The 144,179-nt window shown below is 38.2% G+C and overlaps 3 protein-coding genes across 7 annotated transcripts in view; 2 read left to right on the top strand and 1 right to left on the bottom strand.

The window, feature by feature from the left end:
• LOC126075155 (killer cell lectin-like receptor subfamily B member 1B allele B) overlaps positions 1–816 on the top strand; it is a 24,901-nt gene extending 24,085 nt beyond the window's left edge. Inside the window, exon 6 of one of the 2 annotated variants that reach the window (XM_049882419.1) lies at positions 506–816. In XM_049882419.1, the coding sequence (XP_049738376.1) occupies positions 506–623 (118 nt within the window). In that variant the 3' untranslated portion in view covers positions 624–816. The remainder of the gene's footprint in view (positions 1–505) is intronic. The other variant, XM_049882421.1, reaches the window with a different exon arrangement.
• Positions 817–37,166: 36,350 nt separating this feature from the next.
• On the top strand, positions 37,167–40,693 carry LOC126075159 (C-type lectin domain family 2 member D-like). 2 transcript variants are annotated; one of them, XM_049882424.1, is made up of 5 exons: positions 37,167–37,223; positions 37,794–37,934; positions 38,651–38,820; positions 39,724–39,827; positions 40,364–40,693. In XM_049882424.1, the coding sequence occupies exons 1-4, from the start codon at positions 37,193–37,195 to the stop codon at positions 39,781–39,783; spliced, it is 402 nt and encodes a 133-aa protein (XP_049738381.1). In that variant the 5' UTR covers positions 37,167–37,192; the 3' UTR covers positions 39,784–39,827; positions 40,364–40,693. The 2 variants fall into 2 exon arrangements, with proteins under 2 accessions (XP_049738381.1, XP_049738382.1); XM_049882425.1 differs by lacking the exon at positions 40,364–40,693 and having other exon boundaries at positions 38,651–38,825; positions 39,701–39,774.
• Positions 40,694–44,962: 4,269 nt separating this feature from the next.
• LOC126075151 (secretory phospholipase A2 receptor-like) lies at positions 44,963–141,312 on the bottom strand. 3 transcript variants are annotated; one of them, XM_049882405.1, is made up of 10 exons: positions 141,123–141,312; positions 132,820–133,039; positions 121,797–121,910; positions 118,895–119,073; positions 118,127–118,233; positions 58,955–59,103; positions 56,718–56,849; positions 51,162–51,316; positions 50,085–50,197; positions 44,963–47,690 (listed from the first exon to the last, which is right to left on the bottom strand). In XM_049882405.1, the coding sequence occupies exons 2-10, from the start codon at positions 132,893–132,895 to the stop codon at positions 47,507–47,509; spliced, it is 1,209 nt and encodes a 402-aa protein (XP_049738362.1). In that variant the 5' UTR covers positions 132,896–133,039; positions 141,123–141,312; the 3' UTR covers positions 44,963–47,506. The 3 variants fall into 3 exon arrangements, with proteins under 3 accessions (XP_049738362.1, XP_049738361.1, XP_049738360.1); XM_049882404.1 differs by lacking the exon at positions 141,123–141,312 and adding an exon at positions 133,625–133,722; XM_049882403.1 differs by lacking the exon at positions 141,123–141,312 and having other exon boundaries at positions 132,820–133,608.
• Positions 141,313–144,179: the final 2,867 nt, after the last annotated feature.

Genomic DNA, 144,179 nt, shown 5'->3' with positions numbered 1-144,179 from the left:
AGAAGTGTGGGTACCCCTCTAAGGCTAGACCTCCAGGAGTTTTACTCTCTCAAGCCAGTCCACACTCAGTCTCCAATAATTAGTCAATTACCCTTTGAATATTCCTACCTGATGCTGGGACCAGACAGGGTTTCTGTTTCTGCCCCTTGTCTCTAGGCATTGTTCAGGGTGGTAGCTTACCCTGTGACCTAAATTCTCTAATGAATCTAAGAGTTGTTGACTTTAACTTTTCAGCTTTTTTCTTGTATGAATGGAAGTGACAACTTCCAATAGCTTTACGTGTCAGACTGGAAACCAGAAGTTCAATTCTCATTATCTCCTCTGTTCTAAAACTTCAGAATGGGAAGAATTTTTTACACGTTATATTTTTGTGTATTATTTAAATTGTTTCAATAATCATATTTTCATTGCAATTAGAAAATTTTATCTGAAGGGCTCTATAGTCCCTGTACATGAGTATATTTTCATGACTGGTTTAAAGCTATCATTTGCTTTCTCTCCATAGATTTTCAGTAAAACAAGACCAAACGCGGACTCGGAGCATGAGCTGTGCCAAGATGTCTCAATCTGAGATTAAAGCAGCAAAATGTGATGACAAAAATCAATGGATTTGTAAATTGTAATACACTCTGCAGAAAATCAGTCTTCGTTCTTGTCACTGAAAGAACCCACATATAGTTTCAGTTCAGGTCACAGAAAAATCCAGAGGATTTTGTGTGTTCTAGAAGGCTATGTACGTGTTCATTTATGATACATATATGTAATGTGCTTCTCAGAGGTGTGCAAAAACTGATTGAAAAAATAAAATGTAGAAAATGAGAAGGTTTGATGAAAATTTTGTTTTGTTTTCATCTGAATTTTCAATACAAATATACAATTGTCATAGTCTCCCTTTTTTCTGTTTTTGGAAATTCAGATTTTCCTATTGTCTTAGTTATCTAGTGCTGTTATAACAGAAATACCACAAGTGGATGGCTTTAAAAAACAGAAGTATATTCTCTCACAGTCTAGGAGTCTAGAAGTCCAAATTCAGGGTGCCAGCTCCAGGATAAGGCTCTCTCTCATTGTCAGCTCTCGGGGAAGATCCTTGTCATCAGTCTTTCCCAGTCAAGGAGCTTCTCAGAGCAGGGACCCCAGGTCCAAAGGGTGAGCTATTCTCCTGACTCTTGTCTCTTGGTGATATGAGGTACTTATGTCTCTCTGCTTGCTCTCTCTTTTACATCTTAAAAGAGACTGACTTAAGGCACAATCTAACCTTGTAGATTGAGTCCTGCCTCATTAACATCACTGTTGTTGTTAAGTGCCTTCAAGTCGATTCAGATTCATAGCGATCCCATGTGCAACAGAACAAAACACTGTCTGGTCCTGCAACATCCTCACAATCATTGTTATGCTTGAGCCCATCGTTGCAGACACTGTTTCAATCCATCGCATTGAGAGTCTTCTTTTTCGCTGACTCTCTAGTTTACCAAACATGACACCCTTCTCCAGGGACTGATCCCTTCTGATAACATCTCCAAAGTATGTATGACGTAGTCTCGCCATTCTTGATTCTAAGGAACACTCTGGTTGCACTTCTTCTAAGACAGATTTGTTTGTTTTTTGGCAGTTCATGGTATATTCAGTATTCTTCGCCAACACCACAATTCAAAAGTGTCGGTTCTTCTTTGGTCTTCCTTATTTATTGTCCAGGTTTCACATGCATATGAGGCATTTGAAAACACCATGGCTTGGATCAGGCACCCCTTAGTCTTCAAGGTGACATCCTTGCTTTTTCAACACTTTAAACAGGATATCTTGCAGCAGATTTGCCCAATGCAATGCATCTTTTGATTTCTTGACTGCTGCTTTCATGGCTGTTGATTGTGTATCCAAATAATATGAAATCTTTGACAACTTCGATCTTTTCTCCATTTATCATGATGTTGATTATTGGTCCAGTTGTAAGGATTTTTGTTTTCTTTGTGTCCAGGTATAATCCACACTGAAGTCTCTGGTCTTTGATCATCATCAGTAAGTGCTTCAAATCTTCTTCACTTTCAGCAAGGAAGGTTGTGTCATCTGCATAACGCAGGTTGTTGACGCATCTTCCTCCAATCCAGATGCCCCGTTCTTCTTCATATAGTCCAGATTCTCAGATTATTTGTTCAGCATGCAGATTTATTTGGTATAGTGAAAGGATTCAACCATAACGCACACGTTTCCTTACTTTAAAACATGCAGCTTCCCGTTGTTCTGTTCAAAAGACTACCTCTTGATCCAGGTACAGATTCCTCATGAGCACAATTAAGTGTTCCAGAATTCCCATTCTCTGCAATGTTATCCACAATTTGTTGTGATTCGCATGGTCAAATGCCTTAGCATAGTCAATAGAACACAGGTAAATATCTTTCCGGTATTCTCTGCTTTCAGCCAGGATCCATCTAACATCAGCATTGATATCCCTGGTTCCACATCCTCTTCTAAATCTGGCTTGAATTTCTGGCAGTTCCCTGTCAATGTACTGCTGCAACTGCTTTCGAATGACCTTCAGGAAAATTTTACTTGCACGTAATGTTAATGATATTGTTTGATAACTCCCTCATTCTGTTGGATCACTTTTCTTTAGAATGGGCACTAATAAGGATTTCTTCTTGTTGGTTGGCCAGTAAGCTGGCTTCCAAATTTCTTGACATAGACGAGTGACACTTCCAGTGCTCCATCTGTTTGTTGAAACTTCTCAATTGGCATTCTGTCAATTCCTGGAGCCTTGTTTTTCACCATTCCCTTCAGCACAGCTTGGACTTCTTTCAGTACAATCAGTTCTTGATCATATACTATCTTCTGAAATAGTTGAATGTTGGCCAATTATTTTTGGTATAGTGATTCTGTGTATTCCTTCCATCTTCTTTTGATGCTTCCTGCATCGTTGAAGACTTTCCTCATAGAATCCTTCAGTATTGCAACACGATGCTTGAATTTTTTCTTCAGTTCTTTCAGCTTGAGAAATGCAGAGGGTATTACTCCCTTTGGGTGTTCTATCTCCAGGTCTTTGCATATGTCATCATAATACTTTGTCTTCTCAAGTTACCATCTGATGATTAACATCATAGAGGCAGGATTTACAATACATACGAAAATCACATTGGATGACAAAATGGTGGACTATCACACAAAACTGTGATGGACAATCACACAATACTGGGAACCATGGCCTAGCCAAGGTGACACATGTTTTTGTAGGACAAAATTCAGTCCATAACATCTAACTTGTCTATATATTCCCTCTATAATATCATTTGCTAATATCCTTTCTCACATTTTTATTACCAAGTACAAGGCAATGCTTATCAAATGAATATCTTTAGCCTAGATATTTTCCTGTTCACCAGACCTATGCCTATTAATTTATTTACTTTTCTCTTCATTTTTTTGTGCTATAAGTAAAAGTTTACAGTTCAAATTAGTTTCTCATACAAAAATTTATACACACATTGCTATGTGACCCTAGTTGCTCTCCCTATAATGTAACAGCACACTCCTCCTTGCCACTCCAGATTTCCTGTGTTTATTCAACCAGCTCCTATCCCTTTCTGCTTTCCCATTTCAATTCCAGACAGAAGCTGCCCATTCAGTCTCATTTATCTACTTGAGCTAAAAAGCACACTCCTCACAAGTATCATTTTATGTCTTATACCCAGACCCAGTGCCAGTGAGTCGATTCCGACTCAAAGCGACCCTATAGGACACAGTAGAACTGCCCTATAGAGTTTCCAAGGAGTGCCTGGTGGATTCAAACTGTCAACTCTTTGGTTAGCAGCTGTAGCACTTAACCAAATCTTTCTCTGAAGAGTTGGATTTGGGAATGGTTTTAGTTTTAGGCTAAGAGATTCCAGGGGCCATGTCTTCCAGGGTCTTTCCAGTCTCAGTCAGACCATTAAGTCTGGTCTTTTCACTAGAATTTGAGCTCTTTTCCCCACTTTTCTCCTGCTCCACCAGGGACACTTCATTGTTCCCTGTCAAGGTGATCATTGATGGTAGCTGGGCACCATCTAGTTCTTCTGGTCTCAGGCTGATGTAGTCTCTTGTTTATGTGGCCCTTTCTGTTTCTTGGGCTAATATTTTCCTTGTGTCTTTGGTATTCATTTTCCTTTGCTCCAGGTGAGTCGGGACCAATTGATGTATCTTCTATGGCTGCTGGCTAGCTTTTAAGATCCCAGGCACCACTCACCAAAGTGTGATGCAGAATATATTCTTAATAAATTTTGTTATGCCAGTTGACCCAGATGTCCCCTGAAACCACGGTCCCTAGACCCCTGCCCCTGCTATTCTGTCCCTCAAAATGTTTGATTGTATTCAGGGAATTTCTTATCTTTTGGTTTAGTTCAGTTCTGCTGACTTCCCCTGTACTGTGTGTTGTCCTTCCCTTCACCTAAGATAATTGATGTCTACTCCTCTCCCTCCCTCCCCACTGTCAAAGAATATTTTCTTCTGTGTTTAAACCTTTTCTTGAGTTCTTATAATAGAGGCCTTATACAATATTTTTTCTTTTGCAGCTCACTCAATGCACTTAGCATAATGTCTTCCAGATTCATCCATGTTATGAGATGTTTCTCAGATTCATCATTATTCTTTATCATTGCATAGTATTCTACTGTGTGAATATACCATAATTTATTTATCCATTTGTCTCTTAATGGTCACCTACATTGTTTCAATCTTTTTTGCTATTGTGAACAGTGCTGCAATGAACATAGTGTGCATATACCTATTCATATGACAGCTCTTATTTCTCTAGGATGTATTCCAAGGAGCGACATTGCTGGATCATATGGTACTTTGTTTCTAGCTTTTTAAGGAAGTGCAAAATCAATTTACAAAGAGGTTGTACCATTTTACTTTCCCACCAGCAGTGTATAAATGTTCCATTCTCTTCACAAACTCTCCATTTATTATGTTGTTTTTTTTGGATTAATGCTACCTTCATTGGGGTGAGATAGTATCTCATTGTAGTTTTGATTTGCACTTATCTAATGGCTAATGATCATGAGCATTTCCTTATGTAATTGTTAGCCACCTGAATATCTTCTCTGGTGAAGTGCCTGTTCATATCCTTTGTCCATTTTTTAATTGGGTTATTAGTCTTTTGTTGTTGAGGTTTTGCAGTATCTTATATATTTTAGAGATTAGACCTTGATCGGATTTGTCATAGCCAAATTTTTTTTCCCAGTCTGTGGGTTTTCTTTTTACTCTTTTGGTGAAGTCTCTTGATGAACACAAGTGTTGGGTTTTTAGGATCTACTGGTTACCTAGTTTCTCTTTTGGTGTTTGTGCATTGTTAATTATGGTTCGTATTCTGTTTTTGCCATGTATTAGGGCTCCTAGTGTTGTCCCTATTTTTTCATCCATGATCTTTATTGTTTTAGATTCTATACTTAGGTCTTTGATCCAATTTGAGTTAGTTTTCACGTATGGTATGAGTTATCAGTCTTGTTTCACTTTTTGCAGATGGATATCCAGTTATGCCAGCACCACTTGTTAAAGAGGCTCTCTTTTCCCCAATTAAATGATTTGGGGCCTTTGTCAAATATCAGCTACTCATAGGTGGATGAATTTACATCTGGATTCTCAATTCTGTTCCAGTGGTCTATGTATCTGTTGTTGTACCAGTACCAGGCTGTTTTGACTACCTGGCAGTATAATAGGTTCTAAAATCAGGTAATGTGAGGCCCCCCACTTTGATCTTCTTCTTCATTAATGCTTTACTCATCCAGGGCCTCTGTCCTTTCCATATGAAGTTGGTGATTTGTCTCTCCATCTCATTAAAAAAATGCCCTTGGAATTTGGATCAGGATTGCATTGTATCTGTAGATAAGTTTGGGTAGAATTGACATTTTCATGATAATGAGTATTCCTATCCATGAGCAAGGGATGTGTTTCCACTTATGTAGGTCTCTTTTGGTTTCTTGAAGTAGTGTCTTGTTTTCTTTGATTAGGTCTTTTACGTCTCAGGTTAGATTTATTCCTAAGTATTTTATCTTCTTGGGGGCTATTATAAATCGTATTGATTTGGTGATTTCCTCTTCAATGTTCTCTTTGCTGGTGTAGAAGAACCCAACTTATTTTTGTATGTTTATCTTGTATCTTGACAATTTACTAAAATCTTCTATTAGTTCCAGATGTTTTCTTGTGGATCCTTTGAGGTTTTCTGTATATAAGATTATATCATCAGCAAATAGGGATAGTTTTACTGCTTCCTTACCAATTTCGATGCCCTTTGTTTCTTCTTCTAGCCTAATTGCTCTGGTTAGGACCTCCAGCACAGTGTTGAGTAAGAATGGTAATAAAGGGCATCCTTGTCTGGTTCCCATTCTCAAGGGGAATGCTTTCAGTCTCTCTCCATTTAGGATGATGTTGGCTTTGTATAAATGCCCTTTTTTATGTTGTGGATTTTCCCTTCTATTCCTATTTTGCTGAGAGTTTTTATCATGAATGGGTATTGGACTTTGTCAAATGCCCTTTCTCCATCAGTTGATAAGATCATGTGGTTCTTGTCTTTTGTTTTATTTATGTGATGGATTACATTGACTGCTTTTCTAATTTTGAAGGATCCCTGCATACCTGGTATGAATCCCACTTGGTCATGGTGAATTATTTTTTTGATATGTTGTTGAATTCTACTGGCTAAAATTTTGTTGAGGGTTTTTGCATCTGTGTTCATGAAGGATATTGATCTGTAATTTTCTTTTTTTGTGGTGTCTTTACCTGGTTTTGGTATCAGGGTTATGCTGGCTTCAGAGAATGAGTTTGGGAGTATTCCATTGTTTTTTATGTTCTGGAATGCCTTTAGTAGTAGTGGTGTTAACTGTTCTCTGAAAGTTTGGTAGAATTCTCCAGTGAAATCATCAGGGCCAGGGCTTTTTTTTTTTTTTTTTTTTTAATTATCTTTTCAATCTCTTCTTTTGTTATAGATTTACTTAGTTCTTCTACCTCTGTTTATATTAGTTTAGGTAGGTAGAGTGCTTCTAGAAATTTGTCTATTTCCTCTAGGTTTCCAAATTTGTCAGAGTACAATTTTCCATAGTATTCTGTTATAATTCTTTTAATTTCAGTTGAGCTTGTTGTAATATCATTTCCCTGGTCTCTACAGCCACACCCTGGGGGCATTTTTTTTCTCTTTTGTTTTTCATTTCTCATTTTCTTGTCTGTCCACTCCAATGGCAGTTTCCCTCAACACTTCTCTTTTCTTGCTTGTTTCTTTCTCTTCTTTTCCATACCCAACCTAGCTCTAGCTCCACACAACACCACCTCTCCCTCCACCTCCCTCCTGCCTATATGCATCATTTACTGAACATTGCATCCCCAAGCAGTACAGGCATGGCCTGTTGGAACCTGCCCTTCCCTGACCCCCAACTCACCTTGTCAGCCCCATTACATGCCTCAAAAAACCCATTCCAGCCTCTCCCCTTCAGCTGGACCTGCCCTGCTGCACCATAGCTGAGTGACTGGCCCTGACCATTGGACAAAGAGGTGAAAAATATCATATCCACAGACAAGCAAACAACAGAAAATGCACAGTCCACCTGCCCAGACACATCCAAATAAAACAAAAAATCAGGAAAAAACAAACAAATCTATAATCAATAAATGAAGGAAATAACTACTGAATGTCCCCAAAACAGCAGACAATATCAAAACATATTTTAAGAAAATAGGACAGGATAGCTCTAATAAGCATCAAAACTAAAACACCAGATGGCTTCCCAGTAGAAGAAAAGGCACTGGAACTACCTGATACGGAATTCAGATCTCTAAAATTCAGAGCTATCCAATAAAAAAAAAAAAAAAATCCAATAGTTGAAGCAAAAAAGCAGACAAAAATGAAGAAAAAATAGACAAAGTCATGGAAAAGGCAGACGGATTTATGGAAAATACAGACCAAAAAATGGAATAATTCAGGAAAACAATACAGGAACAAAATGCCAAAATAAATTCACAGCTAGAAATCATACAAAAACAACAACTGGAAATTCAAAAGGTAAACAACAAGATTTCAGAACTGGACAGTGTCATAGAAGGGCTGAGGAACAGGTTTGAAACAATGGAAGACTGGATCAGCAAAATTGAACTCAAACACTTAGATACAATTTTGTTTGAGGAAAAATCAGAAAAAAGAACAAAGAAAAATGTGGATACCCTGAGAATTATGTGAGATACAATCATAAGCAAAAATTTGCAAGTCATTGAAGTTCCAGCACAGGAGGAGAAAACAGAAAACACAGACAAGATCATTGAAGAATTGCTGACAGAATACTTACCTAATACCATGAAAGATGAAAAGATGACCATCCAAGAAACTCAACAAACCACATATAGGATAGATGCCCCCCAAAAAATCACCAATGCACATCATAATCACACACACTAAAACCAAAGATAAAGAATCCAGAGAGCAGCTCGAGAAAAGCAAAAAGTCACATTGAGAGAGGAAACAATAAGACTAAGCTCTGATTACTAGGCAGAAACCATGCAGGCAAGAAGGCAATGGGATGACATATATAAAACATTGAAAGAAAAAAAATTGCCGACCAAGAATAATATATCCTGCAAAGCTCTTGTTCAAATATGATTGTGAAATTAGGATATTTCCAGATAAACAGAATTTAAGAGAATATGCAATAATTAAACCAAACTTACGAGAATTATTAAAAAAGAGTCCTTTGATTTGAAAACAAACAGTATCAGATGACAGCCTGAATCTAGGACCCAAGATAGCACCAGCCAGATACCAACATAGGAAATGAACTCTCAAGGACTATCCAAAACCAAAAGATTTACATCAGGGCACCAGAAAGATCAATCTGCAAATGACAACAACATCAGAACAATAAAAGAGGAATAAACACTGTAGGTATAGAACTGTCTAATGGAGAGAAAGGCAAGGTGATATCAAGTAATTATAGACTAATTCGAACCAGAAGATAAGGGTAAATATCAAGGTAACCACAAAGAAAGTTAACAAACCAGCCTCATCAAAATAAAGGAGAAAAACATAAAGTCTCAGCTAAAACAAAATCTACAAAAACAAAAGAAATGAAAAAAAAAATCCACAAACAAAAGGAATTCAGTTCAGGAGAGCAAGAGGACCAAAGATATTGTCAGCACCACAAAAAAAGCACTACAAAATGACAAAAATAAACTCACACCTATCAATAATTACACTGAACATAAATGACATAAATGCACCTATAAAGAGACACAGAGTGACAGAACGGATTTAAAAAAAAAAAAACAGGATCCATCAATGTGCTGTCACAAGAGACACACCTTAGAAACAAAGGTATAAATTTATGAAAAATTAAAGGATGGAAAAAAATATACCCAGCAAATAGCCACCAAAAAAAGAGCAAAAGTGGCAATACTAATCTTAGATAAAACAGACTTTAAAACAAGATCCACCATAAAAAGACAAAGAAGGGCACTATATCATGATTAAAGGGATGATTCAGCATGAGGATATAACCATAATAAATATCTATGCATCCAGTGACAGGATTCCAAAATACATAAAACAAACTTTAACAGCACTGAAAAGAGAAACTGACAGTTGCACTATAATAGCAGGAGACTTCAACACACCACTCTCGGTGAAAGGCAGAACACCTAAAAAGAAACTCAACAAAGATACAGAAGATCTAATGGCCATGATCAGCCAACTTGAACTCACAGACATATAGAACACTCCACCCATGGGCTGTAAAGTACACATTCTTTTCCAATGCACATAGAACATTCTCCAGAATAGATTACAACTTAGGTCACAAAGCAACACTCAACAAAAAGCAAAGCATTGAGATTACACAAAGTATCTTCTCTGACCTCACTGCCATCAAATTAACAACTCAAAGAGAAAGGGAAAAAAATCAATCACATGGAAACTAAATAACACCCTGCTTAAAAACCATTGGGTAAGAGATGAAATCAAACATAGAATCAAAAAATTCCTAGAATCAAATAAGAATTAAAACACATCATACCAAAACCTTTGGGACACAGCAAAGGCAGTGCTCAGAGGTCAATTTATAGCAATCGATGCACATATCAAAAGAGAAGACAGGGACAAAATCAAAACATTAGCTACAGAATTTGAACATATAGAAAGAGAACAGCAAAAGTAGCCTGCAGCCACCAGAAGAAAGGAAATAATAAAGATCAGAGCAGAAATAAATGAAACAGAGAATATAAAAACAATAGAAAGAATCAACAAAACTAACAGTTGGTGCTTTGAAAGGATCAACAAAGTAGGCAAACCACTAACCAAATTGACAAAAGAAAAACAGGAGAGATGCAAATAACCCAAATAAGAAACGAAAAATGGGGGACATTACAACAGTCCCAAGTGAAATAAAAAGGACCATAACAGAGTATTATGAAAAACTATACTCCAAAAAATTTGAAAATCTAGAGGAAATGGACAAATTTCTAGAAACACACTACCTACCCAAACTATCACAAATTGATGTTGAAAATCTGAACAGACCCATAACAAGAGAAAAGATTGAAAAGGTAATAATAATAAAAAAAACTCCCAACAACAACAACAAAAAAGCTCTGGTCCAGATGGTTTCACTGGAGAATTCTACCAAACATTCAGAGAAAAGCTTATACCAGTACTACTCAAATTATTTCAGAACATATAAAAGGCAGGGATACTTCCAAATTCACTCTATAAGGCCAGCAGAACCCTGATACCAAAACCAGGCAAAGACACTACCAAAAAAAAAGAAAATTACAAACCAATATCTCTCATGAATATAGATGCAAAAATTCTCACAAAATTCTAACCAATAGAATTCAGCATCAAATCAAAAAAGTAATACATCATGACCAAGTAGGATTCATACTAAGTATGCAAGGATTGTTCAACATTAGAAAATCAATCAATGTAATCCACCACATAGATAAAAGAATCAAATGATCATCTCAACTGAGGCAAAAAAGTATTCGACAAAGTCCAACACTCATTCGTGATAAAGACTCTTAATAAAACAGGTATAGAAGGGAAATTCCTCAACGTTATAAAGAGAATCTATACAAACCAACAGCCAACATCATTCTTAAGGGAGAGACGCTGAAAATTTTCACATTCCCCTTGAAAACCAGAACAATACAAGGATGTCCTTTATCACCACTCCTATTTAACATTGTGCTGGAAGTCCCAGCTAGAGCAATAAGGCAAGAAAAAGAAATAAAGGGCATCCAAATTGGTAAGGAAGAAGTAAAACTGTCCTTATTTGCAGATGATATGATACTATATATAGAAAACTCAAAAGATTCCATAAGAAAACTACTAGAACTAATAGAAAGGTTCATCAGAGTAGAAGGATACAAGATAAATATACAAAAATCAGTTGGATTCCTATACACCAATAAAGAGAACGATGAAAAGGAAATCAGGGAAACAATATCATTTATAAGAGAAAAAAAAAAAATGATTGCCATCAAGTTAATCCTGAAGCATAGAGACCCTATAGCACAGTGTAGAACTGCCCCACAGGATTTCCAAGGAGCACCTGGTGAATTCGAACTGTCAACCTTTTGGTTAATAGCTGTAGCTTTTAACCACTATGTCACCAGGGTTTATAATAGCCCCTAAAAAATAAAATACTTAGGAATAAATCTAACCAGGATGTAAAACCTATACAAAGAAAAGTACAAAACACTACTGCAAGAAACCAAAAGAGATCTACGTAAATGAGGAAACATACCATGTTCATGGATGGGTAGGCTCAACTTTGTGAAAATGACAATTCTACCCAAAGCAATCTACAAATATAATGCAATCCTGATCCAAATACCAACAACATTCTTTAAAGAGATGGGAAAAAAAATGATTAATTTTATATGGAAAGGGAAGAGACCAGGGGTAAGTAAAGCATTATCGAAGAAGAAGAATAAAGTAGGAGGACTTGCATTACCTGACCTCAGAACCTACTATACAGCTACAGTAGTCAAAACAGCCTGGTACTTGCACAACGACAGATACATTTACCAACGGAACAAAATCGAGAGCCCAGATGTAAATCCATCCACCTACCTATACCTGATCTTCAATGAGGGCCCAAAGTCCATCAAATGGGGAAAAGGCAGTCTTTTTAACAAATGATGCTGGCAAAATTGTACGTTCATCTGCAAAAAAATGAAACAGGACCCAGACCTCACACCATACAAAAAACTAATTCGAAATAGATCAAAGACCTAAATACAAAACCAAAAACTATAAAGATCATAGAAGAAAAAATAGAATCAATGCTAGAGACCCTAATACCTAGCATTAACAGGATACAAACCATAACTAACAACACACAAACTCCAGACGATAAGCTAGATAACTGAGATCTTCTAAAAATTAAACACTTATGCTCATCAAAAGACTTCACCAAAAGAGTAAAAAGAGAACCTACAAGCTGGGAAAAAAAGTTTTGGCTATTACAAATCCAACAAAGATCTAACCTTTAAAACCTACAGGAAAATCCAATGCCTCTACAACAAAAAGACAAATAATCCTGTTAAAAAATGGGCAAAGGAAATGAACAGACACTTCACCAAAGAAGAAATTTAAGCAGCTAAGAGACACATGAGGAAATGCTTGCAATCATTAACAACTAGAAAAATGCAAAGCAAAGCCACCATGTGATAACTGTCTTACCCCAGCATTACTGCCAGGAGTCAAAAAAAAAAAAAAAACAGAAAATAACAAATGTTAGGTTGCAGGGAGATTGGAACTCTTATGCGCTGCTGGTGGGAATGTAAAATGGTATATTTCTAGAAAAACTAGAAACATAAATACCATGTGATCCAGCAACCCCACTCCTAGGAACATATCTACAGAAATAAGAGCTGTCCCATGAATAGACATATGCACACCCATGTTCATTGCAGCATTGCTCACAATAGCAAAAAGATGGAAACAACCTAGGTGCCCATCAACAGAAGAAGGAATAAACAAACTATGGTACATTCGCACAATGGAATACTATGCAAAGATGAAGGACAGTGATGAGTCTGAAAAGCATTTCATAATATGGATGAATCTGGAGGGCATTACTCTGAGTGAGATAAGTCAATCACAAAAGGACAAATATTGTATGAGACCACTACTATAAAAAGTCATGAAAAGGTTTACACATGCAAAAATAATCTTTGATAGTTTCGAGGAAGGGGAGGGGTGGAGGTGGAATAACACTAAATAGACAATAGATAAGTGGTAATTTTGGTGAAAGGTAAGACTGTACACAAGACTGAGGAAGCCAGCACAACTTGTTCAGGGTAAGGTCGTGGAAGCACCATGGACACATTGAAATTCCCTTAGGAACCGAATTATTGGGCTGAGGGCTGTGGGGACCATGGTCTCATGGAACATCTAGCTCAAATGGCTTAACATAGTTTATAAAGATTATTTTCTACATTCTGCTTTGGTGAGTAGCGCCTGAGGTCATAAAAGCCCGTGAGCGGCCATCGAAGATACTCCATTGGTTTCACCTCTTCAGGAGCAAGGGAAAATGAAGAAAACTAAAGAGACAAGGAAAAGATCAGCCAACTGGACTAACAGACCACAACTGCCATTGCCTCCACCAGACTGAGTCCAGTACCACTAGATGGTGCCCAGATACCACTACTGACTGCTCTAACAGGGAACGCAATAGAGGGTTCTAGACAGAGGTGGAGAAAAATGCAGAACAAAATTCTAACTCAAAAAAAGACCAGACTTACTGGTCTGACAGAGACTGGAGAAACCCTGAGAGTAGAGCCCCTGGACACCCTTTTAGCTTATTAAAGAAGTCACTCTGGAGGCTCACCTTTTAACCAAAGAGTAGACAGACCCATAGGACAAAAAGAGACTAAAGGGGCACACCTGCCCAGGGGCAAGGACTAAAAGGTAAGAGGGGACGGGAAAGCTGGCAGTAGGGAATCAAAGGCCAAGAGGCGATAGTGTTCACATGTTGTGGGGTTGTTAACTAATGTCATAAAACAATATGTGTACTAACTGTTAATGAGAAGCTAGTTTGTTCTGTAAACCTTCATCTAAAGTACAATAAAAGAAAAAAAAAATAGCCTCCTAGCAATTCATGCAATTTTCCATATTTCTGGTCCTTCCCCCTTCAGGTTTCCAAACTTTACCTAATATTTGATACTCTCCTTTATTTTACAGGGACATTCACCTCTTCCAAGTCTGTATCCTAATCATACCTGACCAATCCATCATGTTTATAGTGGGATGTCTGCCTAGCAGAGTCTAACCTCTCAGGAGAGCAGATGAAGTTATATATAGCAATCTATGTCTACTGTCACTTCCACTATGAAGGGCTCCTTGATTTTCCCCATATACTATCTTTTCACCAAAAGAGGTTTTAGCCTCTCAATATTTCTTCACTTATTTTTTTGGAAAGCAATTAGTGATATGTTAGATGTAAACTCAAATATATCAGTAATTAAATTTAATGTAAATGGACAAATGCCCCATGTAAAACACAATTGCCAGATTGTCTTCATAAAACAAGAAGAAAAAAAAAAAAACCCTCAACAATGAATAGAATAATCAGAAAAAATAATTAGTTAGCATGTAAAGATTTGAAAAACACAATTAATAAGCATAACCTAATTAACATATTGAATAATGAACTGACCGTGGTTTCACAATGCAGCTAAGAGTGGTTTCCTCTCTGGGATAAATTTTCTGGAAACTTTACAGATATGTCTAGCCAGTCTTGCACATGTTCTGTCTGGTAACAAAAGCAAACAGTGCAGACTGTCTCCTGCAGATGGAGTCATTAAACAGAGAGGCTTTTAGAAAGATATTATTGGAGACCTTCACCTATGCTGTCTCTATGGTCTCCTGCTACATTGGAGCAAGTATTAACATCAGCAACTGACTTACCCACTATGGCTAACAGATAAGAAAGGAAACATTTTAAAAAGCAATGAGCAGACACACTATATAAGAAGCTTAGAGAAATGAAAGGGCTTTAGCTTTTATCTGTTTTTTTTAAAATTCTGGCATCGCCCAAGGCTCACTCTAGTGGAGATTAGAGTATACAAACATGAACTGACCTGTCCCTGGGCCCAAGGAGACCCTGGGGTCCCTGGGGCTTACAGAAATAAAGGGGAAGGTTCTATATTTAATTTGGGGACTGAGGGGTGGGAGGGAGCAGGGAAGAGGTGCCAAGGCCCTGCAGCAGGCAAGTTGTGTATGGATATTTCTGGAATCAACCTTGTCTCAGAAACTGTGAGAACTGGGATACAGGAGGATTCACAGTGAAGCCCAGACAGTGCAGTGGAGGTGCAGCAGTCAACCAACACAACTTTGTGTTCCACTTCACGGTGTTTCATAGACCTAACCAGGTTGTTATTCAGTATCAACATTTGTCATTTTATTGGTATATTATATTCGTTTGAGTGATGCTCAACACTTTATATTAGCATTCTTCTATTTTTTGGACACGTTGTCGTTGCTGTTGTTGTTGGGTGCCATAGAGTCGATTTCAACTCATAGTGGCCCTATAGGACAGAGTAGAACTGCCCCATAGGGTTTCCAAGGAGTGACAGGTGGATTCAAACTGCTGACCTTAGTTGCTACTAATTTTTTGCAGCTTTTATAAAGAGACCTGAAACGAAAACAAAACTGTATTATAACAATAAAATTTACTAATTTTTCAACTCTGTGTTTCCTTTTAAATGTCTCTAAAAAGAAAATTGATTTGGTCTTATGGATTGATCTGATTCATGAATCTGTAGAATTGAAAAGAAAAGGTCTTAAGATTAGAACTAGGATATGACACTCCGCTTAATTAATTTTTGAGAATTCACAATCACAGGTGTGCATGTACTGAATAAAATTTTGTTGAAAGGGTATATGAAATAATGAAAATCTAGAATGAATCTGACTTTTACAGAATCCTTTAAAAAAAAAAAAAACCACTTAGTAACAATGCTAGTTTTATGTTAGAAGACTATCAGGTGGGTATGGTATATCGTATACTTTGTGTAGAAGCCCTGGTCGCATAATGGTTAAGCACTCAGCTGCTAACCAAAAGGTCAGCAGTTCGAACCCCCCAGCAGCTCTGTGGGAGCAAAGACTGGCCATCTGCTCCTGTAAAGATTATAGCCTAGGAAACCCTATGGGGCAGTTCTACTCTGTCAATATAGGGTCACTATGAGTTGGAATCAATTTGACAGCACACAACCACAACCTACCTAGTGTAGCAAAATAATAAGAAATCAAATTTTAAATTCTAATGGCATATTTATTCAATTAGATTACAGTATTTTTCAACTTTGGTAAGAACGAGAAGCATTCATGTGATTATTTTTTGTCTGTAATGTGGATATGTGGTCACCTCAAAGGGCACCCAAACATATGAAACCCTTGGTAAATTTATGACCAATTACAATAGTTCCAATTTTGAATTGACAATTTACTGAGGTTTGGAGAGCGGTGTTTCTAGGTTCCCTAATTTTATAAATACGGATAAAAAAAACTCCCCTGGCACTAGTTAGATCACCATTTGTTCATCATAATTTATCTAATTGCTTGTATCAGCTCAATCAAATAATTCTATTTGCCTTATATTTGGAAAAAAGACAGATACATGAACGAGTCCTAACACATCTCATGTCTCACAGCCCTAACTCATTCTAAGTTCTCTAACCAGAAGTTAGCCATAGTGCACTGCTATAAACATAGGCGTGGACCATAAAACTGACATACAGACTGTGAGAATTAGGCTGTTTTAACAAGAATAGTTGCAACAGAAGTAAGACTGAGACTCTGAGGTATGCTAGCTTGGGGAAAAAAAATTAAGGCATTGCACGATCAACATGACTCCAAAGGATACTTCTGTGAAAAATAATTGGCTGCAAAACTATGAATTAATATTCCAGTATAATAAGATATTTAGAGGAATTAAAGTGAACAATATTTCACATGCAAATTAGACAGAAAGTATAAGTGTAAAATAATCACATATTTGCTTTAAACAACTAGCAAGGATCACAAACCCAAATAATAAAAAATGCTCCTTAGGAGCAAGGATGATGAGACTTCATCTCGTTTACTTTGGACGTGTTATAAGGAGGGACCAATTCCTGGAGAAGGACATCATGCTTAGTGTCTTAGTTATCTAGTGCTGCTATAACAGAAATATCAAAAGTGGATGGCTTTAACAAAGAGAAATTTTTTTTTTTTTCACAGTAAAATAGGCTATAAGGCCAAATTCAGGGTGCCAGCTCCAAGGGAAGGCTTTCTGTCTCTGTAGGCCTTCTCATCAATCTTCCCCTGGACTAGAAGCTTCTCCATGCAGGGACCCTGGGTCCAAAGGACACGCTCTGCTCCCAGCACTGCCATCTTAGTGATATGAGGTCCCCAACTCTCTGCTTGCTTCCCTTTCCTTTTATCTCTTGTAAGATAAAAGGTGGTGCAGGCCACATCCCAGGGAAACTCCCTTTACATTAGATCAGAGATGTGACCTTAGTAAGGGTGTTACAATCCCACCGTAATCCTCTTTAACATAAAATTACTATCACAAAATGGAGGACAACCACACAATACTAGGAATCATGGCCTAAACAAGTTGACATATGTTTTGGGGAAACACAATTCAATCCATGACACTTGGTAAAGTGGAGGGTCAGCAAAGAAAGAGGAAGACACTCAATGAGATGGATTGACACAGTGGCTGCAACAACCCGTTCAAGCATAACAACGATCATGAGGATGGCCCAGGAATAGGCAGTGTTTGGTTCTGTTGTACATAGGATCACTATGAGTCAGAGCCACCTCGAGGGCACCTAACAACAACAATCACTTAGATAGTAATTACCCATTCAGTATGGTTCTAACTACTTTAAAAATATTAAATGTATTTGAGCTAAGTAGACAGATACTGTTATTATTTCCATTTTAAAGGAGAAACTGAGTCTCCTGAAGAATTCGAGTACATTTTATAAAGTCACACACCTAGTAAGTGACAGAGGAGGAGTTTAAATTTGGTGGTTTGGTTTCAAAGTCTATGATTAACCACTCAGTCATATTATTTCCAAGGGCCCGATAGTCAATTTGTTGGAACGAAGATGGCCTGGTGTAAGATAATAAGAGTTTTAGGCACTGTAGTTACCTTGGGAAGGCATTCAAAATAGGCTTTGCTGCTTTCTATTTAAAGCCCCTTTATGCCTGAAAATCCATAACCGTAAGCCAAACTTACACCAGGCTGCCTTTGTGTACTGGCTGCCCTAGACTAGCACTCCATACACTCCATGCATAGGAACGTGTACACACTTGTACACACACGGACACCTATACAGACACACATGCACACATTTTTATAACTTTTTTGTATCTTAATCCACAAACTTAACAATACCAAAAAAAGAAAAAACCCATTGCTGACTCATAGTGACCCTGTTGGGCAGAGTAGAATTGCCTCATAGCGTTTCCAAGGAAGGCATGGTGAATTTCAAACTGCTGACCTTTTGATTAGCAGGCATAGCTCTTAACCACTACACCACAAGGGTTTCCACAAACTTAACAATACCAACAACAAACTTAAAGATAGTAATCATTAAACGCTATTCTAGTTCTGGATGAGTAACCTGGGTATTAGTAGAGGATAGTCTGTTGGTCAAACAAAAGCACTTTCTTTGGTCTAATATATCTTATCTGCAGAAAATTTCATGTAAGAAATATACTATTGAATATTAGAAGAACAAATTTCACATCTACTAAAGAATTGATATGCTCCATGATTTTAATATTGAAATCTATATAAATAATTATGTTTTCCTATTGTTTTTGGCTACCAGCAAACTCAAAGTTAAATTCAATATTTAATTATTACAAGTTTGCTTGACTTTTTTGGCAATATATGTATATATAATTGTCTCCTTTTCTTTGATCCTAGTAATTAATGAATAATTGTCTCCATTGCTTTTTTTTTTTTTTTTGGCAAATCATTTCAAACATTTTTGAAATAAATGTTGATAGAAATAAAATTTGTTTTGTCTTGTTTATTTGTTTTTAAGTCATCTTCCAGGATATTTCTTCTATGGTCAGCTATCTGGATTTGGATCCATATCCATATCAAAATATCTTCCAGGATATTTGGTGAATAAATTACTGAATGTCAACAGCCTTGTCTTATACTTATTACCATCCTCTGAGGAGCTGTCTATTTTGTACTCCCTGTAGTACTAAGTGGCGAAGTGATTAAGCGCTACGGCTGCTAACCAAAAGGTGGGCAGTTGGAATCCACCAGGCACTGCTTGGAAACTCTATGGGGCAGTTCTACTCTGTCCTATAGGGTCGCTATGAGTTGGAATCGACTCAAGGGCAGTGGGTTTGGTTTGATTTGGTAGTATTAAGCAAGGCCCCTGATTGGCAGAAACCTTTTGTGCTGGACTACTAACCTCACAGTTGGCAGTTCAAACCCATCCAGTGGAACCAAGGAAGAAAGGCTGAGTGATCTGCTTCCATAAAGATTAGAGTCAAGAAAACCCTACCATGCAGTTCTACTCCGTAACACATGGGGTCATCATAAGTCAGAATCGACTTGACTGCAATAGGAAATACTAAGCACAATGCTATGAGCAATGTAGGCATGCAGATGAATTAATTAATGAAAAAGAATGAAATAATATCCTCATTCTCTAGGTGTTATGGGGATTCCAGTTAAATCTCTAACTCTCTTTAGGTTTTAACCCTTTCGTGACTCAATTATTTTCTGCTTTGAATTTTTTATTGATACTATGTGTGTTCATTGACAGAAGTGTGCTGAATCATTGAGTGTGTCTGAATTTCTGGTAGGTAGTATGGATTTTTTTTTTTTTCTTGGCCCTTCCAATAAGCCTAGCCTAAGTGCTTGGTGGTGTGTATGAAGTACCACTAATTATACCCCAGAGTCCCCACCTGGGTCTATAGGTACATAAAACCAAAAAAAACAAACCCATTGCCGTCAAGTCGATTTCGACTCATAGCAAACCTATAGGACAGAATAGAACTGCCCCATACAGTTTCCAAGGAGCTCCTGGTGGATTCGAACTGCCAACCTTTTGGTTAGCAGCTGTAGCTCTTAACCATTATGCTACCAGGGTTTCCATAGGTACATACAGGCAACAAATAAAAATTCTAAAAATTTCCATTTTTTCTGCCAAAAATTCAGACCCTCAGACAACGCCCTGTAAAAACAGTAATTTGTGGCACACACCCCGTTTCTTCAGGTCCAAACAGTCATAAAGTCCCCTGCCTTTTGACAGCACCACTGTCAGTAGTGCAGCAGTTTGCCAATAAACCCCAGAGGCTGGAAAAGTAAATGGCCGCTATATCACCGCCAGGCACGAATTAAGCAGCAATTCAGTGAATTCAGATGATTCAGTTTCATTTCAAGTTTCTATTAGAAAAGTCCTGTAAGTGCAAATGAACTAACTGGGTTTAGGAATTGGGCCAGATCCGGTTGAGTTGTGAGTTGAAAATGTGATTAAACAGAGTTCACAAATGCCTCTTAGCTCCAAATCAACCCTTAATTTTCTGCTCTGCTATAATGGAGAGAGACTCTGTAAATATTTCTCCTTTGTCAACTGGCACAATGTTAAATTGTGTCAGTTGAGGGCATTCAAGTGAAACTGGAAGAGGAAGGGGTTTTTCTTCCTGGCTTAAGTGAGCTTTACTAAGGCATCTCTTCAGATGCCTTCACAGCAAGGCCTCTCACCAACTGGGCACCTCACCAAGATGGGCATCCCCCACAAACCATGTGGCTATTTTGGACTGAGTTCCCAGCTTTAACACCTTCCTGTGGACTTGTCCTCCAACATTCCAGAGGGAAAATTTGCAGTATTCCTGCTTACATAGCCCCTCAGTGAACTACTCTATCATCTACTGAGCTTTGGCCATGCCCCCTCTATAGACATCTGGAGCTCAGTTCCTGGAGGAGGAGAGGGGAGAGGGGACACTCTTCCCTGAGTACTCTAAGTCCTGGACATGATGGTTGCTCCTTATACCTGCTATTCCTGTATTCTTCAAAATCTCTTTATCTCTTTTTAACCAATCCTCCATTACTACAATCCTCTATTAATATTATTTTTTATTATTACTAATTCTCCATATTCAAATTTCCTAGATCAAATTGCTTGTTGATTTCAGTCTCTTGATTAGACCCTGACTGATACAGGATTGTGGTTAATCTAACTAGAATTTTACTTGATCCATTTTTCTCACCTGTAACACCACTAGAATTTCCCTCTAATTCATTGGTATTTGAATGTTTTTGTTAAGGAGTGGAATCTTGGTTTCAGACAAAATCGTATATGGAACTTCAGTAAGTAAAACAATTGAAAAACAGAGATACTTAGATTTAAGTAGGGTTGAATGACAAGATGCCCTACGTATGACTCCTCCTCCTCCCCCCGCCCTCTGCTCATGGTGGTCTTGAAACATCTCTAGAACGCTTTGACAAATTATCACTCGTGTATTCATTCTACCTAGTATACACTGGATGGATATTCACTTCCCCGTTTCATTCAGGAAACAAAATAATGTCCTTCTGAACTGATCCAGTTATCCAATCATGGAGCAATACTATATATTGGCAGGAATTTAGAAAACTCAGAAGAAAACGCCGTTATTTCCACTAATCTAGCAGATTTTTAAACTCAGCTCTCAAGATTGAAGAACAGAAACCTGCCACTTTTTGAGTGGCCAAACTACAAAACTGCCACTGTTTATCTCAGAAAGTCCCTGTCCCTACGTGGGCCAAGAGGGAAATATTGAGATATTCTCTCTTTCCAGGACTGTTCCTTCAATAGTAGACCTGCTTTCTCAACTGAGTCTTCAGTCTGAAACAACTCCACCCCAAACCTGCCTATCCCTGTGTATTAATGTAATCTTATCCATCTTTCATTTCAGTTCAGAGGATGATCAAATATGAACTACACTGCAGAGGTCTTCATTTTGCAGAGTCAGCATAAGGGGATTGTATCCTGCTAAGCACCATGAAGCAATGGGTTTTGTTTTTAAGCACCATCAATATTCTGAAAGTGAAATAAAACTATTTAATTTCATAATTGCTTCTTTTCCTGACATCAATGTGAAATGTAACCTGCTTTTCAAAATGGATATGGAGAGGGTGTTCTGAAAGTATTTCATGGGAAAAGTATAAAATGAATGAAGAATGACAGCACAAAAATAAGATAGCATTCTCCAGACCCTTCCACATAAATGCTATACTCTGGAAACAAGAAATGAAACTAGGTTTCATTTCCTTTTATTAGCATGCTTATTGCTTATGCAAGGTTGCAGTCATCCACAAAAATAAAAGTTTTTCCCAACTTCCAATTACAAAGAAAACTAGAATAATAGGGTTTATAGAAAGCAATTTTTATACTGTGCACTGATTATATTAAATATTAAATTCCACAATTGAAAGGACAAGGACACAATTTTCTGAGTACAAGTACAGATCCCTTTGAGTTGTGAGTTGAGAATGTGATTAAACAGAGTTCACAAATGTGAACATCTATAAAGGTCAAGGAGGTTATGTAAATGGGGGCAGAGGGCTTAGTGAGGACTGTGGCAAACAGAAGCACACATATCAGTGGTTCCTAACCCCAGCAGCCCATAGAATCATATATTCCTGAGCCTCCATTCAGATATTACGAGGTAATGAGTCACAAGCGGACCCAGGGATCTGTATGTTTTAAAAGCAAGCTGTTTCTAATGCAACCAAATTTGAGGACCACTGCTCTCTTCCACTCCAAACTTCAGCTCGCATTCGTTGTTGCTGGAATGGATCATGGGCCTGACGCTGACAAATATTCCAGCATTTCAGGGAATCCAGCTTTTTGTGAGATAGTTTTAGATTTTCAAGTGTCATCAAATATTGCAAAAATGCTTCTTAAAACATCATTGAGGGCAAACAAAGGAAGTATAAAGGCTGAATCTCATGACCAATTTGTAAATTTTGCAACCATGAAGAAATCATTGCCTCTGTGAAACAGAACTAAAGATTATGAAAATAAAAAAGCAGAAATTAAAAAGAAACCAACTTGAAAAAATTAACATGAAGATGAGTAACGTCTGAGTTTGGTTTTTGGTTGCCTTGGCCTCACGGCTAAAAGGAGCTATGAACGTCTTTTAACAAGACTTTTCTTTGAATGATGGAAGTATCATTCCACGCATACAGGATGGAAGTTATGAATTCCAGATTGTCTTATTCTATCTTAAATTCATATAATACTTTATAGGAAGCTACTCTATCCCCCAAAACTCAGAATTTCCCCATCACACTTCACAGACATGGTACCAGATACATATTTCCTTTTTAATAATAAATAGCACTCTATTATCACTGTAACATTGTCTGATTTTTGGCGTATTTTAGCTAACTCAATATTAATTTTCACCTAATAGAAGATAGAACCCTTCTTTTTATCTACCAACGTGTCTCTCAAAGAGCTTACTCACTCAAAACCTATTTACGATCTGGTTTATTTAGTTAAAAAAAAAAATTCAAACCTTACAAAATATGCTTTACCAGCCCCATTAGTTTGTTCTGTCCTGAGACTTAACTTTATGTGTTATTTAGCCTAAATGGCTAACTATGACGATATAACTATCTAATTCGTGAATGTTCAAGGGCTTAAATTATATTAATAAGAAGTCTGTTCCAGAAAACATGTTCAGAAAATAAAAATATTAATAATTAAATCACACAATAATAGAATTTGGAGAGGAGTAAAACCTAAACCTGAGGAATACATGTTAAATGTATTTCTACAGAAACTTTGATGAATTTTTTCTAGGTTTCAGTCTGCACACCGCACTCTTGACCTCAACTTTGCTTTTCCTTTTGAAAAAGAGGAAGATAAAAGCCCAGAAACACCATTTCCTCATTCTGTTTTGCAAGGCCATTATCTGGACCACCTTAACTCTCTAATATTATTTACCATTTCTCCTCAGTATTAATCTATACCCCCAACTAGGCCAGTCACTTTTCTGTTCCGTAAAAAAAAAAAAAAAATAGCCATTATCATTCCAAAAGGGAGGGGCTGTGGACTTTGTCTAAGGTTAGATTAAACCACAATTGCTCCAGAGAAGATAATAAGTTGTGATTCATTTAAAGTGTCAGAAGTGTCTGTTCCGTATTGGAAAAGTAGAAGCCAGGTAGCAAGAGAAAGCTGTAGCCCTACTTGAAAGTCCCATTTCAGGGCTCTACACTAAACTAAAAGGAAAGTTAACTCTATCCCACCCCTTCAAGATGTATGTTAGTACTTGATTTGGGGGACACTGAGATATTGTGGAAACAGTTCCTTGGGGAGGAGCCCTTCATCTCCAGTAGCAGAAGCCTAGACTCAAGGTATGAAGGAACTCAGGGTGATGACAATAACAATAAGGACAAAAATTGGAATTGCTTCCCCAAGGAAACTCTGGTGGGGCAGTGGTTAAGTGCTATGGCTGCTAAGCCAAAGGTCAACAGTTTGAATCCACCAGGCACTCCTTGGAAACTCTGTGGGGCAGTTCTACGCTGCCCTAAAGGGTCGCTATGAGTCTGAATCCACTCGACGGTAAAGGGTTTGCTTCCCCCCCCCCCACCAAGAAGGCTCCACATGTCTGTATCTTCCTTCATACCACTGTAAATTATCTGGTAGAATGATACCTGCTGATTCAAACCTCCTTGTATAGACAACACCCATCCTCCACCCTCACTTCAGTGATTCAGGATCTGTATGTCTCAGTCCTCCCTTCCAGTCACTACAACAGAAAGTTGAATCCTTGGTTACCCAAAATGCAATAGTGTGTGGTAAGGAATGCCCACCACCTGTACTAAACAGGTAAAATCTATTCCCATTATACTTTTATAATGGGAGGATAGAGACCTTAAAAATAAAATCAGACTAGCATTTATGTACTTTCAAATATATAAATCCAGCAGTCTAGTATCATTTAGTGAATTGGTAAGTAGCCTTCCACACATCGAATGTCTATTAATGAATACTGACTTAAAGAAATGTATAATAATTAGTATTTATAACTGTAACTTTAGGGCTATAAGAAAAAATTATTTTATATTCTACACTCATGGGGTTCCCGTGAGTCAGAATCAACCTGATGACCACAGGATTTTTTTTTTTTTTTTAGTATGGAGTTTAAAATGAACTGCTAAAAATATTGCCTTTACAAAATTGCATGAGAGATATCTATTAATTTACACATTGTTGATTCTTAAATATATAAGTTAAAGTCGCTTGGAAAAATTTCATATGTACCCAATAGTTTATTCTATATTAATAATAAATAAATATTTTTTATTACAGACCCCAAAATTACAAATCATTCTGTCAAACCAGAAAGATTGTATTTGTAATATTGGATAGTAGTTATTGAGTTACGTGCAGATACTTTGAAAGAATCCACAGTACCCACCAAGACAAATGTAATGATAAAATATTTTGTCTTCTTGGCAGCTGGTTTGATTCATTTATAGGTAGAAACTGGATTTATAGAAAATAGCTTTGGTTGAATTGTTGTGGAGAAGTTAACCTTGGTCTGGAGCCAGGTTTCACATAATAAAGCTGTGAGAAAGAGGAAGAAGGGACCAAAGAACAAGATATTGCAATCTATTAGGGGAAGAGTGGAGTGAGTTTTCTTTAAAAAAGTGAAATAGATTTTCTCAATAAAAAACTTGACTAAAAAGAAATGAATAGTATGATATTATCATAAATTTTTGTCCTTCCTCCGCATGTATTCTTACTCCACATACCATTTGTATGTAATTTCATCCATACCCAAAACTACTATTGACTCAGACGTGCTGAAAATACCCAAGCCTCTATCTTTAACTGGTATCACTTTCCTGAAACCCAGAATCTTATATCCAAATGCTTATTAGACAGCTCCACCTAGATGTTCAGAGGAATTTTAAACTCAGCTTGCCCAAAACTCAATTAATTATACTATTCAGCCAAATTTATTCCCTCTGTAGGCGCCTCTTGGAAACTCTATGGGGCAGTTCTACTCTGTCCTATAGGGTCGCTATGAGTCGGAATCGACTCAGCGGCAGTGGGTGGGTATTTCTGATCTTAACTGAAAGCAGTAAAGACTGCCAACATCACTGGAAACATTTTCTGTGTCATCAGTGTACCGGAATCTAGATATTAGCGATGCAACCATTCTTCCCTCTGAGACTGACCTCCACGTCTGAGTCTCAGTAGCTCCCTACTCTGGGTTTGAGGTAGGTGCATCCAACTGGGCCTAGCCCACATACCCCTCAGCCTCAGCAGCTCCAAGGGAGGCCGAGAAGATGAAAAACTTTTTTAGCTTCTAAAGAGGGAGAAGGGCTTGCCTGACTCTTATGGTGGAAAACTGCCTAAGGAAAGGCAAGTGTTTCAGCTGCTGGACATCAGACATAATAAAGATTTCATATCCACTACATTGTATCCATCCAGTAATCCAAGACGAATGCCTGGAAGTTATCCTAGAATTACCTGTCTCCTATGGGATGATTTTCAGTGGAAACAAAGAAAAGTGGAATAAACGATTAATTGGCACAGTGGTTAAGAGCTATGGCTACTAACCAAGAGGTCAGCAGTTCAAATTCGCCAGCCACTCCTTGGAAACCCTATGAGGTGGCTCTACTCTGTCCTAAAAGGTCACTATGCATCCGAATCGACTCAACGGGAACGGGTTTGTTTTTTTGTTTTTGTTTTTGTTTTTTGGTTTTAAGAGAGTAAATGGAGAGAGAAATTTTAAAAGAGAGGCATATGTAGGAATCCAGTACCTGAGGCTATTAACAACTGATAAAAATCTGTTACATGAATCAGGCCCTCTAAGAATCAGGTGAACAGAATGAACCCTCAGCTCAGAAAAGTAATCAGGCTCACAAACACACATACACACACGCACACACATGAACACACTACACAGCTTTTTGTATCTGGTTTATGAATCTCTTGGAGCTTAAGAACTTACTTTGTAATGTATAGTTCAGTTTGGTTCTTTTTTTTTATTTTTTAAGAATCACAGTGCCTGGGATAGTACTAAGTTGTGTATTCTCAACAAAATTTATGACCTTGACAAGAGCTTCCAATTCCAAAGTGATTAGTTTACTTCTCATGCACAATTGAGAAATTATTTTCATAAATTAGAAGCATTAAAATAATGGCATTGTTGCTTTCCATTCATAAAAATAAAAATATCTTAAAAAGCAATGATTAGGTGTAGTGCACAAAAGATGATTTATTCTGAAAATATGAAAAGCCATGCAATTAAAGTGGAAGTGTACCTACTCCAATATTGTATAATGTATTTCTCATCTTCAGAAGCTAGAACACTCAACACAATGTTAATAGGAAGATGGTGGTGGTCAAGGACTTGAGGGACAACAGCCTTTCCTTTCCTTTGACAGATATGAAAAAGGATTTAGAACACTCACTCATTTCTTATGCATCAGACACTGGTTTTAGCACTTTATTATGGGTCAATCACTGTGTGGGGATAGAAAGATGAATGAGATAATGAGATGTATTTGCTTTCACCTTGGAGCTTACAGTCAGTCTCTTAGGGGAGGTAAGGAAAAAAAAAAAAAAAAACAGTGCCGTCGAGTTGATTCTGGCTCAAAGCGACCCTATAGATATGAAAAAATAAGTATGATTCAATAGGGTAAGTTTTTTATAAAAGAGCTATGTAGGGCCTAAATGATAGTATGAGATTTGTAGGCAAGGTGATTACCTGATTCTAAGTTTCTTTTCAATGGAGATAATACTTGAGGTGGCTAGACAAATGGAGATGGGTATACTAGGTGAGGTAACAGCATGGATAAGTCAGAGTGTGAGTGTTTGAAAAATAATGCAAAGTTCAGTATGAGAGAGAGGCGAGAAAGATGAACTAGATAATATATTTGACATCTGAATTACTAAGGGCCATTTTAGGGAGCTTTATTTTTATCTTGGAGATAACAAAGAAAAATTGAAAGTTTTTAAACAGTGATGATAGATGTGTGCTCTAGGAAAAAATAACTATGACAGTAATGTGAACGTTGGATTGAAGGAGAAGGAAGAGATTGGGTTGAAGAAAAAGCAATCAATTAAGAAGTTATCATGAATGTCTGGTTGACAGATAATGTTTGTAGGTGCCATTGAGTCAGTTAAGATTCATATTGACCCTACGTAAAACAGAACGAAATGTGGCCTACTTCTGTGCCATCTTTACACTCATTGCTATATTTGAGACCATTGTTGCAGCCTTTCTGTCAACCCACCTCCTTGAGGGTCTTCCTTTATTTTGCTCACCCTCTACTCTACCAAGCAAGATGTCCTTCTCCAGGGACTGGTGCTTCTTGATAACATGTCCAAAGTACTTGAGGCGAAGTCTCAACATCCTTCCTTCTTAGGAGCATTCTGGCTGTACTTCTTCCAGGACAGATTTGTTGATTCTTTGGGCAGTCCGTGATATATTCAATATTCTTCACCAACATCATAAGCACCTAAAATATGCAGTAAAATTGGAGTAGGAGAGAAGTAGTAAAGTCACTACAGTTAGTGTCATCCAGTGCAGCACCCAGATGGTGTCACCTCCCCATTGGCCTCCTCCCCTACCAAACCATACAGAATCCTTAGTAATGTTTATTATCAATTTAAATCATAGAATAATATGTGGTAGATATAGCTGTAAATTACTTAAGTGCAATATTTCTTAGATCATGTGAATACTAACAACAAAATTGTTTTGCAAAATCTTTCTATGTTGAATTACAGCATTATTAGTAATTGAGCTGAAGCCTTTTTGATTATTCTCCTTCTTTTCCTTTAATTACTACTTCATTCTCAAAAAAAGTTATTGATATAGGCTCACAAATACTAATTACCACAGTATTGTAGCTAAACACCAGAAAACTTGACAAAATCTGCAACTGTAAAAATACTGGAGGCAACGAAAACAACAGCACATGCAGGTAGTGTGTGAGGAAAAGTCCACATGATTTAAAGCATCATTGTAATTGGGTAATAATGACAGCTGTTACCGGAGCACGTTAGAAGGTTCAAAAAGTAAATTAGTATAGGGATTTAGCTTTATAGATATATTGATGCATGTAGGCTGGGCTTACAAAAAAAATGTTCTCCCTGTTATTAACTACAAGAATGGTTTTATAAAAACAATAAATTTCCGCTGAAACACTGCACAAAAGTTTTATAGACAGTCATTTTGGTGTCACCCCTCTGCAGTGTCTCCCACTGCAGTTCACATCCCTGCACACCCCTACTGATGTCACTGGAGAGAAGAAAAAAATTAGAGAAATATTTGTACATAATTGCTGATCAAACATGTTGTGGGCAAAAGAACTGAAGCTGAATATGAATCCCAAGTGTTTGGCTTGAATGTTTATATGAGTTAAAAAGAGGCTAAAGAATCTCAGACAAATTTATCTACCGAATTGGACACAGATGTTGGGCAGAAACTTCCAGCAACCAGCTAAATGAATTTGAATGATTATCTTATTCATGACTGATTCATTTCCTTACCTATAAAATGCAGCATTTGTGTTAGATTATTTTCAGAGCCTTTTCATCTCTAAAACTATGATTGTTATGTAATTATTTGTGGAGTTTGTATTGTTACATAACTTTATCCCCAAAAGTTAGGTTGTACGTTGGAATATTTTCTTTTGAAAAACATGATAAGACTAGCATGAGGTGGGAATATAAAGGTACTGAGAATGAAGGAAAAAGTAAAGTGATAATAGGATAAACATGAAAAGCTTAATGGAACTCATTTTGAAAAAAAAAAATTAACCTTATTTAATACAAGATGCTATTGACCATGAGGGAATATGGACTGAGGCTGGACTGTAGCACTCTTAGGTAAGCAACCAAATAAATGAATAAATCAACATTGTTGTCAGCTGCCCTTAAGTTTTTTCCAACTCATGGCAACCCTATGTACCATAGAACGAAATATTACCAGGTCCTGTGCCATCTTCACAATCGTTGCTACGTTTGGGTCCATTTTTGCAGCCACTGTGTCAATCCATATCTTTGAGGGTCTTCCTCTTTTTTGCAAAACCTCTACTTTACCAAGCATGATGTCCTTCTCAAGGCACTGGTCCCTCCTGATAACATGTCCAAAGTACGTGAGATGAAGTCTCGCCATCAGGTGTGTAAGAATTCTGGCGGTACCTCTTCCAAAACAGATTTGTTCATTCTTCTGGCAGCCCATGGTATATTCAACATTCTTTACAAACACCATAATTCAAAGGTATCAATTCTTCTTCAGTCTTCTTTAGTCATTGTCCAGCTTTCACGTGTATGTGGAAAAAAAAAAATGTGAGGTGTTTCTAAATACCATGGCTTGGGTCACTTTAGTCCTCAAAGTGACATCTTTGCTTTCTAACACTTTAAAAAGATCTCTTGCAGATTCGCCCAATGCAGTGCATCATTTGATTTCTTCACTGCTGCCTCCATAGGTGTTGATTGTGAATCCAAGTAAAATGAAATCCTTCACAACTTTAATCTTTTCTCCATTTATCATGATAGTGCTTATTGCTTCAGTTGTAAGAATTTTTGTTTTTTAATGTTGAGGTGTAATCTATATTGAAGGCTGTGGTCTTTGATCTTCATCAGTTAGTGCTTCAAGTCCTCTTTGCTTTCAGCAAGCAGGTTGTGTCATCTGCATATCACAAGCTGTTAATGAGTCTTCTTCCAATCCTGATGCAGTGTTCTTCTTCATATAGTTTAGCTTCTAGGATTATTTGCTCAGCGTACACATAGACTAAGTATGGTGAAATGATAGGTACAACACATACCTTTCCTGATTTTAAACTACACAGTAACTCCTCGTTCTGTTCGAACAATTGCCTCTTGATCTATGTACAGGTTCTGCACGAGCAAAATTAAGTATTCTGGAATTCCCATTCTTTGAAATATTATTCATAAATTGTTATGATCCACACAGTTGAATGCCTTTGCATAGTCAACAAAACACAGGTAAACATCTTTCTGGTATTCTCTGCTTTCAGCAAGGATCCGTCTGACATCAGCAATGATATCCCTCATTCCACCTCCTCTTCTGAATCCAGCTTGAATTTCTGTCAGTTCCCCATCAATGTACAGCTACAACCAGTTTTTTAATTGTCTTCAGCATAATTTTACTTGCATGTGCTGTAAGGCCACTATGAGTCAAGTTCAACTTGACACCAATGGGTGATATGAATGCTATTGTTTGATAATTTCCTCATTCCATTGGATCACCTTTCTTTGGAATGGGTGCTAATATAGATCTTTTCCGGTCAGTTGGCCATGTAGATAGATGATAGATGGATGGATGGATGGATGGATGGATGGATGGATGGGTGGGTGGGTGGGTGGGTGGGTGGATGGATGGATGGATGGATGGATGGATGGATGGATGGATCGATGGATGGATGGATGGATGGATGGATGGATGGATGGATGGATGGATGGATGGATGGATGGATGGATGGATGGATGGATGGATGGATGGATGGATGGATGGATGGATGGATGGATGGATGGATGGATGGATGGATGGATGGATGGATGGATGGATGGATGGATGGATGGATGGATGGATGGATGGATGGATGGATGGATGGATGGATGGATGGATGGATGGATGGATGGATGGATGGATGGATGGATGGATGGATGGATGGATGGATGGATGGATGGGTGGGTGGGTGGGTAGATGGATGGATGGATGGATGGATGGATAGACAGAGCGATAGAATGAGGAAACGATGGATCGATCGATCGATGGATCAATAGATCGATTGATAGATCGATGGATCGATAGATTGATAGATCATAGGTAGATCGATTGATCGATCTATAGGTAGGTAGGTAGATGGTAGGTAGGTAGGTAGGTAAGTAGGTAGGTAGGTAGGTAGATAGATTAGATAGATAGATAGATAGATAGATGATAGATAGATCAATGATAGATAGATGATAGATAGAACGATAGACAGAAAGAGGGAACGATGGATCAATAGATCGATTGATAGATCGATGGATCGATAGATCGATAGGTAGATCAATCGATAAATCGATCGATCGATAGGTAGATAGGTAGGTAGGTAGATAATAGATGATTACATAGATAGGTAGGTAGATAGATGATAGGTAGGTAGGTAGATAGGTAGATAGATGATAGATAGATGATGATAGATGATAGATAGATAGATAGATAGATAGATAGATAGATAGATAGATAGATAGATAGATAGATAGATAGATAGATAGATAGATAGATAGATAGATAGATAGATAGATAGATAGATAGATAGATAGATAGATAGATAGATAGATAGATAGATAGATAGATAGATAGATAGATAGATAGATAGATAGATAGATAGATAGATAGATAGATAGATAGATAGATAGATAGATAGATAGATAGATAGATAGATAGATAGATAGATAGATAGATAGGTAGATAGGTAGGTAGGTAGGTAGGTAGGTAGGTAGGTAGGTAGGTAGGTAGGTAGGTAGGTAGGTAGGTAGGTAGGTAGGTAGGTAGGTAGATAGGTAGGTAGATAGGTAGGTAGATAGATAGGTAGATAGATAGGTAGATAGATAGATAGATAGATAGATAGATAGATAGATAGATAGATAGATAGATAGATAGATAGATAGATAGATAGATAGATAGATAGATAGATAGATAGATAGATAGATAGATAGATAGATAGATAGATAGATAGATAGATAGATAGATAGATAGATAGATAGATAGATAGATAGATAGATAGATAGATAGATAGATAGATAGATAGATAGATAGATAGATAGATAGATAGATAGATAGATAGATAGATAGATAGATAGATAGATAGATAGATAGATAGATAGATAGATAGATAGATAGATAGATAGATAGATAGATAGATAGATAGATAGATAGATAGATAGATAGATAGATAGATAGATAGATAGATAGATAGATAGATAGATAGATAGATAGATAGATAGATAGATAGATAGATAGATAGATAGATAGATAGATAGATAGATAGATAGATAGATAGATAGATAGATAGATAGATAGATAGATAGATAGATAGATAGATAGGTAGATAGGTAGGTAGGTAGGTAGGTAGGTAGGTAGGTAGGTAGGTAGGTAGGTAGGTAGGTAGGTAGGTAGGTAGGTAGGTAGGTAGGTAGGTAGGTAGGTAGGTAGGTAGGTAGGTAGATAGGTAGGTAGATAGGTAGGTAGATAGGTAGGTAGATAGATAGGTAGATAGATAGATGATAGATAGATAGATAGATAGATAGATAGATAGATAGATAGATAGATAGATAGATAGATAGATAGATAGATAGATAGATAGATAGATAGATAGATGATAGGTAGGTAGGTAGGTGATAGGTAAATAGGTAGCTAGATAGATAGATGATAGAGAGAGAGAGATTGATAGGTAGGTAGGTAGGTAGGTAGGTAGGTAGATGATAGGTAGATAGGTAGATAGATAATAGATAGAGAGATAGACGATAGATAGATAAACATATCTAAGAGACTGATTAAAAAAATGAGCAAAGCAGAGTTTTGGCTAGGAGCTCTTAAGAATTACTATAGCAACCTGAGGTTTGATAATTAATGGCCCCAATTTCCGCTCTTGTATTCAAGTCTTTTGCTAAGCAATTTTGCAATTCCCCGCACCAGAAGTAAAGTGTACTTTCCTGTTCCTTGACTTGGTGATCAGCCACAAGGTACGCTTAAGCCAATGGGATATTAATAGTGACTTGAAAAGAACCTGAGTGATCCCGCCTACTCTGTTACATCTCTGATGTCTCCGTCAGAAGTGATTCCAGGTTAGCCTACATATTCTGCTCCTCAGTAAAACATGCTTGCAAGGAGACAAGCACAGCCAGACTCACAGCTAGAGGTGGAGCCACATAGCCGCCAGCTTGATTTTTTTCCAAGCCAGCACAAAGACTGGTGAGTGAAATGCTGTTGTTAGCCAGAGTCTTGGGTATAGTTTGTAATATAGCAGTAATGTGGTAATAGTTAACTGGTATAAAAGCAAAAATTGTGTTTTTTAGAATAGCATATAAAGTTTTATTAGGCATTGGAACAATTTGTACTATTGGTAAAGGTCTGAAAAATATAGTCATAGCTTTCTCTCTCTCCCTCTCTCTCTCTTTTTTCACACAGACACACAGACACACACACACACACACACAACCTGTTCGACTCCTAAAAACAGTGTTGTGGAGATAGGAACTAATATTTATAAAAATTTCAAAATACTTAAGTAGAGAAAACCGAATACCTTATAACACAGCTTAAAAAAGTCAACCCATTACTTTTTTTTTTTCTGTTTATTTCTTATGCAGGTGACTTTGAAATGTAGGCTTCCTTGTGTTTATTATTACCTATATCAAATGATATTACTAATTGTAATCATCGTGGCACAATGTCAATAACACAACACATTTTTGTGGAACATGAGGCTTGTTTTCATGTTTCTGGAAGTGGAAGTTCTGCTCTTGAGAACACTGATGTCGTGAGCCTGACCAGAGAGAAGCAGTAGAGTATAGCAGAGTGGTTAAGTGAACAGAGCCAGCTAATAGCCATGCTCCGCCATTTATTGGCTGTGTTACTTTAAGAACGTTATTTAATCCCTCTGTGTCTTGTTGCCACATCTGTAAATTAGACATAATAACAGCTCCTACTTGACAATATTATTGTATGTTTAAATGAAATCATGTAAGTTAAAAACTCTGACCTAGACCTAATATATTGCAAGCACACAATAGACACTAGATATTATTCTTCCTGAAATATCATTATTACAATAAATTTATGAGCTTTTCACTGAGGTCTAAGTTGTTACTTTATGATGAAATCATCTAGATTTCGATCTTTGGATGGAACTCATAAAGGTCAAAATTAACTAAAAATTTTGGTAAGTCAGGATGATGGTGTGGGGACCCAATCTATTGACTTCATAAACCACTGAACCTCACCTCCCAATTACTTCAGAGTCTATAATCACCTCCAGTGGCCACTCGAACTCTAGTGGAATATAATGAATTTTGGGTGGTGGTTCATTTCCACCCAGAAGCTCCTCAAATAAGAGGCCTGGCAATCTCCTGAAAAAATCAACCACTGAAAACCCTACGGAGCAAAGTTCTACTCAGTAACTCACTGGGTCACCATGAGTTGGAATCAACTCAACAAGTCTTTTTTTTTTTTTTTTTTACTGGTATGTGTCAAAAGGAAAGGAGTTACGTGATTAGTCAGACTTCTGAGAAATATTTGTCATATTTTTTTTACGTTAACGTTGTATTTTCATTTTAGATTGTCTTCCTATACACTGCTGAAGCAAAATTCGAGTAGTGGGCAGGGATCCTGAATCCAGTGTGTTCACTACTCCCAGTCTGTATTTTTCACTTGACAAGAGACAGGAAACGAGATAATGCTCAAATATGCAGAAGAGTCCTTGTCTCCAGGCAAGAAGGACGAGTATGACAGGCTATATATGCTATTTGTGAAGGAAAGCAAGTTACTTTTGGTGCCTCTCCGCTCTCCGTTCTGAATACTAACCCATCTAAAAGAGGAGGCATCTCAATGATTTCCATCTCTTCTATCAACGTCAAATTATGTTTAGCATTCCATACACAGCATCTTATAAACAGATCCAAACTATGTGAGTAAAGGACAACTGATTTTTGTACAAATTTTTACAGCTCTATTTAGGTAAAATTGGCATACAACAAAGTACACATATTTAAAGTGTACAGTTTAATAAGTTTTGACATATGTATACACCCACGAAAGGTGGCACAATGGTTAAAGTGCTTGGCTGCTAACCAAAATTTTAGCAGTTCAAACCCACCAGCCTCCCTTCAGGAGAAAGATATGGCAGTCTGCTCCAATAAAGATTACAGCCTTGCCTTAGAAACACCCTAGGGGCAGTTCTACTCCGTCCTATAGAGTCGCTATGAGTCAGAATTGACTACACGGCAGTGAGTTTGGTTTTTGGGTTTTTTTTTTTTCCAATACACTCATGAAACCATCACCACAATCAAGGTAACGAAATACCCTTCTGTGCCAAAAGTATCCTTGTGCCCCATTGCAATCACTTCCTCCTGCCCCTTTCAGCACACCCTCCCTGAGATAACCTCAGATCAGCTTTCTGTCACTATAGGTCAGTTGACATTTTCTGGAATTTTATATAAATGGAATCATACAGTATATATTCATTTTTGTATGACTCCTTTTATTCAGCGTAATGATTTTAAGATGCATCCATGTTGTTGTGAGATCAATAGTTCATTCCTGTTTTAATAGCTGAGTATCCATTGTAGAGAAGAACCACAGTTTATTTATTCCTTCATCCATCGATGGACATTTGATTGTTTTTAGCTCGGGACTATTACAAATAAAGCTGCCATACAAATTTATGTACAAGTCTCTGTATGTACATATGTTCCATTTCTCTTAGGAAAATACTTGTGGTTAGACTGGATGAATCATATTACAGGTGTACAGGTGGCTTTTTAAGAAACCTTCAAACTATTTCCAAAGTAGTTGCACCATTTTACATTTCCATCCACAGTATCTGAGAGTTCTAGTTCTCCCACATCCTTACTGGCACTTGAAAGGATCAGACATTTTCATTTTATTAATTCTAATAGGTATGTAGTAGTTTCTAAATTTTCATGTTTTCCTAATGACTACCGATGAAGAGCATCTTTTGTGTTTATTTGACATCTGTATGTCTTCTTTCGAGAAGTGTCTGTTCAACTTTTGCAGCCATATTTTTACTGAGTTGTGTGTTTCCTTGTTTAAGATTGAGAGTTCTTTATATACTCTGGATATGACTTGTAAATATTTTTCTCCCAGTCCCTGGCTTGTCTTTTCATTTTGTTAACACTGTCTTTTGAAGAGCAGAAGTTATTAATTTTGAGGAAGTACAATTTATCATTTTTTAATGGGTTGTGCCTTTTGTGTTGAATTGAAAATATCATTGCCTCGCCCAAGATCACAACTCATTTCTATGTTCTCTTCTAGAAGTTTTATAGTTTTAGGTTTTATATTTATGTTTATCATCCATTTTGAATTAATTTTTGTGTGTAGGGTGAGGTATGGCCAGGAGGTCATTTTTTTGCATATGGCTATCCAATTTCTCCAGCACTGCTTACTGATATGATCCTTTCGCATCTTTGCCAAAAATCAGGTATTCATACATTTGTGGGTATCTTTCTGAACTCTATTTGTCTATCTTTACATCAGTACCATACTGTATTGATTGTTATAGGCATAATAAGTCTTGAAATCAGAAAGCACTGGTCCTCCAACTTTGTTTTTTATTTTTCCAATTTGTTTTGGCTGTATTAGGTCTTTGCATTTTCATATGAGTTTTCTATTTCCAATTTCCACCACAAATATACATATATATATTGATTTTTCTTGGGATTGTGATGAATTTGGCTAGAGCTAATGTCTTAATAATATTGTGTCTTCTGGCTCATGAGAACAATCTATTTACCTACATCTTTAATTTCTCTCAGAAATGATTTGTAGTTTTCAGTCTAAAAGCCTTGTATCTTGCATATCTTTTGTCAGGTTTATTCATAAGTATTTAATATTTTATGCTATTATGAATGGTATTGCTTTTAATTTCAATCGACATTGCCAGTGTACAGAAATAACATCAGGTTTTTTTAAAAAATATTGATCCTACATTCTGAACATTTTTTAAGTGACTTATTAGTAATGAAGAACTGTTTTGTTTTATTTTTAATAGGTGACACCATCTCTTCCAGCCTTACTACAGAGTCACAAGAACCTGCAAAAACAAATAAAAAGAAGTTTTGTGTCTCTAAAATGACCATCCTAATCTCCTTTCTGGTGATTCTTATAACTAGACTGGCTGCGATTTTAGCAGGTGAGTTTCCCAATTCTTAAATACGTTCATGCTAGCTCTCCTATAGAGATATTTCATCTTTGTGAACATAGGCTATTTCACCTTTGTATGCTTACCGTAGCAGAAGTATCAGGGGGTAATTTCTAACCGTATTTAATCCTGACATTTGTACATGGAACAAGCATATGTTACTTCTGTAAATGAGAATAATATCTGTACTAAATATCACATGGCACTGTTGTGAGGATAAAAATGAGTTAATATATACAAAGTTTCCCTTCAAACTAGTATTAACCATAGTTTTTACAAGGTAAGGATCTGTGGCAAAATGTAAGTCATCATACTGCTTCCTTCATCAAGAAAGTTCTGCTTTAAAAATTTATCAGATGAACAGCACATTTGATGATATAGTTCATTTACTTTCTGCCACAAGTCCCTTATCTCACCATGGATTGGTAAAACAGAAAGAGTAGGTAGCCTGTGAACTAACTTGCTGTAAACCATACACTTTTATATAAATGTTGGTATATTTTTCTACTCTACTTCTAGTAGATGGCTATGTTGATAGAATAAAAATTAAGCTCATGATGGAAAACATTTGATCTCTCTGGTTGTGTGCCTTGCAATGACAAGGTCGTCTAAAAAGTTAAATGTTTAAAATTAATTCTATGTCTCAGAAGAGAAGATAAAAGGCCCTCCACCCCCTCAGCTCTTAATATGCTATTAAATTATTTTAGTTGGAAAAAACAGATCTTCCACTGAACACATTTCATGCCTGGATGACTGGATTGGTTACCAAAGAAAGTGCTTCTATTTTTCTGAAAATACAACAACTTGGGCATCCAGTCAGAACTTCGGTGCCTCTCATGCAGCAACTCTTGCAGTATTCAACACCATGAAAGAACTGGTAAGGTAATACTTTTGACCTGTAGTTACCATTCCAGAAGTTATAGCTGATATGGAGAGTACACCCTGGGGTTAGGAATGGTACAGAAAAGACCCACTTAGATGTGTCTCGGAAGACATGCCTGGTGAAAACACTATGGAGCCCAGTTTTACTCTGTAACACTTGGGGTCACCATGAATCGGAATCAACTCAATGACAACTAACAACCACATTAACTTGAATGCATATAACTAGTTTTTCAAAAATGAAAGAATTTTATTCCACTAAATTGAAAACTTGTAAGAAATGGATAAGTGTCTTAACTATAACGTATCAGAATGAATTATGAAGAACCTGAAAGAACCAATAACTATTCAACACATTTTATTATTAACCAAAAATTCACCCATCCTAAAAGTCACCAAACCTAGAGAGATCTACTAGCAAATTTGACCAACCCTTCACAGAACAGAAAATTTCTGATTTATAAAAACTATTGCAGAATAGAAAAAGAGGGACAGCTACTCAATGCAATTTACTACCGAAATTGTCACAGAAATAACATAACCCATGAACCAGACAAGGACAGTGTGCCCTCTCAGATCATTTCCAAAAAGGAAAGTCTGTATTTCCATAAACAGTATACTGAATAGGATGAAAGGAAAATCCTAGAGGACGAGGTATTTTGTATTCAGCCTGTACTCATTTCCACAAGTTGATTTCGACTCTTAGAGACCCTATAGGACAGAGTAGAACTGCCCCATAAAGTTTCCGAGGTTTACAGAAGCAGACTGCCACATCTTTTTCCAGCAGAGAGGCTGGTGGGTTTAAACTCTCAATTTTTTGATTAGCATGTGAATACTTTAACCACTGTACCACCAGGACTCCTTTTTTTTTTCAGTCTGTAAATATACTTTATTAAAGGATTTCCTGAAACGATATTCTGACCATTCTGAATATTGGATTGGACTGAGCAGACAATGAGGAGAGGCTTGGAAGTGAATAGATGGAACCGTATACAGTGGTTGGTAAGTCCTGGGTATATCATTTACACACCTAGAGCTAGGCTCAGAGCCCCTTCCTACCATGGAGAGATCCATACATAACCATTCTCCTAGAAGCTTCCTTTGTAGTATAGTCTGGAATGAGCTCAGAGTAGAAACTGTATTACAAAGTACTCAATACCTATAATATGCCAAACACAATGCTTCATGGTCATTCTATTGTTTGATGTCCACAAAAAAAACTGAGAAGTGGATATATTTATCTCTATTTTATACATGATAACGTTGAGGTCTAGAGATACTGAAAAACTAAAATATTTTATAATATAGATTTGAAATATGTTTGGCAATAAATCTTACACTTCTTGGCCATATGGGTAATAAGTTTTTGAGTTTATAAAGTTACCTTATAGGCCAGGGGAAGTACGTGAATTCAGTTCGCTTTATATTCTAGCCTCATGATATTGGGTTAGAGTAAGAGACTATAGCAAAGGAAACTTTTTCTCCTATCCTTCCAGTGCCTGTTCATTCTTTGGCCTGCTTTCTGTGTTTTGTTTCAGGTTTGACATAATGAGATTTGGAGAATGTGCCTGTCTACACAAAGTCGGGATTAGCAGTGCTGGTAGCCATTTGGTTAGAAGATGGATTTGCAGAAAACTAGACACAGGCCCACCAAGAAGTTAAGGCACCATAGGTAGAAGATATTTCACATAAAATGTAGTTTTTATTCCCTTGAAAGAAATATGTTAATATAAAAGTACATGAAATTCATGCTTAGAAATTTTCACTACTATTTCACTCCAAGTCCCTAACTGCATTTTTTATAAATCTATTAGGCTTTTGGCATTTGAGAAGTATGTTGTTGTTGTTGTTAGTTGGTTCCAACTCATAGTGTATACACCCCAACATATTTTAAAGTTTCCAAATCTCCTTATAGAATAAAATTTCTGATATATAATGAATTAAGCTATGAATGAAAAATTTAAATGACACGTTTAAGATAGTTAATTCTCTGAATTTAGACTAATGTCATTTAAAATTACTTATTTTTCTAAGAACTCTAACTTTCTAACATTTTTTGCACTGTCTTTTTGCTCATTTTATCAATATTGTTAATTTTCTTTTAGTTTTGCAAACTCTACATTACTTTTTGAGATTCACTAATGTATGTCATAAAATTCAAACATAAGAATAGTGTTTAAATGTGTTGATTTACTAGTTAAGTGAGTCTCTTTCACTCATCAACCTCACAAAAATTAAAAATAAACATTCCCATCAAACCATCAAATGCGGGGCTTTCAAGATTGCAAGTAAACAGTCCAAACTGGCTATGTTCTAATTGTGAATGCCAGGGATCTATTGCATAATAGACAATATGAATTGGTTACATTGGGGGAGGGGGCAGGCGGATGAGAGCGTGGTTTAAACTTTGCTGTTTAAACATCTTTCTATTTGAGGAACCAACAAGTTAGGTTGTATGTTAGAATGTCTACTTTCTCAGAGAATATCTTCTTTATGTTTGCTCGGGGTTAACAATCTCTTTTTGTAAAAATATAATCATTTTCTTATAGTTATTGTGAAGTATGTAATATACTAAAAAAAAATACATCCTATGAATTCAGAATGTATACTCATTGATAGAAATTAAAATAGTTATAATAGGAGAACAGCTATTGGAGAATGAAACTAGTAAGAATTTAGGAACATACCTTAGTGAACTCTTATTCTTATGTCTTCTGTTATATACCGTACCAAATTTTCCATCTTTCCACTCCTCCTCACCGTCATTTTTAATTTCTTTTCCTCCCTGTATTTCCATGCATTCGCTCTAAAATGCTCATTTGGTTATTTTAATCTCATCATAAATAGGGGTAATTACTGTTCACAGTCAAATAAATGCCAAGGCGGGAAGAGAATAAAAGAGAAAATTTCTTTTCTGATTAAAACTGATCACTGTATGAGGTCTTAGAAAACTAAAGACTTTGTTCTTAAGGTCTTTAAAATCATATTGTATTGTATTAGTATGTTGCCAGTGTTCTCCTGTGTCAGGAGTTAATGAACCTTTTTATTGAAAACTAGAGTACAAAAAGTAGTGACAATGGTTTTAGCATTAAATCTACAATTAGTTTAGAAAAATCAGAGGACCTGGATAGATGAATCTTCAACATTGAATTACCAAACATTGTAAAAAGAGTAAAAACAAATACCTAAACTGTATGGAAAGTTTCAGTGATAGCACAAGAAAGAAAATGTCCAGAATTTGAGATAGAGGTATTCAGCAAAATTTTCATAGAGAAATGACTTTTAAATTGATAAGAAAAGATAAGTAGGAGCTTCCTAGGAAGAAAAACCTCAGAATATTGCCAGTTGTCATGTATTGAATTGTGTCCCCAAAAAATAAGGGTTAACTTGACTAGGCCATGATTCCCAGTATTGTGTGATTGTCTTCCATTTTAAGATTGTAATTTTATGTAGAAAGGATTAGGGTGGAATTGTCACACCACCCTTTCTCAGGTCACCTTCCTGAGCCAAGGTAGAGTTTCCCTGGGGTGCATCCTGCATCACCTTTTGTCTCTCAAGAGATAACAGGAAGGGGAAGCAAGAGAGAGTTGGGGACCTCATACTACCAAGAAAGCTGCACTAGGAGCAGTGCATCCTTTGGAAGTCTGAGAAGCTTCTTGGGCAGGGTAAGATTGATGACAAAGACCTTCCTTCAGAGCCTACAAAGAGAGAAAGCTTTCCCCTGCAGCCAACGCCCTGAATTTGGACTTGTAACCTACTAGACTGTGAGAGGATAAATTTCTCTTTGTGAAATCCATCCACTTGTGGTATTTCTGTTATGGCAGCACTAGATGACTAAAAGACACCCAGTGTGTACTTTATTAAAATAATATCAAGTTTGTCTTTTGGAAAATAGTCAAACTATTAGCTGGAATAATAATAATAATAAAAAATCAGTGGGAAAATCATGGTGGCGGCTTAAAGGGAGCCTATAGAACAGTAATGAAGACCAGTAGGGAGAGCTTGTGCCCCTTAGTCAAGGAGTTCAAGCATGCTCATCTTACTGATCAACAAATCAGCACATCAATATTTTGCAGGGCAGCATTCAATAACACATTAACATAATGTCAGAGAGAAGAGAGTTGGGAGCGGTATGTTTTCTTATTTCCAGTCTTCTGTACTACTATCTTAGTTATCTAGTGCTGCTATAACAGAAGTACCACAAGTGGATAACTTCAATAAAGAGAAATTTATTTTCTCACAGCCTAGGAGGCCAGAAGTCTGAATTCAGGGTGCCAGCTCCAGGGGAAACCTTTCTCTCTCTATTGGCACTGGGGTAAGATCCTTGTCATCAATCTTTCCCTGGTATAGGAGCTTCTCAGAGCAGGGACATTTGTTCTAAAGGATGAGATCTCCTCCTGGTTCTTCATTCTTGGTGGTATGAGGTCCCTCTCCTCTCTGCTCTCTTCTTTCTTTCCCACCTCAAAATGCAACTTAATCCTATAGATTGAGTCCTGCCTCATTAACATACCTGCCATTAATCCCATCTCGTTAACATCATAGAGGTAGAATTTACAACACATAGGAAAATCACATCAGATGACAAAATGGTAGACAACCACACAATACTGGGAATCATGGTCTAGCCAAGTTGACACACATTTCTGGGGGACACAATTCCATCCGTAACAAGTACCCAATATAGGTCTCTTTTGGAAATGTATCAGAGAGGTGGAAAATAGTTCATGTATATAAAAATTTTCCAAAAATGAAAACAGTGGCTAGGAAGCAATGGGAACAGGAAGTGAGATAATAAACATAATTTCAGGGGCAAGAACTCTAATGTAAGCCACGTTCCCTTTCTTGGTGGCAGCGGCCAGGGTGGGGCGGTTAGTATGAACCTGAAACAGGAGTGTAAGTGAGAAGTCATAACTGGTCCCATCAAAGCCCTTATCTAATGAAGCAGTAATTTTTCCCCAATTTCAAACATACACAAAAATACAAACACAAACAAATTTCAAAAGAAGTCTAAAGATTAAGGATAGGAACCCTTGAAATGAAATAAATTTTAACTGTCCCATTTATTCTTAAGTATTTTTCACCAGAAGTCTTTCAAGTTTACGTTATTTAATATACTTCCCTCCCACCAACTGGGATAACTATGTAATTTTTAAAAATTGATTTGGAATACTGGGTGGTCCAAAAATAACTTTAGTTGTTGTAAACAAGACAATCTAACATATATACACATGCATATATACATATATATAGCAAACATACGTATATATGCATATATATAAAGCAAACAAAAAAGACAAAGTTTGATTCTTATTAGAATTTTTAGACATAGCTAATTAAATTCACAGTACTTTTTAGAATTCCCATATCAGAGGGTCAGAGGTAAGATATGTCTTTATGTGTACACAAATTCTAGAATTTAATGAGACATATTATTTCAAAAGTAATCTGTGAATTAAAAAAAGAAAGAAATGCATCCAAACTGTTTGATTTTTTTTAATTCTTAATTATTTAAATGTTTAAATCAAATTCAATGTTTCAAAGAGCATTGATAACTTGGCTCTGAATATTAAAGAGATATTCATATCTCTTAATCTTCCATCATTTTTTCACTCCTTTCCCTTTAGTTGTAACTTCCTCCCATATTGTTTTTTCTACATCTTTCAAATGTCCACATTAATAGTACATATTTTTCTTATTCATTGTACTTTAAACATAGTTATATGTTCTTTGTACATAATTTTTTAAACATATGTTTAAGGTTTTGTATTTCATCCCCTGAAAGCTATAATTCTTTCTGTTCATACATGTGGATTTGAAACAAATGTTTTTTTTTCTTTCTTTCTTTAATTCATGTATGATCTTTTAATTTTATTCTCAGTGGATCAAAGGACTTACAAATAAATTTACCATTGGAAAATTTACATTTAATCAACAAACATTAATCCAGCCTCTCTCTGTTTCAAATCTTGCTGGGCTAAAAAGAAACTTGTGCCTTTACTAAAAAATAAAAAATACATATGTATATACACATACATACACACACTGGTTTATTTCTCTACACGCAGATTAAGATTATCCAGATTAGACAAATCTCTGCATAACTAACTTTGGGAAAATCACAAAACATCTTATAAATGTACTCAATAATGCAACAAATTTTATTTATCCTGAATTATGCATCAGACATTATGTCTCATATGCTGATGAACATTATTGACCTTAGAGAGGTTACAGTGCATTCAGAAATACAAGTTAAACAAACAATAAGCAAAAATAATGAGCAAAATGTTAGAAATAAGTAAGAATAGGAAGTTCTGAAAATACACCATAAATTCACCTAATTTAGTCTGGAGTGGTGTCTTAGTCATCTAGTGCTGCCATAACAGAAATACCACAAGTGGATGGCTTTAACAAAGAGAAATTTATTTCCTCACAGTAAAGTAGGCTAAAAGTCCAAATTCAAGGCATCAGCTTGAAGGCTTTCTCTGTCAGCTCTGGGAGAAAGTCTTTGCCCTCAATCTTCCCGTGGTCAAGGAGCTTCTCAGGCACAGGGACCCTGGGTCCAAAGGATGTGCTCAGTTCCTGGCGCTGCTTTCTTGATGGTATGAGGTCCCCAACACTCTGCTTGCTTTCCTTTCCTTTTATTTTTTGAGAGATAAAAGGTGGTGCAGGCCACACCCCAGGGAAACTCCCTTTACTTTGGATCAGGGATGTCACCTGGGTAAAGATGGTGTTACAATCCCACCCTAATCCTCTTTAACATAAAATTACAATCACAAAATGGAAGGCAACCACAGAATACTGGGAATCATGGCCTAACCAAGTTAATACACACATTTTGGGGTTGGGGACATAATTCAATCCATGACAAGTGGAGATTGGTCATGGGAGTATTTTCCCTAAAACGGCATTTAACTGGTGACCTGAAAAACAAGTAAGAGTTATAAAGATAAGTAGGAGTGGCAGGAATGTTTGTTAAACTAAGGCAAGCAATACATAATTGTATATTATAGATTAGAGGCAAGAGAAAGTATGACATGTCTAGAAAAATGAAAAACGTTTAATGAGGCTGCATCATAAGTACAAGCATGGAGGTGGGGGGAGAAATTAAGAGGCACCAAGACAGCAAGGGTCTGGTAAGGAAGGATAAAGGGTTGAAGCATTGGGAAACTGCTGTGGAAATGACATTGTGAGTAATGATATCCAATTTGAGATTTAGAGGGTCACAATGACCAAGATATAGAAAATGGATTTGGAGGAACAAAAGTAGAGGCAGACAAAAAGACTGTTATAGCAATCCAAGGTGATAGGGTCAGTATGAAGATATGTAGATACATTCCAGAAATACTTACGAGGCAAAATTGACAGGAAATAAATGAGTGTTTGAAAATTGAGAGTGAAGAAAAGGAGTAAGTCATGGTTGATACCAAGGACTCTGGCTTGGACTAGTGTGGGCATGTTGCAGCTGTTCTCTGAGTTAATGAGGTTAATATTTAACTTGTGAAGTTTGAGGGACCTTAAGGTGTCCAAATAGACATGCCCAATGTGCAATCAGCTATAATAAGGTCTGGGCTGGAAACATGGGTTCGGAAGTTATTGATAAATTCATGGTAATTGAAGGCATGGAACAGATGAGGTCACCCAAGAATTGTGTATGAGAGAAAACCCAGGCAAAACTCTGGGGAATATCAGTGTTTGAGGGATTCAAAAAGTAAGCAGAGACTGCACCAAAGACTGAGGAGAAGTGGCTGGAAAGGCACATAGATCAAGAGAACATATTGCAGAAATGCTAAGGTAAGAGAACATTTCCAAAAGAAAGGATAGGGCAATACTAAGGAACCATGCTGACAGGTCAAGTTAAAACTCAGAAAGTCTCCACTGTATTTGGCCAGAAGGAACTCATTGGTGACTTTGCTGAGAACATTTTAGAGTTCAAGTAGAAAAAGCAGAAGCCAGATTTCAAAGGAACTTGGATTGGGAGGTAGAAAGTAAAAAAAAATAATAATAAGTATAAGCAATTTTCAATTTTTAGGAAGTTTGACTTAAAAAAATGTGTATAAGAAATTGAGTAGAAACTAGAAGCTAAATGTGGTCAATGGAAAGCCTTTGTGGGTGTGGGGGTGTGTGTGTCTCAGCTGAGGTCAAGTCGAACATTGCTAACTGCTGATAGAAGATGAAGCACAGGAAGAAACAGATTAGAGAGGAGATAATCAAGAAAGTATTATCCTTGAGAAAATAAAAAAGGATGCAATCCTGATTACAGATTTGGAGAGTTTATTCAGAAAGGATAGGGGTACCCCCTTTATTTGTAATAGAAGGAAAGGAAAACAGTAAGTAAGATGCAGGAGAAAGTGTAGACTTGGTGGTAGAAAATTCAGGAATTTATCCTCTGATGGCTTCTACTTTTTCTTAAAGTAAAAGACAAGATCCTCTGCTAATGGTTAAGAAAAGGTGTAGGTACTGAAGTATGGAGAAGAAAGAAGTGTAGATTCTGTCTGAAATAGTCACTATCAACAAGGAGAGGTAATTATGGAAGTACACTGTGAGTGACTAGGTAGAGCTAACAGCTCAGTTGAGGCTGGTTTCCTAGATTCATAGTGGCACCGGTCTGCACCATTATCATGATTATCACCATCAGTATCCACTGCAGAAACATAAAGAGAACTTATAAATAAAAATATTTATGAACTTTTTGTAATGGGAAGAATACCAGTGATCAACTCAGAGGTTATCCTCTGTGGATGAAGAAATGACTTCTTGACAAATCCAGTAAGTTGGAGTTGAACACTTTTCAGAAAAAAAAAAATGCCCTTCTTTGTTATGCGAGTGCAAGCGTTCTCTTCACCCTGGCCTGTGACTTGAAATCTGTAAAGAAGACAACATGTTAATAAATTTCATAAAAGCATAGGACTCTTTCCCAGATTCTCTGCCAAAAATACAACAGTATATATTTTGTGGATCTTCTCTCTTCTTGGGAAGGGTATACCCTCCAAGCCAGAGACCTAAGACTTTGTAATACTGGAACAAAAAATCTACATTAAAAAATGGTGTCTTCCTTAAATTGAAGAAATTACTTTAAATGGCTCCTTAACCAAAAGTAGTCATTAATACCTTGAAATAGTGCCTTGACATTAATAAGAACATGAATATGTGACAGTGGTTTCCAAATTCCACATGATTGTATGAAAAATAAAAATCTCAAAAAACAATTCAGCCATTTTAGGGGAAAAATTTATATTGTAACTTTAAATATTCCTGATTCAAGCTTTTTGAGTATCTGCAGCAATTGCATGATACTAAGTTTTAAGCAGACAGTATCAGTATTCATCATTTTAAAATCTAGGAAAATTGATGCACTCAAAAATATATGGTTTTCAAAAAATAGTAAACAAAATTTCTCTAAGAAGTAAATCAAAGTATTAACATTTACTTCTCCCAGACCCAAATCTCAAATGTCACACAGTTTAAGAAACTTCCTTCGCAGTTTTTCTGTGTTAAACCCCCTTGATTCTACAAAGGTTTCAAAGAAAGGATACATCTGCTAAGATGGTAACAGTAACTCCCAGACAGGGCTGAAGTGGGGAAGTTAATGTCAGAGTGAGAATGAGGGGTAGAAGAGAAGACTTCTCTTTTTTCAACTTACAGGGACACCATAATAAGAGTTTCTGTGGGTGCGTGTATATGTGGGTGTACCCAAAACCCTCATTCTCAACACAGAAAGGAGGAAACTTCCTTCTAATTCTATTTTTCCATGCTGTTTAAAACAAATTTTCCTAACTTAGACAAATAAGCCACAAAGCAATTATACCATCTCAAATATAAATAGATAGATAGATGATAGAGAGAGAGATGATAGATGATAGATGATAGATGATAGATAGATAGATAGATAGATAGATAGATAGATAGATAGATAGATAGATAGATAGATAGATAGATAGATAGATAGATAGATAGATAGATAGATAGATAGATAGATAGATAGATAGATAGATAGATAGATAGATAGATAGATAGATAGATAGATAGATAGATAGATAGATAGATAGATAGATAGATAGATAGATAGATAGATAGATAGATAGATAGATAGATAGATAGATAGATAGATAGATAGATAGATAGATAGATAGATAGAGGGATAAACAGTTCAGTAAATTAATCATTCTAAGCAAGTTTGTGTGTGGGTTGTCAGAAGGCCACTTAACAATATGATAAAGGAGTTCTATTAGAAATAAAACTAAAATTTTAGAATTAATTTTAGTATATGTGATGTATAAAGACATCATGGGTGGGTGTAGAGTACAGATTTTAAAGAGAGATATATTCTACGTAGTCTCAGGATAGAATGTTCATCTTGGTCCCTGGGTAGCACAAACAGTTTGACTACTAACCCAAAAGTTGGCAGTTCAAACCCATGCAGCACTAATGAAAGGAAAGACCTGATGGCAATCTGTTTCCATAAAGAATACAGCCATAAAAACCCTATGGAGTAGTTCTACTCTCTAATACATGGTGTCACCATGAGTTGGAATCAACTTGACTGCAGCGGGTTTAGAATATTCACTTCTTGAGCGGCTTTCTGTTTCGGGGCATTTTTTACTATCCTTCAGCAAGCCTATGGGCCCACTGCTATCATTCAGGACACATAACCTTCCTAGTCATCTCAATTTCACATCTCTTTTCGAGACAACTCAACATTCTAATTTTTCAGGAAGTCCGATTAACTTTGGATGACAGCAGAAACCTTGATCTGAGAGGAGAAGGACTCCCTCTGAAGTCCCTGAACTTTCTGCCTATGTTTTGGGGAATTTATGCATGACTTCAGCCCTCTCTACCCATGGATTTTAACCAGAAAGGTAGATACAGATATCGTTTATTAGGGAGACAGAAATTAAAAACAGTAAAAATTGGCCATTGTATTATTTGTAACTTCTCCTTTAATATTTTCCAGTCATTGAAGCCCTTCTACTAATCAAAATAAGGATTATTCTACAAACCTTCGAGAACACTGCATAAGAATCCAGATTTAAAGAATTTTATATTGGCCACAATTTTCCATTTATATCCCTGGCATTATAGGGAAACTAAATGAAAACCCAAATATAAAAAGAAATTAGCTCAGGAGTCTCTGTTTCTCTAAGGCAAATTCCTGATCATTCTTGCATTACCAAAGATGAAAGATTTTCACCTAAGGAACCAATTGGCTACCTGGAGTTTCAGGTAGTCCCAAGTGTTATTCAAACCCCAAACACTCACAACTGTAGATTTAATGGATTGCCATCTAGCCAGGTCCATGTCTTTGGTGGGTATGCAATGTTCAATCCAATCCAAAAGTAAATTCCATCTTGTCTATTACTCTGTATGAAATCCTGTGAAAGGGGATCCAGAGGACATTAACTGGGTTAAACCTATTAAAATATCCTCTTCTGATTTTAGTACAGATTTTAAAAGATCTTGATTCTTATCTTCCTAGTCAGGAAGAGCTTAAGACTGAAGAGGTTTTCTGCGTATTCAGGGCAGGAAATCAAAGTAGGAAGGTTTTCTAAGTACGTGACTCTTACATACATTATGTGAAGACAGGAGCTGATTAATGGAAATCATGGGCTGGTGATATAAACAGCAACGGAGGAAGGAGTGCAAGGGGAATGTGAAGCAAAAACTGAAAGTGAGTAAGCCTGTCCAAGGGAGCAACAATTATCCATGAATTGTTTCTCTCTAGCAATATGCAGCCCTGAAGAAAACTGCTGCCTACAGTGAAGCTACACCGAAACCAAAGTGTCTCGTCTTCCCTACCCAAGTCACTAGGGGTGTTGCCAGAAATTAGTAATACTTTGGATGGGTACCTCAAAAAGCTCCTATCATTCTCTCCAAGAGATTACATGAAAGGATGGCAGGCAGTGATGTTAGTGACCCCAATTTTGCCATTTACTTGTAGAATGAAATAGGCAAGGTATGCAACCTGTCAAGGTCTGCAGATTCCTCGTCTGGAAACGGTGCAATGATTAAGGGCTCAGGCTACCAACCAAATGATCAGCAGTTCACATCCACCAGCGGCACCTTGGAAACACTACGGGGCAGTTCTGCTCTGTCCTATAGGGTCGTTATGAGTCGGAATAGACTTGACGGCAATGGGCTTGGTTTGGTTTACCTACCTCATAAGGTTATCGTGAGCACTAAAGTATACAATAACATTTGTAAAATGCCTAGCACAGTGTTTGGCATATGGTAGGAATTCAATAAATGGTTGTAATTATCAGCGCTATAATTCTTTTATAATAAAATATAACTTTTTTATATTGAAAGGGGTAATTTTCAAGACAAATGAGATCTCACCAGTTCAGCCTTGTCTTGGATCATCAAGAGATGTGATTTCTTTACTAAACAGGATTCTTGGCTATTGATCCATGATTCAAAGTTTTTGAAAAATTTATAGCATTTGCCATTTTTCTGTAGCCAGTCATTGGGACATATGTTTAGCTTAGGGTTTACTGAAATGGAAAAATAGGAATGAGAAAAATGTTTCAATATAAAAAATAAGTCTTACAGCTAATTTTGTAAACGATTTCCTTAAAAGTAAATTTGCCCCACTTTTAAGAAATGAGCTCCCCCTCCACTGAGGAATAATTTTTAGAAGTGATAAATGCCAAAACTACTCATGGTTATTATTTATTGAGTACTTTGTGTAATCATTTCCTGAATTCTTTATGCACATAAATACATTAAATGTTTTTCCACACAGGAAACTTACAAGATATATAAAATTATTAACTTCATTTCCCTGATTTTGTAAATAAAGATATTGATGTTAATGTTAAATAAAGCTAAGTATAAATAAGGAAACTAAAGTAAAGGTTAGTTAGCTTACTCAGGGTTGTATAACTAATAAGTGGTAAAAATAAATAAATAAATAAGTGGTGGGGCATAAAAAAGCCTAAAATAATAATAACATTAATTAATACATTTAGGTTGACTATATAAGAGAGAAAAAGTGGTGGGCTTTTAAAGAACTAAAACAGTAAATTCTCAGCAATCTCAGAAATCTGGCTCCTGTTGTGGTTGTCAGATGCTCTTTGTCAGGATGTAGGGCTTAAGGCACTAAGCTAGTAACCAAATGATTGAAGGTGCAAGTCTACCCAGAGGCACCTCAGAAGGAAAGCATGGCAATCTACTTCCAAAAACTCAGCCACTGAAAACCGTCTGGATTACAGTTCTACTCGTGGAGTCACCAGGTATCAGAATCGACACCACAGCAATTGTTTGTTTGTTAGGAGCAACCACAGGATGAACTGAAATAACTAGCTTATTGGTTGTCTTTGTTTTGTTTTTGATTTTGCAATGACCAGAGGGTGAAGTTTGAGTGTGACAATTTTAGCGCTCAAAATCCACCTAAACAGAGGAGTCTGTTTTTAATAAATACAATAAATGGAAGTTTCTTCTTTACAGCAGGGAACCGCCTCAAAAAATTCTAAGAGGAATCATCAGGTAGGTTTTGAACAGTTTAAAGATCTAAGGAAGTAAGGGCTATCTTTGAAAACAGAGACTAAAAGACACCAGGAGAAAAACCACTGAGGAAAAAACATGCTTTTCAAAGTCACTTTACCCTGGTGGTATAGTGGTTGAGAGCTACAGCTGTTAACCAAAAGGTCGGCAGTTTGAATCCACCAGGTGCTCCTTGGAAACTGTATGGTGCAGTTCTACTCTGTCCTATAGGGTCATCTATGAGTTGGAATCGACTCCGATGGCAAGAGGTTTACACTGTAGAAGGTATTTTTTTCCTGTACTTTATAAATAACTTTTTTAAACTAATTATTCACTGTGATCCCAATATCTATGGCCTCAATGACCATCAGACTTTTCTCTACAAAAAAGAAAAACTTAAAATATGTACTAAAAGAAACCTATGTTCAGAAACGGCTACAAAAACACTTTGGCTGAACTAATAATTTTTTATAACTAAGTAGTGGGTACTCAAGTATTATATTCTTTTTAAATTTTTGTACATACAAATATTGCATAATATTTTTTTAAATCATCAGAGAATTTGATAAAAGTTAGTTGATATCTTTATATTAAACAAAATGTACGTGAAAATGTAAACTATAAAACACTGTATTCAAAAGTTAGTTATTAACGTTAAAGCCTAGGAGAATCTTTGAGTGTATGAGGAAGCATAATATCTGAGGAAATACAACAGAAAACGTTTCACTTTTGAATTAGCAAAATACCTGATTCTCCGAAAACCTCTTCCTGGGGCATTTTATTTTTAAAGTAAAGACAATTAGTGTGGGCATCGAAGTAGTGTGTTAATGAACTGTGTTTTAATTGCCTTGGCGAGAAAAAATGCTCAATACACCTCAGGCCACAGATGCGGTCAAATTTTTGTAAGAGCAACCGTATTCTTTGGGTTTGCTGAAATTTGGTATCATAAGTTATCGACAGAATTAAACGACTTTAAGGCTCGCATGCTTATCCAGAAGTTTACCTTGATATGCCATTTGCTGTGGTACCATCTGACCTCTAAAATAGGGCAAGAATTATTTACTTCACAATTTCCTCATTTGCCTGAAAGTCACATACCACAGCAATAAAGAAACTCAGGCCTTTATCCAAACTCATTGCTGTAGAGTTGATTCTGACTCATAGCGACTCTGTTGGACAGAGTAGATATGCCACCATAAAGTTTCCAAGGCTGTAATCTTTACGGAAGCAGACTGCCACATGTTTCTCCCACAGAACAGCTGGTGGCTTCCAACCGCTGACTTTTGGTTAGCAGCCAAGCCACCAGGGCTCCTTAGGCCTTTATCAGTGCAGTAAAATGAAAAGAAATTATTGCATCGAAAAATGCACTTATTTAGAGTATTGGAGACCATTGTTGATATGCCAAGGATATAATAGAAATATTCAACAAATACTTCTTGAGTGCCACAGTGCTGTGACCAACATTGAAGGAAGGCCTCCAAGTGTTTAGATAAGCCCAGAAAAATACATACACAGAGAATAACATAGTAATGTTCTCAGTGGGGGAAATACTGACCTATTCAAGACTTGTTTAAGAGACGTGATATGAAGAATAAAGCCTTAAGCCGACAGTTCACTTTTTCCTATGATCAGGGCAAGTTATGCACTTTTTTCTATACCCCTGTTCCCTGTCTGGATCACCCTCTTTCTGCTTTACAGGAATGGTATAAAAATTAATGTGGATTTTTTAATTTAATTATTAAAAATTTAACGTGGAAATATATTTTATATAATTATATTGTTTGTAAATTATTAAACCCATCATACATCTATGTATATTAGTTGTGGTTTGCATATATTTTAGTATATAGACTACCTTATAAACATCAATCCTAAATAGAACACATTTATTAATTATCCAAACAACATACAGACCAGAAATACTATATTTTAATATAATTCATAGTATTTACATTGTACAAATTATCATTGTCGATAGATTTCATACGTAGATGATAGACGTAACTTAAGAAAGGATGAGTCTGCTTATTGTACAATGAGTACTTATGAGTAAATAAAAAATAAACACCATCATATAACAAAATGGAGCAAGTATGATGGTGAGACAGTGTTCAGAAGAAGAAATACAAATATTCAATAAATAAATGGTTTTATATTTAATCTCCCTAGTAATACAATATACCAATGATATATCTAATATGTAATTTTTACCATGTTATATTAGCAAATATTTAAAAAGTATAATTCCGCTGTGGGGAAAAAAGAACATCTACATACAGCTATGTGGTAGAACAGTTTGATAACATGAATCAAAATTTAAAACATTCAAAACTTTTGGCAGCAATCCAACGTTAAGGAATCATAGAACATTGTCAAAAATTCATGCCAAGTAAATTTATCAGAATTATTTTGATATCAGTCCAAACTCGATGTCATCGAGTCAATTCCAACTCATAGCGACCCCATAGGACAGAGTAGAACCACCCCACAGGGTTGCTAAGGAGAGGTTGATGGAGTCGAGCTGCTGACCTTTCACTTAGCTGCTGGACTTTTCACTACTGTACCACCAGGGCTCCATTTTGATACATAAAGGCAAAAAAAATTAAAATAATTAATTTTCATATAAATTGGGAATTAAATTATGGTATAGTCATTCAATGAAATCATGTGTTTCCATTTCAAAAGAGGATGCAGATCAATTTTAACTTAAAGAGGCCTTCGACACTTTGCTACGTGGAAAAAAAAGGGTGTGTAGTCTGAAATATACATATACATAAATATATATATGTGTATTTCAGACTACACATGAATATGTACATCTAATTGCACTTACCTATCCTTTGAACCCTTCCAATTCTCAAATATGCATGCATGCTGGAAGCGTTCAGAAGATAGGGAAATGCAATGAGATGTAAATATTCAAAAGAGCAGGATCAGCATGAATAAACACTCAAAGCTGAGCGAATGTGCTCCATTTTATTAACTATAAAGATGAGTTTAACTGAAGAATACAATACAAAGGAGAGAGCTGAGTTAGGAAAAATGAGGCTGCTATTGCAGGAAATTAAAGTTCAAAGGGTCTTGTAGATCATGTAAGAGAACATAGATTATTCTAAGGACCACGGAAGGTCATTGAAGAGTTATAAGCAAGGGGGTGCTCTGGCCACTGATTTGCGTTTTGGAGTCTACTGGCCTCAATGTGCAGAATGAATTGGACGAGCTTCATGCAGCCTGACTAAATTAGTAATTAGTGATTTCTTTCATCTTGACTCACGTTGATCTTCAAATGCCTTACAATTCAATCTTTCGGCAACATTGTTATTTTTTAGAAATGATTTAAACGTTTTAGTCGCATTTTATAATAATAACTACAAAAACAGCAATCACTGTAGCATACAAAGTGACATCTATGCAGATAAAAATGGGTACAGCATTGGGTGGTAGGGTAAAAGGCAATCATATGAACAAAACCAATCTAGGCCAACGCATCTCACAGTCCACCAAATCTTCTCCAACAGCAGAAGAGAATAAACTTATTTCCCAGGCACAATTTCCTGAAAAATCTGTTTCATTTTAAGTATTCATGTGAAAATTACATTCTAATCCTTTATACATTTGTGGGTTTGGTATAATATGTCCTATCTAAATTACTTTTCATTCAAAAAAATTGATATTTCGGGAATATGGAATCAAGTAACTATTAACGCATCATCCTATACCCACACTCCATCCCCTATACTTCTTTTACTTTTAGAAATACTGAAGTTCCAAAGCAAGAAGCTACCCTAGGCTCCTGCCAGAAAACAGTTTTATCAGATGACGCTGCACAGGGCAGAGCCATTTGAATCTGTTGACTGTCTCACACATTGACCATGAGATTCCTGCGGGCAGGGAATTTTTCTTAAATTCTGTGTCATCTCACCCATGACCTAAGCACTTAGGACATTCCTAATATATTAAGTTAATAAATTTGGAATTTCAAAAATGAGAAGAGCTTTTCAGGTATTTTTGTGGTTACCTAGCAAGGAAATTACAAATCTTGAAATAGTGGCAAGTTGGCTATTGGAGACAGCTGTATTTAAGAAGAGTTTTAGCAAGGAGTCCTTCAGTGGTGCAGATGAATAACACATTTCACTGCTAATGGAAATTTGGAGGTTCCAGTCCTGCCAGAAGTAACTTGGAAGAAAGACCTGGTGACTTACTTCTGAAAAATAAGCCATTAAAAATCCTACGGAGCACAGTTCTACCCTAGTACACTTAGGGACACCATGAGTCAACTAGATGACAACTAGCAACCACTAAGGGTGCCAAACACAGTCTAAGCAGATTTAAACAGATTAAAAGAACCCAGAATTATAGGTAAGAATTGAAATAAAATCTCCTGCAAAATGTAATAATATAAAACCATACCTGTGGAGTTTGTATTGTCCTGGTATTTCCTGGGAGGAATATGTGTACAATTGCGGTATTTGCTTCCATGTTCAATACCAAACACTTCCTCATTGCAGTTATCACTGAAAGAATATCTTCTCAGATGGCTTACTAAGAAAAAAATGAAGAAAAGTAGTAACGCTAATTATGTTGTTACTAATACCAGTTTGTACCTTTTAAAAGATTTAGCCATTCATTCAATTGACAACACAAGAGAATACATAAACTACTGGTCAAGTAGAAGGTTGTACACAGCATTTCACCTCTCTAATTTGACAAAGGACAAATAAACATAGAGACCCAGGAGATTTCCTCTTGAGAAAAAGTAAGTCAAAATGAACAATATAAACAAAGTAAATAAAATTAAAATGCATTTTAATTTTCATGTGTTTAGCCTGGCAGATTAGAATTCTGTGATCTTAACTATTAGCTTCTCTGCTTCTCAGTTCCCACATATACAAAAGGCAGAAATGCCTAACAAATGTACAAGATTGTTGTACGACTTAAATATATATAAACTGTTTATCACACTTCCTAACATAAAATAGAAAAATAGAAACAATAACAAATATAATTCTCCATAACTTATAAAGAAAGAGAATTCATTTTAGGAATAAATATTAAATTTAATTTGGACTTGTATTTTCCAGCAGCAGATACATTATGTAAAACTTTAAAATATCAACTACCAGGTACTTCTAATGATCAAAAGTTGTATTAAAATGATCGAATCAACTTTCTTGAAACTAAATGCTTTCACAAAAATATGAAACTTTTAGGTTATAAAGTTGTGACTGCCAAACCCACACTATTTACCAGTTAGTGAAAATTATGAATAGAATAGACCTTAAAAATTAACAAGCCTCTTGCCTCCTGTGTGCAAGGAAAAACTACTAATTCTTAATGTAATCATTGACTGAATCTTTTAATGTTAAACAATTGAAATAATAATGAAAAAAAATCAGAGTGAAAAAGAAATTTAAAGAAGTTAAAGAAATAAAAGTAAACACCAAAAGAAATATGTTAATCTCTATATACGAACATTTGCTTTGAATTTAATCACCCCAAATCATTAATCCTGTCACTGTGGCCACGAGTATAACTAGAGCAGCTCTGGTCAGTTTCAGAGTAGTCTGGTGCCACTTTGGACACTCAGGGTAATCTGCAAGGATTAATTTGTCTCTCTTGAAACCTTGAGATGTTTAAAATAAACTTGAAAATGCACTATAAACCAAAATGGAAAATTCTGAGGGTACACGCTGTCTTTTTTTCCACACTGACTCAAACTGGGAGGAAGGAATCCACAATCTCTATTTAAATTACCTTGTGATGTGCGCGTGTTATTTTTTAAAAATTGGATCTATTGATTCTGAATAACCAAAAAGCCAAACTTGGGGCCGTCGAGTCAATTGCAACTCCTAACGACCTTGTAGGACAAAGTAGAACCGCCCCATAGAGTTTCCAAGCAGCAGCTGGTGAATGTGAACTGCCAACCTTTTGGTTTGCAGCGGTAGCTCTTCCGATGTGCCACCAGGACTCCACTGATTCTAAGAGGTCAATATGCTTCATTTACTATTTATTAAATAATTCTTCTTTATGTTAACATCTTTGTTACAAATCTACAATTCATACAAGTGACTGCATGGATATTAGTTGATCATACTGGTTAGTTAAAACCTTACATTCGCTTACGTATTAACTGAATTATATGAGTAATACACAATGGAATTGAACCCTAGAAAGGAAAAATATAACTAGTACCAAAATAAGTGAATGAAAGTAAAAATGAGTGTCTAGAGTAGATAGATAAGCAAGACTGACTCTTGTAACCATCTTCTCAAATGTTATTTGAAATGAAAGTATATTTATATAGATTCCTGAAACAAAACACAGATGCTAATCTTTATGCATGTTCCTTTAATAAAACAAGTACTACAACACTTTTGTAATCTTCAACTGGAGTCAAGTCAAATTAGCTCCATTACATTTAATTTAACAATATTTATAAACATAGTACTATGTGCCAAGAATAGGCCTGGGTATAAAAGGCTTACAGAGATGAGTGCACAGTCTAGTATGTACCATCTACGTAAATATGTTCTTTCAAAAAATGTAACAACCTTTATGAATAAACTCTGGTTCAACCAACATTACTTATAAATTCTTACTGAAAAGCTAGGACTAAAAATCCTTACAGAAAATTTTAGGCAGCTAACCTGCAGCCTTAACTGGGGGATTTGTGGATCCCGACCTTTGCATGTCCACTTGTGCTGGCAGCGATAAGGGTGTTTCCTGGGCTTCTGCATCATCAGTTGCTCTGTGTTTTGCATCTGTCCAACCATCCCATAAACAAAATAAACCATCACTGAATGAGATGGAAAGAGAGACATCACAAGGCAAAAAGCAAAGTTAGTGTCTACAAACTGGGGTGTTGAATCAAAGCCTATAGCTGTAGAACCACAGAGGATATGGTTGAAGAAGTGAACTTAATTTTTTTTTAAGAAATCCTTTCTTTTAGAATACTTTTAAATTTGCAGAAATACTGTGAAAATAGTACAGAGTTCCCATATACCACACACCCGGTTTCCCTTATTAACATCTCACATTAGTATAGCATATTTTCCAAAATAAATGAAATAATATTCATACATTATTATTTTAAAAAGTCTGTATTTTATTCATATGTCCTTAGTTGTTACCTAATAACAGCTTTCTATTCAAGGATCCCATCTCAGAAAACCATAATATGTTTAGTCTTGCTGTCTCCAATACTCTTGGCTGTGACAGTTTCTCAAACTTTCCTTTGCTTTGTTTACCTTGGCAGTTTTCAGGAGTATTACTCAGGTATTTTGTAGACTGTTCCTGACCTGGGATATTCTACTGTTTTTCTCATGATTATATTTGAGTTATGGGTTTTTGGGAGAATACCAGAAAGATAAAGTTCCATTCTTATCACATCATTATCAAGGGTGCCTACTACTAACATGATTTATCATTATTGAAGTTAACCTTGATCCCTTGGCTGAGATAGTGTTTGTCAGGCTTATCTACTGTAAAATTTTTCCCCCTCTTCCATAATGTACTCTTTTAAAGGAAGTCAATATGTACAGCCAAAATTTAAGAAGTGAGGTATTATATTCCACCTCCTTGAGGGCAGAGTAACTCTGCACAGATTTGTCTACTGTCCCATTTATTTATTCAATTATTTATATCAGTACAAAAACCAGAAAAAAAAAACAAGCATATGGAAATTTATTTTATACTTCAGATTATAACACAATACTGTGGTTGTTATTGTTAGCTGCCATCAAGTTGCATGGCAACCCCATACACAAGAAGATCAGACCATTGTGATGCACAGGGTTTTCACTGGTTGATTTTTCAGAAGTAGGTTACCAGGCCTTTCTTGCTAGCCCATCTTTGTCTGGAAGCTCTGCTAAGACTTTTTCAGTTTCAGAGCAACATTTAAACATCCCCTGGCAAATGGATGTTGGTTGGGCTTGAGGTGCATTGACCAGAATTGAACCCAGGTCTCCCACATGGAAGGGGAAAATTCTACCACTGAACCATGTCCCATAATCCAGTGCTACTGTATATAATTGGTTGCTTAAATTGTTCCAATTTTGGCCATTGGGAGCTCTTTCAGTTGACTCCTGTACCTCTTTGACATCTACCCTGTACAGTGTATTTTCTTTTTGTTCATTTATTTGTTTGCTTGTCTTTGTTTTGTTTTGTTAGCATTTCCTTACTTTTTTGCATAAAAATATGCCCCAGGCTCTTATTATGTATTTGCTACCACAGTCCCTAAATCAGCCATTTCTCCAAAGAGCCCTGGTTCATTGTGGAGAAAGGTACTTGAAACCAAGATCTTGGAGCTAAGTGTGAGCATTGCTACATGGGTGTCTTTGCTTCTAGGCTTTCTCAAATGACAGAGTAAGGAAATATATGTGTGTATTTTTTTTATACTAACCCATGCATAATACACACATATTTATAAATATTTCTGTATTTAATCGCTTGTATAGATTTTATAGATATTAAGCTAAACATGGATTTATACTAATGTCTCCAACTCTAATGCATTACTACCTGGATCTTTCTAGTCTCTTCTCTTGCGTGTCTTTAACCTCTTACTGCAACAGTTAGAAAGGTGGCTGGTATCATTCACTATCCATTTACTTCATTGTTTAATTCCAGTACACATTTATAGTGGTTTCATAATTATATAACCCATTCTATGTGGGAAACTACTTTATCTACTAGAGTGCAGTGTTTATGTAAAGTCCATCTAGTGTTTAGTCTTACAGGTTCCATTTTCAAAGTTGCTTATGTCAGGAAGTGTTTCCTCAACCCCTTCAAATGAGGTCATGTCATACATTTGTAACACGGTTAGATCATTTTGCCACATTCTGCATTCCATCCTGGGATTCCCTAGCCTCCAAAATGATTGTTTTTAATTTGTATACATTAAAGCTCACTCTTTCTGTCTTAAAGTTTTATGGATTTTGACAACGACATAATGTCGCGTATCCATCATTACGGTGTCATGCAAGACATTTTCACAACTCTAAAAGATGCCCTGTGCTTCACCTATTCAACCCTATCCCACATCCAAACCCTGGAAACCACTGATGTGCTTGCCACGTCTATAGTCTTGCCTTATCCAGAAAGTCATGTTAATGGAATCATATAGAGCCTTCTCAGACTGGCTTCTTTCACTTAGCAGGATCCATGTGAGATTTCTCCGTACCCTTGGCTTGATCACTTTTTTTTTTTTTTAAATCACTGAATGCTATTACATTGTATGGCTGTACCAGAGTTATCCATTTGCCTATTAAAGGACTTTTTGATTGCTTCCAGTTTTGTAAAATTATGAATAAAACTACTATAAAGATTCAGGCGCAGGTTTCTTTGCATGTATATGTTTTCCATTCAGTTGGGTAAATCCCTAGGAGTGTGATTCCTGAATCACATGATAGACTATGTTTAGCTTTGTAAGAACTGCAAAACTGTCTTCCAAAGTGGTTATATCATTTTGCATTCCTGCCAGCAATGTTCCTATTGCTCCCTATCCTTACCAGAAATTGGTATTGTCAGTTTGGGGGGGTTTGGCATTATACTGTGTATCTACTGTTATCTCATTGTTGTTTTAATCCGTGTTTCTTTAATGGCATATCATGTTGAACATCTTTTAATATGGCAATTTTCTATCTGTATATCTTCTTTGGTGAGGTGTCTATTCAGATCTTTTGCCTACTATTTTATTGGGTTGTGTTTTCATTGTTGTGTTTTAAGAGTTCTTGTATATTTTGGCTAAAAACAAGCCTTTAATCAGATATGTGTTTCATAAATCTTTTTTCCAGTTTGTGGTTTGTCTTATCATTTTCTTAAAAGTGTCTTTCACAGAAAAAGAGTTTTTAATTTAAATAAGTCCAACCAATCTTTTTTTGTTTGCTTTTCTTTCATGGGTCATGCTTTTGGTGATTTATCTAAAAACTATCACTGAATCAAGGTTATGTACAGTTTATTCTATGTTTTCTTCTAGACGTTTGTTACCTTTGAGTTAACATTTAGGTCTATGATCCTTTTAAGTTTTGTGAAAGTTTTAAGATCTGGTGGGTCTACCATCTTTTTTTTTTTTTTTTTTTTTGCATATGAACATCTAATTCTTCCAGCACCATTTCTTTAACAATAATATCCTTTCTCTATTAAATTGCCTTTGTCAAAAATCAGTTGGCTGTAATAACATGGGTCTATTTCTGGGACTTCTGTTCTGCTCCACTGACCTATGTGTCTGTTGTTTTACCAATACTAAACCGTCTTGATTGTAAGTCCTGAAATTAGGAAGTGTGAGTCCTTCAACTTTGTTCTTCAACATTTTGTTGACCATTTTTTTGCCTTTCCATATAGACTTAGAATCACTTTGTCATACCTATGAAATAGCTTGGTGGGATTTGTTTGAATCTATAAATAAAGTTGTTTTCCAAAGTGGTTATACTATTTTCCATTCCCATCAACAGCATGTGAAAGTCCCGATAGCTACACATTCTTGTCAACACTTAGTGTGATCAGTCTTTTTAAGTTCAAGCATTCTAATACTTGTGTGCTAGCATCTCATTTTGGTTGTAATTTTCATCCCCCAAATAACCAATGATAACAAGCATCTTTTCATGTGCTTATTTGCCTTTCATACATCTGCTTGGTGAAGTGTCTATTCAAATATTCTGACTTTTTGAGTTGTTTTCTTGTTATTGATTGCAAATTTGTGTATGTTGCACTTTCATTCATTCCAAATACTTTGTATATTTTTTTGTTTTTGCTTTCTTCTTTGACCCATGAAGTATTTAGAAGTGTGTTATTTAGTTTCCAAATACTTGATAATTTCATAGGTAGATTTCAGTTATTGATTTCTAGTTTATTTCCATTGTGATCAAACAATACTTTTTATTACTTGAATAGTTTTACATCTATTAAGACTTCTCCTGCCTTATGGCCCAGAGTATAATCTATCTTGGTAAGTGTTCTGTGTGCATTTGAGAGGAATGTGAATTCTGCAGATGTTGGGTGAAGTATTTCATAAATGCCAGTTAGTACAAACCACAGATTGGGAAAAAATATTTGCAAATTTTATTCTTAGTGGGAGGCTTATATTCAGATTATATAAAAAACATTTACAACTCAACAAAAAGATAATAAGAAGACAAGGAACATAATTAAATAAATGATAAAGTGTGCAATTAGATATTTCACCAAAAAACATATATAAATGAGTAATAAGCACATGAAGAGATGCATCAGGGATATTATTAATAAATATGAATATTAAAAGCAGCTCTCTGCTTTCCAGTACTCTGCCCTGTCAACTCTACCACACTTGGCTTACCCATTCTCTAGATTAAGTCTTCTCAACCCCTGGAGACTGCTGAGATGGGTTCTGTATGGGCTTCCAAACCCCGTACTATAACCTGGAAACTTTTTCAAGTCAGTAAGTTGGTGATCACTAGTAAGGAACACTTTATTTTTATCTCAGAGTCTCAGAGATCATTATCATTCACTGCCTGAGGTCCAGTATTCTTGAAAGCTATTTTTGTATATATATGCATGTACGCCCTCCCCACTTTTTGACATAGTTAGGTTCCAAAGACCGGGTCGTTATGTGAAATTGGCAATACGTGAAAACGGAAGGTGACCACATCAGATCACTGCCAGATTACATTGTTACATAGCTGCCATTTTACATCATTAATAATAACTGGCAGATTGCATCATTACTTAACTGCCAAACCACAGAGGCTCATGGCCCAGTGCAAGCTGACATGTAACGTTAACCATCACAGCCAGCATTACTTTCACCTTGCACCTCAGTGTTTGTTACTGCCAGATGTACATTGTTAATGCACAAAATAGTAAGATAATAGATTTTTCACTATTGTCGTAAATGTGAAATGTTGGATAACGAAGTATTCAATAAGTGAGACGAAGGTGTATATGTTATATATGTTATATTATTACATAATACTTATTACCTATTGGAAACCCTGGTGGCGGAGTGGTTAAGTGCTATGGCTGTTAACCAAGAGGTCAGCAGCTCAAATCTGCCATGTGTTCCTTGGAACCTCTATGGGGAAGTTCTACTTTGTCATATAGGATTGCTGAGTTGGAATCGACTTGACGGCAGTACATTTGGTTCTTTTGTATTACCTACTATTTATAGTCTTTTTTTTTTTTTTTTAGTTGTTTCACATGTTGCTTCATCTTGGTCAGAAGCAGAATCTAAATTGCAGTTAAAATATCAGAAACTCTTGTCACTGTGCACAAATCTAAAAGGTCAAAAAAGAAATAGGTATCAATACAAAACTAATAACAAGTACTTTTTGAGGACATAGCAGTGTGTGAAAGAGACCTATCTCTACTTGTAATGAGGAAAAGGAACTGGTCAGGGGAGGAGAAAACAGACATAGGAGGGAATAATCTGTTGCCCTTGAGAATAAAGAAGTGACATAGAGAGCATAAGAAAAAATAACCTGAGTAAGATTTTACAGAACATTTCTAAAGCATAAATGAGCACTTGTTGCTGGTGGCTTCTGTAGAATGCCTATGCTGCCAACAGCACAGTCACCCAAGTTAATTAAAAATGTGGTGAGCAAATACAAATTTATCAAGAGGATCACTGCTATTGGATTAGATACTATAATTTCTAGAGAAGTAAAAACTCCATTTGTTCTTTTCCATAGTAGTTTATCTAGCCTTTGAGACCTGGGAAATTCAACAGTATTGAATTCTATTCTATTCATTTATCTATAGAGTTTTTGTTATTATTATTTTAACCAGAAGGTGGGATAGTTTTAAGCCTGTTTATATTTTAAACCAGTTTTTAACCCCTTATAAATAAGTCAGGTGAAACAATTAAATGCTCCATTTATCACAAAATTATTAAAAATATTTGTTATCTGCAAACTTCATCCTAAACAGAGAGAGACTGAAAGCATTCCCCCTGAGAACAGGAACCAGACAAGGGTGTCCTTTATCACCACTCTTATTGTGCTGGAGGTCCTAGCCAGAGCTATTAGGCTAGATAATGAAATAAAAGGCACCCAAACTGGCAAAGAGGAAGTAAAGGTATCTCTGTTTGCAGATGACATAATCTTACAGAGAAAAATCTAAAGAATCCTCATGAAAACTACTAAAACTGATAGAAGAGTTTAGCAGTCTATCAGGATACAAGATAAACATACATGAATCAGTGGTATTCCTCAACACCAACAAAGAGAATGCCGGAGAGGAAATCACCAAGTCAATACCATTTAAGGTAGTCCCTAAGAAGATAAAACACTTAGGAATAAATCTAACTAGAGATGTAAAAGACCTATACAAAGAAAACTATAAGACACTGCTGCAAGAAAACAAAAGAGACCTACATAAGTGGAAAAAATACCTTGCTTGTGGATAGGAAGACCCAACATTCTAAAATGCCTATTCTACTCAAAGCGATCTACAGATACAATGCAATCCTGATCCAAATGCCAGTGACAATTTTTAACGAGATGGAAAAACAAATCACCAACTTCATATAGAAGGGGAAGAGGCCCCGGGTAAGTAAAGCATTACTGAAAAAGAAGAACAAAGAGGGAGGCCGCACACCACCTAATTTTAGAACATATTATACTGCCACAGTAGTCAAAACAGCCTGGTAATGGTACAACAACAGATACATAGACCAATAGAACAGAATTGAGAATCCAGACAAAGCCATCCAGATCTGAGCAGGTGATATTTGACAAAGGCCCAAAGTCAGTTAAATGGGTGAAAAGACAGTCTCTTTAACAAATGGTGCTGGCGTAACTGGATATCTATCTGCAAAAAAAATGAAACAAGACCCATACCTCACACCATGTACAAAAACTAACTCAAAATAGATCAAAGACCTAAATATAAAATCTAAAATGATAAAGATCAAGGAAGAAAAAATAGGGACAACACTAGGAGCCCTAATACATGGCATAAACAGGATACGAAACATTACTAACAATGCACAAACACCAGAAGGGAACCTAGATAACCAGGAGCTCCTAAAAATCAAACACTTATGTTCATCAAAAGACTTCACCAAAGAGTAAAAAGATTACCTACAAACTGGGAAGAAGTTTTTGGCTATGACAAATCCCATCAGCATCTGATCTCTAAAATCTATTTAATACTGCAGAAACTCAACAACAAAAAGACAATCCAATTAAAAAATGTGCAAAGGATATGATCAGGCACTTGACCAAAGAAAATATTCAGCCTGCTAACAGATACATGAGGAAATGCTCACGATAATTCACTGTTAGAGAAATGCAAATCAAAACTACAATGAGATTCCATCTCACCCCAACAAGGCTGGCATTAATCCAAAAAACACAAAATAATAAATGTTGGAGAGGCTGTGGAGGGACTGGAATATTTACACACTGCTGGTGGGAATGTAAAAGGGTATAGCCACTGTGGAAATCAATTTGTGCATCCTTAAAAAGCTAGAAATAGAACTACCATACGGCCTAGCAATTCTACTCCTTGGAATATACCCTAAAGAAATAAGAGCCTTCACACGAACAGATATATGCACACCTATGTTCATTGCATGTTGTCTACAATAGCAAAAAGTTGGAAGCAACCAAGGTGCCCATCAACAGATGAATAGATAAATAAATTATGGTATATTCACACAATGGAATACTATGCAATGATTAAGAACAACAATGAATCTGTGAAACATCTCATAACATGGAGGAATCTGGAAGCCATTATGCTGAGTGAAATTAGTCAATTGCAAAAGGACAAATATTGTATGAGACCACTATTATAAGAACTCCAGATAAAGTTTAAACACAGAAGAAAATATCCTTTGATGGTTACGAGGGTGGGAAGGGAGGGAGAGGGATATGCGCTAACTAGACAGTAGACAAAAAAAATTTTAGGGGAAGGGAAGGGCAACACATACCACAGGGATAGTCAGTACAACTGGACTAAACCAAAAGCAAAAACATTTCCTCAGTACAGCCACAAGCTTCTAAGGCCAGAGTAGCAGGGACAGGGGTCTGAGGACAATGGTTTCAGGGGATATCTAGTTCAATTGGCATAACAAAATGTATTAAGGAAACGGTCTGCATTCCACTTTGGTGAGAGGCATCTGGGGTCTTAAATGCTAGCAAGCAGCCATCTAAGATACATAAATTGGTCTCAACCTACTTGGAGCAAAGGAGAATGAAGAACACCAAAGACACGAGGTAAATATGAGCCCAAAGAGACAGAAAGGGCCACATAAACCAGAGACTGCATCATCCTGAGACCCGAAGAACTAGATGGTGCCTGGCTACCACTGATCATTACCCTGACAGGGAACACAACAGAGAATCCCTGATGGAGCAAGAGAACAGTGGGATGCAGATCTTAAATTCTCATTTAAAAAAAAAAAAAAAAAAACAGGCTTAATGGTCTGACTGAGACTAGAGAGACCCTGATGGTCATAGTCCCCAGGCCCTTTGATAGCCTAAGATTGGAACCATTCCTAACCAACTCTACAGACAGGGATTGGCCTGGGCTATAAAATAGACAATGATGCTGGCAAGGAGTGAACTTTGTGGCTCAAGTAGACACGTAAGACTATGCTGGTGAATCCTAACTAGTGGAGAGATGAGAAGGAGGAGGGGAACAGGAGCTGGTTGAACGGACACAGGGAATACAGGATAGTGAGGAGGAATGTGCTGTCTCATTAAGGGGAGAGCAGCTGGGAGTGCATGGCGGGGTGGGTATGGCTTTTGTATGAGAGACTGACTTGATTTGTAAACTTTCACCTAACCAACCAAAAACCAAATCCAGTGCTGTCGAGTCGATTCCTACTCATAGCGACCCTATGGGACAGAGTAGAACCGTCCCATAGAGTTTCCAAGGAGCACCTGGAGGATTTGAACTGCCGACCCATTGGTTAGCAGCTGTAGCACTTTACCACTATGCCACCAGGGTTTCCATATTCATCTAAAGCACAACAAATACATTTAAATAAATAAAGTCCCACACATGGGGAACATCCAGCTTAATTGGCATAACAGTTTATAAAGAAAATGTTCTACATTCTACTTTGGTGAGTAGCATCTGGGGTCTTAAAAGCTTATGAGCGGCCATCTAAGATACTCCATTGGTCCCACACCATCTGGAGCAAGGGAGAATGAAGAAAAACAAAGACACAAAGATAAAGATTAGTCCGAAGGGACTAATGGACCACAACTATCATAGCCTCCACCAGCCTGAGTCAAGCGCAACTAAATGGTGCTCGGCTACCACTGCTGACTGCTCTGACAGAGATCACAATAGAGGGACCTGGACAGAGCTGGAGAAGAATGTAGAACAAAATTCTAACTCACAAAAAAGACCAGACTTACTATAAGACAGAAAATGATACAGTGAAGAGTGAGTTTCTTGGCTCAGGTAGACACATGAGACTATGTGGGCAGTTCCTATCTTGAGGCGAGATGAGAAGGCAGAGTGGGACAGGAGCTGGCTGAATGGACACGGGGAATACAGAGTGGAGAGGAGGAGGGTGCAGTCTCATTAGGGGGAGAGCAGCCAGTAGTACATAGCAAGGCGTATGTAAGTTTTTGTATGAGAGACTGACTTGATTTGTAATCTTTCACTTAAGGCACAATAAATTAAAATGAATATATGTATTTGTTATCTGTCTTTCCCTGATGAAAACCAATTCACGTCATCACTAGCATAGAAAGAATGACTGATTTTAATTATTAATCTGCTGTGAGTAAATGTAAAAGAAGGGACAGAAATATGTGCGTATATGCTTTTTTTTCCACTTAAAATGCACACTCAAACTCTCGATATATTTTTAGACATTCCGTTCATGTCTTAAAATGTGAGGAAAAGAATTACTAATCTCTAAATCCCAGGTCAGGAATTATTACTTGAACTATTAATTTACATTTTTCGGAGCAACTAAGTGCAAATAATTTCAGATATGTTCTCTGGTCATTATCAAATATTCTGAATGAATTTATGAAAGTGAATACATGATCATTATTGAAACAGTACTATTCTGAATGAAAGAGCAGATTTCTGGAGTGTTAAAGATAGGAAGTACAGGTCAGAAAATCAAGTACAATTTCTGTGAAAAGAAGAGATAGCATCTTTTGTTCACACGTAAGCTGGTGTTATTCCTACGTAACTGTGAGTCGAAATCGACTTGATGGCAGTGGGTTTGGTATTTTTGGTTTGTTAGAGAAGAATAAGGCTTAGCCACAAGCTGAACAGGATTTGGTCACTGTGACTCCTCATATGTTGTAAAAAGCCCTTTGCTTTGTTATTCTGAAGAAAGCACAATTAAAAATAAACCTTTAATAATTGAACTAAAAACATATTTGACAGGTCATGCTTCATAATTACTCTGGCAATAATCTGTTTATATAAAACCTTGAGTTATTAACCCTGAGATCCTTCAGAAAGTGAAATATGACGATATATTGAAACAATGTAGAGATAGGTATAGTGTTATGCTGATAAAACTGCTAACTTAATCGCAGAATTTGAGTGTCCAAGGAGATAATGAAATGAACCAAACTTGAAACTTTGGAGCTGAAATTAAAGATAAATCAGAGCTTTTTAAAAGAGCAAATTCTTGGTCCCCAAACCAAAAGATTTTAATTTGATAGATTTTTAGAATACAATCTGAGGCTATGTATTTTAAACAAAAAGCTCTCCAAGTTATTTTGAAGCACATGAAAATTTGATGACCACTGATCTAAACTAGCCACCCGATTTGAAAAAGAGAATTAAAAGATAAATAAATAAAAAGAGATTTCCAGATATTAACGGCTCACCCAGCTAGCTGGTTAAAAAGGAGGATAAATTAGATTAAAAAATTAAACCTGACAACAGTAGCACCTACTTTTTCCTAAATGAAAGCCCAGTTCAAATTTCTACTCACCCATTTTTCAAAACTTAAAACAAGGCATTTTCCAACCACAACAGTCCTGATTCTGCATCCAGTGCTCTTCCTAACCCACCCCTAGCATACAATATTACTATAGTAACTATTACTAGTTATTGATGGCTTCAGCCAGGGTGGCTCTAAATTAGATGGGTAGCCTGCATTTGAATAAGCCCTTTTTATTTTAACCTTTCATCAATTGACTTCTTCCAGTTGTTTCTACATTTTCATATACAGTTTATGCTCAGGCATTATAAAAGCACTACTGCTAAATTCCCTAAGACACAGCAGAAAACAGGCCGAAAATTTGATTAAATTTATTAAAGTTTCTGGGGTGATAGAAGAGAATCACACCACAAGACAACATTTTCAACCAATTATACAGGGCTCTGGTGGCTTAATGGGTAAGAGCTCAGCTGCTAACCAAAGGGTCTGCAGTTCAAATTCAACAGCCGCTCCTTGGAAACCCAATGGGGCAAGTTCTATTCTGTCCTATAGGGTTGCAATGAGTTGGAATCCACTGGACAATGACAGGTTTTTCTGTTTGTTTGTTTCTTCTGGTGACACAGAGGGAGCCCTGGAGGTGCAGTGGTTAAGCTCTGGGCTGCTAACTGAAAGATGGGCAGCTTCAACCCACCAGTCACTTCATGGGAGAAAGATGTGGCAGTTTGCTTCTGTAAAGATTACAGATTGGAAACCCCATGGGGCTGTTCTACTTTGTCCTACAGGGTCACTATGAGTCAGAATCAACTCAACAGCAATGGCTTTCTGGTGGCACAATGGTTAAACACTGAGCTGGTAACCAAAATGTTGATGGTTGGAACCCACCAGCGGCTCAGCCAGAGAAAGATGAGGCAGTCTGTTCCTGTAAAGATTACAGCCTTGGAAACCCTGTGAGGCAGTTCTACTCTGTCCTATAAGATCACTATAAGTCAGGATCTACTCGATGGCAATGGGTTTTTAGATCCATCCTAAAGGAGCCCTGATGGCCTAGTGATTAAGCATCAGTTGCTAACTGAAGGGTCAGCAGTTTGAACCCATCAGTCCATTCCAGGGAGAAAGATGTGGCAATCTGCTCCTGTAACAATTACAGCCTTGAAAACCCTATGGGGCCGCTCTACTCTGTCACATGTGGTTGTTGTGCTTTGAAATTGACTTGACAGCACCCAACAACACCCAGAGCCATCCTAGAATGATACCAATCTGCCCCTGCAGCTTCCCTACTCCTCCTGCACCCCCAACCACTGTAATAACTACAGGCATTTCCACGCCTTGTGGTATTCTCCAAAATACCCAGATTTCAAAGAGAAGAGGGTGTTTTCTTCCATCTAAATGGAAGCCCTTGGTTCCTGCCCCAAATGGACTACATCTTAATTTGGTTGACCACAGACATACCATGGTGTGAAATTAGCACATATCTCAAAATCTGAGCTCTTCAGCTTAAACCATCCAACAAGAAAACAACAGCAGTATAGCACATCATGTGCTCAGTTCAGCACTTCTCAGAATCCTGAATTTCATGTTTATTCAGGATTACTTATTTTAAAAATTCCTTCTGTCTCACATGACCTCCCAAACAGGAAATACCTCATGCTATCCGTCAAAAGAAGAACGCTAAAGTACTGTTGTAGAAATTAGAACTAGTCATCTGCACAGCTACATGTGACAAGAAGTTGAATCTCACAAACAAAATACTGAATAAAAGAGAAAGTTACTAAGGACTAGATATACAGTATACATAACGTTAAAAAATAAAGTTTTTAAAAAGCAATTTATATTTGTGGTCAAAAATAAAGAAAAATTTTTTAAAAACCAAGGACATTTTTATCAAAGTCAAAATAGTGGTAATTTTGGGAAGGAAGCCCAGTTGATGCAAAGGCAGAAAGAAGAAGGTATGTACCTAATCACGTCAAATTGTTTTAGCGATTTCCAAATTCAATTTCTTATTTTGTTTTTAAATCACCTTAAATGTTTACAGAAGATCCTCATTATATAATAGGCACCGGAGAAAGAAGTCATTTAAATAAAACTACCTAGAAAAACTAGCATTTCAAAATAAAAGTTGAAGGAGGGGAGTTCGTCTCTTTGTCATATTGTGGTGGCTTCTGCGTTGCTGTCATGCTGGAAAGCTATGCCACAGATATTTCAAATACCAGCAGGGTCACCCGTGGTGGACAGGTTTCAGAGCAGCTTCCAGACTAAGACAGAGCAAGAAGAATGGGCCTGGCAATCTACTCCTGAAAATTAGCCAATGAAAACCACATGGATGAGAACAGAATATTATTCAACTGGACTCAAACATGCCAATAGTAATGAAGATGGTGCAGGGCCAGGTAACATTTTGTTCTGTTAGACATAGGGTCTCCATGAGTCAGAGCTAACTCATGGTGGCTAACAACAACATCTTGAAAAATAAAGCAAACTAGTTTTGAAATTAAGTTTATCTTTTACTTAAATTTTAAGCTACAATTGTGTATATGCATTAATTCTTTAGATCAAAAAAGAATCAAGTGTTGAGGTTTTTGTGAGGGCACAATTTTTCAACACAAGTTTATGACAGTAGGGTAGTGCAGTATACCTCATGTTTGATTTTTTTAACATGATCATATAAAGTATAATTTTTGCAAAAAACACCACAGATTTTAGTTTTACCAAGACCAAAACCAAAAACCCATTGCCATCGAGTACATTCCAACTCATAGTGGCCTCATAAGACAGAGTAGGACTGCCCCATAGAGTTTCCAAGGAGTGCCTGGTGGATTTGAACTGCCACCACCAGGGTTTCCATTTTCCAAGAGAGTCTCTTAAAACTGCATTCCTCAATTCATTCTCCATTGAAGCACCTACGAATCTTCTTAGCATATCCGTTGATTTTCAACTTCTGAATCACTAGTCTAAATCTGATGTTCTTCCATCATCAGTCACTTTGAAACAGGCTGCTCAGCCATATCTTGAACAGTGCCTGCACCATTTTTCCCCCTTCCCTAGCGTGTTTCCGTCTCCAAGTATGATTTTGCTGTTACCTCCTCTAAAAGTTAAAAGTTAACCAATGTTTTCCCTAGAACCACGGAAAAACAAGTGATATTGATCTAAACCTGTCAAACAGGTCAATGCTCTTGAGGATGGCGCCAGTTCCTGGGCTGTGGGATAATGGCAGGAAAAGATCAATATGTTTGAGACGTGACCACTGAAACTACACTGAAAAAGAATGGACATTTCACAAGTTCCTAAAACCCATGTCCTCTTTTCCCTATAAAACCCCAGCTGGCCTCCAGTTTCTTGAGACAGACAGGTTTAGGAGGAGATCATTCCCCTCTGTCTCCATATATCAATATATAATAAAGCTCTCGCTACCCACCTCACCCCTGTCTCAAGAAAGTGTTGTTTGCGGCAGACAGGTCTAGCTAGCGAAATTGCAGTAACAACTTTATCTGTGATTTCAGCAAATCTCTATCACCTTCATGTTTCTCATGAAATCCTAAATATTTTGCAAGTAATTTCAATTTGTATAAAACATTATGTTTGCCCTCTATTATCAAGTGCAAGCACCTGACAGCCAGTGTGAAACAGCTCACAGACCTTCATGTCATGGCAGAGATAGAGTCTAGTGCAGTATGGGAAGGGAGGGTGAACCAATTTTTAACTGGTTATTGCTTTTATTATAAATTGCCTACATAATATTATAACTGAAGTGATTACAAAATGAAAGTTTAGAAAATGAAAACCTTCTGTATAACATATTAAAGTTAAAGCTGCTTTGACACAATACTTAATTGATTCTCTAAGCTCCTTTGAGACATAGTGCACGTGTTGTTGTTAGGTGACGTTGAGTCATTTCCGACTCATAGCAACCCTATGAACAACAGAACAAAACACTGTCCGGTCCTGCACCGTCCTTAAAATCACTATTATGTTTGAGCCCATTGTGGCAGCCACTGTGTCAATCCATTTCATTGAGGGTCTTCCTCTTTTTTGCTGACCCTCTATTTTACCAAGCATGACATCCTTCTCCAGGGACTGAGCCCTACTGATAATATGTACAATGTAGATGAAGTCTCACAATCCTCGCTTCTAAGGAACTTTCTGGCTGTACTTCTTCCAAGACAGGTTTGTTTGTTCGTCTGGAAGTCCATGGTATATTCAATATTCTCCACCAACACCAGAAATCAAAAACATCAATTCTTCTTCCGTTTTCCTTATTCATTGCCCACTTTCCACATGCACATGAGGTGACTGAAAATACCATGGCCTGAGTCAGGCACACCTTAGCCCTCAAAGTGACGTCTTTGCTTTTTAACATTTTAAAGAGATCTTTTGCAGTAGATTTGCCCAGTGCAATACGTCCTTTGATTTTTTGACTGCTGCTTCCATTTGCATTGATTATGGATCCAAGTAAATTGAAATCCTTAGCAGCTTCAGTATTTTCTCCATTAGAGATAACTATTCTGAAAGTTATTGTCTTAGGCTGGGTTCTCTAGAAGAGCAAAACCTGTGAGGTGTATATATGCATATCTAGAGAGAGTGAGAGAGAGAGATCTATCTCAAGGAAATGGCCCACATTATGGAGGCTGGTAAGTCCTAAAGTCTGTGGGTCAGGTATTGGCTGGAGGTTTCTCCTGACTTACTTGGCTTTAAGGCTTGATGAACCCAGAATTAGCAGGTCAGACAGCAGGCTACTGGCTCACAGGTCTGCCAACCTGGTGAATCCCAAACTCAGCAGGTCAAGAGATAGGCTGCTGGCTCAAGTCCCAAGAACAAGAGATCAGATGATGACGAGCTGGAAACAGAATCCAGAGCAAGCAAGCAAGATTTTCCGGAGTGTCCGTATATATATATGGACCATACCACCAGGGGAACTACCCTTACAACTGATTGGCTGATCACGCCAGATCACATTATGGAGGTGAAACATTATGTCACAAAATGGAGGATAATTACATAAGACAGAATCATGGCCTAGCCAGGTTGACATATAACATTAACTATCACAATTACCAACTCTCTAATGAAAATGTCCAGAAACTGAGTGTATATGTATGTGTGTGTGTTTGTGGCTTGTGTATAAAATACTTAAATTTCATTTTGTAAATGACCCACGACCAATACACTGGGCACTTAGAATTTGTTTATCTTTAACTTTGTCACTACTAGTTCTTTATTTGTTAAGACATTCTTCATAAGTGAAATTCAAGGAAATGTAACCAAGAACTTGGACAGTCTGAAACATGATCATGTGAAGCCTAAAACTACCGAAGCAAGTGGTAAAGTGTGTTCTTGTTCTGATTTGTATAATTTTCCTCTATATCTATACCTCTGGAAAAATCTATGCTTCAAAACAAAGGAGTGACAAACTGTCATAGCCAATGTAAGGGGATATGATAACTAAATGTAATGTGGTATCCTGAATAGAATCCTGGGACAGAAAAAGAACACTAGGTGAAAACTAAGAAAATCTGAGTAAAGTATAGACTTTATTTAGTCCAAATGTGTCAATATTGGTTCATTAATTATAACAATGCACCATGCTAATGTAAGATGTTAATAATAGGAGAGATTGGGTGCAAAATATATGGGAACTTTCCATTCTATCTTCATAATTTTTCAGTAAATGTAAAATTATTCAAAATATAAATCATATTAAAAAGAAAAAAAAAGAATGACATTAAAGAAAGGAAGGGAAATATCATAGTCAAAAGCCTATCAGAAACAGAGGGACTCCAACCCTAAATCTATTTCTTCTTTGTCATTTTATAGGTTTAAACCATAGGGACAGCTAACAAGAACATTTGTGCTGCCCTGTCAACTAAAGATGTTTATTCTGAAGAAAGTAAATATGAATTTAAATGAATATAAAAGAAATAAACTCAGGTTTAATTTATAGACATTGCTCTAAGAAAATCACTACAATTTAGGGTATGTAAGTAAGAATATAGCCTCCCAGTTCTGAAGTTCACCTTCCTAACATGCTTTTGTGTTCGAACTGTCGGGGTAACCACTATGACTTTTACACCTTTATCTTTCGTCACTATTATGATTATTGGCTCCACACATTATTTCATTCTCCTCAGCCTACTTTCTTAAACCTAGTTTCTTAAACAGGTCATATGGAACAAAATGAAAGTTGTGTTCATAACTCATTTGGAACATGGACTTTTAAACCATAATATGATATAATGGGAAACTCTGGTGATGTAGTGGTTAAGTACTACGGCTGCTAACCAAAAGTTCAGCAGTTCGAATCCACCAGGCTCTCTGTGGAGACTCAGTGGGGCAGTTCTACTCTGTCTAACTCGACGGCAACAAGGTGATATAATGAAGATTTCAAGAAAAATGGAGAAATAATAGGACTAGGCACTTCAAAATTAAGGAACTCAAAGTGGCAAGCTTTTTGTGTAAACACATCTGCTTTTTACTCCTTGTTTTTATCTCCTAGCTGTTATCCCTTGCTGCTCAGTCTCTTACTTCTCGTCTCAGCATATTTTCATCCCTAACTGTGGTGTTGGCAAAGAATATTGAATATACCATGGACTCCCAAAAGAATGAACAAATCAGTATTGAAGGAAATGTAGCCAGAAACCTCCTTAAAAGAGAGGATGATGAGGCTTCAACTTACTTATGTTGGACACATCATCAGGAAAGACCAATCACTAGAAAAGGAAAACATGTTTGGTAAAGTAGAGGATCATCAAAAAACAAGAGAAATCGCCGATGAAATGAATTGACACAATGGCCACAGTAATGGACTCAAGGACATCAAAGATCATGGAGATGAGATGGCTCAGGACTGACAATGTTTCTTTCTGTTATACATGGGGTTGCTGTCATGGATTGAACTGCATCCCCCAAATATATGTGCTGACTTGGCTAGGCCATGATTCCCAGTATTGTATGGTTGTACTCTATTTTGTGATCTTATGTAATTGTCATGTGTGTTGTGAATCCTAGTTTCTTCCTGTGGTGAATGAGGCAAGATTAGGTTATACTAAAGAGGCTTAGGGTGGGATACAACACACTTGCTCAAGTCACAACCCTGGTTCAATGTAACGGGAGTTCCTATGGGATGTGGCCTATGTCACCTTTTATCTTACAAGAGATAAAAGGAGACAGAAGCAAGCAGAGGGACATGGGAACCTCATACCATCAAGAAAGAAATAGTGGAAGAGGTTCCTGCTCTGAGAACCTCCTACACCCAGGGGAAGATTGATGCCAAGACACATGGAGATCTGCAAGGAATGCCAGGCCCACAGATGTTGAAAGGAGACAAGGACCTTCCTCCAAAGCCAACAGAGGGAGAAAACGTTTCGTAGAGCTGCAACCCTGAATTTGGATTTCTGACCCCCTAGGCTGTGAAAGAATAGATTTCTAGTTGTTAAAGTCATCCATTTGTGGTATTTCTGTTGTAGCAGCACTAGATAATTAAGACAGTCGCCATGAGGCAGAACCAACTTGATGACATAAAACAACAACAATGCTTCTAATCAACTATAATCTGTGAACTAATCAAATAATCAAGCCCATTACAATTGTGTATAACAATCACTTAACTGATTTTGAATTAGTGTCTGAATGGGAGACTCCTCAGCATAGTACGTATTAGCTTTATTCTGGAGCGGGGCGGCACAGTGATTAGGAGCTCAGCTGCTAACCAAAAGGTCAGCAGTTAGAATCCACTAGTCACTCCTTGGAAATCCTATGGGGCAGTTCTACTCTATTCTATAGGGTCACTATGAATCGGAATCAATTCCATGGCAACAGGTTTGCTTTTTTTTTAGCTTTATTCTGAGCACATTGTTTCAACAGAACCTGATAAAAATTAAGAATTTGTGCCATTACTTATTTATTACATACTTTGTTTTCAACAGAATTAACAAGGTCTTTTTCCTGAAATAAGGTGTAATTAATCCAATGTTTTAATAATTGTGTAGCATTTAAATGCATATTCACAATATATCAGCATATGTGAGAGGTACAGTTAATAGATTTCTATTTTTCACCTTTTACAAACAATGCTGCAAGATACATTCCTGCACAAATGCTTATTTTCCTGGCTAAGAGTTTCTTTCCAGTAAAAAACAAGAAGTGAGATTGCTGGCAAACAGTATCTTCAACTTTATTAGATATTGATCGATTATTCTTCTAATTGTAGCAAATTTACATTTTCATTAGCCATTCTTAAGAATTCTGGAAAATTATTGGCCACTGACACCTCAAACATTGCCTCTCTCTTGTTTTTATTGATTTCTTCTGGACTTCTTTCTAGACATTTTCTTGAATCTTCTCATTCTATCATCCAGGTCTTTTTATTATTTATGTAACTTTTTATTCCTTTATATACTCAGCTTTAAGTTCCAGTAAGTTGATTTTCCCTTCAGTTGTGTTTAATTAGTTGTTTTTCTAATTCATTAACAAATTAATGCTTTTTGTTTCTAACAGTCGTGCTTGCTTATTTTTTAAATCTGCCTTTTTTCTCCACAGTCTTGTTCTTTCTTTGTGATTTTCTTTGCTTCTTAAGCTACTATTTGGGTTGTTACATTATCTTGGGTTCTTTTGATTCTAACCCCACCCATTATTTGTTCCATCACTTAATTCCCCAGATGGTGCTCTTTAGTTTTCTAATATGAGCTCAAGCTTCAGTGTGAATTTTCCACTACATTGTGGAAGTGTCACTCAGAATAGTTTTGCTTTTGTTTCTGATTGTTACCACAGGTATATTGATGGTTTAGTGCCAATTTGCTTGTTAATTTCATTGTTTGCTAGTAGTGTAGCAGGAGCAAAAAGAGAAAACAAAACAAAAACATCAGAACCAGGAGGAGATCCTTCCTCCTGCAATGTCCCTCCAGTGCCCTCTTAAGTTTAACTTTGGCTCACTACAAAGAAAAAATGCTTAAATTGTCCAGCCCATTAACACACAGCAAGTAATGAAAGGGTGGAGTGGAGCTGAGACTCATTAAATGATACCTGGCATAGGGAGAGAGTGACTGGTCTAAATTAGGAAGAATGCCTTTCTGAGAAGAATATATTTTAATTACGACTTGAAGGACAAAGAACATCTAGCCTTCCATAAAGTCCCTGGGTTTGAACCTAGCCAGCAGCACCTCAGAAGAAAGACTGGTGATCTGCTTCCAAAATAATTTCAGCAAAGAAAACCTTATGGAACAGTTATACTCTATAATACATGCAGTCACCATGAGTTGTAATCAACTGGATAGCAACGGGTTTAGTCTTCCACGGCACCTAAACTCAGTGGTGACACAGATATTCCAGGCATACCAATTTACATAGTATTGAAAATCCATTCTCAATTTAAATGTGATTTGAACTGCTTTTTCTTTTGTTTGTTTTTTAATCTTTTGGGGATGTGTGTTGTTTACAAATGTTAATGAGGCAACATCTCAGAGTTCTCCAGGTATTGCTCAAGAACTTTGCTAGAGCTTCAATCTTTTTCTGCCATTGCAATAAAACACAAAAATAAAACTGCATGTGTTTTGAAACAGGTAAAGCTATAGGAGCTATATTTCTTTTGAGAACCCACATTTCATAAGATGAAGCTGGTGAATTAACATTCTATCATTTCTACTTTCTGCGCATAGAAGTCATGATTTCACCATGTTTCAGTTTGCACACAATAATAGTTTTACAGCAGCAACTCAGACCAACCATTAGGTGCACGTGTTTTTTTTTTCTTTGTTTGTTTGTTTTCCTTTTTCTTTCCTTTTTTCTTTTCCTAAATAGTCTCCTGAAGATCATAAAAAAAATATCCCCCATTCTCGTAATATGGTGTCATCCATACTGGTCAAAGAAACCCCTGGTTTAAGGCAAATGACAGCTTTAAACCCACCTTGTAAATTCTTGAATCAGTACCTCTTCGCTATTTTCTTTATTGTGCCCTTCTAGCACTCCCAGTGGATGAATATTTGAGTTTTTCAATCAATCATCCATGTCTTTTACTTTTTGGTCTATGTACAGGTTCCACATGAGCACGATTAAGTGTTCTGGAATTCTCATTCTTCATAATGTTATCCATAATTTATTATGATCCTCACAGTTGAATGCCTTAGCATAGTCAATAAAACACAGGTAAAAATCTCTCTGGTATCCTCTGCTTTCAGCCAGGATCCATTTGATATTATCAATGATATTCCTTGTTCCACGTCCTCTTCTGAATCCAGACTGAATTCCTGGCAGTTCCTGTTGATGTACTGCTGCAACTGCTTTTGAATTATCTTCAGCAAAATTTTACTTGTGTTTGATATTAATGATATTGTTCAATAATTTCTGCATTCTATTGAATCACCTTTCTTTGGAATAGGCACAAATATGGATCTCTTCCAGTCAGTTGACCGAGTAGCTGTCTTCCAAATTTCTTGGTATAGAAGAGTGAGCACTTCTAGTGTTGCATTGTTTTGTTGGAACATCTCAATTGGTATTCCATCAATTCCTGAAGCTTTGTTTTTTGCCAATGTCTTCAGTGCAGCTTGGAATTCTTCCTTCAGTATCATTGGTTCTTGATTATATGCTACCTCCTGAAATGGTTGAACATCAACCAATTCTTTTTGGTACAGTGACTCAGCGCATTCTTTCCATCTTCTTTTGATGCTTCCTGCATCTTTAATATTTTCCCTGTAGAATCCTTCAATATTGTAACTTGAAACTTGAATTTCCTCTTCAGTTCTTCCATCTTGAGAAATGCCGAACATGTTCTTCCCTTTTAGTTTTCAAACTCTAGGTATTTACACGTCTTTATAATACTTTGTCTTCTCCAGCCACCCTTGGAAGTCTTCTGTTAAGCTCTTTTACTTCATCATTTCTTCCTTTCACTTTAGCTGCTCTACATTCAAGAGCAAGTGTCAGAGTCTCTTCTGACATCAACTTTGGTCTTTTCTTTCTCTCCTGTCTTTTTAATGACCTATTGCTTTCTATTTTTTTTTATTATTATTATTATTGCTTTCTTCATGTATGATGTTCTTGATGTCTTTCCACAACTCATCTGGTCTTAGGTCATTAGTGTTCAATGTGTCAAATCTATTCTTGAGACAGTCTGTAAATTGTTGAATATACTCAAGGTCATACTTTGGCTCTTCTGGGCTTTTTCTAATTTTCTTCAGCTTCGTCTTGAACTTGTGTACGAGCAATTGCTAGTCTGTTCCACAGTCGGCCTTTGGTCTTGTTCTGACTGATGATATTGAGCTTTTCTCTTGTCTATTTCCACAGATGTATTCAATTTGATTCTTGTGTATTTTATCTAGTGAAGTTCACATGTTTAGTTGCTGTTTATTTTGGTGAAAAAAGGTATTTGCAATGAAAAAGTCATGGGTCTTGCAAAATTCTATCATGTGATCTCTGGCATCATTTCCATCACCAAGGCCATATTTTCATTTCCATCACCAAGGCCGTATTTTCCAACTAGCATTCTTTTTCTTTGTTTCCAACTTTTTCATTCCTATTATTTTATAAATTTACTATTCTATGTCCAGATTCTAACCTTTGACAGAAGTTAAAATTGATCTTGAACACACACAACCCATGAAGTAGCCTTGGCAAAAAAAAGAAAAAAATTAAATATGAATCTGATTAAACCTCCAGATATACCTACCAATTTTCAGATAATATAGAGAGAAGAGAATCATGTCATATTAAACTGGAGAAATGAAACCAACAAAATTCAGACTGATGGAACCCTACAGAAAAATGATCTCTATTCTCCAAAAAAATTAAAAGAAACTTTAAAAATTGAGATCAAGTGGTAATACACAGATTAAAAGAGACTTATGAAAATCTTTTTTTTAGCACAAAACTGAATTGAGAAAGCAATGATCATAAATGTCAAATTAGTGTTTTTCTTGGGAGGAGGAGATAGTGAATGGGAAAGAATATTTGGAGGGTTTCTGAGATAGATGGCAAGAATCTTTCTTCTGACTAAGATAATGGCTACAAGGGCATTTAGAATAATTCATTAAAATATAGATTTGTTTTGCATGATTTTCTGTATTTATGTTAAAACTCAAAATATTTTATGTTATTAAAACCAAAGTTGTAGACATCCTCTGAACCCTCTTCTTGCCAGCAGTTCACACATGTTCTAGACAAGTTCTTGGGTAAAGAGGCCTAATTTTCTCCAACATTCCCTCTTGATGTGAAATGGGTCTCTCTTATATATGGCCTTTCTGACCCTGGGCTTATAGTTCTTCCAAAAATGATTGGTTGGGCCCAGTCTGCCCTATGGTTGGTCTATTTTATGTACCTTGCAGGAATTGGCTGATTTTAATAGTGGCTGGAAAACCTACCCAATAGGATTGAGTGACTTGCATTCCATGGAGAGGATTGGTTGGTACATCCTCCTGAAGACAGGGCTATGCCTTGAAATTATAAGGTGTTTGCTTGTAACATATAGACATCCAAACCCACAGAGTTGGAAAGAGAGAGAAGGAGGGAAACTCCTAAAAGAGCTGTAATACGAGTCAAGAGCTGTAACACTGAAGACAGCAAAAGGCCAAAAGGCTGGAGAGGGGCCTGCAGCAGAGCAGTCCCTCTGCAGCAAAGCCTGCGGTGATGTCAGAAAGTAGTTGGTAGGGCAGTAGCAGCTGAGCAAACTGTTACACTAGTTACAACCTGCTTACGCAGTGGAAAGGCTGAAGGCAGGGAAGCTGAAGGGAGAGAGGCATACATAGCCAAAAGGGAATGTGCACGGGCATGAGGAGGTGAGCACGGCCAAGATTGGGTGTGCACAGCCGGTGGGGGGGGAGAGCACTGCACAGCCAAGAAGGGCTCTTGTACAGCCCAGAAGGGGCTGCTACCATGCCAGAGAGAAGCTGTCCTTATTGGAAGCCTTCCTGATTGACAAACTGCATCCAGTCTCCTGAGTTGTATCATAGCTCTGGTCTGATATGCACGAGAGAAAATCCTAACACAAGGAGAGATTATGGAAATACCCTGTTCTCTCTCACTCTCTTGCTCTCTGTCTCTTTTTTTCTCCATTCTCCTGTGCCCCAACTCCCCAGGCAATCACAAGATGGCAGTGTCAGTGACAGCTCTAGGAGCACATGATAGCCAAAATACTGGGCGAGGTGAACCTTCCTATACATGCAGTGCAGCTGAGGATTCAAGAGGGTGAAGCCAATCCCCTTGCTATTTTTATCTTTCTCTCTTTCCTCTTGCCATTTGGGCCCCCAGATGCAGCCACAATTGCAGAAGTGTATGACAAAGCAAGGTAACTAGAGCCCCAAGTTTCTGGCTGGAGGATGGAAAAGGGTAACCTCTGAGAACCTGAAAGTACTGGGGATGTGGTAACGAAAGAGAAACTTTGAAAACGGACTGTGTCTCCCCAAAAGGTATGTTGAAGTCCTAACTTCAGGTATTGACTGTGTCTCCCCAAAAGACATGTTGAAGTCCTAACCACGTACCTGTGAATGTGACCTTGTTTGGGGAAATAAGGTCTTTCTTTGAGGTATTATCAGTTAAGTCATACCAGAGTAGAGTGGATTCTGGCGTTAATCCCTTCTGAGTGGCGTTTTATAGAGGAAGAGAACAGACACAGAAAATCTCACACAAGAGGAAAACATCATGTGAAGATATATCTACAAGTAGCAAAGGAAAGCCGAGGATTGCTGGTAGCCACTAGAACCTAGGAAAGAGGCATGAAATAGTTCCTTTCTGAAAATCCTCAGAAGAAATCCACTTGGTAAATATCCCGATTTGGACTTCTAGCCTCCAGAACTGTGAGTAAATAAATTACTGTTCTTTAAAGCCACCCAATTTGTGGTATTTTATTACGGCAGTCCAGAGAGTAAGATAGAATACTTAAAATTTTCATAAACTCCTGGACTTCCCCAAACCTCATCCTGCATACACAAATCTGATCCTAATTAGCAAACCAAAGATTTTGAGAACCGATCTAACAAACAGATCACTGCTAAGATACTAGACTGACTACTAACTGGGGCATAAATAACTGGGGCATAGGCAAGAAAAAATCCAAACAGCACTATAAAGGCTTTGAAAACTGAACTGGCATTGAAACCATAGCCCACAGAAAGCCTGTGCATATGTGTGTGTGTGTGTGTGTGTGTGTGTGTGTGTGTATATATACGTATGGAAACCCTGGTGGCTTAGCGGTTAAGTGCCACGGCTGCTAACCAAAAGGTCGGCAGTTTGAATCCACCAGGTGCTCCTTGGAAACTCTGTGGGGCAGTTCTACTCTGTCCTATAGGGTTGCTATGAGTCGGAATCAACTCGACAGCAGCGGGTTTTTATATATATATATACACACACACATATGGAAACCCTGGTGGCATAGTGCTTAAGTGCTACGGCTGCTAACCAAAGGGTCGGCGGTTCGAATCCACCAGGCGCTTCTTGGAAATTCTATGGGGCAGTTCTACTCTGTCTTGTAGGGTCGCTATGAGTCGGAATTGACTTGACAGCACTGGGTTGGGGTTTTATATATACATATATACGCACATATATACATATATCAATATACTTCATAAATGTAAACAAGATCCAGAGTCTTGTAACAAAATATTAATCAAAATGTCGAGAATATAATACAAAACTACCGGTTATAGGAAGAACCATGAGAATTTCAACTTGCGTGGGAAAAGACAATCAATAGAAGACAAAGTTCAAATGACACAAATTTTGGAAAAATCTGACAAGTACTTAAAAACAGCTGTTTCAAAAATGCTCAAAATACCACATGAATAAAGAAATAGCCATTTAACCAAAGAGGTCAGCTTTTCTTTATTTTGAAACTATTTCTTTCTAAATTGATTACTACTTATCATTAAAAAAAAAAAAAAACTAATAAGTCTTGAACTATGGCATCTCCATTTTCCCCAACTAGGACAAAATGATTTTTTTCACTTACTAAATCATCATATAAAGCCTCAATACAAGTGTTTTTAAAATATACAGCTTCAAATATATACACATACATACGTATATATTTATACACATATATATGTATGTGTGCATATGTGTATATATATTTATGTATTTACATTATATATTTATATAATATATACTACATAAATATAACATATATATTTCTTTTTACAGTTCATCCAGTGTAACATAATCCCATTTGAATGCCCTACTAAGTTTTTACTTGGACCTCTGTTTAATTTTTTTGATTTGTAAATGTCTTTCAATTACTTTACTATTTTAATGTTTTCCCCCCTGGGAACATCTATGACAGGTTTTCTACTGTATTTAATAATATCTTTCATCTATATGACAAATTTTATGCTTCCTTTCACTTAAATAATCATTTTTATTCTCAATAAAAAATTAACCTGATCCCATTCTCTTATGCCTTTCTCTAATGATTTCAGTTTCCTTAGTTTTTAGGATGGGGTATTTAAGTATCTGTATATTTTACACAAATTATAAATGAATTCATGGTCTCTAGCACTCCTTATCTTTGAAAACTCTTTACATGTTAACCATTTCCCTTATACAGAGTCTGGAGCCCATGACTACCATCACCCACCCACTCCAATTCCCCTACTCACTCCATCAGTCCACCTTCTTACCTGCGTTTGCCAACATTTCAGTTGGTACAAAGTCTTTCTCCATATTTTTGATATCATGCATTTTGCCTCTAGTTTCAATTAATAATCTAAACCACAGTCTCTAATTTGTCAAATGATTTGGCAAAAAGATTAAAAATAAAGACAAGAACAAGAACTGACAACACAGCAGATTAACACATTCTCAATAACTGAAAGCCTCGACCTTTTAAATAGAATGTGACCAATAGTAAAAGAGAGGCACTTTGAAGCATAAATTCTTTCAAGAACACTACATCCTGCCAAAAAAACAAAAAAGACTGCTTTTTGCTCTTAACCACTAGTGTCTCCCAAGGACTCATGTAAGAATTTAGAGAAAATGAATTGAATCTACTTCAGCAATGGCACTGTGGTTGCCACATAAACTGATTCTGGCTAACTTAAGCTACACAAATAAGAATTTGAAGAAGTGTCAATAGTAATCTCTGATAAAATAGACTTTAAAGCAAAACATACCATAAGGGATAAGGAAGAACACTATATAATGATTAAAGGGTCAATACACAAGGAGGACATAACCATAGTAAATATATACCCACCCAATGACGGGGCTCCAAAGTACATAAAACAAATTCTAAAAGCATTAAAAAGAGAAATAGGCAGTTCCAAAATAATAGTAACAGACTTCAGCACACTACTTGTGGTGAAGGACAACATCTAAAAAGAAACTCAGTAAGTATACAGAAGATACAAACACCACAACCAACCAACTTTACCTCACAGGCAAATACAGAATACTTCACCCAAGATCAGCAAAGTATACATTCTTTTCCAATACACATGGAACATTCTCCAGAAAAGATTACATTTTAGACCACAAAATAAACCTCAACAAAATCCAAAACATGAAAATAATACAAAGCATTTTTTTCTAATCACAATGCCGTAAAAGTAGAGATCAATAACAGGAATAGGAAGGGAAACAGATCAAATACATGGAAACTGAACAACACCTTGCTTAAAAACCACTGAGTAATAGAAGAAATGAAGACTGGAATCAAAAATTTAATAGAATCAAATGAGAACGAAAACACATCTTACCAAAACCTTTGGGACACAACAAAAGCAGTACTTAGAAGACAACTTATAGCAATAAACACACACATCGAAAAAAGAGAAAGGGCTAAAATCAAACGTCAACACTATATCTCAAACAAATTGAAAGAGAACAGCAAAAGGAGTCCGCAGTCACCAGAAGAAAGGAAATAATAAAGATTAGAGCAGAAACAAATGAAATAGAGAACAGGAAAACAATAGCAAGAATCAGCCAGAAGTTGGTTCTTTGAAAGGATCAACAAAATAACAAACCATTGGATGAATTGACAGAAAAAAAAAAAAGCAAGAGAGGAAGCAAATAACTGAATAAGACATAAGATGGGTGATATCACAATAGGAACAACTGAAATAAAAAGGATCAAAACAGAATACTATAAACAATTGTATTCCAACAAATTTGAAAGCCTAGAGGAAATGGACAAATTTCCAGAAACACACTACCTACCTAAACTAACACAAACTGAGGTAGAGAAACTAAACAGACCCATAGCAAAAGAACAGATTGAAGGGGTAATTAGAAAAAAAAAAAAAAAAACCCTGACAACAACAACAGCACAGAAAGCCCTGGTCCAAACAACCTCACTGAAGAATTCTACCAAACATTCAAACAAGAGCTCATACTGGTACTACTCAAACTATTTCAGAGCATAGAAAAGAAAGGAATACTCCCAAATTCATTCTATGAAGCCAGCATAACCCTAATACCAAAGGCTGGCAAAGAAATCACACACACAAAAAAAAAACTACAGACCAGTATCCCTCATGAATATAGACACAAAAATTCTCAACAAAATTCTAGCCAATAAAATTCAACAGCATATCAAAAGAATCATACATTGTGACCAAACAGGATTCATACCAGGTATGCAAGGATGATTCAACATTAGAAAATCAATCAACATAATTTGCCACATTAAAAAAAAAAGAATCAAATGATCATCTCAATTGACACAGAAAAGACATTTGATGAAGTCCAACAACGATTCCTGATAAAACCTTTCAGCAAAATAGAAGTAGAAGGGAAATTCCTTGACATAATAAAGGGCATTTATACAAAATCAACAGCCAACATTATTCTTAATAGAGACAGAATGAAAGCATTTCCCTTGAGAACAGGAACCAGACAAGGATGCCCTTTACCACCACTGTTATTCAACTTCTTGCTGAAAGTCCTAGCTAGAGCAATAAGGTAAGAAAAAGAAACAAAGTGCATCCAAATTGGTGAAGAAGAGGTAAAACTACCCATATTCGCAGATGATGTAATCCTATACATAGAAAACCCCCAAAGAATTCACAGGAAAGCTACTGGAAATAACAGAATTGTACAGCAAAGTAGGATACAAGATCAACATAAAATAAAAAATCAGATCAATTCCTCAACACCATTTGCAATAGTCTCCCAAAAGATAAAATACTTAGGAATAAATCTCAATAGGGGCATAAAAGACCTACACAAAACACTACTGCAGGAAACCAAAAGAGATCTAAATAAATGGAAAAACACACCATGCTCCTGCATAGGGAGACTCAACATTGTGTAAAAGTCAACACTACTTGTGAAGGTTAAGTTGTGTGTCAACTTAGCTGGGCCATGATTTTCAGTGGTTTGGCAGTTATGATGCAATTTGACAGTCATATAATGATGTAATCACTTCCATGATGATATCTGATACAATGCAATCACCTCCATGTTGGGATCTGCTGTAGGTAGCCAATCAGTTGAAAGGAAGTTTCCTTACCAGTGTGGCCTGCATTCAATAAAGTAGGACTTTCTGATAAGACTCATAGGCTTTTGCTCACCCACGAGGATCCTGCAGCTGGCTTCTGTATGTCTTACCTCCAGTTCTTGGGACTTGAGCTAGCAGCTTACCTGCTGTCTTGCCTGCCAGTCTTGGGATTCATCGTTTTCCTCTGCCTGTGAGACAGAGGTCTGCTGTCTGACCTGCTGATCGTGGGTTCTCCAGTCCCTGCAGCTACCTAAGTCAGGAGAAGCCTCCAGCCTCACCCACAGACTTGGGATTTTCCAGCCTCTACAACCACATGAGCCATTTCCTTGATATACATCTCTCTATTTATATTAGTACGTTTTACTGGTTTTGTATCTCTAGAGAACCCAGCCTAAGATGCTACCCAAATCAATCTACAGATATAATGTAATTCCAATCCAAATTCCAACAGCATTCTTTAACCAGATGAAGAAGCTAATCACCAACTTTGTATGGAAAGGAAAGAGGTCGCAGAGAAGTAAAGCATTACTGAAGAAGAACAAAGTGGGAGGCCTCACACCACCTGAGCTTAGAACCTACTATACACCCACGGTAGTCAAAACAGCCTGGTGCTGGTAAAACAGACAAATAGACAAATGGAACAGAATTGAGAAGCCAGACATAAATCATCCACCTACGGGCAGCTAATATTTGACAAAGGGACAAAGTCCATTAAGGAGGGGAAAGACAGTCTCTTTAACAAACGGTGCTGGATAATTGGATGTCCATCTGTAGTAAAAATGAAACAGGATCTATACCTCATACCATGCAGAAAAACCAACTCAAAATGGATCAAAGACCGAAATATAAAGCCTAAAATGATAAATATTATAGACCTAAAAAACAAGGGAAAATGCTAGGGGCCTTAATATATGGCAAAAATACAATACAAACCATAACTAACAATGCACAAAAACTAGAAGATAAACTTGATAACTGGGAGCTCCTAAAAATAAAACATTTATGCTCATCAAAAGACCTCAACAAAAGAGTAAGAAGAGAATCTATAGACTGGGAAAGAATTTTTTGGCTACAAAATATCTGACAAGGGTCTAATATATAAAATCTACTAAATACTGCAACACCTCAACAACAAAAAGACAAACTCCCCAATTAATAAATGGGCAAAGGATATGAACAGAAACTTCAGCAAAGAAGATATTCAGGTGGCTAGCAGACACAGGAGGAAATGCTCTTGATCATTAGCCAACAGAGAAATGCAAATCAAAACTACAATGAGATTCCATCTCACCCTGTCAATACTGGTACTAATCAAAAAAACAGAAAATAATAAATGTAGCAGAGATTGCAGGGAGACTGGAACTCTTACACTCTGCTGGTAAGAATGTAAAATGGCACAAGCACTATAGAAAACAATATGGCACCTTCTTAAAAAACTAGAAATAGAAATACCATGTTGTTGTTGTTGTTAGGTGCTATCGACTCAGTTTTGACTCATAGCGACCCTATGCACAACAGAACGAAACACTACCTAGTCCTGCATCATCCTCACAATCGTTATTATGCTTCAGCTCATTGTTGCAGCCACTGTGTCAGTCCACCTTGATGAGGGTCTTGCTCTTTTCCACTGACGCTGTACTTTGCCTAGCATGATGTCCTTCTCCAGGGACTGATCCCTTCTGACAACATGTCCAAAGTATGTAAAACACAGCCTCGCCATCCTTGCTTCTAAGGAATGTTCTGGTTGTTCTTCTTCTGAGACAGATTTCTTCATTCTTTTGGCAGTCCATGGTATATTCTTCACCAACGCCACATTCCAAAGGCATCCATTCTTCTTCGGTCTTCCTTATTCATTGTCCAGCTTTCACATGCATATGATGCGGTTGAAAATATCACGGCTTGGGTCAGGTGCACCTTAGTCTTCAAGGTGACATCTTTGCTCTTCAAGACTTTAAACAGGTCCTTTGCAGCAGATTTGCCCAAGGTAGTGCGTCTTTTGATTTCTTGACTGCTGCTTCCATGGCTGTTGATTGTGAATCCAAGTAAAATGAAATCCTTGACAACTTCAATCTTTTCTCCATTTATCATGATGTTGCTCATTGGTCCAGTTGTGAGGATTTTTATTTTCTTTATGTTGAGGTGCAATCCATACTGAAGGCTGTGGTCTTTGATCTTCATTAGTAAGTGCTTCAAGTCCTTTCGCTTTCAGCAAGCAAGTTTGTGTCAGTTGCATAACACAGATTGTTAATGAGTCTTCCTCCAATCCTGATGCCCCGTTCTTCTTCATATAGTCCAGCTTCTCAGATTATTTGCTCAGCATACAGATTGAATAGGTATGGTGAAAGAATACAACCCTAATGCACACCCTTCCTGACTTTAAGTCAATCAGTACCCCCTTGTTCTACCTGAACAACTGCCACTTGATCTATGTACAGGTTCCTCATGGGCACAATTAAGTGTTCTGGAATTCCCATTCTTTGCAATGTTATCCATAGTTTGTTATGATCCACACAGTCGAATGCCTTTGCATAGTCAATAAAACACAGGTAAACATCCTTCTGGTAGTCTCTGCTTTCAGCCAGGATCCACCTGACATCAGCAATGATATCCCTGGTTCCACGTCCTCTTCTGAAACCAGCCTGAATTTCTGGCAGTTCCCTGTTGATATACTGCTGCAGCCGTTTTTGACTGATCTTCAGCAAAATTTTGCTTGAGTGTGATATTAATGATATTGTTCTATAATTTCCATATTTGGTTGGATCACCTTTCTTGGGAATAGGCATAAATATGGATCTCTTCCAGTCAATTGGCCAGGAAGCTGTCTTCCATATTTCTTGGCACAGACGAGTGAGCACCTCCAGCGCTGCATCTGTTGAAACATCTCAGAAATACCATATGATCCAGCAATCCCACTCTTAAGAATATACCCTAGAGGAATAAGAGCTGTCACAGGAATAGATGTATGTACACCTATGTTAATTGAAGCACTATTCACAATAGCAAAAAGATGGAAACAACGTACTTGCTCATTACCAGATGAATGGATGTACAAATTAGGATACATACACAAAATGGAACACTACAAAACAGTAAAGAACAATGATGAATCCGCAAATCATCATACAACATGGGCGAATCTGGAGGGCATTATGCTGAGTGAAATAAGTTAATCATAAAAGGACAAATATGGTATGAGGCCACTACAATAAAAACCCAAGGAATGGTTTACACACAGAAAAAAACAAACTTTGATGGTTACGAAGGAGGGAAGGGATGGAGAGGGGAAATCACTAACTAGATAGACAAGTCTCAACTCTGGTGAAGGGAAAGACAACACACAGTATATGGGAAGTCCACACAACTTGATCAAGACAAAGTCATGGGAGCTTTCTGGACACATTCAAACACCTTGAGGGACCAAGTTGCGGGGGCTAAGCAGGGGGGACCATGGTCTGGGAAGGTCAGCTGGCATAACACAGTTCATAAAGAAACTGTTCTGCATCCTACTTTGGTGAGTAGCATCTGGGGTCTTAAAAGCTTGCAAGCAGCCATCTAAGATACATCTCTTGGTCCCATCCTGTCCAGAGCAAAAAAAATTAAGAAAATCAGAGACACAAGGAAAACATTAGCCCAAAGGACTAAAAGACAACATGAATCACAGTATCCACCAGACTGAGCCCAGAAGAAATAGATGGTACCTTGCTACCACCTCCAACCCCTCTGACAGGGATCACAATAGAGGGTCCAGGACAGAGTCAAAGAAAAATTGTAGAACAAAATTCAAATTCACAAAAAAAGACCAGACTTACTGGTCTGACAGAGACTGGAGGAACTTCCAAGACAATGACCCCAGAACACCCTGCTAACTCAGAACTGAAGACACTCCCAAAGCCCACTTTTCAGCCAAAGATTAAACAGTCCTGTAAAACAAAGAGTAACACACGTGAGGAATGTGCCTCTTAGTTCAATCAAGTATACAAGACCAAATAGGCAACTCCTGCCCAGAGGCAAAACAAAAAGGCAGGAAGGGACAGGAAACCTGGACAAATTGACACGGGGAACCCGGGGTGGAAGGGAGGAAAGTGCCAACACGTTGCAGTGATTGCGACCAATGTCACAAAATAATTCGTGTATTAATTTTTGAATGAAAAACTAATTTGTGCTATAAACTTTCACCTAAAACACAATAAAATTAAAAAAAAAAAAGAATTTTTTGAATGGAAGGAGGTGGCTCTCAGAGGAAGTGAATGTTAGGCTAGAAAAAGCAATAGAAATTTCATTCAAAATCCGTTCCCAAAAGTTTACTCTCATTTAAAAATATTTCCCTTTCAAAAGAAGTACACACATTGTCTTTACCTAGTTTCTGAACGGTATGTTAGGTCTGAGAATCCCCGAGAGCTCTCGTTTTATTATTGACGTATAATACACATTTTTAAGATGCAGTTATGAAAACACAGAAATTGAGCAATCTAATCTAGTCTAACCAAAACCAAAGCCACTTTTCTCATGTTGATTCTGATTCATAGCAGCCCTGAAGGACAGAGTAGAACTGCCCCATAGAGTTTCCAAGGCTGTAATCACTACAAAAGCAGACTGCCACTCTTTCTTCCTTGCAGCAGCTGGTGGATTTGAACCCCTGAACTTAGCAGCCATGGGCTTAATCATTTCGCCTCCAGGCCTCTTTAATTTAGCCTAAGGCGTCAGGAAATGACTCTTATAGAAAAAAAGTAGTGGTTAAACTAAGAATATAGATGAACAGGCTCAACTTCCTCTACAGCTGCATTTCTCATTCTCTATCCTCCTCGCCTAAACATGGCCCTTGTTGCGAGAAGGAATCAAAGATAAATCTTTCTCCTCTGCACTGGAAATTGGAGATTTTGTGCTGGTGCAGTTGCTAATATGGCTAAAATCCCGATTAAAAACTGAAACATTTCCAGATATTTCAGGAAGTTGGTGCTACAGGACACAATGCTATTAAAAATGGACGTGAACACTGTGCGTTCCCTGTATAACCTCTGGCTGGAAAATGTACTCCTTCTGGAATATTCCAGGATCCAGGAGACTCTTCACCAGCAGCAGCATCTTGTCAGATTTATCTCTTTCTCTTTTAGAACATTTTGTAAGGACACTTTTTATGAAAATGTAACATAAAAATATGTGCTCAAATCATAAGTGTACAAGTAGATAATAAAAACCAGTAGATAGAGGCTTACAAAACCGCAACTCAGGCCTAAATTAACTCAGAGTCGATTGGATTAAGCAATACTTATCCCATTTACCTGCCTAAACTTTCAAAAACTTAGCCCACATTGTAACAAGTATCCAGATCAAGAGATAAAACAATACCAGTACCCTACAAATCGTATTCACACCCTGTCATAGTCATTATCCCCCAAATAGAATCACTATCTTGACATCTAACATCATGAATTACTTTTGTCTTTCTTGAACTTTATATAAATGTAATTATACAATACATTATCTTTTGAGTCTGGATTATTTCCCTCGACACAACATCTGTGAGATTTATCCACATTTTTTTTTGAGTATTAGTAGTTTGTTCATTTTAATTGTTGAGTAGATTTATTGATTCATTACTATTAATGGACACTGGGATTGTTTCTACTTTCTGGCTGTTATGAATAAAGCTGCTATGTACATGCATGTACAAGTCTTTTGGAGAACATACGTGCATATTCCTCTTAAGTGTATGCCTAAGAGTGGAAATTCTGTGTCATTAAGGTATGTTTATATTTAGCTTTAGTAGATTAGTGGTTTTTGCATTTCATTCATCTTTTCGAAGAATCAGTCTTTGGTTTGGCTGTTTCTCTCTAGTATAAGTCTTTTTATATTTCCTTAATTCCTGATCTTATGTTTAAAATCTCCTTTCCTATTTTTGGTGCTTTAGTTTTCTGTTCTTCATCTTGCTTTTTGAGACAGACACTTTGTTCACAGATTTTCATCCTTTTTTCTTTACTAATATATGCATTTAAGGTTAAAAAATTCCCTTGTTGTTGTTGTTAGGTGCTGTCGAAACGATGCCAACCTGTAGTGACTCTATGTACAACAGAACAAAACACTGCCCAGTCTTGTGCCATCCTCAGAATTGTTGCTATGTTTGACCCCATCGTTGTAGCCACTGGGTCAGTTCATCTCATGGATGATTTTTCTCTTTTTCACTGATCTTCTATTTACCAAGCATAATGTCTTTCTCCAGGGACTGGTCCCTCCTAACAACATGTCCAAAGTACATGAGGCATAATCTCTCCATCCTTGCTTCTAAGAAGCATTCTAGCAGCTGTACTTTTTCCAAGACAGATTTCTTCATTGTTCTAGCAGTCTATGCTATATTCAATATTCTTCGCCAACACCGTAATTCAAAGACATCAAATCTTCAGTCTTCCTTATTCATTGCCCAGTTTTCCCATGCATATGAGGTGATTGAAAATTCCATGGCTTAGAACAGGTGCACCTCAGCTCTCAAAGTGATATTTTTGCTTTTTAACGCCTTAAAGGCATATTTTGCAGCAGATTGGCCCAATACAATACATTGTTTGACTTTTTGACTGCCGCTTCCATGGGTGCTGATTGTGGATCCAAGTGAAATACAATCCTTTGACAACTTCAATCTTTTCTCCATCTATCATGATGTTGCTTATTGGTCCATTTTTCTGGATTTTTGTTTTCTTTATGTTGAGGTGTAATCCATATTGAAGTCCACAGTCGCTGATTTTCATCAGAGTGCTTCAGGACCTTTTCACTTTCGCAAGCAAGGTTTTATCATTTGCATATTGCACGTTGATAATGAGTTTTCTTCCAATTCTGTTGCTGCATTCTTCTTCATATAGTCCAGCTTCTGGTATTATTTCCTCAGCATACAGATTGAATTAGCATGGTAGAAAGATAAACCCTGATGCACATCTTTCATGATTTTAGATCATGTAGTATCCCCTTGTCCTGTTTGAATGACTGCCTCTTGGTCTATATACAGGTCCACATGAGCACAATTAAGGTTCTGGAATTCTCATTCTTTGCAACGTTATCCATAACTTGTTATGATTCACAAAGTCGAATGCCTTTGCATAGTCAATAAAACACAGGTAAACATCTTTTTGGTATTCTCTGCTTTCAGCCAAGATCCATCTGATATCAGCAATTATATCCCTCCTTCCACATCCTCTTCTGAATCCAGCTTGAAATTTCTGGTAGTTCCCTGTCTATATACTGCTGCAATCATTTTTGAATTATCACAATAAAATTTTATTTGTGGAGAGGCGGGACCAAGATGGTGGAATAGACAGACGCTTCCGGCAAGCCCCCTTACAACAAAGACCCGAACAAACAAGTGAAACTAGTATATTTTTACCAAGCTAGGAGCCCTAAACAACAAAGGCAAGGTTAGAAAACGAACTGAGGAGCAGCAGAAGGAAGAGGCAGTTCAGAAGTGGAGAGGAGTTAATGGACCTGAATCACAGGGAGCCCTCAGGCACAAATCCCTGGAGTGGCTGTGGCAAGCTGGTACTAGCATTCGGCTGCAGTTTCCCCAGGAAGAAGGACCCAGCCACACAGCCTACTCACACCTCCAGAACCAGAGAAGAACGGCACTCTCGACGAAAGGTAAGTACTTGAGTATATTATACAACGTCCCCCACCCCCAAGCCAGCTTCAGCAGCTGTTCATTTCCCTGGGCCTCAGATAGGCCTTGTCGAGTGCCTAGAGCCATCCTCCAGGCCCTGGTGAAGGAATAAATTTGCAATTGGGGGAAAAAAAATTTGCCAGCTCCACTAAATGGGGGAGTTCAGGACAGAAGCACCTCCTGTCCAGGCATAAACAGTCCATAGACTTTGAGTAGCTTTCCCCCCTGCATGGACCTGCATGGACCTATTTCAGGAAAATAGGTCCTTGTTGACAGACTACAACTCTCTCAGTAGTGCAGTGGAGAGATGGGAGTTTGATGTTTGACACCACTTTGCCTATTAAACAGGGCCCTCACCTACCCACATCAGGGACCTAAGGACTGGTGGCTTCACTCAGGTCACCAAGCTACACATGACAAGAGTCCAAGGATAACTGGTACCTCCAAGTCTTTAAAACCAAAACCACTCGGTACGCATGGCCCATGTGCAAAACCCACCCACCTGTACACTCTAGGGAACAGGGACACGCTTTCCTCAGAGATGCTTGGGGGATGATTCTCATCCCCTGCCTTGTTCAGAGCGTGACCCCCTGCTGCAATCAGATACCAATACCTACAAAAATCACCCCTGCCACTCTAAGGCTGTAGGACAGAATATGTTCCACACACTTGATGATCAGCTACCTGGACACCTGACCTGAATTCATACAAGAAAACTGAATGAACTACTAGACTGATATACGTGATAACAGCTCTAGCCATCCGGGGACAGGATGTCAGAGCTCCAAAGACTAAAATAATCAAGCTAGTTCACTCAAGCAACCTATCTGGGCACATAAAAACAAAACAAAGCAAGAGGCTATGATACGGTAAGCAAACATAAAATAAACTAATACAATAACTTATAGATGGCTCAGAGATAACAGTCAATATCAAGTCACATAAAGAAACAGACCAATATCACCTTAATGAGATCTCAAAACAAAGAATCAAGGGATCTTCTAGATGAAAGTGCCTTCCTGGAATTACCAGAGGCAGAATACAAAAGATTAATATACAGAACCCTTCAAGACATCAAGAAGGAAATCAGGAAATATGCAGAACAAGCCAAGGAACACATGGGTAAAGTAGATGAAGAAATTAAAAAGGTTATTCAGGAACATAATAAAAAAATTAATAAGCTGGAAAAATCCATAAACAGAGAGCAATCAAAAATTCAGAAGATTAACAATAAAATTTCAGAAGTAGACAACTCAATAGAAAGTCAGGGGAGTAGAATTGAGCAAGTGGAAGGCAGAATTTGTGAACTTGAAGATAAAGCACTTGGAACCAATATATTTGAAGAAAAATCAGATAAAAGAATTTAAAAAAATGAAGAACCCTTAAGAATCATGTGGGACTCTATCAAGAGAAATAATGTATGAGTGATTGGAATACCAGAACAGGGAGGGATAATAGAAAATACAAAGAGAATTGTTGAAGATTTGAAGGTGGAAAACTTTCTCGATACCATGAAAGATGAGAAGATATCTACCCAAGATGCTCATCAAATTCCATATAAGGTAGATTTTAAAAGAGGAAGACATATTACAATCAAACTTGCCAAAACCAAAGATAAAGAGAGAATTTTAAGAGCAGCTAGGAATAAATGAAAAGTCACCTACAGTGAAGAATCAATAAGAATAAGCTCCGACTACTCCACAGAAACCATGCGGGCAAAAATGCAGTGTGATGGCTTATATAAAAAATTGGAGAAGGGCCAAGATGGCTGACTAGGGAGAAGCTACCTCGGATCCCTCTTGCAACAAAGACTCGGAAAAACAAGTGAATCGATCACATACATGACAATCTAAGGACCCTGAACATCAAACACAGGTCTAAAGAGTTGACCCAACTGACATAGACTCAGCCAGCGCAAGCAGGCTGAACACTGACGGGGCTAACGAGAGAACGAGCAACCACGGGGAAGCAGCAACTGTTCTCGGAGCCTAGAGCCAGCATCCCAGTCAGAAAACCTTGGCGCCAGGCTTTGGACTGGGCGCAGGGGAGCTGAGCACAGCATCCTGAGATGGCATAAACATGGGATGCAGCCCTAGCCCCCAGAAGTGACCTCAGGGAAAGCCCAGCCAGTACATGCAGGCAGCACAGCGACACGGCTGACAGGAGAAGTCACCGGGAGGCAGCAACTAGTTTTGGAGCCTGGAGTGTGGCGTCCCAGCTGCGGAACCTTGCTGCTGGGCTTTGGACTGGGAGCGGAGGAATTGACCACGACTTCTGAGACAGCACAAGCACAGGAAGTGGGCCTGACCCTCGGGGGCAATCTCAACCCAGCCAGTGCACACAGACTACAGGCTCCTCCGGAATCTCAGACAAAACAGTCATCACCAAGCAAGATAAGTAACTTTGTCTATATTCCTGGGTGCTACTCTCTCCTATCTATCTGATCCCTCCCCTCCCTTCCCAGGTGGCTTCATTAACATTGGAATTTCCTGGGCCAGAGAGTGAAGTGCTCTGCTGTTCGTTCGTTTGTTTTTTTGTCTTTTCCTAACCCATTTTCCTGGCCTGAGAGAAGCAGCCACAAAAAACCCAGGGACAAAAAATCCTTCCCTGACTTCCCGAAATTGGAGTAAAAATACAGAACAAGCACCAGCCAAGCATGTGAGATCCACAGTCTTGGACTTTCATCTGTACAGGAAACAAGGTGGCTATTATGTTGCAAAGGCAATTCTGATAGTGATCTGACTGTAATTGTTTTAACAGATTACTGGAAAGACAAGTTCTCCAGGTCTGATATCTCTACCTAATAAACAGAGCCCTCACTGACCCACAGTGCAGAACTGAGGGCTGAAGCTCCACCAAAACCACCTAGCCTCCTGCCATAGTGGTCTGAGGACAGTAACACCTACCAATCTGTAGAGGTACATGCATTGGGTGCCTAAGGTACAGCTGCAGAGCCCACCCACCAAAGGGCTTTAGGAATAGAGACACGCCTCACTGGCATTTGGGGGAAGGCTGTCAGCATCCTGCCCCCCCTGGAGTGTGACCCCTGGCTGCTACTAGAATCTGCTGCACACAACTATCACCAATACTCCTCTAAGTGAATAGGTGACAGCCTACACCACACACTTGGTGATCCAAAATCAGAATCTACTCAAGGATAGTGAATGGACTCTCAGGCTGACGTACCTGGTAAAAGCCCAAACCAGCTGGTAATAGGACATAAGTGATTCAAAGGCTACAACAATCAAGACAGCGCAATCTAGTAGCCCACCTACGTATATTGAAAGAAAACAAAACAAGACTCAGTGAGCAAATATAAAATAAATCATTAGAATATCTTATAGACTGTTTGGAGACAGCAGTCGATATCAAACAACATAAAGAAGGAGACCATGATTGATTCCACAATTTCCCAAATTAAAGAATCAAAATCTCTCCCAAATGAAGATACAATCCTGGAATTGACAGATGCAGAATATAAAAAACTAATTTACAGACTGCGTCAAGACGTCAGGGATGACCTCAGATATGAAATAAGGCAATCTACAGAAAAAGCCAAGGAACACACTGATAAAGCAGTTGAAGAAATCAAAAAGATTATTCAAGAACATGGTAGAAAAATTAATAAGCTGCAAGAATCCATAGAGAGACAGCATTCAGAAATCCAAAAGATTAACAGTAAAATTACAGAATTAGACAACTCAATAGGAAGTCAGAGGAGCAGAATCGAGCAATTGGAATACAGAGTGGGGGTGCTGGAAGATAAGGTAATTGACACCAATATAATGGATGAAGAAAAATCAGATAAAAGAATTTAAAAAAATGAAGAAACCCTAAGAATCATGCAGGACCCTATCAAGAAGAATAACTTGCGTGTGCTTGGTGTTCCACAACAAGGAGGGATAACAGAAAATACAGAGAGAATAGTTGAAGATTTGCTGGCAGAAAACTTCCCTGACATCATGAAAGACGAAAGGATATCTATCCAAGATGCTCATTGAACCCCATTTAAGATTGATCCAAAAAGAAAAACACCAAGACATATTATCATCAAACTTGCCAAAACCAAAGATAAAGAGAAAATTTTAAAAGCAGCCAGGGATAAAAGAAAGGTCTCCTACAAAGGAGAATCAATAACAATAAGTTCAGAATACTCAGCAGAAACCATGCAGGCAAGAAGGCAATGGGATGACATATACAGAGCACAGAAGGAGAAAAACTGCCAACCAAGGATCATATATCCAGCAAAACTCTCTCTGAAATATGAAGGCGAAATTAAGATATTTACAGATAAACACAAGCTTAGACAATTTGCAAAAACCAAACCAAAGCTACAAGAAATACTAAAGGAAATTGTTTGGTCAGAAAACCAATAACATCAGATACCAGCACAACACAAGGTCACAGAACAGAACATCCTGATATCAACTCAAATAGGGAAATCACAAAAACAAATTAAGATTAATTAAAAAAAAAAAAAACGCTGAAAATGGGGAATCATTGAAGTCAATATGTAAAAGATCACAATAATCAAAAAGAGGGAATAAATATAGGTAGCATAGAACTGCCATACGGAGAGGGATACAAGGCGATATAGGACATTACAAGTTAGGTTTTTACTTAGAAAAATAGGGTTAATATTAAGGTAACAACAAAGAGGTATAACAACTCCATAACTCAAAATAAAAACCAAGAAAAACATAACGACTCAGGAAACATAAAGTCAAATACTATGAAAATGAGGAACACACAATGTACAAAGAAAAATGTCTCAGCACAAAAAAGTAAGTGGAAAAATGAAATTGTCAACAACACACATAAAAAGGCATCAAAATGACAGCACTAAACACATACTTATCTATAATTACGCTGAATGTAAATGGAATAAATGCACCAATAAAGAGTCAGAGAGTCTCAGACTGCATAAAGAAATACGATCTGTCTACAGCCTGCCTACAAGAGACACACCTTAGACTTAGAGACACAAGCAAACTAAAACTCAAAGGATGGAAAAAAATATAGCAAGCAGACAACAAGCAAAAAAAGCAGAAGTAGCAATATTAGTTTCTGACAAAATAGACTTCAAAGTTAAATCCACCACAAAGGATAAAGAAGGACACTACATAATGATTAAAGGGACAATTGACCAGGAAGATATAACCATATTAAATATTTATGTACGCAATGACAGGGCTGCAAAATACATAAAACAAATTTTAACAGAACTGAAAAGTGAGATAGACACCTCCACAATTATAGTAGGAGACTTCAACACCACTTTCAGGGAAGGATAGGACTTCCAGTAAGAAGCTCAATAGAGACACGGAAGACCTAATTGCTACGACCAACCAACTTGACCTCATAGACCTATACAGAACACCCACCCAACAGCTACAAAGTATACCTTTTTTTTCTAGTGCACATGGAACATTCTCTAGAATAGATCACATAATAGGTCATAAAACAAACCTTTGCAGAATCCAAAACATCAAAATATTACAAAGTATCTTCTCAGACCACAGGTCATAAAAGTGGAAATCAATAACAGAAAAATCAGGGAAAAGAAATCGAATACTTGGAAACTGAACAATACCCTGCTGAAAAAAGACTGGGTTATAGAAGACATTAAGGAGGGAATAAAGAAATTCATAGAATGCAACGAGAATGAAAACACTTCCTATCAAAACCTCTGGGACACAGCAAAAGCAGTGCTCAGAGGTCAATTTATATTGATAAATGCACACATACTAAAAGAAGAAAGAGCCAAAATCAGAGAACTGTCCCTACAACTTGAACAAATAGAAAGTGAGCAACAAAAGAATCCATCAGGCACCAGAAGAAAACAAATAATAAAAATTAGAGCTGAACTAACTGAATTAGAGAACAGAAAAACAATTGAAGGAATTAACAAAGCCAAAAGCTGGTTCTTTGAAAAAATTAACAAAATTGATAAACCATTGGCCAGACTGACTAAAGAAATACAGGAAAGGAAACAAATAACACAAATAAGAAACGAGATGGGCTACATCACAAAAGACCCAACTGAAATTAAAAGAATCATATCAGATTATTATGAAAAATTGTACTCTAACAAATTTGCAAACCTAGAAGAAATGGATGAATTCCTAGAAAAACACTACCTACCTAAACTAACACAATCAGAAGTAGAACAACTAAATAGACCCACAACAAAAAAAGAGATTGAAAAGGTAATCAAAAAACTCCCAACAAAAAAAAATGCCCTGGCCCAGACGTCTTCACTGCAGAGTTCTACTAAACTTTCAGACAAGAGTTAACACCAGTACTACTAAAGGTATTTCAAAGCATAGAAAATGACGGAATACTACCTAACTCATTCTATGAAGTCACCATATCCCTGATACCAAAACCAGGTAAAGACACCACAAAAAAAAAAAAAAAATTACAGGCCTATATCCCTCATGAACATAGATGCAAAAATCCTCAACGAAATTCTAGCCAATAGAATTCAACAACATATCAAAAAAATAATCCACCACGACCAAGTGGGATTTATACCAGGTATGCAAGGTTGGTTTAATACTAGAAAAACCGTTAACGTAACCTACCATATAAATAAAACAAAACACAAAAACCACATGATCTTATCAATTGATGCAGAAAAGGCATTTGACAAATTCCAACACCCATTCATGATAGAAACTCTCAGCAAAATAGGAATTTAAGGAGAATTCCTCAACATAATAAAGGGCATCTATTTTATACAAAGCCAAGAGCCAGCGTCATTCTAAATGGAGAGAGCCTGAAAGCATTTCCTTTGAGAAAGGGAATCAGACAAGGATGCCTTTATCACCACTCTTATTCATCATTTTGCTGGAGGTCCTTGCCAGAGCAATTAGGCTGGATAAAGAAATAAAGGGCATCCAGATTGGCAAGGAAGAAGTAAAAGTATCTCTATTTGCAGATGACATGATCTTATACACAGAAAACCATAAGGAATCCTCAAGAAAACTACTGAAACTAAAAGAAGTGTTCAGAAGACTATCGGGATACAAGATAAACATACAAAAATCAGTTGGATTCCTCTGCACCAGCAAAAAGAACATCGAAGAGGAAATCACCTAATCAATACCATTTACAGTAGCCTCCAAGAAGATAAAATAAACTTAGGAATAAATCTTACCAGAGATGTAAAAGACTTACACAAAAAAAAAAAAAAAAAACTATAAAACACTTCTGCAAGAAACCAAAAGACTTACAGAAGTGGAAAAACATACCTTGCTCATGGATAGGAAGACTTAATATTGTAAAAAAGGCTATTCTACCAAAAGCCATCAATGGATTTCATGCAATTCTGATCCAAATTCCAATGACATTTTTTAATGAGATGGAGAAATAAATCACCAGCTTCATATGGAAGGGAAAGAGACCCTGGATAAGTAAAGCATTACTGAAGAAGAAGAACAAAGTGGGAGGCCTTACTCTACCTGATTTTAGAAACTATTATACTGCCAGAGTAGTCCAAACAGCCTGGTACTGGTACAACAGATACATAGACCAATGGAACAGAATTGAGAATCCAGACATAAACCCATCCACATATGAGTGGTTGATATTTGACAAAGGTCCCAAATCAGTTAAATGGGGAAAAGACAATCTTTTTAACAAGTGGTGCTGACATATCTGGATATCCATCTGCAAAAAAAATGAAACAAGACCAATACCTCAAACCATGCACAAAAATTGAACTCAAAATGGATCGAAGACCTAAATATAAAACCTAAAATGATAAAGATCATGGAAATAAAAATAGGGACAACATTAGGACCCCTAATACATGGCATAAACAGTATACAAAACATTACTAACAATGCAGAAGAAAAACTAGATAACTGGGAGCTCCTAAAAATCAAACATCTATGCACATCCAAAGACTTCTTCACCAAAAGAGTAAAAAGATTACCTACAAATTGGGAAAAAGTTTTTAGCTATGACATTTCCGATCAGCACCTGATCTCTAAAATCTACATGATACTGCAAAAACTCAACTACAAAAAGACAACCCAATTAAAAAATGGGCAAACAGTATGAACAGACACTTCACTAAAGAAGACATTCAGGTAGCTAACAGATACATGAGGAAATGCTTACGATCATTAGCCATTACAGAAATGGAAATCAACACTACATTAAGATTCCATCTCATTCCAACAAGGCTGGCATTAATCCGAAAAACACAAAATAATAAGTGTTGGAGAGGCTGTGGAGAGACTGGAACACTTATACACTGCTGGTGGGAATGTAAAATGGTACAACCACTTTGGAAATCGATTTGGCACTTCCTTAAAAAGCTAGAAATAGACTACCATTCAATCCAGCAATCCCACTCCTTGGAATATATTCTAGAGAAATAAGAGCCTCTATTTACATGAACAGATATATGCACACCCATGTTCATTGCAGCACTGTTTACAATAGCAAACGGATGGAAGCAACCAAGACGCCCATCAATGGATGAATGGATAAATAAATTATGGTATTTTTTAAATATATTTACACAATGGAATACTACACATCCATAAAGAACAGTGATGAATCTGTGAAATATTTCATAACATGGAGGAAACTGGAAGGCATTGTGCTGAGTGAAATTAGTCAGTTGCAAAAGGCCAAATATTGCATAAGACCACTATTCTAAGAGAGTTTAAACAGAGAAAAAAATATTCTTTGATGGTTACAAGAAAGGGAAGGGAGGGAGGGAGGGAGGGAGGGAGGGAGGGAGGGAGGGAGGGAGGGAGGGAGGGAGGGAGAGGGGTATTCACCAATCAGATGGTAGATAAGAACTACTTTAGGTGAAGGGAATGACAACACACAATACAGGTGAGGTCAGCACAACTGGACTAAACCAAAAGCAAAGAAGTTTCCTGAATAAACTGAATGCTTCAAAGACCAGCGTAGCAGGGGCAGGGGTTTGGGGACCATGGTTTCAGGGGACATCTAAGTCAATTGGCATAATAAAATCTATTAAGAAAACATTCTGCATCCCACTTTGGAGAGTGGTGTCTGGGGTCTTAAACGGTAGCAAGCGTCCATTTAAGACGCATCAATTGATCTCAACCCATCTGGAACAAAGGAGAATGAAGAACATCAAGGACACAGGGTAATTACGAGCCTTAAGAGATAGAAAGGGCCACGTAAACTAGCGACTACATCAGCCTGAGACCAGAAGAACTAGATGGTGCCCGGCTATAACCGATGACAGCCCTGGCAGGGAACACAACAGAGAACCCCTGAGAGAGCAGGAGAACAGTGGGATGCAGACCCCAAATTCTCATAAAAAGACCAGAATGAATGGTCTGACTGAGACTGGAAGGACCCTGGTGTTCATGGCCCCCAGACCTTCTGTTAGCCCAGGACAGGAACCATTCCCAAGGCCAACTCCTCAGACAGGAATTGGACTGGACAATGGGATAGAAAATATGCTGGTTAAGAATGAGCTTCTTGGATCGAGTAGACACTTAAGACTATGTTGGCATCTCTTGTCTGGAGAGGAGATGGGGGGGGTTAGACACTGGTGAAATTGACACGAAAAGAGATACTGGAGGGAAGGAGTGTGCTGTCTCATTAGGGGGAGAGCAATTAGGAGTATATAGCAAGGTGTATATAAATTTTTGTATGAGAGACTGACTTGGTTTGTAAGCTTTCACTTGAAGCACGATAAAAAAAAATTTTTTTAATTTTACTTGTGCATGATATTAATGATATTGTTCAATAATTTCCACATTCTGTTAGATCACCTTTCTTTGAATGGGTGCAAATATGAATCCCTTCCAGTTGTTTGGCCAGATAGTTCCCTTCCAAATTTCTTGGTACAGGCGAGTGAGCACTTCAGACATTGCATCCATTTGTTGAAACATCTCACTTGACATTTCATCAATTCCTGGAGGCTTGTTTTTCACCAATGCCTTCAGTGCAGATTGAACTTCTTCCATCAATATTATCAATTCTTGATCACATGCTGCCTCCTAAAATGGTTGAATGTGGACCAATTCTTTTTGGTACAGTGACTCCGTGTATTCCTTCCATCTTCTTTTGATGATTTCTGCATAGAACTCTTCTGCATAGAAGCTTGGATTTTTATTAAAAGTCCTTCTTGACATGGCCTGAACTTGAATTTTTGTCTCCTCAACACCACTTGCCAAAAACTCCACTTTGCTTTTCACGTTTTTCTTCTTAGCCTCCTGCTCTGTGAAGTTTATTGTCTTGTCAAATGATTTGAGGGAAATATATTGAGCTCACTTCTCTGGCCCTCTCTTTACTTCAGAATTTTGATCCTTCAATTGCCTTGGCAAAGATTTGTATATCTCCCAGGCAGGTGTCTTAGACTGGGATCTCTAGAGAATCAAAACCAGTAAAGCATATAAATATATAGAGAGAGAGAAATTTATATCAAGGAAATGGCTCATGTGGTTGTAGAGGTTGTAACATCCCAAGTCCATGGATCAGTGCCTTAGTTATCTAGGGCTGCTATAATAGAAATATCACAAGTGAATGGCTTCAACAAAGAGAAGTTTATTTCTTCACAGTAAAATAGGCTACAAGTTTAAATTCAGGGTGTCAGTTCCAGGGGAAGGCTTTCTCTCTCTTTTGGCCTTCTCATCAATTTTCCCCCAGTCTAGGTGCTTCTCTGCACAGGGACCCTGCTCCTGGCACTGCTTTCTTGGCTGTATGAGGTCCCCCTGTCTCTCTGCTTGCTTCTTTCTCTTATATCTCAAGAGATTGCCTCAAGACACAATCTGATCTTGTAGACTGAGTCATGCCTCACTAACAGAACTGCCACCTATCGTCCCTCATTAGCATCATAGAGGCAGGATTTAAAACTATGGGAAAATCAGACAGTACCAGGAATCATGGCCCAGCCAAACTGATACACACATATTTGGGGGGATGTAATTCAACCCATGGCAGTCAAGGTAGAGGCTCCTCCTGATTCATGTAGCCACAGGGGGCTGGTGAATCCAAGATCGGCAGGTCAGAGACCAGGGCTGTTGCTCACTGGCTGTGACGACTGATGAATCCCAAGATCTGCGGGCAAGACTGCAGGTAAGCTGCTAGCTCAAGTCCAGAGAACCACAGGTCAGACAAACAGGAGCCAGCTGCAGGATTCAGAACAAGCAAAAGCCCCTGAGCCCTGCCAGAACATCACCCCACACTCGATGCAGGCCACACGCCCAAGGAAACTCGCCTTCAACTAACTGGCTGCTCACAGCAGACACCATCATGGGAGTGATCACGTATGAAATGTCAACAGGGAAGTGGCAACAACATCACAGAACTACCAAAACATTGAGAATCATGACCCAGCCAAGTTGACACGCAATCTTAACCATCACAGCAGGGCTCTCTGCCCAGGTCCTCAGCATCTGACCCATTGCAAAGATGCCTTTGGGAATAGAGTGGCTCTCCGATGTAGGATCACTTCTGTATTGCTTCTTTGTTTCCAGACTCTTCGCTCCTCCTTTAATTGCCTTGAAAGCTCTCCAATACCTTGAAAGACAATTTTTTTTTTTTTTTAATCTGCCATTTCTATTTCTCATCATGAATTTGTTCTCTCTCAAGGTATGTTATCATAGACAGAAGTGCATGTGAACTATCAGGCTTTTAATTTTAGCACTCTTTTATGATTTTGGGGGTCAGTTTAAAGGGGCAGCAGGTAAGCCCTGGACGTTTTATATCATCTTGGAATTCCCACACTGATGGTAGAACTAATGACATTACCTATTATTATCATGGAGTGACAACATAGAAGCTACAGTTTACTAGAAATTACTATGATACAGACACAATGTTAACAGATTGAAATATGTATTCTCATTTAATTGGTATAATTAGACAATGAGGCGGATATTATTTTATTTTTCAAATGAGCTCCTTAGGTAAGGCATAAAGTAATTTGTGAAAGGTCACAGAGTGACAGAGCCCATGCTTAAACGACCTCATTTGGAAGCTAGTTTGGAAAAAAAGAGCCTCTGGTGATCTTTGAGTAAAGGTTAAACATTAGCTCACGTTGCACGGGTGTTGTAGCCACAGTCTGTTAACATAAGATCTCTCGGTTTCTACATGACTGTAGCTGTTTCTCACTACGAGGAAATGAAACTAAAGATAAGTACACAGACTCCTAGCAGTGTGGACATTCATCTGCCATTTAGCACATATTTTTTTTTTTTTAGCATTCGTATCTTTCAGGCAACAGACCAGGTGGCCTCTGAATACATAATAATGAACAAGACAAGCCACTTCCTTGATGGAACGTCATTGATAGGAACCTGAAAAATAAATATATAGGTAAACATGATTCATTGTAACAAGTTGTGAAAAGCAGTAAGGTATTATGAGAGCGCTTAGGCAAAGCACCTAAGCCAGGGGACAGTTTTTTATGAGGAGAGAAAAAAAAAAAAAAAACCCATTGTAGCAAAGTTGATTCTGACTCATGGCAACTCTATAAACTCTATAGGACAGAATGGAAGTGCCCCATAGGGTTTCCGAGGCTGTAATTTTCATGGACACAGACTGCCAGATCATTCTCCCGCTGAGTGGCTGGTGGGTTCAAACCTCTGACCTTTCAGTTAACTGCCGAGCACTTAACCATTGTGCCACTAGGACCCCTGCATTTGATTAAACCACCCATTGCCATTCAGTCGATTCTGACTCATAGTGACACTTTAGGATAGAACAACTGCCCCATAGGGTTTCCAAGGCTGCAAATCTTTACGAAAGCAGACTGCCACATCTTCCTCCCATGGAGGGGCTGGTGTGTTCGAACCACCCACCTTTCGGTTAATAGACAGCGCTTAACCACCACTCCACCAGAGTTCCTTGCATTTGATTAGGCCTAGAGAAAAGAGACTATATAGCATTTGGGAAACCACCTGTAATTTAAGATGGCTTGAACACAAATTATGAAATGAAAAAAGTGAAAAAGCTTCCAGTTGTAATAAAGACCTATGTTAAACTATGTAAACTTTACAACCTCTAAGCTGTACTGGAAACCCAGGTGGTATAGTGATTAAGAGCTACAACTGCTGATCAAAAGGTTGAAATCCACAGGTGCTCCTTGGGCACCATCTGGGGCAGTTCTCTGTCCAAAGAGTTGCTGTGAGTTGGAATTGACTCAACAGCAACGGGTTTGGTTTTTTTGGTTAAGCTGTATAACTCTGATTACTTTCTTTTGCAACCCTGTGTCCCATAGCTGATACCATATATGACACAATTATGTATATTTACATGACCCCTGGAGAGTTACCATGATGGTAGGTAAGAAAACACAGAAGTACACTGATTTTAATTTCGCTTAGTAAGGGGATTTGCTTCTTTTCCAAAAAAAAAAGATTATTTAAATTGGGGTTATTAGGAGACAGAATTGATGAATAATTTGATGTAGAAGGAAACAAGAAGCCCCAGTAAGTTTTCGGTTTTTCCCCCTTTATTACTCAAGAGCAGAGACTATCTCAACTGACGAATATAAAAGTAATCTGATCTTATTTTATTAGAACACCAGACTGATACAAAGTTATAGAAAACAGTAAAAACTCATGGCAATGATTTCCTTCCAGCTGAACTTTGTCCTACTTCTCTTGGGGCTCTTTGCCTTTAGCAACAGGAAAAATGATAAAGATATTCAATGTAATAGGGATGTAAAAGGCAGTATACTGTAACATGAAAGAACACACCCTTTGGAGCTAAATGAGCCTAATCCAAATACCATTTCTCTAGCTTGCTACTTGTTTAAGCATATATTGTAAGCAGAATAATGTCCCCCCAAAGATGTCCACTTTCTAATTCCCCTTCCCCCACCACACACACACACACACACACACACACTCACTCACACTCCCACTTTCTAGGTACATAGAATTGCAAAATAAAAATGTAGAGCACCTTTTTCAAAAATTAATAAAATTTTCAAGACATTGATGGTAGAGCATTAAATAAAATGTGGGGTCCTTTTGAGAAAAGGAAGTGTGTTACTGCCCAGGACTCAGCTGCTAACCGAAAGGTAGGTGACTCAAACCCACACAGTGGTTCCATGAAGAAAGACCTGCTGATCTGCTCCCATTGAGATTACAGCCTACAAAACTCTATAGGGCAGTTCTCCACTATCACATGGGGTCGCCACGAGTGGAAATCGACTTGACTGCACCTTAACAACAACAAATATTGCACAGGCTAGAACTTCTAGTATGATGTAAAATACTAGTGGTGAGAGAGAACATTATTGCCTCTTCCTGATATTATGGGGAAAGTATTTATCCTAAAGTGTGAGGTTACATGTAGGTTTATTTGTAGATGTTCTTCATGGACTTGAGCTAGTTGCCCTCTATTCCTAGTTTCCTGAGAGTTTTTAATCAAGATGTGGTTTTCCTGGTTCTTGGTATGAAGGGTTATTTTCTATTGTATCCTTGACATTTGGGCGATTATGTTTGAAGTCTCTGGTTCTTATTTACATTTTTTATTTTAGCAGGCAGTCACCCTGTTTAGGTTTAGCATGCAAGCACTGACTTATTTTTGTGGGCTGCAGTTCCAATAACACCAATTTTCAGAGGTTTGTACTGTTATTTTGGTTTATCTGGTTCCACTGAGGCCCTGGTCCCCTGGTCTTTACTGATGCTTCTTAAAAGGGCAGAAGGAGATTTTTCCATTCTGGTCTGCACGCTGACTGTAGCAAAAGGGAGTCTCCAGCACTTGGAGACAGCCCACAGAGCACACGGGCCATGTGCTTCTTGTGGCAGTGTCTTCCTTGCTGGTTTCTTTGAATATGTCATATCTCCAGGTGAGAGAAGAAGGCCTGAGAGGGAAAAGAGTACTTCCCCTGGCCACTTACTGACAACGGTACTTCTAACAGATTCCCTTGACTGGTACTGTGGGGTTTGCCTGGTGTTGTCAATGAGACTCCCATCAGTCAGGGGAAGAAATGAGTCTATCTGGGCTGCCTTTTATTACTAGGTTGGGATCGGGAAACACTGGGAGTGGACCATACCCTTCTTCTCTTGGGTGTGGTGGGGGTTGGAGGAGGCACAGGACACCCTGCCTCTGTGCTAGTCTTTCAGTCTTGGGGTTACAAACCAGCTCACCTTGCCCTTGAAAGCCAGTTGCCATTGATTCAACTCTGACTCATGGAGACCCTGTGTGTTAGAGTAGAACTGTGTTCCGCAGGCTTTTCAGTGGCAGATTTTTCAAAAGTAGATCATCAGGCCTTTCTTCTGAGGCACCTTTAGGTGGACTCTAGCCTCCAAACTTTTTGTTAGAAGCCAAGCGTGTTAACTGTGTACACCACCCACGGATTCCCACCTCTCTCTTAACACCATTCAAAGCCCCTCCTCCCCTCCTCCGCCCTACCTGCCAACCCCCACCCCCACCCCATTGTTTCTTGTGTTGTTTCTGGGTGAGGATCAGGGAGAGATGAGTCTACATCTTCTTGTCCTGACCTAAAGTCTTGGCTTTCTTTTCTCCATCTGATTTCCTGTTGCAATAAATCGAATATCTCTCTTTGTTTTTTACTTCTTTTGCCCTGGCTTCTCTCCTTTTCCATTTTATTCAAGTTTGTTCTTTTCTTGCTCTGCTCCTATTCTTTGATTACTTCTGTTCTAGAGGTTTCTCTGCCCTATCTGGTTACCATACTTTGTATCCTGAAAGACACTAGAATGCAGGTTCTGACAGGGATAGCATCAGATTTGCAAAATGAAACTTCATGCATAAAAAAAAGATTTTAATCCTAGCACTAAATCCATTTCACATGTTGAGAAACACCCACTGTACATACATTTTATCTCCACTTCCACTGAGCAAACATTAAAACTATTTCTTGTTTATTCATTTCATAATCAGAACATTCGTACAATGACAGCTGACTTCACATGTGTTTAAACAGAACTTATGTAATCACTGTGGTTGCAGCTGTCAAAGAGCTCCAAAACACTCTTTGACAGAGGAGATCAACTTTGGGCATGATGACTGGGTAAAGAGAGCTGCAACCACAGAAAAGTTTGGTCTGCTCATCCTCAGTCTTAGTTTGATTATCACCTTCCATGGATATGTTTTCTGATCCTTAGATTAGATTCTATTTTGCATTCCCTGTGTTCTCATTGATTGGTTATTTCCCCCAATCTAAGCCTCATTATAAAGCCTTGGTGGCACAGTAGTTAAGAGCTCGGGTGCTAACCAAAAGGTGAAACTTCTGGGACCCTTCCACGAGCTTGGATGCCGTACACTAGCAGGAAACTTACTATGCATATTATTTCTTATGCTAGTTTTTGGTTTTAGTGTCAAGTCTGGGGCTTAGGAACTATGAAGACAAAGACTGGCAGAAGATGGAAAGAAAGCAGTGGCATAATTATACTACAAGACCTTGATTAAAAGTTTGGGTTTTAGACTGAGGGTAAAGGAGAAAAAACTGAAAGATTGTGTGCAAGGGAGTGGCCTGATCATATTTTGGCTTAGAATCATCACTTTGGCTGCAGTGTGAAAAATGAATCGAGATATATTGAAACTGTAAGAATGGGTGTTCCAAAGTGTGTAGATTGCCTGTCGTATATGTTATTGCAGGCTTATTCCGAAGAAGGAACACTTCCCACATGTGAGTCATAGTTCAGCCAGTGGGGATTTCCACAGAAGCATAACAAATTAACACAGCTCTGGGAGCACAAACACCAGAATGAATTTTTAACAACACTGTAGAAGTTTCCACCCTAGTGGCAGGATGACTGCTGTTATTTTTACTTTTATTTCCACTCAGCAATAACAATGTTTTTAAGTATTTGCTATGAGTCAGACACAGTGGCAAGAGATTTTCATGTTTGATCTCACTTGAATCTTACAACTAGCCAGTGAAGCTGATATTATTATATTCATTTTTCATGAGAGGAAACTCTACTTAAGGGGTTATGTAATTTTCCAGGGTCACAGCTGGTAAGTAACGGAGTCCATGCTTTAGGTACACGGTTTGGAAGCTAGTTTGTAAAAGACTAGTAGGTCAGTTAGGGTCACTGTTTGTTTCAACTTTTATTTATGAATTAGTCACATACTTAACAGAGTTTATCAATATAAAATCTTGCTTCTTAAAAGTACAAATATTGTATGAGACCACTATTATAAGAACTCAAGAAATAGTCTAAACAGAGAAGAAAATATTATTTGATGGTTACGAGAGGGGGGAGGGAGGGGGGACTCACTAATTAGATAGGAGACGAAAACTAATTTAGGTGAAGGGATGGACAACACACTATACAAGAGTGTTCAGCGCAACTAGACTATACCAAAAGCAAAGAAGTTTCCTGAATAAACCGAATGCTTTGAAGGCCGGAATAGCAGGGGCTGGTGTGGGGGGACCACGGTTTCAGGGAACGTCTAGGTCAATTGACATAATAAAAACTATTAAGAAAATATTCTGCATCCCATTTTGGAGAGTGGCATTTGGGGTCTTAAACGTTAGCAAGGGGCAATCTAAGATGCAACAATTGGTCTCAACCCACCTGGAGCAAAGGAGAATGAAGAACACCAAAGACACAAGGTAAGTATGAGCCCAAGAGTCAAAATGGGCCACACAAATCAAAGACTACCTGAAGAACTAGATGGTGCCTGGCTACAACTGATGACAGCCATGACAGGAAACACAACAGAGAATCCCTGAACGAGCAGGAGAGCAGTGGGATGCAGACCCCAAATTCTAGCAAAAAGACCAGACTTAAGGGCCTGACTTAGACCAGAGGGATCCCAGAGGTCATGGTCCTCAGACCTTCTGTTAGCCCAAGACAGAAAACATTCTCGAAGCCAACTCTTCAGACAGGGATTGGACGGGGCTACAAGACAGAAAATGATGCTGGTGAGGAGTGGCCTTCTTGATCAAGTAGACACATGAGACTATCCGGGCAGCTCCTGTCTGGAGGGGAGGTGTGAAGGCTGATGGGGACAGAAGCTCGCTGAACGGACACGGAAACACAAGGTGGAGAGAAAGAATATGCTGTCTCATCAGCGGGAGAGCAACCAGAAGTATATAGCAAGGTGTATACAAGGTTTTGTCTGAGAGACTGACTTGATGTGTAAACTTTCACTTAAAGCACAATAAAAACTAAAAAAAAAAGACCAGGCTTAATGGTCTGACTGAGACTAGAAGGACCTCGGAGGTCATGGTCCCCAAGCCTTCTGTTAGCCCAAGATAGGAAGCATTCCTAAAGCCAACTCTTCAGACAGGGATTGGACTGGACCATGGGATAGGAAATGATACTGGTGAAGACTGAGCTTCTTAGATTAAGTGGGCACACGAGACTATGTGGGTAGCTCCTGTCTGGAGAAAAATGAGAGGGCAGAGGGGGCCAGAAGCTGGCCAAATGGACACGAAAATAGAGAGTGAAGGGAAGGAGGGTGCTGTCTCATCAGAGGGAGAGTAACTAGGAGTATATAACAAGGGGTATATATGTTTTTGTATGAGAGACTGACTTCGTTTGTAAACTCACTTAGAGCACGATAAAAATTAAAAAAAAAAAAATCTTGCTTTTTAGTTCCTAGATTTCTGTAGAAATTTAGATTTCTTTGTGAAAAAGTAAACAGAAACCAAGGAAATAAGGCAGAGTCTTATAGCTATGAGCACATTCTTTCATTCCACAAATATGTTTTGAGCATATCTGTATTTGAGACACTGTGGTAGGCTCTTAGGATACAGATGCGAACTAGACTTTGTTCCTGCCTGTTAGAAAGCTTGACATAAAATGAATTTTAAGGCAGAAAACATTATTAGAGTTAAGTAAGGTTACTATTTACTGGAAAAAGATTTAATTTTTATGAAATATGTTTATATGCAACTAACAACACAGTAAAAAAAATTTTTTTTCTGGTTAATAACATAATCTCAAAATATACGCAGCAAAAATTTCAGAATTACAAGAAGAAACTGATCATCTGTCAATAAAGTAAGAGCAATGGAAGCATATTAGTGAGGAGATATATTATAAACTGCTATTTCATCCTTATTGGGATTCGTCAGTACAGTGTAGCTGATGCCATAAAATTTTAAATATTTTCTTTTTAAAACTTATTAGCATATAAACAGTGGTGCAATTAGGTATTGAATGCTTAAATAATTCAAATTGTTAACTGTCCTTGACTTATTCTGGAATAAACTCAAGGATTTAAATCCAATAAAGGGTAAAAGAGAGAACGGTATTTGCCTTAGGCATGAGGAATCCATGTTTTAAAGAGACAGTCCTCACTTTGTACAGTTCTGATGTGCATATATTCCAATTACCACCTGACAACACAGTTCAAATTTCAGTACCAGAGTATATTAACTGTGCAATTAACTGAATAATTGCATGAGTATACACTTCCCTGATAGCTCTTCAGTCCACATATCTCTACACAAACAAGAGATGCTCATCATGATAGTGGCCAATGCAGCACTTGTTTCAAAGTCTGTCAGTGACTGGTCACTGCACATCTGTTTTTCCATCTCATGCACAGACAGCAAAGCATGTAGTTGTGTTGCCTCCTTGTTGCTTATTTATTAACTCATGTGTCATTTTACAAAAATGGATACCCCAAAGAGGAGATTGGCCAAAAAGAAATGACAGTGCAGCAGAGTAACGAAGAGTGATAATGCAGGAAGTGAAATGTGAATCAAGCGTAAATGGAATTATAGGAGAAACAGCTGATTGTGAGAACACTGGTATTGCTGCCATTGGGAGGCTCTAGATATGCAGCCATAAGAACTTAGTGAAGGCAAACTATTGACATAAATGAGTAAAGTGGTCGTGACGAAAAGGATGAAGATGTTCCTGAGGAAGAGATTCCAGAAACTATTTCACAGGAATTCTCATAGATATTTCACAACATGGAAAGCACAAAGAGAAAATGTTGGAAGCTGATTCAAGCCTAGAAAGTGCTATGACAACTCACCAAAGATGTTCATTCTGTATAATTAGTTGTACTATGAAAAGAAGGTGAGCACTGTTCAAACTATTTTCAATAAGTTGTTTGTTTTTTTAACCAAGAAAGAAAACACGTAAATTCTGTGTTTCTAATGTTTTAAAATAAGATATACTAAATAAATATCATTTTAGCATTTTTTAAATTCCTCTCTATATTTCTGACAATAAAAAAGTTTTGAATGTGTTCACAAAAATTTTTGAAGGTCACAGAACAATCAATTTTTCTCATTGATTACTAATATCTTTTTACATGGCTTCAGCTAGCAAGGTCATTCTTATGGCTTCATGTGTGCAAAGCAAGGACTGTCTGTTTGGAAAAGACATTTTAGTAAGTTTTGTATCTGGTCATAAAGGTAAAGTTTGCTGATATTTCTTATACCCCGTGATCAAATTAAAAGTATTGACACATCAAAACTCTTTGCCCATTGCCATCAAGTGAATTCCAACTCATCAACTCATCAAAACAATTAATTGAGAATCATGCTATTCAAAATCCCTGTATTATACCAGGCTATGATAGTTTGTGCAGCTCTGGGGGCACAGTGGTTAAGAGCTTGGCTGCTAACCAAAAGTTCCGCAGTTCGAATCCCCCAGCTGCTCCTTGGAAACCCTATGGGGCAGTTCTCTGTCCTATAAGGTCGCTATGAGTTAGAATAGACTCAGTGGCAGTAGGCTCTTTGTGATAGTTTGTATCCTTTGTGAAGTGAACATGATAACCACTACACTATACAGTTTGTATCCTTTGTGTCAATAGATATTATGAATACAGGTTGGTAGTATTTTTGGTAGACCATAAAAATGGATCAGCAACTGTACATAGCAATTTACAATGCATCGGTCTCCTGTGCTTTGGATAATTCTCTATTTACATCTTGAATCAATTTGGCATCTTTGGGGATAACCGTTTTGCTTGCTACAAATCCATTTCCTCTCTGTATAGGCCCTCGCACTACTGACACCATTGTCATTCAGGTAGGCACATTCTCCAACTCCTTTGATGGTAAACCTAAAGCCAAACACAAAAATATTAACTATTAATAGGTTGGACATCTGCATTGGCTCCTCCACTATAATCTTCAGAAACTCCCCCTCTAGATTTTTTTTTTATCCCAATAAAACAGGAACAAAAGCCTGTCATTCATATGCCTCCTTAATATCTCATGCCATTTCTCTGTTTAGTTCCTTTTACATTTTCAAGGTCCCTGCCTCAATATCACAACTTATCATTCATCCATAACATACCCAGGTATGTTGTTGTTTAGGTATTCATTTAGGTGTTTACCATCGTGCCCAGATGGACTGCTACCATGTGTAGCCATCAGTGGAGATTATTTTCAGTCTTCCCCTGAATTACTTCATAAATGTGTGAAAATAAAAAATTTTACTTGCTGGTAAATTCCTAAAAGGTCTTAACTTGGATTGATGGAGATGATTGGACCCCCACAACATATCTTCAATAAAATGGTTACATTCAAAATATCCCTCTGAATTATTCATCATGCAAGGAACTGTCACTAGGTTTCTTCTGGCGATAAAAATTTAGGAAAATCTTTATGGGTTCTGTAGAGATCTTCCTTTTCTGAATGGACACAGCAGCTGGAAGAGCGGACTTAACAGTTATTGATAGCAGTTCTTCAGTGGCTCCCTGGAATTTTTAAAAGCTTGATGTGCATCACTTGTTGTCTGTACATTCCAAATAGGGGTTTCAGCAAAGAAAAGTTTTCGGTCAGTGGATGAGGGCAAGAACTTTATCAAATGCCATCATCACATTAAAGATTTCAACTATAATCAAAATAAGTAATGTTTACCCAGAGCAGCAGCTAGTAAATGGAAGAGCAAAGAATCTGTACTGCCTTACCTCATACTGCAGTGAGATTTAAATGGCATTAAACTTTTGTCTCCTAAACACAACTCACATACACAACCACACATTAACATAGTAGAAGGAAGAGAAGTCTCAAAACGTACGAGTTATTATTTTCGGTGCCATCTGTCCATTTCCAGGTGTGACGCAACGATTCTCTGCTAAGGCCAATCCAATGGTCAGAAGGACCTTTGTATCTTTTCAGGAAAATCTATTATAAAACACAAAGTGAAAACATTTGTCTCTTTTTCTCATAATACCTGATCTTTATTAGTTACTTTATTTAAAGTGACCCAAAAACCCACTGCCGTCAATTCAGGCTCATAGCAACCCTATAGAACAGAGTAGAACTACCCCATAGAGTTTCCAAGGAGCACCTAGCGGGTTTGAACTGCCAGTCTCTTGGTTAGCAGCCATAGCACTTAACCACTATGCCACCAGGGTTTCCATAAAAGTGACCACACACCCCAATTTGCCTGGGAAAGTCTCATTTTATTTATGCCTGTTGTTACTGGATAATATTTCATAGTGCCCTATTTCATTGCCCAAAATGTCCCAATTTGAATGATAAATTATACAATTTGTTATATTTAGTTACATTTATTAGTGAAACAGTAAAAATACAACTAATAAGTACATCTAGTCCACAGGTTAGCTATAAGAATTAAATGAATGTATCTAAAATGCCTCACAGGGTTCCTGGCATGAATATAGCCTCAACAAACATCAGACCCAAAGGTGTATCCCTCACCCTAAAGTCTGCCTGGACAGGAATCCTTCTGTTTCGTATCATTCAGCTATTACCCTCTTCAGTCCAGACCCTCCGAGGGCTAAGTATTCAACAGAGAACAGGATCCAAAAACAACTCTTACCAGTTCCTCTGGGATTTCAAACTGAGCAAGACTAGCTTCCACTGAGGCACAGAAGGTCTGACTGAATGTCCAATTCCTTGTCTCCTCAGAAAAATAATAACACTTCCCTTTAAATCCAATCCAGGTTTCTGGGCAGGCAGCACACATAGAGAACTCTAAGACATTCTCTTGTTTTCTCCCTAAGAGTTAGACAATCACAATGCATTATAATAAATAAATGTTAAAATCTCTTTTATCAGTTTACCCACTTCCTGTCCCGAAGTCAATTTTGAATTTGATTGCTATTCTCCTAACTCACCACTAAGGGTCTTAGCCTAAGCACAGTAGTCTTCAGTCCAATGGTCTTCAAGCTGGGAACCCGTGCACCTAACATTCCAAGCAGTTCATTAGCACAGGCTTTTTTGTAACATCATATAGATTTTCTTTTCCCACATCTTCCTTCATATTAGCCCTTCTTCCACTTGGCAAAAAAAAAAAAAAGGCAAACCCCTTTCCTCTCCCGGATTTTACTATGCTGTATTTCTTGGGAGCTCCAAAAACCCCCAGTGGATGTAACACAAATAAAACATTGTTTTTTGTACCAAAAATACAGTTTAAGGCTTTCTGGGATTTTTCCATTTTATGTGTATTTCTGTTAAATATGGAGTCCTTGAGTGGTTGAAAATGGTTAATCCACTCTGCTGCTAACTGAAAGGTTGAAGTTTCAAGTCTACCCAGAGGCACCTCAGAAGAAAGGCCTGGCAATCTACTTCTGAAAAATCAGCCTTCAAAAGCCCTATGAAGCACAATTCTGCTCTGATCCACATGGGGTCATAATGAGGCAGAATTGAAAACAACTTGTACTGGTATATGAAATATAAAAAAAAAAAAATTTTTTTATATATAAGAAATATTTTGACACTTGTCATATGTTCTGGGAGCCTGGTGGTGCAGTTGTTAAGTGATATGGCTGCTAACCAAGAGGTTAGCAGTTCAAATCCACCAGCTGCTCCTTGGAAATGCTATGGGGCAGTTCTCCTCTGTCCTCTAGTGTCACTGTGGGTCAGAATCAACACGATGACAATGGGTTTGGTTTTATGGTTTGGTCATATGTTATGAAATAAGTAATATTTCAGAGTCTAGGCCATGGGGAGAACAGAAATTTTTGTTTTATAATCTCACCTTTCCTCCCCTAACATCTCTTCCTGGACTGTTCTTAAGTGTGTCAAGCACTAAAGATCTACTGTCTCTATATACAAAGGACTAGTAATTTTTCAAAGCATATAGTTCTCTTTCCTTTTATGCATTCTCAGTCAAGCTTAAGTAGCTGATAAAATTCTTAAGGCTACAAAGGATATACCTAAAACATTTCAAGTAGAGGTCTGTGATGGTTAAGATTGTGTATCAACTTGGCTGGGCCATGATTCTAAGTGTTTGCACTTGATCACTCCCATGATGGGATCTACTGTCAGTAGCCAATCAGGTGAAAGGGAGTTTCCTTAGGAGTGTGGCCTGCTTCCGAATATAAGCAGATGTTGCGGCTGCCTCCTGTTCATCTGACCTCTGGTTCCTGGAACTTAAACTCTCAGTTTATCTGGGATTCATAGATCTTCACAGTCTTGTGAGGCAAGCCTTGCTCTTCGGCCTTGGGTTCGCCAGTCTCTGCAGCTAAGTACATCAAGAGAAGCCTTTTGGTCTTGCCTGTCAGTCTTGGAATTCATCCATATTCACAGCCCGTGGGCAAAAGCCCTGCTTTCTGACCTGGTGATCTTGGGTTCGCCAGCCCCTGCAGCTACATGAATTGGGAGAAGCCTCTACCCTAATCCACAGCCTTGGGATGTTTCAGCCTCTACAATTGTGTGAGCTGTTTCTTTGGTATAAATCTGTCTGTATATATATATTTATACGCTTTACTGTTTTTTTTTCTCTAGAGGACCCAGCCTAAGACAAGGTCTCACCTGACTACTTATTTAATCAAACGATAATTTGGATTAAAGCATGTCAGAGAATAGGTCCACAGATGGAACTCCTGATCTTCCCACAAACCTCCTCCACCCACAGCATTTCTCCTACCAGTAGATGGCAACTGTATTCTTGCTACTGCTTGGGGGGAAAGCCTTAAAGTCATCTTTCACTCCTCTTTCTCAAACTTCATCTCTGATATGTTATGAAATGCAGTCGGTTCAATTTTCAAAATATCCAGAGTCTGGCCACCCTCCCCAAGCTCCACTGTTGGTTTCACCTGATCCAAGCCATTCTCATCTCTTACCTGGAGTACAAGAGTGCCCTAATAGATCTCCCTGCTTCTACCCTTGACTCCTAACAGTCTACTCTCACTATAGCAGTCAAAATGGTTCTCAAAAATGAAAGTCAGATCATACCACTCCTCTCCTAAAACCCCCTAAACTTCCTCATTGCACCTAGAGATTGGGGAAAAAAAAAAAACCAAAGTCTTTAAATGACCTACATATGCCTGTCACCTCTCCAGCACCCTATCTTATTACTCTTCTTTTTCCTCAGTATACTTGTGCTAAATCAGCTTCATTGTTGTTTCTCAAATAAGCCAGGTAGATTCCTCCTTAGGGCTTTTTCTTTACTGGTTCTCTCTGCCTGGAATGCTTTCACCAGGTAGCTACATGGCTAACTCCTTCATCTCCTCCAAGATTTCTCAAGGGCTTTGCTATATTGGCCAACCTACGTATACTGCAAACTGTTCCACCTATATGCGTCTTTATTAAGTTTATTACTTGTGAGTTTTTCTGCTAGGGTGCAAGTCTATGAACAAAGAATTTTGTGTGTTTTGTTCATTGAAATATCTCAAGCACTTCACAGAGTGACTGGCACATAATGGAGCTCAATAAATATGTGCTGATAATATAAATGTGTAGAGAACATCGTAAAATTTGGAGAATAAGTAACTTACCTGCTATGATAACAGAAAGTGCAAAAACAGTTGAGGTTAGGAATATAATGAGGAGGCAACACAAAATTTGGGCAAAGGTTACAGGCAATGTACTTGTTTGCCATCTTCTTCTACCTGTAAAACACAAATGTCATTATAAAGGGTTTAGGGAGAAAAAAAAATATCTGAGGTTACCAGAGAATTAACCTCTAAGCTCAACTGGACCTCAGTTGCCATTGGACCTACTGCCAATGTCTTTCATGTAAAGTCTTGCTCCATAAAGAACAGCCATGGCCCAAAGAGGACTAGAGATAAGGGCCTCTTCTTGAACTGTTGGAATAAGAGTTAATGAGAGACCAAAAAACAAAAAGTGAAGAGAAAAAATTCGGATGAAAATGAAACATATAAATAATCCAGATTTACCTCCATAATTTTGAGACCTGATTAGACATATTGAGGGAATCATTAGAAAATTAATCAAGTGTAATTCAGTACACCAACAGAATGAGAGAATAAAAACATGATCTTCTTAATAAATGCAGAAAAAGCATGTGTTATGGATTGAATTGTGTCCACCAAAAATGTATGTCAACTTGGCTAGGCCATGATTCCCAGTATTGTGTGGTTGTCCACCCTTTTTTGATCTGTTGTGATTATCCTGTGTGTTATAAACCCCAACCTCTATGATGTTAATGAGGCAGAATTAGAGGAAGTTATGTTATGAAGCAAGACTCAATTACAAGATTAGTTGTATCCTGGAAACCCTGGTGGTGTAGTGGTTGTATCTTGAGTAGATCTCTTTCTTTTTTTTTTAATTGTGCTTTAAGTGAAAGTTTACAAATCAAGTCAGTCTTTCATACAAAAACTTATGCACGCCTTGCTATGTAGTCCTAGCTGCTCTCCCCCTAACGAGACAGCAGGCTCCTCCTCTCCACCCCATACTCCCCGTGTCCATTCAACCAGCTCCTGTCCCCCCCACATCTCGCCTCCAGACAGGAGTTGCCCACATAGACTCACGTGTCTACCTCAGCCAAGAAGCTCACTCCTCATGAGTATCATTTCTGTCTTATAGTCCAGTCCAATCCCTGTTTGAAGAGTTGGCTTCGGGAATGGTTCCAGTCTTGGGCTAACAAGGGGTCCAGGGACCATGACCTCCAGGGTCCCTCTAGTTTCAGTCAGGCCATTAAATCTGATCTTTTTACAAGGAGTCAATCTCTTTTGAGATATAAAACAGAGAATCAAGCCGAAAGGAAGTGGGACTTCATATCACCGAGAAAGACACTCCAGGAACACAGTGCATCCTTTGGACCCAGGGTCCCTGCACTGAGAAGCTCCTAGACCAGGGGAAGATTGAAGATTGATGACAAGGACCTTCCCCCAGAACTGACACAAAGAGAAAGATTTCTCTGGGAGCTGGCACCCTGAATTCAGACATCTCATCTCCTAAACTGTGAGAGAATAAATTTCTGTTTGTTAAAGCCATCCACTTGAGGTACTTCTGTTATAACAGTACTAGATAACTAAGACAGAATTTGGTACCAGGAATGGGGTGCTGCTATAACAGAAATGTAGAATGTGGAAATGATTTTGGAATTTGTAATGGGTAGAGGCTGGAAGAGTTTTAAAGTGCCAGCATGATAAAGCCAGATCTGCTGCCCAAAACTGAGGGGGCAGAGCTGCCATGCCAAAGGGGCAGAAGAATGGGGCCTGGAGGGAGCCGAAGGGGTAGGGTCACCACTCAGACAGACTAGGGGAATGGGGCAGCCCAAATTCAAGGGAGCAGAGTTGCTGTTCCAGTGGGTCTAGAAAATGGAGCTGAAGCCCAGGGCCGGGGGTCTCCACCCAGAATCTGAAGAGTGTGACCAACATCCAGAGTCTGAAGGGCAGGGTCATTGCCTAAATGTTCTCAGAAAACAGAGGATTATTTTCAAGACTTGAGAAGTAATGTATCCTGCTGACTTGCTTGGTGCCTGTTATCCCTTCTTTCCCTCCAATTTTTCCCATTTGTAATGGAAATACCTACCTTGGGTCTGTTCCTCCATTGTATTTTGGAAGCAGATAACTTGTATTCTAGATTTCACAGATGAAGAGGAGTTTTTGGAATTCAGACTTGGAGTTGATTTAAGACTTCTGGGATGATATGATGGGGTGAATGTGTTTTACATGTGGCAAGGACATGAATTTTGGGGGGTCAGAGGGTAGAATGTTATGGATTGAATTGTGTCCCCAAAAATGTATGTCAGCTTGGCAAGGCCATGATTCTCAGTATTGTGTGGTTGTTCAGCATGTTTCGATCTGATGTGATTATCCTTTGTGTCATAAATCTTAACCTCTATGATGTTAATGATGCAAGATTAGGGGCAGTTATGTTAATGAGGTAGGATTCAATCTACAGGATTAGGTTGTAACTTGAGTCAATCTTTTTTGGCTAGCAGAATCTAGTCAAAATCTAGCAGAAGGGAAGAGGAACCTCAATCCACCAAGAAAAAAGCACTGGGAGCAGAGAGTATTCCTTGAGCTTGGGATCCCTCCCCCAAGAAGCTCCTATACCAGGGAAAGATTGCTGTCAAGAAGCTTCCCCCAGAACTGACAAGAAAGCCTTCCCTGGGAGCTGACACCCTGAATTCAGACTTCTAGACTCCAAAACTATGAGAGAATAAATTTCTATTTGTGAAATCATCCATTTGTGGTATTTCTGTTATAGCAGCACTAGATAACTAAGACACTATGTGAAAAAAATTTTATGTTCATCCATGACAACTGTCAGCAAATCAGGAATTGAAGGGACCTTCCTTAACTTAACAAAGGGCTCTGTGATTGTTAAGGTTGTGTGTCAACTTGGCTGGGCCATGATTCTCAGTGCTTTGGAGTTATGATGTAGTTTGGCAGTCATATAGTGATGTAATTACCTCCCTGATGAGATCTGATATAATGTGATTGCCTCCATGACAAGATCTGCTATGAGTAGCCAAACAGTTGAAATAGAGTTTCCTTGAGGGTGTGGCCTATATCCAATATAGGTGAACTTTCTGGCAAGGGTGGCTGGCTTTTGTTTGTTCTTGATCCTGCAGATGGCTCCTGTTCATGTGACGTCCAGTTCTTGGGACTTGACCTAGCAGCTTGCCTGCTAATCTTGGGATTCTTCAGGCATCCATGGTCAGGATATTGGGCTTATCAACCCCTGCAGCTACATGAGTCAAGAGAAGCCTCCAGCCTGTCCCACAGACTTGGGGGCTTCCAGCAACTACAACCATATAAGCCATTTCCTTGATATAAATCTCCCTATCCCTCTATGTATGTGTATAATATGTGTATGCGTTATGCAGATGACACAACCTTGCTTGCTGAAAGTGAAGAGGACTTGAAGCACTTACTAATGAAGATCAAAGACCACAGCCTTCAGTATGGATTACATCTCAACATAAAGAAAACAAAAATCCTCACAACTGGACCAATGAGCAACATCATGATAAACGGAGAAAAGGTTGACGTTGTCAAGGATTTCATTTTACTTGGATCCACAATCAACAGCCATGGAAGCAGCAGGCAAGAAATCAAAAGACACATTGCATTGGGCAAATCTGCTGCAAAGGACCTCTTCAAAGAGTTGAAGAGCAAAGATGTCACCCTGAAGACTAAGGTGTGCCTGATCCAAGCCATGGTATTTTCAATCACATCATATGCATGTGAAAACTGGACAATGAATAAGGAAGACCAAAGAAGAATTGACGCCTTTGAATTGTGGTGTTGGTGAAGAATATTGAATATACCATGGACTGCCAAAAGAACGAACAAACCTGTCTTGGAAGAAGTGCGGCCAGAATGCTCCTTAGAGGCAAGGATCGCGATACTTTGGACATGTTGTCAGGAGGGATCAGTCCGTGGAGCAGGACATCATGCTTGGCAGAGTACAGGGTCAGCGGAAAAGAGAAAGACCCTCAACAAGGTGGATTGACACGGTGGCTACAACAATGAGCTCAAGCATAACAACAATTGCAAGGATGGCACGGGACCGGGCAGTGTTTCGTTCTGTGTGCACAGGGTCGCTATGAGTTGGAACTGACTCGACGGCACTTAACAACAACTATATATATATATATATATATATGTGTGTGTGTGTGTGTGTGTGAGTGTGTATGTATGTATTTATCTCAGTGCTTCATTGGTTTTGCTTCTCTACAAAACTTAGCCTAAGATATTTGGTACCAAGAGTGGTTCTAGAGAAACAAAATCGTAAGGATGAGTTTTCTAAATTGATTCTCAGGTCTGGTTAGTTTTAAAGATGTTGATGACTCTGCTTCTAGTAGCAAAAATTACCCACTAACCACTGTCATGGAGTCGATTCTGACTCATAGCCACCCTACAAGACAGAGTAGAACTGCCCCATAGAGTTTCCAAGGAGCACCTGGAAAATTCGAACTGCCGAGCTTTTGGTTAGCAGCTGTAGTGCTTAACCACTATGCCACCACGGTCTCCAGTGGCAAAGAGGTCACTGCTAGTTCATGGAGTGAAGTGGCAATAGAAATACACAAAATATCACCACCAAAAGATCAGGTATTGGTGAGAGGAGAGGTTCTAGGCAATAGCATGTTTAATACCTTTCTACAAGTTTGTCATAATGAGAAGTATAAGGAAGCTGGTTGATTGGTCTTACTTTCACTAGACGAAGTGGTGAAAGAAAGAGATGAGCTCAGGGCTTCAGAGTCAAAGCTCAAGCACCACATAAATGACTTCTATGTTTCCACTTGTGCCCTAAAGGAGAGCCTTATTTCTTGTAGTAATAGACATGACATTGACAAAAACCAACCAAATCAGTCTTACCATAACAGTGGCTGAATTACACCAACTCAATTGCCAGCCTTGAGAGTTGTCTGAAGTTAAAGTGAGGGCATTGCTTGGGAAGAAATGATATCCTGAAACTTGGGATTGGGGTAAATCCTGGAATTTGGGATTGGGATATACGGACAGATAATCAGGAAGCTGAGGACCCTGAGCCCCTAATTCCATTGAATCACTCCTGCCAACAGAACCAGCCCTCTCATTCCCATCTGAAGAGTTTACTCCTTTTTAGCCTGCTAAACCACCCTCCCCAATAAAACCATTAGCGCCTCCACCCCCATCTGATGAGATTAACCCAGGTGTGTCTGAAAAGTCTTTGTCTGAGTCATTGCCTGGGATATCACCTGAGGCAGATCCCTTACAGGAAAATGTTGAACATTCTCAAAACACATCCTCACCACCCATTTTGGTTTCTAGACCTTAAATCCCAGCAAAATCCAAAAGGTGAAGTATAAAGTGTGACCCAGGAGAAGGTACACTACACTCTAAAAGAATTGCTTGACTTTTCTAATATGTACAAGCAGAAACCTGAGGAATATGTGTGGCAATGGCTGTTAACGGTGCAAGGAACATAAAGATGGATTAGTCTGTGTTTACCAGTATGGGCCTACTAAGCACAGATTCTTCATTCAATGTTTCAGTTGAGAGGTTAGAAAAGGACCTAATAGTTTACTTGGTTGAGTTGCTGAGGCATGGATTACACAGTGGCCAACACTAAATCAAGCTGAAGTAGCAGACCTGACTCGGTATACTGTAGAAGAAGGTATCCAAAGGCTTAGGGAAATTGGCATGCTTGAGTAGATTTATCAGGTTAGCCCACAGACCCACACATGGGGGTTCCAGAGGACACACATTTTACCTTAACAGTGAGGAACAAATTTGTGAAGGGAGCCCCAGTATCCTTGAAGACTGCTGTGATTGCGATTTTATATAAGTCAGATTTGACGGTGGGAACTGCCCTAACTGAATTACCACACCTACCTACAATGGGGCTGAATGGATCCCGTGGTGGTAGAGGCTAAGGGGCAGCTCTCAATCGATAAAGACAAGGTGGGTGTGGTTACAATAATGGTCAACAGAGTCAAAGAGGTAATTAGAACAGTCTGATTCCTATGGACCTATGGTGTTGGCTACTTAGTCATGGTGTCCCTAGAAGTGAAATAGATAGGAAATCTACTACGTGATCTGTACAAGCAAAGAATTCTAGGTCTAGTGAACAGCAGTCTAACTCGAATTGCCAGAATACAGAGTCACGACGCGTCAATCAATTCCCAGACTTTAGTGAGTTTAAAGACCCAAACTCCTTAAATGAAGAGGAGGCCAGATTCCCTTGAGGAAGGACCCCACTACACTACCAAAAACTTATACTGTTAATCTTTTTCCCAGTCTTCTTCAAAGGGATCTATGGCCTTTTATGAGAGTAACTACTGATTGCAGAAAAGGAAAAAAAAAATCAGACTTTTCAGAGATTACTGGATACTGGCTCTGAACTGACACTAATTCCAGGATTCCCAAAATGTCACAGTAATCCACCAGTCAGAATGGGGGCATATGGACCTCAGGTTATTAATGGAGTCTTAGCTCATGTTTTAGCTCTCACAGTAGGTCCAGTGGGTCCCCGAAACCATCCTGTAGTGATTTCTGCAGTTAAAGAATGCATAACTGGAATAGATATACTTAGCAACTAGCAGAAACCCCACATTGGATCTCCAGTTTGGGCAAAAAACAGATGGACCTTGGAGAATGACAGCAGATTATCGAAAACTTAACCAGGCGGTGACTCCAACTGCAGCTGCTGCTCCCGATGTAGTTTCATTGCTTGAACAAATTAATACATCTCCTGGGAGCCCTGCTGGCATTGTGGTTACACATTTGGCTGCTAACCAAAAAAGGTTGGCAGTTTGAATCCACCAGCTGCTCCTTGGAAACTCTCCGGGCAGTTCTACTCTGTCCTATAGGGTCACCGTGAGTTGGAATCAACTCTACAGCAATGGATTTTTTTTTTTTTTTTTTTGGTGGTACCTGGTATGCAGGTATTGATCTGGCTAATGTCTTTTTCTTCATGCCTGTTTCAAAGGACCACCAAAAGCAGTCTGTCTTCAGCTGGCAAGGCCAGTGATACAACTTCACTGTCCTACTCAGGGATATTATCAACTCTCCAGCCCTATGTCATAATTTAGTCTGCAGGGACCTTGATCACCTTTCCCTTCCACAAGATGTCACGCTGCTCCATTACATTGGTGACTTTATGCTGACTGGACCTAGTAACGAAGTGTCAATGACTCTGGACTCATTGGTAAAACATTCGTGTGCTAGAGGGCAGGAGATTAATCTGACAAAAACTCAGGTGCCTTCCACCTCCCTGAAATTCCTAGGGGTCCAGTGGTGTGGGGCATGTTGAGATATTCCTTCTGAAGTGAAGGATAAGTTATTGCATTGCCCCCACTCACAACTAAAAAGGCAGCACAATGCCTAGTGGGCCTCTTTGGATTTTGGAGGCAACATATCCTTCATTTGGATGTGCTACTCTGGCCTATTTACCAAGTGACTCTAAAAGCTGCTAATTTTGAGTGGTGTCCATACCTAGAGAAGGCTCTCCAATAGGTTCAGTTTGCCATGCAAGTGGCTCTGCCACTTGGGCCGTATGATCCAACTGATCCAATGGTGCTTGAAGTGTCAGTGACAGATAGAGGGGCTGTTTGGAGTTTTCAGCAGGTCACTATCGGTGAGCCACAGGGCAGACCCTCAGGATTTTAGGGCAAAGCCCTGCCATCCTCTGCAGGTAACTACTCTCCTCGTGAGAAACAGTTTTTGGCTTCCTACTGGGCCTTAGTAAAGACTGAATGCCCAACCGTAGGCCACCAAGTCACCATGCAGCCTGAGCTGCCCATCATGAACTGAGCGTTGTCTGACTGACAGAGTCATAAAGTTGGTCATGCATAGTAGCACTTCGTCATTAAATGGGCATGGTATGTGGGAGCTTGGGCCTGAGCAGGACCTGGAGGCACAATAAGTTACGTGAGGAAGTGGCCCAAATGCCCTTGGTCTTCACTGTTGTCACATTAACTTCCATCTCCCAGTCTGCACCTATGGCCTTGTGAGGGGAGGCAGGGTTCCTTATGATCAGTTAACTGAGGAAAAAAAACTTGTGACTGGTTTACAGATAGTTCTGCACGATATGCAGGCACCACTCAACAATGGACAGCACTACAGCCCCTTTCTGAGACCTCACTGAAGGAGAGTAGTGAAGGGAAATCCCTCCAATGGCCAAAACTTTGAGCAACGCATGTGTTCGGTCACTTCGCTTAGAAGGAGAAATGACCAGATGTGTGACTGTATATTAATTCATGGGCTGTGCCCAATCGTTTGGCTGGATTGTCAGGGACTTAGAAGGAACGTGTGGAAAATTGGAGACAAGGAGGTAGGGAGAAGAGAATGTGGACAGACTTCTCTGAACAGGCCAAAGAAGTGAAAATATCTGTGTCTCATGTGAATGCTCACCAATGGGTGATCTCAGCATAGGAAGATTTTAATAGTCAAGTGTGTAAGATGACACATTCCGTGGAAACCAGTCATCCTCCTTCCCCAGTCACTCCTGTCATTGCCCAATGGGCTCCTGAACAAAGTAGCCATGGTTGGAAGGATGGAGGTTATGCACGAAGTCAGCAACATGGACTTCTACTCACCAAGGTCAACTCGGTTACAGCCACTGCTGAGTACCCAACTGGGCAGCCGCAGAGATCAACACTGAGTGCCCGAAATGGCACCATTCCTCGAGGTGGTCAGCCAGCAACTTGGTGACAGGTTGATTACATTGGACAAATTCCATCATGGAAAGGGCAGCATTTTGTTCTCAGTGCAATAGACACTCTGGATATGAATTTGCCTTCCCTGCATGCAATGTTTCTGCCAAAACTACCATCTGTCCACTTACAGAATGTCTTAGCTACCATCATATTGTTGTCCCACACAGCATCGCCTTGGACCAAGGGACTCAGTTCACAGCAAATGAAGTGCTGCAAAGGGCCCATGCTCATGGAATTCACTGGTCTTACCATGCGTCCCATCATACTGAGGCAGCTGGCTTGACAGAATGATGGAATGGTCTTCTTAAGACACATTTACAGCATCAACGAAGTGGCAACATCTTGCAGAATTGGAGCAATGTTTTCCAGGAGGCTGTATATGCTCTAAACCACCATCCAATATATGGTGCTGTTTCTCCCATCGCCAGGATTTATGGGTCCAGGAAACAAGGGGTGGAAATAAGAGTGGCACTACTTGCTATTACCCTAGTGACCCACTCATAAAATGCTTGCTTTCCATCCCCGTGAACCTATGCTGTGATGAATCTCAAATGTATTAGGCTAAGTGAAAAAAGTAAGACTCAAAAGTTATCTACTTAGCAGTCCATTTATATGGCTTTCTGGAAAAGCAAAAGTATAGGAACAGAAAACAGGATTTCCAAAAGCGGGGAGGCAGGACAGTGAAAGAGAACGAAGGGGCATGTGGGAATTTTGAGGGGTTATGTGACAGTTCTCTATTTGACTGTAATGGTGTTTACATGATTGTACGTCTTTGTCAAAACTCACAGAAATGTGCACCTAAGGGGTGAATTTTATTGAATGTAAATTATATTTTAGAAAAAAAAAATTTTCAACCACTACATTTCCTCCATTTCACATACATCTCCCAGAGTAACAGAGAGTATGGTTAAATTCTAAAAAGGGAGGAATGAGTGAAATATAGGATGGGATGGTCTTAAGTGGTAAACAATGTCATTTGGATTTTGTCTCCATGTAAAAAGCTTTATCTTCATTCTTGTCAATCCTACGTTAAAACAAAAGTGTCTTAAAGACTCAGTATATCATGACTTTCATAACTTTTTTCCAATATTAAAAGGGCAAGATGTAAATCTCTACTTAAATATCTCCAATAAATCTCCTACTTGCCCCTTTTATTAATCTAAAATTCCTTCTTTTCTCTTCACCTTTATTTCCCCATATCTAGCTTCTGCTGGTAACATTCTGCCTTGTATCATGTCCTATTTCGCTCTCTTCCTTACTTTTCTTGTATATTTATGTTGTGTCTTCTTCTTATCTCCCCCCAAATTCACATGCTGCTTTTCATATACTGTTTATATCACACTCTCAATACAAAAACCTTCAAATTTCTAGGTGGAAATAGTATTAGGAATTATCTCTTAGAAGAACAAAGTAATGAACCATATTACTCATTTAATTTTAATTCTTTGTAGCATGATCCACAAAACTTAACCTACAAAAACATATATTTCCACATATGAATTTCATATTTCCAACGTGTAACATTCTGACTGGTCATTCTGTTTTTTCCATTACGTGGCTTAGCTGGAAACAAGAAGTTCTTAAGAACTTCCTGTTTTGTAAATACAAACCCTGTTTTTCAAGGAATCCAATATCCTTTGCTGCCAAACAAAAAATAAAATCGACGGAGGTGGGGAGAAGAAAAGAAAATACATAAACATATATATATATATATATACATACATACATATGTATGTGTGTATTTTTATCAAGCAGAAGATAGAACTACAAACATACACCCATTACATTGTTCCTCTTTCTCATCAAATTTACCAGAAACTGAACATGTTAAAGGATTTGCTGGCTCAGTCCCCCCACCTCCAACCCTGAACTCCCACCTATCATTTTAAACTACAAAGAATCTACAAACCATAAGTCCCAGCTTTTGCTGAGGTACCTTTTGCTAGTGCGTAAATTACAACACCGTTGGAATCTCTGACTTTGCCATCACTCTAAGATAGAAAAGACCTGTTATTTCACATTATGCGACCTGCTGGGGTGCAAGTTGCCAGGGACCCACGTAAAAGAGAAGACTCAGGATATAAACACAAAGAGCATTTTTTTCCTCATCTTTTTGTAATCTAATTGACTGTTTATTTCTCCCGCCCCAGAAACGTTTAGGTAATCTACACAGCAATGCAGTAAATGAGTAAAAATAATACATCTCTCCTCCCACCCTATCCCCTTCCCTCATCCCTCCAAAACGTACCCCCTTCTATGGAGATGGACTGTGGAGTGCTAAAAACCACAGTGCTAGCTTGCCTAAAATGCAGTTTCTAAGGCGCTTCTGTGAAAGAAAGGCTCCCACCGCAACCCCAACCCTGTCCTTTTATCTTTTCAAATTTCATCAGTTGCATTACCTGATTTTTCCAGGTCGTGCTCTACCAATGCATGGTCACTTTGTGACGTGTCAGACGAAGTCTCCACATCTGACATCTTCTCACTTAGAGGAGCGCTCTAAAAAGTAGTTGCTTGTCCATGAGAACTGGAAACCGATACTGCTGTGACAGCTTCCGTAAACATCAGTCTTGGCAACTCCCTCGGAAGCAGGCTACGCTGTCGCTCTAAATCCAATGAACTCTAGGACACACAACAGCTTTAGACATGAGTGAGTTGTAGAAATATGTCAAAACCATAAATGTTTCCTGAGCCTCAACCATGTATGAGACACAAAGAATCTAGTCCTGCGCACTCCATTATTAGAGCGGTAATACCATACACAAAGTTAAGTGCGTTGTAAGCAAAATAAACTCAATGACGCTGATACAAGCTTTAGAATTATAAAGGAAAAATTTCCTTAGAGAAGCGGTTTTTGTTTTGCCAAGTTGTTGTTCTCTCTTGCCAAGACAGAATAACAGAAATCAGATTTACTTCACTGCCTGAATCAACGAAACAAAAAAAGCAAACAAATAAAACATATGGTTAATTTTCATGACACTGGGCCCTAATGGAGTCCTAGCCTGGTCAGATCTCGGCGAAGCCTCCTTCTCTCCCATTGTTGGAGTTCTGTTGAAGATGGCTCCTCCTTCAGCCCAACCCGGGAGCGGGGAGAGCTGCTGCCTGGAGGTTCTCGGGGCCCCGGGGCCCGCTGCTGCTCCTCAGCCCGGCGCCCTCCCCGCTCCCTGCCAGGTAGCTCGCGTCCCTCCTCCCGCCCCGGAGCCTTACCCTCGCGGGTGCCCTCCCGAACCCACCGCCCAGCCCACACCCAGGGGAAGCAGGGGCGCCCCACTCGGGCCAGACTCGGAGGTGACCGCTGGAGACCCGAGCTGCGCCTAGGCCTGCACTACCATGGCCGGAAATTTGCTTTCGATTCTGTTTCTTTAGGTTTTTGTTTTTTTTTTTTTTTCCCCTGGTGGCGCCAGCGGCGCAGAAGAGGCGGGTAGAAGAGTAAACAAGGAAGCGCGTTCTGGTTCTTTGGCTTCTTCTCGAGACCCAGTTCTTCTCCGCTTATGAACATTTTTGACAGTCTAGTCGAAATGTTACCGGGGTTTGCAAATTGTATATTCAATAAACTTCAAACAATTTCTATTATTGACTTAATATGATTTTTGTTTTAAAACTCTTAAAGCCCAGATATTACAGATGTTACATACACCAGGTTCTGGTAACTGTGCTCTGAGATGTGTAAGCTGAGTTACTAACCCTGAGGAAAGATCAATTGCTGCCAAAGCCCTTTATACACTTACCTGACAAAAGACACCTTAGAAACCACTAGAGACTAAGCAAATTAAAACACCAACTCAAAGAAAAAAGAATTGAAGCTGATAGCTACAGCTTGCTCTGCTATGTCCACAGTAACGTTGTTAAAGAGATTTTTTATCCATTTTTTACCCTTGCCGTGTGGTAAATATAATTTTAAAGATATTTACAGCACAGGCACTGCTTTCAAATCGGAACTTTGTGGGTTAGAGTCAACTAAAAATAAACCCAAACAACATCTGCACTGTGCGGAAGACGGTGAATGAGAAGGCCAGGGCTGGGACGCACAAGTTATCCTTATGAGCAGCTGAAGTGACAACCTGTACTAGAAGGTAACATAATCATGGAGGTAACAATAGAAGGCAGCTGACAAAACTTAATCACAGAGGTAACAATAGAAGGCAGCTGACAAAACAAACAAAAAAACAACTTTACCTTAATAGAAGGCAAGAAGATAATATAAAATATGGAAACAGCAATATATATGTATGCCAAAAAAAAAGAAAAAAAAACCAAACCCCCTGCCGCCGAGTTGATTCTGACTCACAGCGACCCTATAGGACAGAGTAGAATTGCCCCATAGAGTTTCCAAGGAGTGCCTGGAGGATTCCAACTGCCAACCTTTTGGTTAGCAGCAGTAGCACTTAACCACTACACCACCAGGGTTTCCATACATGTATACACACATACACATATATAAACTTAAAAGATGACATTTCAAAAAAGAAAAAACAATAGTGACTGATTATAAACATCTAGATCTCTACCCTAAGGGCAAAAGATCTTAGATTGGAATTTAAAACAAAATCTAATTTTTTTCTTATGTACAAGAGAAACATCAATATGACCTTCGGGCAAAGCCATATCATAATACTCCCCCTACTTTAATTTACATTCATATAATTTGTCACTGCTTATAAACACAAGAAGGATACATGCTTACTGCCACAGGATACAGTAAGATAATCATCTTCTTAAAAAAAAATTAGGTGACAATAAAATGCCCTCCTGTAGCATTTCAGAAGTATTGCCTCAAGAAGTAGTTCCACTTTTTGACTATCACATTCAGAAAGCACAAGAAAGCACATGCTGTGTTAATATCACAGTTTATTGCTTATGTAACAAATACTTTGCTGTATAGATGGATCACGCTAATTTTATACAGTAGTTTAACTCATACCTTTTTGGGAGATCAGTTTTTGTCCTTTTCTACTTTTCTATTTTAATTCATTTTTTTTAAGCGCTAACTTACTCTTTCCTGTGTCAGTTATTTTTTGGAAATAGGGAAGTTACCCACCCATCAAAAACATGGGTTATGCTTCATTATTACTTTAAGTGTTTTTTTCAACTTTTAGTTGGAGTAAAAATGGTTTTATCTTTCAGCAATGGAAGGTGTCTTACTCTGGATTCTCTAGAGGAGCAAAGCCAGTGAAGCATATATGATATAAAAGCCAAACCCATTGCCATCGAGTAGATTCCAACTCGTAGCCACCCTGTAGGACAGAGCAGGGTTTCCAGGGACTGGCTGGTAGACTCAAACTGCTGACCTTTTGGTTAGCAGCCAAGCTCTTATCCAGTGCACTACCAGGACTTCGTAGAGAGAAATTTACTTCAAGGAAATTGTTCAAGGAATTGAGGGGGCTAACAAGTCCCAAATCCATGGGTCAGACAACAGGTTGAAGATCTCTACTGGCTCACGAAGTTGCAGGAGCTGACAAACCCAAAATCTGCAGGTCAGGAGGCAGGCCAGAGACTTCTGCGGTTTACATCCAGTTAATGAGAAGAATGCAATGTCGAGAAAAAAAGAGTGAGGTTTGCCAGAAAATCCGTTTATATACTGGAGGTAGGCTCTACCCCCAAGGAAACTGCTCTTCCAACTGATTGGATGTTCACATCATATCACAAAACGGAAGTCAATTACTTAGAGTCTGCCAAATCACTGAGAATCATAGCCTAACCAAGTTGACACATAACATTAATCATCACCAGTGCCAACGTGTACATTTTTCTTAAAAAATAACAACCCTGGATAGCTCTCTCTAATATACTTCTTATTAAGAAAATTTTCTGTGGAAAATGAGTGAGTTTGAGTGCTTGATGATGATGTAACATTCACACTTTTTCCTTCCTTTTTCCAGTAAGCAGGCATAAAAGAATCTAAGTGTGAAGTCTTACATGTTGGCCATGTTTTTGAGAGGTATCATCACAGTGAATGTGATGTAAGTGCCATGCCTATTATACATAGAGAGAAAAAAGAAATTAATTCATGAACATAGGACTGCTAATTCCCGTAACTGAAATCATAAAAAGGGCAATGTTCTAATTATGCAGTATTGTCCTGTATATAAAGACAAGGTCACACAAATAAGGATGTTGCCAGGTAGAAATCCCAGGTTCTTACTCAGCATGACTCATATTGGCCAATAAACCAAAGCCTGAGGGGGGAGAACAGTAAAGGCACCTTCATTTCATTGTATAAGGAAAAAGAGTCAAACGGAGCTGCTGCTGCCAAGACTGCTCCCCAGGAGAGCAGCCAAGCTACTTTTAAAGGGGTTTATAAGTAGGGAGTTCATACAGGAACATACAGGAACATTCTCAATCATACAAAGCAGGCACAATGGGGTTTACATACAACCTCCAAGCAAAAGCAAGATTGAAATGCAAAGCTGGGGAGAGGGGGGAGGGGGAGGAAGCCTACCAAAGGAAACAGGATTTTTAATACAACGCTGTGGGGGAGGAAGCTAAGTAAACGGGGTTTTTAATGCAGCACTGTGGGTGGGGGCTCTGTCTCAAGGAGACACTAAGGGACCTTTTAGGAATCTCTCTTCAACTGAAGCTGTGTCTAACCTTTCTCTCTCATGATTACTAGCTAAAACAGCCCTGTGGTGTAGCGGTTAAGCGGCTCTACTTCTAACTGAAAGGTGGGCAGTTGGAGCTCACCAGCTGCTCCACTGAAGAAAGATGCGCAGTCTGCTTCCCTAAAGATTGTTGTTGTTGGGTGACGTCGAATTGGTTCCCACTAATAGCAACCCCATGTGCAACACAACGAAATACTGCCTGGGCCGATGCCATTCTCAAAATCTTTGTTATGCTTGAGCCCATTGTTGCAGCCACTGTGCCAATCCATTTCCTTGAAAGTCATCTTCTTTTTCAATGACTCTCTACTTTACTAAGCACGATGTCCTTCTCTGTGGACTGATCCCTCCTGACAACATGTCCAAAGTAGCTGAGACGAAGTCTTGCCATCCTTGCTCCTAAGGACCATTCTGGCTGTACTTCTTCCAAGACAGATTTGTTTGTTCTTTTGGCAGTCCTTGGTATACTCAATATTCTTCGCCAACACCATAATTCAAAGGTATCAATTCTTCTTCAGTCTTCCTTATTCATTGTCCAGCTTTCTCATGCAGACTAGGCAATTGAAAATACTATACGATATGGTAAAGATTACAGTCTTGGAAACCCTATGGGGCAATTCTACTCTGACCGAAAAGGTCTCTATGAGTCCAGATAGACTCAACAGCAGAGGGTTTTTGGTTTATTACCTCTTAAGTAAATAGACTTCAACTGTTTGTATGGAAGATAGCTATATTAAGCAAAGCTCTAGATGGCTACATTTTAATAAAAAGCCCTACTAGCGGTTAAAATTTATTGAGCTCTTTGTGTTAGAGCTTGTTTCAAAGTGTGCCTGCTGAGTCAGTGGCTATCCATAAATTGGGTCATACTGGGCAATGGTGAGTTAAGTACAGTTACTGAGAGAGCTTTTAAAAACTTTGATAGCAACTTGACATATCCATGATATCCACGTGAGTAGTCAGTGGATCCATCTTGTGGAACAGGATAGAGACTAGTTTGGTGTGGTCAGACTCAGTGAGCTGGGTATGAGTCATGTGAACTAGGACTACATTAAAAAGTAAGGTATGTTGCGGTTATTTTCTCAACTACAATCCAACTGTGTATAAAATCTGAAATCCATTTACTTCATTTTTTCAGGTTAATAAAAATTAATTATAAACTTCACAGAATAATTTGTTCCAAATGGTTACTGATGAATTATTGAAGATACATTTTAAAAAACAGCATTATTTGTATCCTTTTGGATAAGACTTAAAAATAAATAGCCTCAGCTTGCTGAAATTATTGAAAAATCTCTTCTTCCATTCCTTCAACTTGTTGCTGTTAGTTGCCATTGAGTCGATTCCGACTTACAGCAACCCCACGTCTGCAGAGTAGAACTACTCCACAGGGTTTTCAAGAATGTGACATTTCCAAAGCAGATAGCCAGGTCTATCACCAGAGGTGCTTCTGGATGGGTTTGAACTGTGAACCTTTCAGCTGGGAGTCCAGTGCTTAAGTGTTTGTGCCACCCAGGTACTCATACCTCCTTGAAACTGGTTCCCCTACTATGACTGTTATTAAAATGAAATGGAAAGCATTTAGATACCCTTTATCTTCTGTAGGCAGAGTGCTGTTGTCAATCCAATCTAACAAGCTTATTTGTCGTATTACAAACTTCACATATCCATATAAATAATATTCATTCAAAGTGTGTAGTCACAGGAATTTAAAATGGGGAAGACAATTTGACTGCTAAAGTTTGGGATTAGTTTCCATTTCAAAATGTCAAAGTTCGAAGTTAATAGGAATTCTTTATGATAATTATCTAAAAGTACACAGTTTTTGTAATTCTTCCTTTTTTTCTACATTATGTTTATACTAAGGACCTGGTGGCACAAGAGTTAAGCACTTGGTTACTAACAGAAAGACTGGCAGTTCGAACCTACCTAGCGGCTCCACAGGAAAAAGACCGAAAGACCTGGTGATCTGCTTCTGTGAAGATTACAGCCTAGAAAACCAGACGCAGCAATTCTACTCTGTCACGTTGTGTGGCAATGAGTTGAAATTGACTGGACAGCACCCAACAACAACAACATGTTTATTCTAATTAACCAAAACATAATTTTATGACTTCTGAATCTGATAAACATACTTCAAAATAAAAAAAAAAAATTCTGCTTTGTATATCTTTGCTTTTAAAAAAAAATTTCATTTCTGTTTCCATTAATTTTTATTGTATTTTATAAAAGTATTGACCTGCGATGGATTGGGAGGAAAACAGGTCCTTCATTATACACTGAAGTGTTACTGCACTTTGAAAAATGTTGACCGTAATATTCTTATCTCATTTAATTCTCAAAACAATGACATTAAGTAGACATTATTCCCACTTTGTTAAAGAGAAACCAAGGTTTAGTAAGGTTAAATAACTTTTTCTTACTTACTTATATACTAAGCAGCAGAGCTATGATTCAAACCTAGGTCTGTCTAACGTCAAAGCCCATACGTTAACCACTATGCTGTATGATTCAACAACAGTGACACAGATGGAGTTGTTGGCTTTCATTTAAGGTTCCTAGGTGATGCAAACAGTTTATGCTGGGCAACTAACCAAAAGGTTGGTGGCTTGAACCCACCCAGAAGCACTGCAGAAGAGAGGCCTGGTGGCCTGGTGATCTACTTCTGTAAGATTATAGACATTGAAAACCCTGTGGAGCACAGTTCTCTGAAGCACACGAGGTTGCCGAGAGTTGGAATCAATTCCACAGTGATGGGTTTGTTTTTGAGGTTTGGTTGTCCTTTAGTCTCAGTCTAGCCTAGTAGGTTTCAAGCTAGTTCAGGTAGAGTGGCACCTACAAGCTGTGCAGGTGTTTCAGGGCACAGTGTTCTCTGCATAACAATACAGAACATTGATAACTTGTAACAGGGCACAATGTTCTCTGCATAACAATACAGTACATTGATAACTTATAACACTGTACAAGGCGTTACCATTGCATTGCTTGAAAATGCATACATTCATTTATTCAATACGGATTTATTATGTGCCTGCTATGCACCAGGCACCAAAGAGCTGCGAACAAGATGGGAAAACTGTTTGCTGTCTTAGACCTCCCATTCTAGCAAGGATGAGGAGAACAATAACTAAATAGACAATAAAAGGAAAGTAATTTTCAGGTAGTGTTAAATATTATAAAGGTGGAATTGATAGAGTATCTGGGAGGCTACATTAGACTGAATGTCAGAGAAAGTCTCCCGGAGAATGTGAAGATCTGAGGCAGGAGCATACCAGATATAGGATTACCTGGAGCAAAGAAAGGGCCTAAGGCAGGAAGGAGCTGGTATGTGTTAGGAACAGAGAGAAGTTTTTGTGGACATAATATAATCAGCATGGCAGCAGAAGCAAGGGTGAAGAACGATAAGAGATAAGAGATGAAGCTGAGAAGACATAAAGGTGTCAGATCCCTTTGGGCTTTGTAGGAGTAGGGCCACCTGGTTAAATACTAGGGGCAACCATAGACCAAATTGTGAGGTAGGCAAAGTTTTGCTTTCGTTCATCTTTCTCCACATGGTTCGTATTTTGGGTATTACAACAACAATCAGGAGTGCTGTAGGCTGCGAAAGGAGCCCGAGTTTTGAGTTGCGAAACAGAAGTTGAGTTCTGCTCTTTACTCACCTATACAGTCAAGAAAATAATACCTTCACATATAGGTATTGGTGCATCAACAAAATAATGTAGACTTAAGGGTTTCACCAATAACATTAAACGTTCTGCCTTCAGCTTAAGTCCATAGACAAAAAAGAAAGAGGTTGCAGCGCCCTCTGCTGACTACCGTTATAAAATTAACTCCGATGGATAACGAATAGGTCTTCGGATCCACTGCAAATTTCACTCTAGAAATCACTACTCCATGTCTTTATGGACAAATACCTTCAATTGTGCGCACAAACATAAAATTCAAACTTCTGACGAACAGCATGAATGTCCATTGCTCCCCCACTCAATCCCCTTTCCCACGGCCCACACAGGCAGCTAGAAGGACCTCAGATTAAAACCAGAAAATAACAGATCAGGAGGCTGAGTCATTTACAGCAGGACCTCTTAAACTCTATTGCGCCTAAGACTCACCTGAAAATCTTGTTAAATTGGAGATTGAGACACACTGGTCTGGGCTGGGGCCTGAGGTTCTGCATTTCTAACCATCTCCCAGGTAAGGCTGATGCTGCTGATGTTGGGACCACACAGTGAGCAGTGAGGCTTCAGAAACCCTTACAGCTAGGTTGGTAAAAGGGTCTAGTTACTACAACCCTTAGGAGTCAACTCCCAGAGTAGAAAGTGCAGGGGTGATCAGCCCAAGTCTGCACCGAGAGGGAAGGCAGGGTGTCATAGAAGAGGAAACGCGCCACCAGGAGGCAACAGCCGATTCTTCCTTCTCCCTTCCTCCCCCCTGTGCCCTGGAGCTGACAACCATGCAAAACACGAATTAGACCTGAAAAGGGACGCAGACCACTTACCTCTGACAGATTTAAAAACCTCCAACCGACCTGTAGCCCAAGAAATTGCTTCTCCTAAATCTTCCCTGGGAGCTAGGCACTGGGAAGCGAAGGGGGTGGGGCAAAAAGAAAGAGAAACTCCAAGTCTTTGAAGGTGACTGAGACCCAGGAAGTCATTTCCCTGATTCGAAAAAGATTTTTCGTTGTTGGTACTTTAGGGAAAATGAGGTAGGTGAGGAGGAATGGTTAGCTGTTCCAGGTATTTCCCTTCCGGGTGTAACAGGGAGGTGTCGCTATGAGTCATAGCCAACTCCATGGCACCTAACGAAGGTGGATTCTGACTCATAGCAAACTTAGGTACCCAACCCAGTGCTCTTGAGTCGATTCCGACTCATAGCGACCCTATAGGATGGAGTAGAACTGCCCCATAGAGTTTCCAAGGAGAGCCTGGCAGATACAACAGAACCAAATATTGCCCTGTTTCGCGCCATCCTCACCATCATTTCTGTGTTTGAGCCCATTGTTGCAGCCACTGTGCCAAATCCATCTCCTTGAGGGTCTTCCTTTTTTTCTGCTGACCTTCCACCTTACCAAGCATGATATCCTTCTCCAGAGACTGGTCCCTCCTGATGACATGTCCAAAGTAGTTGAGACAAAGTCTCACCATCCTCACTTCTAAGGAGCATTCTGGCTGTACTTCTCCCAAGACAGATTCGTGTGTTCTTCTGGCAGTCAGTGGTATATTCAATATTCTTTGCCAACACCATGATTCAAATGCATCAATTCTTCTTTGGTCCTCCTTATTTGTCCTCATATGCATGCATATGTGGTAACTGAAAAGGCCATGGCTTGGGTCAGGAGCACTTTAGACCTCAAAGTGACATCTTTGCTTTTTCACACCTTAAAGGGCCTTTTGCCGTAGACTTGCATAATGTAATATATCATTTGATTTCTAGACTGCGGCTTCCACAGGTGTACATTTGAGACATAAAAAAAACCAAAAAACCAAACCCAGTGCTGTCGGGTCACTTCTGACTCATAGCGACCCTATAAACAATGAAGGTAAATTTCCTGCTAGAGGAGGTGAGAGATTAAGAGGAAAGTGTTTATGAGATGATGTCACCAGGGAGCTGTTTAAAGAAGAAGGTAGGTGTTTTAATGGCAGGTTAAGTTGACCATTTAACTGCCTAACTTAACTTCATATCATGCAGACAAAACCCAAGTTGCTGACTGCTCAGCTCAGGGCCTGATGCCCTGTGGTAAAGTTTAGTGTTCCCTGTTGTTAGCTGCCATCAAGTCAGTCAGACTCACGGAGACCCCATGTGTAAAAGAACCAATAGTGCCCTGTCCTACAGCATCCCCATGAGGAGTTATGAATCTGATTGCTATGCTCCATAGAGTTTTCATTGGCTGATTTTTCTGAATTAGATCACCAGGCCTTTCTTTCTAGGCCAGCTTAGTCTGGATGCTCTGCTGAAACCTGCTCAGCGTCATAGCAACATGTAAGACTTCACTGTCAGCCTGGTGGTGGGCTGCTCATGCTCCCTGTACAAAACTGAAAATAAGAAATGCTTTCCAGGTCAAAAATCTTCCATATACAATAGCGGCTTTCCTTCCTGCTTCACATCATGTTGCTGTTGTTGTTAGCTGCTGTCAAGTCAATTTCGACTCATGGCAACACCACGCATGCAAGTAAAACTGCTCCATAGGGTTTTCAAGGCTGTGACATTTGGAAAGCAGATTTCCAGGCCTTTCTTCCCAGGTGCCTCTGGGTTAGTTCCAACCACCAGCCTCTCAACTAGTAGTCAAGCACTTAACCATTTGTGCCACTCAGGGACTTCACATCACACTTAAAATAAATAATAGCCCCCGCTTTTGTGAATGACTATCAAGTTGGTAAATATTAGAGAAATAATATTTGCAAGTGGTAAGGATAGATGAGGAATTTGCAATCAGCTACCAACCTAAAGGTTCACAGTTAGAACCTACCCAGCAGTTCCTTGGAAGAAAGGCCTGGTGAGCTGCGTCCATAAAGATCTCAGCAAAGAAAACCCTATGGAGCTGTTCTACTCTGTAAGACGTGGAGTTCCCGTGAGAGGGGAGCCAACTCTACCACAGCTAACGACAACAAGAATAGATGAGAATTGCACTATTATACTTAATTGGTATTGTGGACTAAATTCTATCCTCCAAAAATATGTGTTATAAATCCTAACCTCTATACCTGCAGTTGTAATTCCATTTGGGAATGAGTTTTCTTTATTATGTTAATGAGTCAGTATTAGCATGCGGTGTGTCTTAAATCTATCTCTTTTGAAACATAAAAGTGCAGATGAAGCAAGCAAGCACAAAGGGGAAGATACAAGTCACATGATCACCAAAGACCCTAGGAATAAAAGCTGAAAAGTGACAAGGACCTTCTCCCAGAATGAACACAGAGAGAGAGAGAGAGACTTCACCTAGAGTCAACACCCTGAATTCCAAATTCTAGCCTCCTAAACTGTGAGAAAACAAAATTCTGTTTGTTAAAGCCACCAACTTGTGGTATTTTTGTTATAGCAGCACTAGATAAACCAAAATAATTGGCATGAGATTAAAGAAACTCAATCTTCCTGGAAAATAGTTGGCATCATGTTAGAAATCTTAAAATATTTCATATTTTTAAAGCTAAAGATAAAAACAATGTGGACAT

This window comes from Elephas maximus, chromosome 4, assembly GCF_024166365.1.
Source record: "Elephas maximus indicus isolate mEleMax1 chromosome 4, mEleMax1 primary haplotype, whole genome shotgun sequence".
NCBI classification, from domain to species: domain Eukaryota; kingdom Metazoa; phylum Chordata; class Mammalia; order Proboscidea; family Elephantidae; genus Elephas; species Elephas maximus.
The sequence above is the reverse complement of the archived record's forward strand: the minus strand, read 5'-3'. Positions and strand labels throughout refer to the sequence as shown.

Excerpts from the sequence above, each read along its gene's own strand:
- LOC126075159 (XM_049882424.1), top strand. The coding sequence starts at position 37,193 with ATGATCCTTTCGCATCTTTGCCAAAAATCAG. Across the intron at positions 37,935-38,650 it reads ACTGGCTGCGATTTTAGCAG|TTGGAAAAAACAGATCTTCC; the intron begins GTGAGTTTCCCA and ends AAATTATTTTAG. Across the intron at positions 38,821-39,723 it reads TCAACACCATGAAAGAACTG|GATTTCCTGAAACGATATTC; the intron begins GTAAGGTAATAC and ends ACTTTATTAAAG.
- LOC126075151 (XM_049882405.1), bottom strand. The coding sequence starts at position 132,895 with ATGTCAGATGTGGAGACTTCGTCTGACACGTCACAAAGTGACCATGCA. Across the intron at positions 121,911-132,819 it reads GCACGACCTGGAAAAATCAG|GTAGAAGAAGATGGCAAACA; the intron begins GTAATGCAACTG and ends TGTGTTTTACAG. Across the intron at positions 47,691-50,084 it reads AATCCATTAAATCTACAGTT|ATTTCAAGTCACAGGCCAGG; the intron begins GTGAGTGTTTGG and ends TCTTCTTTACAG.